Here is a 107,248-nt window from a genome sequence, read left to right on the forward strand (position 1 = left end):
GGAAATTATATAGATACTGTTTTGAGGCCCTTTCTTTTTTTTTTTTTTTTAAGATTTATTTTGATTGTTCCAGACTAAAAAGACTAAAAGACATCAGGTGTCAGCAGGTTTCCAAAGAAACCTTAGACAAAAAAAGTCTTGCTATCCTGCACAGTGTTTTGCTCTTGATTTGATCACGTGCATAGATGAATGGGAATGACACCGTGACATAATTCTATGAGGAAACAAAGTTTAGTCACCTTGCAAATCCATCTAGCCTGCATTTCTTTCTTAGTTTCTCTCCTCTATTTCTGTCCAGGCATCAGTCTTCATGACACTGGGTCCAGACTCCAGACAACATTCAGAGCTTGTCCTTCTACATCCAGCGAACTCCAAGATATCCACTCCCTCACACTTCATCTATATTAGAAGCTGAAATGAAATGCAGATTCAGTCTCTGACAGCAGGTGGCGCTCATGGCAAAGCAGAGGTGACCCCTGAACACAAGCATCTTTCTGCTTCTGTGCGACACTGTTGTTGTCCGTCACAATTCTCACGAAATACATGAAGTCCAGCAAGGTTCAGCAATTGTTGTGATATTTATAAACTGATGCTGTCACATGTCTGTTTGAGATATATAAGTGTTATTATAGCTCTCGGTATTGTGTAATGTTCTCCTTGAGACATCTTTTCTTTGAGACAAACTTCTCGCTGGAGAAAGATGTTGAATTGCTCTTCGCTCTGCTTTATATTCCTAGGGTATGAAGCATATAAACAGTGAAATTCCCATGACTGAATTTGAACACTTTTTACTGTCACTGCGAGCAAACTGTTTCAGTCAGAAATGCACGTAGCTGTTCCAAATAGCTGCTGATGTGGTTTAAAGGTCAGGTTCAAGTGCCATGATGTCAAATAACAATGGCTGTTTGTTTTTAATAGGCTACTATTTTTTATTTAACTGCTGTGAAAACATTTAATGTCACTAATCAACACAATGTTTTAGCTTTGTCTCTGTGCTCTAAGTGAAAGATTATCAATAGTAACCCCTCTCTCTCTCTGTGTGTGTGTATTTTTTTGGGAAACCCTATGTAATGGGGACCAAACGTCCACGCAATGATAATAATACCAGTCATTTTTTACCTTGCGGGGACATTTTCTGGTCCCTATAGGAAAACCATATAAATCATATTAAATTATTTATTTTATTTTATTTTTATTTATTTGCAAATGTACAAATGCAAAGTTTTCTGTGGTTTTGGTTTAGGGGATAGAATATACAGTTTGTAGAGTATAAAAATAATTACAGTATGTCTATGTTCCCATAAGGAATACAGTTTATAAATCCTACTAAAGAATTGTGGCAAGCAGTAAGCAGTGTGGGACCAAGAGCCGTGGGAACCTGAAACATACATGTAATTTACTGTAAACATTAATGAGACGCTATACTTAAAAGCAAAAATCCAAAAATCTGTCTTTGGTCTCGGCCTCGACTCGGACTTGACTCTCTTTGGTCTCGGTCTCGACTCGGACTCGACTGTCTTTGGTCTCGGTCTTGACTCAGACTCGACTCTCTTTGGTCTCGGTCTCGACTCAGACTTGACTGTCTTTGGTCTCGGCCTCGACTCGGACTCGACTCTCTTTGGTCTCGGTCTCGACTCGGACTCGACTCTCTTTGGTCTCGGTCTCGACTCGGACTCTCGTTGGTCTCGGTCTCGACTCGTCCGGCTCTGGAACAGCAGCCACGGGCTCAGGAACTGCCGACACTGGCTCAGAAACAGCCATTAAAACAGAAATGGTCACAAGGACAGACACAAACACAGAAACAAACACAGGGTCTGAAACAGGCACTGACTCTGCCGCCGGCTCTGGAACAGGCACTGGCTCCAGAAGAGGCACTGGCTCCAGCTCTGGAACCAAGGATACAAAAGGTCTGAAGGGTCTTTCCAGGATCCGTGCCAGACGCTCCAGTTGCTGGGTATTCCTCCGGCTGCGAGAATAGGTTTCTCCTGATCTGTCTCTGGCTTTGGAGCAGACTCTGGAACAGCAGGCACAGGCTCAGGAACAGCAGGCACCGGCAGAGGCTCATGAACATTGGACACTCGCTCCGGCTCCGGCTCTGGAACGGACACTAGCTCCGGCTCTGGAACAGCGAGCACAGGCATGTCCAGGATCTGAATCAGATCGTCCAAATAGTCCATCCGTGCCCTCGCGGCCATGCGAATGGGCATCTCCTGATCCGTCTCTGCCCGGGTAGACGTGGCGTGGACAGTCTCTGGCTGAACAGATGTGACGTGAACAGTCTCTCCCTGAGCAGACGTGACGTAAACAGTCTCTCGCTGGGCAGACGGGACGTGAACAGTCTCTCGCTGGGCAGACGGGACGTGAACAGTCTCTCGCTGGGCAGACGGGACGTGAGCAGTCTCTCGCTGGGCAGACGGGACGTGAACAGTCTCTCGCTGGGCAGACGGGACGTGAGCAGTCTCTCGCTGGGCAGACGGGACGTAAGCAGTCTCTCGCTGGGCAGACAGGACGTGAGCAGTCTCTCGCTGGGCAGACGGGACGTGAGCAGTCTCTCGCTGGGCAGACGGGACGTGAGCAGTCTCTCGCTGGGCAGACGGGACGTGAGCAGTCTCTCGCTGGGCAGACGGGACGTGAGCAGTCTCTCGCTGGGCAGACGGGACGTGAGCAGTCTCTCGCTGGGCAGACGGGACGTGAGCAGTCTCTCGCTGGGCAGACGGGACGTGAACAGTCTCTCGCTGGGCAGACGGGACGTGAGCAGTCTCTCGCTGGGCAGACGGGACGTGAGCAGTCTCTCGCTGGGCAGACGGGACGTGAACAGCCTCTCGCTGGGCAGACGGGACGTGAACAGTCTCTCGCTGGGCAGACGGGACGTGAGCAGTCTCTCGCTGGGCAGACGGGACGTAAGCAGTCTCTCGCTGGGCAGACAGGACGTGAGCAGTCTCTCGCTGGGCAGACGGGACGTAAGCAGTCTCTCGCTGGGCAGACAGGACGTGAGCAGTCTCTCGCTGGGCAGACGGGACGTGAGCAGTCTCTCGCTGGGCAGACGGGACGTGAGCAGTCTCTCGCTGGGCAGACGGGACGTGAGCAGTCTCTCGCTGGGCAGACGGGACGTGAGCAGTCTCTCGCTGGGCAGACGGGACGTGAGCAGTCTCTCGCTGGGCAGACGGGACGTGAGCAGTCTCTCGCTGGGCAGACGGGACGTGAACAGCCTCTCGCTGGGCAGACGGGACGTGAACAGCCTCTCGCTGGGCAGACGGGACGTGAACAGTCTCTCGCTGGGCAGACGGGACGTGAGAAGTCTCTCGCTGGGCAGACGGGACGTGAGCAGTCTCTCGCTGGGCAGACGGGACGTGAGCAGTCTCTCGCTGGGCAGACGGGACGTGAGCAGTCTCTCGCTGGGCAGACGGGACGTGAACAGTCTCTCGCTGGGCAGATGGGACGTGAACAGTCTCTCGCTGGGCAGACGGGACGTGAGCAGTCTCTCGCTGGGCAGACGGGACGTGAACAGTCTCTCGCTGGGCAGACGGGACGTGAACAGTCTCTCACTGGGCAGACGGGACGTGAGCAGTCACTCGCTGGGCAGACGGGACGTGAGCAGTCTCTCGCTGGGCAGACGGGACGTGAACAGTCTCTCGCTGGGAAAATGGGACGTGAACAGTCTCTCGCTGGGCAGACGGGACGTGAGCAGTCTCTCGCTGGGAAAATGGGACGTGAACAGTCTCTCGCTGGGCAGACGGGACGTGAGCAGTCTCTCGCTGGGAAAATGGGACGTGAACAGTCTCTCGCTGGGCAGACGGGACGTGAACAGTCTCCGACTGGGCAGTAGGAACGTGACTCTTCCTTCTCCTTCTCCGGACCCCTGGACTCGGGACCACCGGGACCGGGACCACTGGAACAGTGACCAACGGAAACGGGATCATCTCCCGACTAAATCCTCCTCCGTGACCTCCACGGGTCCCGCGAAACTTGACCAATCGGGTCCCCTTAAAAAATTCCCTTCTCTCCCACTCGGTGGCTGGGGAAGAGATATTACAAAACATACTGCTGGATCTTGAGTAGACGGATTTGTTCTGTCACAACAGAAGATCCAATTTGCAGATGTTTATTATGGAGGACAATCCAAAATCGTAGTCTTCCAGGCAGGGGTCAAAATCCAAATAATCAAACCAAACATGAAAACAAAACACAAACCAACTAGGAAACAAATTAACTTAAAAACAGACCAAAGAAGTGGTGACATCTAACAACGAATCCGTACACATACTAATACAGACAGGGAATAAATACACAGATCTAACAAGACTAACAATGAACAGCTGGGAACAATGATGACGGGAAACAGCTGAGTGCTGATGAACTGATGAGTGACAGTGACAGACAGAATGCTGGGAAATGAAGTCAATAGTGAAGGACACCTTAAACACGAAGACCTCTAGTGACAAACAAGGGAACACAACCAGACACTGTGACAGAAATACTAGAGTATTTATGGTTACTGATTGCAGGTGGCACTAGAGTAGCTCATTTGACGTGTTCCTTATTTCCTTACTATACAATTATGTTATTCCAATTTAATGTACTTACGCTGGGTCGACTTAATTCATTAAGGTTGATTCGATAAGGATTGCGGATCCAGACTAGATCCGCGGCAGATTGTATCCGGATCCGATCTGGACCCGTTCATTTCGGTCTGAAATCCTTTCAGATCACTCATTCAAAACTAGTAATCTGGCCAAAACTACAAAAATATTTCAAATCTATTGGTGGACCAACATTAGACAGACTGCCCACTAAACAACATGATGTCCAAAAGACGTCTTTTCAACGTCTTTGTCACAAAAGTGGGACGTTGAAAAGACGTCCACTGAGGAGCCAGAATTAAAGTTTTTATGTCGTCTTTCGAACTACGTTAATAAAACATAATATGATTTTAAGGGGTTAATGATGACTCATTGACTTTTGAACTACATGATTGTGTAGGGGGATTTTTGCCTCAAAAATATAGACAATTTTTGCCCTTGTAGCCTAAGCCTCACGCCAAATCTAAGAATTGTCAAGAAATTGTATTATTCATTATTATTATACTTGAATGTATTTGTATACATGTATGTAGACTTTACGATGGTGACACCTATTGTATCGTAGGCTACGATGCAAGATAGTATAGGAGAGTATGGAGAATATGGATGCGGTCATGGCTAGGGAAAAAGAGGCCAAATGAGCTTGAGGTAAGTAGTTTGAAGTTTTAGGGCCATGTCGTGTTGATCAATCCACCATTTCATGCTGTATTTGTATTGTCAGAAGAGTACCTGTAGATCGTAGTAGCAAACACACGATGAGACGATCATGCTGAATTTCGTACACTGCAGAAAATTATCACAGGCTATCTTTGGTCCCAAGACCATGACAACATCCATCTTTGAACCTCTGTTACTGTAAATGGCGCCGTTTTCAGAGCTCCTCCACATAGCTCTTCTCCAGACCTCTGGAGTCGTTTCACCTTTTGTATAGGAGTAAACACACAAAGGAAGAGGTTGAACCCAGCAGTAGGATCTTTATCGACAGTAGTAGGAAACTGATTTTGAGCTTAACCTGATCAGAGGTCCATCCAATCAGTGAATCTGTTGATTATGATGGTTCCATACGGGAGGAATGAATGAAGCAGACGGGAGATTATAACCACAGGGGAGATTGACGAAGATCTGAGAGTTTGAAGTCAATCTTTAGAGTCTTTAGAGAGAGATTGTGGTGAGTATAGACCCCTTTTCAGTTGGTAAACATGGTGACGATTTTTTGTGGGCGGAGCTTAGTTGGAGGCAGAACGATCCTTCTGGCCGCTTCACTAACGCTAGCTTGTTTTTTTTAACAATGACTGGAGAAAATCCGATTTTATCTTAATGTGTAAGGTCACTCAGTATCCAGGACCGCGATTGTTATTTCCAAAAGTTATTTTTAACGGACAGAACCAGATTGGCCGACCCGTAGCCGCCTACACACTCACTCAATGCATGGACGATCTGACAGGATTAACGTTACGTTACCTCGGTTGAGTGGCCTGACTTCTACACCTACCGTAAAGAGAAACTGAGGGCATATAAATCTTTAGATGCCTATATGGTCCTGTACAAGACTTGTGTGTGCGATCCGCAGTTCTGCCGAGCCAGCACAGAGACCACGACAATGTAAAGAGTGACATTACGGTGCGATTTTAATGATGTGAATATTTTCTAGAAATAAAAATTCCAGATACAGCACATTCATTTTTCATCAATTCTTGCACCAAATAACACAAGAAGATGACATTTAATAATAGAAACAATAATTTAAGCTCCTCATGTAGCCGAATCTGTGCTGGTTTGTATTGGCCGCCTCCAGTTTTCACTTTGTTTTGCCTCCAGCTAGCGCCGTGACGTAACTGTGACGTCGACGCAAAAGGGGTCTATACAGTGTGCAGTATTTGATTAGCAAGTGATGAGACACAGGTGTGGATGATCTGCATATCTGCAAAGAGGTAAATGAGCCCAGTTTATTAGGATTATGAGAGGAATATTTAAATACAATATAAAATACTAAAAACATGTGAAGTACTAATAAAGTCGTGGTGGTCGTGCACAATGAAAAATGAGTGAACTCGTGTGTATGGACGGTTGGAATACACCCAAAGAATTCACTTTAAATGCTATCATACTGGGGCTTGATGGTTCTGATTAGAATCATATTATATTTTTCTTTCATGATTGGTGATGGTGGTAAGGTACAATCCCCCAAGAAGTGGGCTGGACAAGACCTTCTTGCATATGTTATTTCTATCCCTGAGCCCGAGTGCATCAGTGTGGTCTATATTTGACACTGAAGTGTTTGGTTCACCCGTTTACTGTGGAGTCAGCTGTGTCAGATGGACAGACTGTAACGTGAGATGAGATTTGAACGTACTTCCTTACTTTACTCTGCACCTTATACCTACCCAGACAACCTGCAGTCAAGCTAGTGAATCTCTTTACCAATAGCTCAGTCTAGTGCCTGTCTCCATTTCTTTTACCGGGTAGAAGACATCCTGTCAAAGAGGGGGGCAAGAAAGATTTGCTGTGCACTCTCTTTGAGAGGGTAAGGGCAACAAGGTGGGTTTTTGTCTTTTAACATCCGTTAGCCTTGGTTTTGTCAGCCCGTTGGAATTTAGCCCACGCTAACAGGATACACTGGTAAGGCTCCAGGTTGTGGGACACATCCAAAGAAATCGTTTTTCTTAGCCTGAGAGGTGGATAATTAGCTGCTTTGACAGAACGGATATTTGTGTAATTAGACATATGTTGATTTGCTCCAAGAGTTGTTTTACATGGTTGTGCAAAAACTATATATGGCTTCAGTGCTGATACTGAAACATCTGTAGGTGCTAAAACTCCAGTCTACTCTTTAAAAGGCTATCCAGATTATTTTGTGAGGAAATATCTGCAAAACAATAATCCAGTTGGTTAAAGTAGTAAGCAGACAAAGTGTACTAGAATACAGTCTTTGATGTAGGGCTACATATTTTTGATATTTTTATATTATCCCATCATGAAATACATTTGACAAACATTTTCAGCTATTCTTTGCAGAACCCTGTTCTTATGGGAAATGGAGTTTCCATTTGGTTCTTTGGCGTTCTTGATGTTTCATTTGAGCTTTTCCAACAGCATAGCTTTTGTGAGATTTAAGGCACCAGCCCGATTGTCATAATAAATAGTTTCTTTATGGAACTTCCATGGAATGTATTTCATTGTGGATTCCCCCCTCCGGACTGTAAATCTTTTTTTATAGCAAATGGAACCATTTTTAAGGTTTACCAGTTAAATGAATGCACTATACAATAATACTATCTGAGGTAATGTGTGGAAACAATAATGATAATTATTACAAGATCATTTTTATTAGTATCCCTTGAAGATGACTCAGATAAATCTGATAAATCCTCAAAAAATTGTTTTAGCTGTTTGCTCAGTTTACTTAACTAAAATGAGCTAAAGCAACACAAATTTTTACATTTTTACTTAGTTGTCATTTGCACTCAATTTTATTACGCCAAATAAAACGAAATGTGTCAAATGTTAAGTTAACTAAATCCATTTGTATTGGGACTGTATGAATCATTTTTATTGCATTGACTGAAACTGGGCAGTGGATTTCTATTTCCCATATTTGGGCTGGATTTTGAAATTAAGTACTAATGTGTTTTGAGTGAAGGGAAAGACCTGTTAATGTTAAATGTTCAGTTATGTTTGACATTTGACAAGTTTCTGTTTTTGTTTTGTTACCATTGTGCTAAAGAATGAAGCTTGTGGTGCTGTGGGTGGCAACAGTCAATTCATATCAATTCACATTTATTTATTTGTTTAGCACCTTTCACAATAGGTATCCGTCTAGCTTTACAGAAAGAAGTCCACATTACAATTTAGAGTGATCTGTTATCAGAGGTGACTAATGTATTTAAAAAAATGTTCATATACAAATCACACAGTTACATCATGTATTAAGTTGTGAACATAATGATCCCAAGAAAAGTTTTCATGAAAAGAGTGACTCTCCTGTTTGAACTCGTTCATCAAAATGAACGAATCTTTTTCATAGTCAGTTCGTTGGTTTCATTCACTGAATGAACCAAATGACTCGGAAAAAGATTTGTTCATTTTGATGAACGAGTTCGAACAGGAGAGTCACAAACGTGCTTCACAGAACAGAGCAAGGCGAACATTTGAGCTTATAACACTTAAACGTTGTTATTTATTTATTAAATCAGCGATCATTTCACTTGATAAGACCCTTATTTATTGTCTGGAATCGTTTAAAGCCCTTTAAACAGTTTGCAGTTTGTACTGAAAGTGTCTTTTGGACCTTGAACCGTTTGGAAAGCTTCTTGAACTGTAGAAGCTATCCTAACTGTAAATGCTTCTAACTAACTAGGCTACACATAATAATATAAATAACTATATAAATGCTAAATAAATGCTACAATACTCTATCCTGATCGTTTTCAATACTCATAATTCCAACTCTTGACTCGCAGTGGTTTTGACGAAACAAGACGGTTTTTAAACTGGCGAGGGCGTGGTAGCTCGTACCAAGGGCGTGGTGAGCTGGAATCTTCTTACTGTACGTCACGAAGAACGGCAAACATCCAATAGGAAAATTCAACTGCAGTTGCCACTGTACAAACTGAAGAGGGCAACACTCAGACATTTTTATACCATGTATTGTAGAATTAAAACACTTTATACTAGGGTTGGGTGATGTCAACCAATTTGGCATCAGACGATGTCTAAAGTGAAACATTGCGATGGACGATGACATCGGGAGGGGGGTATTTTCATAATATTCTCATTTTCACTAGATATTTTCCACTATATCTCATCAGCGATTTCGGCTGAGCACATAGCAAATGTACAGTGACGTGACATAGCTGCCAGATTCAAACTGTGTGGTTTCACTGAGCCAAAGACGGACGCCGATGCCGTCTAAACATCATGATGTCTGTCAGCCATAACAATGGATGATGATATCGTCCATCGGCCCAACCCTACTTTATACACAAATGTCAAAAAAGCAGACTGATCTCATGAAGTAGCGTGTGTATGCCACGCCAATTCGTATTTCCATTTTTGCCGTGCTATCAAGACGCATAATCGCCTTTCAGCGTGTTTATGAACGCCGTTGACTTAACGTTATATAAATATATGACTTACCTCAACCCCGTCCCTAAACCTAACCGTCACTGGGGTTAATGGCATTTATGACTGTTCCCTTACCATCCGAGGTAAAAAAAAGATATGACTTACCTCAACCCCATCCCTAAACTTAACCGTCACTGGGGTTAATGGCATTTATGACTGGAGATTTGACTGCGTGTACAGACACGCGGAATGACGCGGACGTTAATGGCGTAGACATACACGCGGATAGCTCAAAATGCGTAGAGATAACACGCCACTTGACTCGAAAGTGGCGTGTATGTTTATGCAAAAGTCATGATGTCATGTTGCAAAAAAGTTACTTGAATCAATGATCAGCACTAATAAAGCCCCATTCTAACAGATCATTAACTAAAAAAAGTTGGTTGGTTTAGTTACCCTTTAAAGATGGATAGTTGGGCGATAGATGCTGTCCTCTAAGCCATAACGCTCACAGAATACGTCAAATGAAATTCGTGTGATCTCAATGAATTAAGAATAATTTTAAACATCAGTACAACTACCCTAGTTTAAGTTTAAATCAGTCTATTGAACTGATTCAACTCAATTTTATTAACTTAGACCAACAAGTTTTTTTTTTGTTTTTTTTGTTTTTGAGATGGCACTTTTAAATCCAAACCAGGGTGAAAGATTTATCCTACACCATGTGTTTCTAAATGCAACACACAGAAGGCACAACAAAATTAGCCCAGGGTCTGCTCAGGTTTCGTTGCTTCACTCTATTGAGTACCAGAGAAATGACAGTAAAGGGGTTAGGCTCAGAGCATTGCAATGGATAAAGTCAACGATCTGTTTACTAAACTTCCTCATGCATACTTAAAACAGAAGACAAGTGCAGAAAAGAGAGAAAGATTTTCCTCAAACAAAGGTTTTTTAATTAAAAAATGTTTTAGTCGTGCTCATTTGCAACTTTACAGTACACTACAGGATGACTCTTCTTTGTATTGTTGTTTAGGGTCTACTTTATGCTAAAGGTTTTTGTGTATTGGAAGTGTACTGTATTAAAGGTGACATGTGAGTCTTTCTCAAGAACATATATTACAAATTTCACCACTAGTGCAAATTGTAATTGTGCATTAAGACAAAATCTTTTTTCAACAAATGTATTTATACTAATAAACATAGTAAAGCCTTCATGCCCTGCTTAACTCTATATTTTAACTCCGTATTTCTCTTTTCTTGAATTTTCAAGTGTCTCCTCCTGGGTTCATCAACACACGCTGGAGATACTGGAAACATGGCACAGTAAGACACAGACAGATACAAACATGCTCTTCAAACATAATAGTTTACCCAAAAATGTCAACTCACATTTACTCACATTTAAAACCTGTCAGGCTTGCTTTCTTCTGTGGACTATAAATTTAAAAATATATGAAAACTGTGCAGGTTATTCATGCACTTAAAATGAACAGCTATACGCCTTATTCACGGCAGCGCCATCTTTGATTTTTAGTGAGAATTAAAGCGAGGCTGTGAGGGATAGACTTGCATCTCTTCAATGGGCTGTACTGTTATTTAATGCGTTTTCGGATTGTTCTGCTCATGAAACACTGGAAAAATATCTTTCCAAGAAATGTCAGTTGACAAAAAACTCCCAACAATGTAAGCTGTGGAAAATTGTAAGTAATCTAGACGCTTTATTCAGCTTTTTACAGCGGATGCCATTGGAAACACGGTAAGTCTATCCCAGACAGCAAACTGACATTGAATCAACGTGGAAACGACGTCTCTCATGACATTGAAACAACGTTAATTTTGCTCATCGAATTAACGTTGAACCAACGTCAGACGCGGCATTCTTCAAAGCTAAATGAAAATCGAAAATTGGTTTGCTTTCATAACGTTGAAACAACGCGTTGATTTCAAGTTGATTTTCCGTTAGTTTTGAAAGAATGATGCGTCTGACGTTGGTTCAACGTTAATTCGATGAGCAAAACAATGTCAGATCAACGTTGTTTCGATGTCATGTTTCCACGTTGATTCAATGTCAGTCTGCTATCTGGGATCCCTCACAGCCTCACTTTCATACCTGTCATGGCGCTGCTCTGAATAAGGTCTATTCAAGGTTTCATATAGCGCCAGAAGTAGTTTCAGTGTTGGTAACATTTTACTTGAATGTGTCCTTGTTACATGTATTTACTAAACTAATACATGTAAATGGTGCATAATTACATGGTGCTAACTATAGATCAAACCTTTATCCTATAAACCTATGATAAGTACATGTAGTTGATTAATATTAATCAGTACTTAAATCTATAATTACACAGTAATGTTATGAATTAAATTGAAAGTGGGAAGATGGAAAGTGTAACCGATACTGTAATACAGTGCACAAGTTGTGTGATTCCACATTCATATAATTTTATGGTGTTGTTTGTTTTTATTGTTTTCATAAAAAAGTGACCAGCACAGTTTCAGTTATAGACTTCTGTAAACTTCTGTAACAGTACACACATGCATGAAATGACAGATAAATGTGCAGTTCCTCATAATGCAATGGCATTTTTTTTTATATAAATTTGATTAAAGTCCCCCTGTGATAAAAATCAAGTTTTTAATGTTGTTTATATGTCGAGGTGTTTTTAATATGCTTCAAGACAATCCATGTGCAAATTCACAAGTCATATTCATAAGTCAGTATTTCTTCTCAAAACTGCAGTGATCTAAGATAAAAACGCGGTTTGAAATCGCTGTTTCTGATATCACAAATTACCTTGTAACCAAGATGATCAACGTGCCGGCGGGCTTTAGCATGCTACGTGACCGTTCTGAAGCAGGAGACCCGAGAGAAGCCAGGTTATCATGATATTTCTCTGTTGGTATGAAACATCAGGTACATTTAGCAATACAGCGGATGGATGATGTATATTATGATGTTATAATCAACTATATGCTGTTCTGTGTTGTTTAAAGCGTTTTTAAAGATACACTGGCAGCGGTCTGAGATGGTTCACGTAACACCAGCAACACATGCAAAAGGCTAATCATATTAATTACGTTATGTCCGTCGTGCAGCATTTACCTCAGTATGTTGGCCCTGAATGAGTGGAGGCGGGGCTAATTAGCATATTCATAAAACCGTGTAGGCCTATACTAAATGAGGCAAGGGTGTAGAGTTACATTTAGGCTATTTTAATGAAGACATTTTTGTCACAGGAAAAAACCTTTAAATATGTAATTTTGGTGATCAGTGATAAGTGTTATGGGATAAAATTATTGACAACAGGGAGACTATTTAGATTTCTCCAGCTTAAAACTAAATGTGAATTTTGTGAATTTTAAATGAATAGGCCTACTTGTTTTGTCATAAACTCTACTACAACTCTATTTTCTAACTCTTTCAGGGTTCCGAAAAAAACATCAACTATGTCCCTAACCATATCATCATGTTCCCGTGAAACATCCTCCTCCTCTTCATCATCATCTTCCTCAACAGTGCTTCAGCAGAGGCACTCCACTTTAGTACAGCCTCTCTGCATCAGTCCTCAAATGGTAAGAACATTAATAGATCAAATGAGTTCTGGCTCTGAACATTATGTAATCAGAGTTGTTGAAGGAACTTGAAGTGAAGTGAAGCCTCTGTCATTGTAGGGTAGTAAGGACTGTAGACTGTTGACTTTAACCAATCTGCCATTTTAGGGTTGACTACTCTAATCTGAAAATGATGAGCTTTCTTTAATCTTTGCTTAAACCCTCTTTCTTTACCAAAATGTCTTTATTGTTGTATGTGTGATGCAGGTATAGTGACCTTCTCATGGTTTGCTCAATTCGCCACGTTTTTTGTTTTTTAAAAGTGTCTTATTTTACCCAGAATGCATTGCAGTGTAGTCCTAAGTGTCTTAAGACTTGTCGGAGTCTTAAGTGCTTTGTGCAACGGTCTGATATAGATGTCTGTCTGAAGTCTGACTATATACTATATCTAAGCCATAGTCAAAGTCTATCTTTGTGAAACCGGCGATGTGTGTTGGAGCAGGTTAGAACTAAACTGAGTTTTGCAGATCATCAGGATCTTTGCCTGACTGTACAACATGAATAAAGTACAATATGTTTTGTTTTTGTTTTTTCGTACCAGTTTCCACATTCAAGCATTAAACTTAGAAGTGTACGTTTTTAAAAAAAAGTGTTAAAGAACTCTCACATGAATCCACCGTTTTTATTCGGCCAAAGCACTGTGAGTTGTGGGCCATATTAGCCATTATCAGTTCTGTTCCTAATCAAAGTTTAGCTCCAGTCCTAATCAAACATGCCTGCCTGTAATAACCAAGTAATCCTAAAGACCTTGATTAGCTGGTTTTAATGTGTTTAATTATTTGAAACTAAATTCGCGAAGGAAAGGAATGGATCTGCACTCCAACAATCCACAAGATCCTGGTATCTTTAGTTTACTCATTTCAGGACACTGTGATCTAGAGAGTAAAACGATGTGGATATTAGATCAACCCGGGTTGTGATTTGTCCCACATTTTACAGACCTACACACAGTTAAACAAACGCATTAGGATTTTGCAGTGTCGAGAATACTAATACCAAATATAGTAAAGAAATCAATTTCACAAGAAGTAGTCGAGAAGCTCATTTGCTTGTGATTGCATTTTATTATCTTTGTGATGGAGCTAATCTCTGCGGGACAGCGTTTCTCCAGGACACAAGTCACCTCTGTAGTGTCTGTGTTTTGCATATATACAGTATAAATGAATATATACACAGGAAAAACTGTGTTAAAGTGTTAAAATATGAGTGTTAAATTAACACTCAAGATTTCTAAAGTTCATGAGCTAATTAAGTGATTCATTGAGTGATGATTGTCCATTATTGAAGACAGCTGACGTTAAAGAAGTAGTTCACTTTAAAAAAAAAACTTTTGCTGATAATTTACTCACCCCCATGTCATCCAAGATGTCCATGTCTTTCTTTCTTCAGTCGAAAAGAAATTAAGGTTTTTGATTAAAACATTCCTGGATTTTCTCCATATAATGGGCCTCAATGGTAACCAAACGTTTCAAGGTCCAAATGAGAGTTTCAGTGCAAACCAGTGCTAACTGTTCAAAGGGCTTTAAACGATTCCAGACAATGAATAAGGGTCTTATCAAGCGAAACGATCACTCATTTAAAAAAAATAACAAAGTTTTATAAGCTCAAATGGTCGCCTTGCTCTGTTCTGTGATGCGCGTTTGTGACTCTCCTGTTCGAACTCATTCATCAAAACAACGAATCTTTTTCCGAGTCAATTCGTTCATTTCGTTCGTTGAATGAACCAAATAACACAAAAAAAGTTTCATACATTTTGATAAAAACAATTTTTCAAGTCACCATTGTGGTGATCAGTGTTTGCTTTAGTTGGGCTCGTGACCCATAAACTATTAACATTAGGATTTTGTTTGGATGTTGTATCTGATTTGTAACTGCCAGATGATCGAAGAGAAAAGGTGATCTGATGGTGTTGGTTATGTTTTGACATAATCCTCACTTGACCTGTCTGGACTCCCAGGAGAGTTCACTTAACACTGGAGTTTTTGCTGTGTATATATTATTTTTAATAAATAACCGTACTTCCAGTCTAAACAGATTGTTGATCTGTGTTTTTGTCATGGTTCAGGTTCAAAACACAAATCATGGTTCAGGAAATGCTGGAGTTTCTCCAACATATGTCAAGGTAATAAACAATAACAGACCTGAAGTTGCCTGGATCAGTTTCAGGTTGTGATTTGACGCTGTGAGCTCTGGTGTGGTTGTGTCCCGACAGCGTCTCCATGACGTGAGCACCGTGAAGGGGCAGCTGGTGGTTCTGGAGTGCCGGATCAGAGGAACTCCTCCACTGCACATCTCCTGGTTCAGAGAGAATGAGCAAATCCTTGATTCGGCAGACTTCCGTATTCTTAGAAAGAGTGAGTGGAAGATGCAGCATTATTTGACATTTCTTATAGGATAGAGCCCGACCGATAAAGGATTTTGAAGGCCGATACCGATACAAATATTTGTTGGTTTTAAAATCTGATATTCCGATAAATCGGCCGATATTTTATTCTTTCTTTATTTCTTTCTTTCTTTAATTATTTATGAATGGACCATGCACAACTGTTAACATAAAATTACCATTTCATGTATTGTACCGGATTTAGCCTGAGGCTATTTTTCATCCGTAGTCCCCCAGACAAGACAAAGCTAACAAAACATTACACAGACATTCTATTTTATTATTTCAGAAACGAGGAACAAAACATTAACAGATTTCCCTAACATTAGTTATTTGTAGTTATTTATGAGTTTTAACTAAAATAATATGATAATGCATTTTAAAAAGAACGTGTCTCTTCTATTGTCACAACAGAACAGACTGATGATGATAGTGGCATTAGCTAGCTTTGTGGTTAGCTAGTCTATGATGAGCCAAAATTTAGCAATGGATAACGTCATACTGCAAATTGTAAAACATAAATTTTCAATATAACAGGCCAAGGAGAGATGATACATCTCATTGCTATAACTGTCACGCGTTATTAAAGAAATACTTTAAATACAAAAGTTAAAAGGACAGTCCGTCAACTACACTGTAACAACGTAACGTAACTCGTGACCAACTCAACGAGTATTGCCAACAAGGACGGTGCACAGTGCCCTCTGGTGGACAAACTATACAACTCCAACACTCGTGTCATGGTTCAAGCGTGTTTTGTCCATTTTTATTTTATTTGTGAAATATTCATTTATCGGCCATTATAACTGCCGATACCGATAGTTTGTAACGTGCCTAATATCGGCCGATAATATCGGCCTGCCGATATATCGGTCTGGCTCTATTATAGTAATAGCTCAATGAAAGTAATCTTTACACAGCTCTTTTCATACAATAACAAATCATAGTGACCATGTCTGGGAAGCTGTAAAAAGAAAAGAAATAAATACACCATAAAAGTAGTCCATATGAAGTACGGTAGCGTTGTGTGAAGACCAAAATTTAAGTAGTGTCCTTTTCTTTTCTTTTTTTGGCATTCACTATTCAAAAATATGCACAAAAAATGTTTGGTATCAGTGACACTTTGGCATTTGTGCTCTATTGAATACATCTATCTTGAGTACTATCTTTAATACAAAGGATGGAAAATACCAGCATATACGATAGGTTTAATTTTTCAAGAAATGTGCTTTAAAGATAATATGTATAAATCACCATACAAGTCAATAAACTAAAACTGTTTCTTACTTTATTTATTTTTTTGTCCTTGTCAGAGGCAAGTTCAGCTTCTGTTCCTGGTGAGTAGACATATCTCTCAAATGGATAGTGCATAAATAAGAGATAAACAAACAAGAGTTAAAAGCTTGACAAATGTGTGTGTTTTATTGCAGAGGAATTGTGCACCCTAGTGATCACAGAGGCTTATCCGGAAGATTCTGGAATATATAAATGCACAGCGTCGAATCAGTTCGGAACAGCGACATGTTGTGCCATGCTTGAAATATATACAGGTAACTTGATTGTTTGATTCAATGCATGCTTACAAATACATCTAAATGAATGTATGATGAAAATATAATTATATTAATATTTTACAGAAGTAATTTATAACACTAGCCTGGCTAACGCCAGACCACGTATCATTGACAATGAGACGAACCGTAATTTTCTCGTATTTGAGGCGTGGTTTACGAATGCCTAGAGCCGTATTATTGGGTGCTACGAATGTCTATCAAATGCGCCTGTACGTAGCTCATAGCCAATCGGTTCAATGATACCAGAGTGACAGAAAATTACACAAGGTCAAGAGATTTAAGATTTATGTATCTACACAAAGGCTGTATTAAAAGGTAACTTAACGTCCACTGCCAAGATGGATCCATAGATATAAACAAACTGTTTCGGTGTGTCGCATGTACATCGTCATCGTCTTGCTGCTCCCTCCCCGTTCTGTGATTGGTTCCCTATCTCAGATGAACATTTGGTTCATGGTGTCCAGGCTGCCTAGCAGCGTGAATAAAATGGAAACCCAGGCCATTATAACACAATGAATGTAAAAACACAAAACATATAATTGATCTATTTATCTAAAACGACGATATTTAAAGGAATAGCTCACTTTTCATCATTTACTCGCCCTCAAGTTGTTCCAAACCTGTAGTTTCTTTCTTCTGCTGAAATAGAGGAGGATATTGTGTAGAACGTCAGTAACCAAACAGTTAATGGACTTCTATAGTAAGAAAAAAATACTATGGAAGTCAATGGAGCCCATCAACTGTTTGGTTACTGACGTTTTACACAATATCCTCCTCTATTTCAGCAGAAGAAAGAAACTCATACAGGTTTGGAACAACTTGAGTAAATGACGACAGAATTTTCATTTTGAAGTGAACTAATCCTTTAATAATATATTTGTGTTCTTTCAAGATCTAGAGGAGGTTTTGGGTGATGGGGATGAGCCTTCCTCTATAAGCTCAGCTGGACTAGAGCAATTTGAGCATCCCTTGTTACTACAAGAAACACTAATTCCTCCTCCAGAATGGCCTGACAGTTCTGAGGAAGAGACTGCCACCCCTGCAGCACGGTAGGATATCTCCCAGCATCTGAGGCATTGCTAAAAGTTTCACCAAAGATCAGATTTAAAAGCACATTTTGAAAGTACAGTAATGCTACAAAAACATTTGTAAAAAAAACAAAAAAACAAGATGGCTTCTTGGCTTGGTTAGGGTTAGGGTCATTTGCTGTCGGACAGAGAGTACAGAAAGCCAAGAAGTCCAGAAGAAAAAGCCTTGCAGCCACTGTTCAAGATTTTCGATTTTCTCATCTAAGCTTAATTGAGCTCCGTTTATGCTTTAATTTGTTATTTTTATATTATATAATCTAATAAAGAATTGATCCCATTTGGGGATTTTTAACTATAACGTTATAGTTGTTACAGTTATGTATAGATTAAAAACAAACATAGAGATGTAATCATTCTCGATTTGACAAATAAATGAGATTTGCAATGCGATGAGATTAACATTGAATTGTGTGCATATTTTTGGATCTCTTCATGTGCATTTCTGCATTCCAAGCTACATGTGGGTTTTTAGGGCCCAAGCCCTGAAAGGGCGAAGGCCCTATTGTTTTCCTTGGGATTATTATTCTTCAGTATTATTATTATTTTGCTACCTTTTGGGCACTTTTGGGGCCCTTAACGTGCTCGAAAACTCTTGAAACTTTGCACACGGGTCAGAACCCGCGGCCATCAGAGCCGGGCTGAAGATGGTACCCGGGCGTGGCAGGGCGGCTCGTCAGCGCCCCCTGGAACGGGGTCCGAACACTTGGTCCATAACTCAAACACGCTTGTATGTAATAATATGAAACTCGGTACACATGTTGATCTCATCGTTTCATCTATACCTCGCGCTCTTACTTTTTACCCCAGCCCAACAGGAATTTGGCTATTGAGGTTTGTTTGTAAAACGCTCGCAATGGAATGTCAAATACTCCTCCTAGAGCTTTGATCCACATTCGACGAAACTCGGTCAGCGTGAGGTCAAGACATTGAGGATGAAAGTTTGCGAGGGGATTTTTTATATCTCGAACGGTTTGTCCGTGGCGAGGAAACGAAATCATGGCGAGAAACGTGAAACAGGAAGTGTGTTATAACTTCAGCATACATTAACTGATCTTGATGAAACTTCAGCAGTGTGTTCGCTGTAAGAGGACGATCACATGGATGTGACTATTGTGAGTCAAAGTTATAGCGCCACCAACTGGCAGCAGGAAGTGTGTCACTTTCAAAATGCTTAGATATCACCCTTTTATTTTTACCCGATTTGCTTCAAACTTCATATGTATAATGTAAACATACGGCAGATGTAGACCTGTGAATGGATTCTTGATATCTTTGAAACTGTTGCCGTGGCGACGCATCAAACTTTACCCTTCTTTTAGGATGCTTTTAGGATGCTTTTGAGACCCTTAACATGCTTCAAATTGCATGAAACTCGACAGACACATCACATTTATTAGCCAGTAGACATGTGCAAAGTTGCAGAAACGGGCGTGGTGAGGGCTCAGTAGCGCCACCTTTTGACAAAAGTGGGGTGGTTAGTTTTAACTAGAGTTACAAAAATTGGTATGTATATTGTACTCCTCGAGCCGGACAACTTTCTAATTGACACTTATTAGCTAGGACCCACAGAAAGTCAGATATTTTTGTTTGAATATGGCCACTCTGAGCCTTTGGCTGGCTGGCTGGCTGTCTGTGTGTGTGTGTGTGTGTGTGTGCAGGGGGAGGGGGCTTAACCATTTCACTGCTGTGTGTATGACCTGCATAAAGAAAATACATTTCTCAAGCCTGGTATTTTTTAAATAAGTTTTTATTTTTATTTTTTATAAGTAAAGGCATATAACTAGTTTAATTGTAGTGAATTGACAATAGTTTTATATAATTAGTTTATTAATCAGATTAACTTGGTCAATAAACTTGGTCTGAAAATTTGGTCCATAAATCAAACACACTTGCATGTAATAATATGAAACTTGGTACACATATAGATCTCATCGTTTCATATATACTTCACACTCTTACTTTTTACCCCAGCCCAACAGGAAGTTGGCTATTTAGGGTTGTGTTTAAAACACATGCAATGTAATTTAAATTATTGCTCCTAGAGCACTGAACCAAATTCGACGAAACTCGATCAGCGTGAAGTCAAGACATTAAGGATGAAAAAGTGCCACGGGATTTTTGATATCTCGAACGGTTTGGCCGTGGCGAGGAAACGAAATTATGGCGAGAAACATGGAACAGGATGTGTGTTATAACTTCAGCATACATTAACTGATCTTGATGAAACTTCAGCAGTGTTTTCGCTGTAAGAGACCGATCACATGGATGTGACTATTGTGAGTCAAAGTTATAGCGCCACCAACTGGCAGCAGGAAGTGTGTCACTTTCAAAATGCCGTGGCAACGAAACAAACTTTAACATTATTTTTTGATGCTTTTGGGACTCTTAGCTTGCTTGAAATTGCTTGAAACTCAACAGATACATCACATTTATTAGCCAATAGACATGTGCAACTATGGCAAAAGATTAAAGTAATGTCAAAAAAGTAAACACTAAAAGCCTCATATCTTCTAAAAATGTAATTATACATCATTTGTTTCTAAATTAAATTATACAAATATTATAACTTCCCCAATTTTTCCTTTTTTTTCATTTAAGAATTGTGTTTACGTTCAAAAACAGCCAGAATTGTTGTAAAATTCATAAAAAAATAATAATCTGAGTCATACGTAGTGCTATACTGCCCTCTTGTGTTCAATATCAGGTAGGCCTATTGTGTATATTCCCACCGGTTAATCAACGTGTGACTCCGCTGGGACTTGGGAGCTTTTAAATCGCTTACTTAAAACCGAAAGTCAAAATACGGATGTCCGCACAAGACATTAATGGTGTGGAGTAGAGCGAGCATTTTAAATAAATTCCTATTAAGTAGGATTGAACTAAACAGAAAGAATGTTCACTCTGTTCTGCTGGTTCCTCGCTGGTGGATCATATGATTACTTTGTCATAATCTATGACAAAAATGCTATTATAAACCATATTAATAATAGATAATACACATTGCTCTTATTTTTGAAAAATACATTCATGAAAAACAAGATAACAAAAATCATTAAAAAAAAATATAGCCATGGCTGCTATAAAGCAACATATAATTGAAAGGCAATTAATAATCTGTCATTACGTCACTGCATTATGATATTACGGCTCCAATACGGTGCAGCACAAAGCACTTATGTGCATCCCGAGCGGAGAATGATGTGCTTGAAGCCACATGAAGTTACAGCGCATTGAGTCCGTATTGAAAAGTTCAAAGCACAAAGGAAATACATATTTATGAACAGTGTATTATACATTATCTATCTATGCAATAGTTTATTGAGCCTTTTCTTTTAAAGGTTTTAAATTTCAGTTACTGTGTGCGTGAAGAACAATTATAGTGCTCTGACTCTAGTGTTGTGATCTAACCGACAGCGTCCGACACCCGGTAGAAAGTAACACGATTAAGTTACAGCAATAAAGTCCAGCAAGAAAAAGTTTCTTCATTCGAAAATATAGACCTTTAGACCTTTATCTTAAAGATCCAGTATAATAGAATTAACATTCAATCATCTTGAAGATCGTTTCATCATTGACTGTAACCGAATGTGACGTGCTGTTTGAATGCTGAATGGAGAATGACTGACAGGCGCAGAGAGGGAAAAGTTTGTGTTCTTGAATTTAATGACTTAAATATTAATTTCTATATCACATAATAGCTTCAGAACACTAATAATACAGTACACAAAAACTTTATGGTACTTTAGAAAGTTTTTGTGCCTTTGTGCCTAACAGAATAGTATATGCACAATATAGAATTTGAATCAGCCTCGTCAAAGATGGCAGTGTCAGAGCCGATACCGATCCTGAGTATCTAATCGGCGCACTTCTTTTCAACAGTCAAATTGAAATTGAAATTGCTTGAAACTCAACAGATACATCACATTTATTAGCCAGTAGACGTGCAAAGTTTCAGAAACGGGCAATGTGCAAGGACTAAATAGCGCCACCTTTTGACAAAAGTGGGGTTGTTAGTTTTATCTACAGTTACAAAAATCGGTATATACATTGTACTCCTCAAGCCGGACAACTTTCTAATACATAGTCATTAGCTCGGACCAAGAGGAAGTCAGATATTTTGGTTTGAATATGGTGAGCCTCTCTCTGAGCCTACGTCCCTGTATGGCAAGCCCTTTTAACATTTAAAAGCTAAGTTTGCCTGTCCGGAATTAACATTGTAGATATCAACAACGTCTTTCTGTCTATTCGTAATTACATTTTGGATAGTTTGTATTATCATTTAAGACATCTGTAACATAATTGTGACTAGTCGAAATGACAGAGTATGGCAAGCCGTTTTAACATTTAATCATAAAAGGGCCAAAGCCTTCGGCACCGCTACCCGGGTGCCTTTAGGTAACTAAAGGAACCGGGGTTGCGGTGCCACCGGCTTGGGCCCGCCATCGCTGCTCGCAGCTATATTTTAAGTTAGTTATTTGTCTGGTATTGTCTTTATGTACTAGACTGTGTTCATGCATTTTGATTCTCCTGTTATCGCCTGCGTTTGATTATAGACTTTGTATCAGCACTTCCTTGTGTGTAGTGTGACTAGAACACACCAGAAGCCTGTACAACCATTATCCCATAGCCGCCGGTCGCTTTAAAACGCGTCCGCGAGAGTTTGTGTAAGCGTTCTGTGAAGGTTTCTGTTTACAACATATTTTCGCAGCGTTGAGCTTTATAGCCAATCACAGACATATCTGTGGAGCGTGTGAACACAATGGCCAATCAGATGTGCTCAAGTTAGTCCGAATTCGTTCAATACTGTTCAAAACGAGTCCTGAAGTGTAAATGCAAAATAATATACCTTTTTGTTAATTTTATTTCTAACTTTTCACAAAAACAGATTTTTAAATATAAAATAGTTATTGCTAGATTATTTTTTATTTAGTTAATAAATAGAATGTTTACATTCCATACTGTTTCTTGACATTTATTTTGGATTTATTGTCAGTATGTGGGCGTGTGCTTATGTGTGTATGTGTGTTACTGGTTACTGTTTTGTACAGTCAGTTGTTGGCTACAGAGAACATAAAATCATCAAAATTATATCAGGGTTTTTCAAGCTTTTTAATGGCATGTATACCTAGATATAATTAGAGATAGTTGGAACAAGTTCCTCAACGGTGTTAGAGATCAGAAATATAGTCAAAAGTTCAAGTCAAGTTAAATTATAGAAAAGATCGTAGCAGGAGATAAAAATATGTTACATTTGTTCACCTGGAGTTGTAATGTCACTAACTCATTTGTTTGAGTTATTCACCTTTTTTTCCTACGCTCCATGACGCTTTTCACAAATTATGCAACTTCTATTAAACTGTAAACAATCAGAGAAAGGTTCGCTCTATGAATGCAATAACAAGCATTATCAAAACTGGGTACAATGAGACATTATTTTACTCACCCTTCAACCATCGAACATTAACAAGAACATATAAAAATGTTAAAGCATCTGCAAATAGCAGAGCTCTTAGCATAGTATTCTTGTCTGATAATAGAACAATAAGGACATTTTACAGCTCATTCAGTCCAATAAAGATTATTTTTTAGCTCAAACTTTGAAATGATTTGCTTCATTCTTTTTGAGTAGAAATTTCCCAAACTATTGGGAAGTGCCTGCCAAAAACTAAAATGCAGTAGGCTGAAAGGAAAAAGGTGAATATAAAACAAGCTAGGATAGATAGATAGATGGTTTCTTTGTCAAGATTTCTCTCTTATGTTTGTATTGAAAGTTGAAGGCTTCAAGTTGCAAGTAGCAATATATTTTATCTATTGCCCTATCTATTCTCAAACTTCACTTATCAAAACTATAATGTGGACAATTAACAATTGGCAATGAGGCTGCCATCAAAGAGTGGAGGTACTTGCTAGACAGCAGTCTTTATGTCATGAGTATACGCACAACCGGCACATCCGGGAATTTAACTGTCAATTTTGTCCCCGCCCCCTTTTGGAGGAAACAAACTAGACTCCCCATAGACTTCAATACAAAATAACGGCAAAAACCAACGTCCGTACACAGCCGATAGGCGTTTTTTTATGCCCGTTATCAACTTGCCCAGGCTACCTGCCATCATCATCATAAATTCATAATATTATATACATTAAGGTTTTTTACTTTAAAAAACGAAATAAAATCTTTCAGGGCGGGCTTACCTGGTGACTCGATTAGGTACAAGTAAATGTCCGGGTAAGACACCTCTGGCCACTGGGTGGCGTTGTTACGCCCAATTTGATGCTGGGAGAATAAAGGGACATGTTTTTAAATTGACCAAATTAAGTTTGTGTATGTACCTTTCACGCTCTGTGGCAGGCAGGGTGGACATATAATTACTTGAAAAGTTTTATATAAGTGATTTCTTAAGTTATTTATGCCTCTCGGCTGTGTACGGACGTTGTTTTTTTGCTGTTATTTTGTATTGAAGTCTATGGGGAGTCTAGTTTGTTTTCCCCCAAAAGTGGGCGTGAACCTATTCCGAGACATTCTATGACGCAGCGCCGGTTGTGCGTATGTTGGTTTCTTTGTGTTTTGGTTTGGTTCTATTCTGTTTGCTTGTTTTGTCAATCCTTGTTTGTTTCCATGGTTACTGATTATGTTACGCACCTGTCTCTAGTTCTGTTGATTAGTCTTCCTTGTGTATTTAAGCTCTGACTTTTCCTCTCCTAGTGTTAACTTTATGTTATAGCATGTAGTGTTTGGTTTTCCCTGGTGTTCATTAAAGGTCAGTTTTAGAACTGGCATGCATCAGCCACTATCAAGGCATGTGTGCCCCTGGACGTGTCTGTGCCAAAATGACTCTCCATTCACCATCCGCCTCATAGAGGAGGTCAATGCCAGCCCCACTCCAAAACATAGACTGTAAAAAAAGATGCACGTCGCAAATTCACTCTCTTCCTTTGTAGAAAAGTGAAGTCGCCAATGTCCCAATATGGCGCTGACATAATAGCAGTAGTGAGCGTGAAGTGAAGAAAAAAGGGTAAAATAAACAGTTATGGAAATGTAGAAATTTAAGTTAAAGCTCCAATCTCCTCCTTTATCCACCTTATTCTGCGCCTGTTCTATTTCCCATGATTCATTGCGGTTTCAACTGACTAAACGGTTTTCAACTTCCTGTTGAAGTATTTGTTTACATAGAATACTAGCACTCTAGTCCAGACCACTCATCTATATACAATGCTATATTATATAGATCAGTGGTCCGGACATTAGAAAAATATCAGTCTACACATGCGTTTTATATTCACTGACATGACCGTTCTGAACGCGACTTTCACCAAGATTTTAAAGAGAAACCAAAGAAACCTTTCTTTAAAGTGAATTTCGTTTTTTATTAATTGAATCTTAATTTAAATCAATGTTTCATCAACCAATTGACTGGTTTTAATAAATAAGAAGTATAAACAATAGATGATCATGATGGAGACGACAGCACGCAAACTGGACTTTAGTCTCATGAATGAAACTCTGCGTAGCGTTATGCCTAACCTCACAGGTCTGAGAAATATATAGACTATGTATATTTGAAAGCAGAGGTAGACTGGAGTCAAAGGGCTAACCAGCCTAACCTTGTAGTACTGTTCTGCAGCAGTCGGGGTGATAGAGACTGTCGGATGTGGTGGATTAGGGAGATTGTGCAGTCATGCATCAGCTATCCTTTGGAAGCTATGAAGAAAAGAAAAACTTTCATTATCTGTGATTTAATAAAAAATAACTTGATCAGATCACATTTTATGAATGTTTTTTCTATTTAGTTTAGAGATGTGGGGATGAGACAATCTAAAACACATGGCAAAAAAGCATAGACCAGACTCGAACCGGAAGTTGACAACCGGAGTCGTTGTCATGGTGGCGCGCATTGTTTAGAGAAGAATAATGTGGATATATCCCGGAAAGTTTAAAAAAACAAACACTTGAACTTACATTAGCGTTAAGGCTACCTGAAATGACAAAAACCATCTTTGGAAAAAATTTGTAATTTTGATTTAGTTTCTCTCACATTCCATTAGATTACATGGAGAGGCCGGGTTTATGACTTATACTGGACCCAGCCACTTGGGGGCGATCAAAACGTTTTGGCTTCACTTTTCACGACTTGTGTGGCACTTGCTCCAAACCTAGATCCCAGCCTGACTTCAGCCACACTCACCACGAAGTCGGACTAAGAGCCTAAGCCCACTGCAGCCTGGTAGACTGCAGACTCCACAACGAAAACGTGCCAGAGATCACTGAGGCCATCTTCATCCCAGATAAGAGGCCTTGTCCCACAGAGATGCTATTAAGATGTGTGTGAACCAACATCTGTCGAGGTGGACATATTCGAGGAGTATGAGGGCATGGAGTCGACCATACTCCTGCTGCTGAGGGTTAGCGGTGCCAGGTTTCTACATTAATGATTGATGGATGGACAATTTGATTCCTCAGTCTCCTGTTGACGCTGGTCCCGCCTAGCTCCAAGTCTTCTGTGTCTTTGCTGGTCCCACCCATCTACAAGTCTCCTGCTTCTCTGATAGTGTCACTGCTCCCTTCAGTTCCTCTGCTCCTCCTCTGTTTACTCCACTCTACTGCGAGGAACCACCTCGGGTCTTACTGTCAGCAGCTCCGCCTTGGCACGTGGAATCCCTGTCTTTGCCAAGCCCGTTACGCCATCTCGGCCCGCCAAACAGTCGGCTCCACCTTGCCTTCTACCTCCCTCGGCTCCACCTGAGACCATTATCCTCACAGCTCCACTGGGCTCCCTCGTCCTTCCGGCTCTGCATTGATCAACCATCACTCTCCCTACACCAATGACTTTCGGGCCTTGGGCTGAGCCTCGTCCCTCCACCTCTTCGGCTCCATTGGGCTCCTTGGTCCCACCGGCTGGTCCTTGGCTCTGCCTGGGTCTCCAACTCTCCTGGCTCCACTGCTGGTGGTAAGATCTCTGACTGGTGGGCTCCTCCCACCATTGGTTTCGCAGTGGTCCATTATGCTGGCTGTGCTCTTGGTCATCATCTGGATCCTCCCTCCATCACCTCCTCTGGTGGTTTCCATCCGTCAGCCCCTCCTTGGTCACAACACTGTCCAGCTCTTCTTGCAGAGCCTCCACCCTCCCTTCTCTGTTGGACTTTGCTATTTAGTTACAGTCCTAGAACGTGTCTTTTGGGAGGGGGTGTAATGTCACAAGTTTGTTTGTTTCTTTGTGTTTTGCTTTGCTTCTGTTCATGTTTGCCTGTGTCCCGATTCTTGTTTGTTTCTATGGTTACTGATTATGTTTTGGTAAATGGTAAATGGACTGCATTTATATAGTGCTTTCATAGACCCAATGGCCACCAAAGCGCTTTACAATTTGCCTCACATTCACCCATTCATACACTCATTCACACACCGACGGCTCGTCGGGAGCAGCTGGGGTTAGGTGTCTTGCTCATGCACACCTCGACACTTGGTCAGGTGGAACCGGGGATCTACAAACCCTTTCGGTTGGTAGACAACCTACATGAACCACTGAGCCACTGCCGCCCCGTTTTGCATTATGTTTTGCACCTCTCTAGTTCTGTTGATTAGCTTTTCTTGTGTACTTAAGCCCTGAGATTTCTTTAGTTCCTCGTCTAGTGTTAGCGTTATTTTATAGCGCATAGCCTAGTTCTTGGTTTTTACTTAATGGTTCTTGTTTTTTTTTACTGCATGTAGGGACCCTCATTATGTTACTGTGTTTGTGTGGGGGTATTTTGTGCCTTGGTAGTGGTATTAACTAGCGATTTTTATTGTTCGTTACTCTTTGCCCTATATACTAGGGTTATACGCTAAACAGTTTTTAGAGATAAAACTCTTTACATTCGATTATCATGAAAACAAATCTCAGAGAACGGTTGACTAGGTACCAATGTGTTATTAGACCAAAGGTTCATTTTGCGCCGGAGTTCTCCTTTAAAGCAGCTCTCGAATAAAGTTATCTTCCAGCTAAAGTTAGATTTGATTGATTCACTTCCGTTGCAATGATCATTAGTTATTAACTTAGAGGCTACCTAATGCTTCCTAATGATATCTCCCAAGGGTAGCATGTACAGACAGAACAGCAACACTCCTAGTACTGAGCCTTGTGGTATGCCATACTGAACTTTTGATCGATGAGACATTTCTTCATTTACTGCTACAAACTGATAATGGTCAGATAAGTGTGATTTAAACCATGCTAATGCAATTCCACTAATTCCAACATAATTTTCAAATCTATATATTTAAAAGAATGCTGTGGTCAATGGTATCAAATGCATCACTAAAATAGAGTAACACTAATAGAGAGATACAACCACGATCGGATGATAAGAGCAAATCATTTGTGACTCTAATGAGAGCTAATTGAAATCCTGGTTGAAAGTATCTTTGACAGAAAAGGTAGATTCGAGATCGGCCTGTATTTGACTAATTCTGTAGGATCAAGATGCGTTTTTTTAACAAGTGGTTTAATCATAGTCAGCTTAAGTTTTTGGTATGTAATGACAAAAGTAAATGACAAATGAATTAATGATATTAAGAAGAGGATCTATGACCTCTTCAAGCATCTCTTTCAATAGCTTAGTTGGTATAGGGTCTAACATACATGTTTTTGATTTAGATGATTTAATGATTTTAGAAATTTCCTCCTCTTCTATAGTAGTGAATGAATCAAATTTGTCCCAGGAAGACTACAACGGACTGTCTGATGCGATGATATAGTAAACTGTTGCATAGTTATAATTTTCTCCTTGATATTATCAATCTTTTAAGTAAACAAGTTCATAAAATTTAATTCTAATAGAGTTGAAACATAAGCAGATATAGCAGCTTTTAAGGCATTTCTGTATGCAATCGAGCTCTCTTTCCATGAAATGCAGAAAACTCTGTTTTCTTCCAGTTGCGCTCACTGTAAAAAAATATTGATGGTTTAACTTAAAAAAGTAAGTAACCTGGTTGCCTTAAAATTTTAAGTTCATTGAACTGGAAAAAGTAAGTTAATACAATGAATGAGATTAATTTAACCATCAGAAACTCAAAATTATATGTTATCTGAACTAAATAAATTATTTAAGATGATTTGACAAAAGAAAAAATGTTGTGATTACTACACTGCAAAAAATATTGTTGGTTTAACTTAAAAAAGTAAGTAACCTGGGTTGCCATCAAATATTAAGTTGATTGAACTGGAAAAAGTGAGTTAATACAATGAAATAGATTAATTTAACCATCAGAAACTCAAAATAATTAAGTTATCTCAACTAAATGAATTATTATAAAGTTGATTTGACAAAAGAAAATATGTTGTGATAACAAATCTTGAAAATATTTTTTACAGTGCTCCAGTTTTCGGGCTGCCCTCTTAAGGGTGCTCGTTGTACCACGGTGTTGGACTAATTTCTTTAATCTTATTTAAGCGCAACTTCACAACACGAATATATCAAGTGAGCAGATTTAATCAGTATTCTATGTCTACAGTGAGTATTATCCGTGTGTTGAATGGGTGGTTTCTCAGGAATGGAGGGGGCGTATGTCTGCAGCTCACATAGTTTTCTATAGATAAACAGCCCACCAGTATCTCATTGAGTGAACAGATGCCAAAGAATCGCACCTTTCAAACCAACTTTACTGGCTTATAGCATAATCATTTCAAAGAGCAGGTAAGCACAATATTTTTAATCTGAATCACAATTTTTAACACCTTTTTTGCTGTTAGAATGACTAGAAAATCAATATATCTGTTTTAACAACTTTATTAATCCAACATTTCAATGTAATCATTCTTTTCAATGCATAACCAGTCCTTATTTTGCCTTTCTTTTTCAGTCCATTAAATAAAACGTCTTCTTTGCTTTTTAAACTATACATTTTACCCCTGTTGATTATACAATATGATGACTTCATCGCTGAAGCTTTTTGACCTTTAACTCATTACTGTGTGTTTGTGTCATATAGGATGCACTGTTAGTTTAGGAAGTATTTAATAATGTTAAGCATTGCTTCTGGTGTTGTGATAAAGACAGTGTTTTGTCATTATGTACAAGGCTAATATTTTTATGTAAACATGCAAATTATTAAAATAACTAAATAAAAATGTTTGATTTGTACTTTAAAGAAACATTTTAGATTCTATTAAGATTCCTGCACTTCTTTCTTCACTAATAAAACAAGCAAATTTGTGAGACTGACTCAAAAATTCTTTGTACAGACGTTCAAATGTTTTTCTCAAGATGCTCTTTTGAATATTCTCAAACCATGGTGGATATTAGTTCTGCTGTCAATAAAGCAAAAGGGACATGTCTGATACTAAGACATTCTCAAATTCATGGTCACATTCAAGTTGCGATGCTGATTATTTAATTAATTTTGGAATGTACAAACATTATGGACAGTAACCACAATGAAACACGTTCATTGTTGATCAGAATGGCACAGCTGTTGACGTTAAAATGTCTGTTTTATTTAATAAATATTTTTGCTTGATTATTATTATTCTATGTTTAAACCTTCCTTAGAATAAAATAATATGAATATCAATATAAACCTGCTTTAAACTGAGCAGTGATTTCACCATCTCACATTTATGCATTGTTCTAAATGATTGAAGTAAATGTGACTTAGACCCTTATTCACAATGACCTCCAAACAGGGTAACTGAGTGCCAGTGTAGCTGTAAATGAACTGCACCTGCCACGTCTGTCAGTCGCTGCCTCATAACACTTTTTTTAGCCGCATGGCTTCCTCCCAGGGACACACCAGCACCAACAGTAATGTTACGAACCACTGTCATGTTCATTCAAGGGTAAAATAGATTATATAATATAAATTATATTTATTTTTATTTGTACGTTAGGTTAAAGTCATTAAAAGGAAGTTGCAATAGTCTTTTTTTTCCATATTGTGAAATATAACCGTGTGAAATGACTGGAACAAGAACAAATGTTGGGCGGGGCTTGATTTTGTCAATGGTGAATTGATTCGATGGTTGCTATTGGTCGATCACGTGTGAGTGACAGGTCATCCAGTCTTTTTTGATTAAAGATTATGAGTGCACATGAATTTAAACAAAATCATGATATGCACAGATAATATAATAATTTTAATAAATATAACATGTCCAATAAAAAAAAAACAACAACAAAAAAACAAGAATTGTCCATTTTGTTTCCATGGTAACATTGTAACATGGCAACACCGTTTATTTACATAAAGTTAAAACTATCCACAAGTTTCCTACGCCCTATGAGGCCTTGCGCCAAAAGTGGGCGCGACTTCCGGTTGGAAGTAAACAAAGCGCGACTTGACATGCTTGACACTCGTTCATTCAACAGTTGACAGTCATTCAAGTTGTAGCGATCCAAACTAGCTAACGATGTGGGAACGCAACCTCAACGAAATTCAAAAGGGTGAAATAACAGTACCTTTACCCTCCGCAGTAGTTGATTGGGAGTATTATAATAACATTATTAATAATCAATACTCATCAAGGCATGGTGACAGACAGTTGTGCGAGCTGACAAACAATTAAAATAAAAAAAATACACACTTAGTCATTGTGCTTTGGAGTTTATTCAAAATTATAAATGAATGTGCTGCTTGAATACATTAACTGGCACATTTGGTATTCTGTCAACACAGGCTTTGATCCTGAGTTTAGGTGTAACATCAGTAGCGAACAGCCAAACACATGCTGATAGAGTTTATAGAATATTAAGAATTTAAACAAATGTACACAGGAAGATTCGTCGTCTTTTGGGAGGTGATGGAAACTACAGTCGTTGGCAGGATCAGAGACGGGCTCTGGCAGGATCACTCTGATTTCGTTTTCAGCTTATGTTCAAAACAATCACGTTTAAGCCACTGAATTAGTTTAGTCCGGTTATACATACAACCGCGAGCAGCACATGTTGTCCCTGAGCTCCGTAACGACATCTCTCATAAAGATTTGCGTCTTTAAATAGTAAAATAATTCTCAGAAAAACAGCTAGCCTCTTCGCTAACTAACACACAAAACACCATTGGAATGCTACTTTCGCCGCCTCACCGGAAGTTTCACCCACTTTATTTTTTACAGGAGCACCCCTCTGGAACTTGTGGATAGGCTACTAAACTTTGCTATACGATAGTCTCTGTCGCTCTCGTCACTTTTCTTTGAATTAGGTCACTTGGCTGCAAATCCTCAGTATGTGTGTGTCCATTTTTTTTTACCTGAGTAACCCAAGCCAAATATTTAATTCCAAACAGGGTGCTGGAGTCTGGCATCAAAAAGGTTGAGTCTCCTGCAGACACAGAAGGCAAAGAGAGTTCTGCCAGTCAGGTGACTGAAGCTACACAGCTCTCCTCAATGATCAAACTTGATCCTCCACCGACGGGGGTTAAAAACAGCGTTCCACATCCATTCCTTCCCACCAGCAAGCTGAGTAAACCAGTGGAACCCAGAGCCAGTGCCATGAATGTGGCTGACCTGCCCACTTTCTCGCCATCACTTTACCCCCCCAGCGCCTTTCATTATGAGCGTCCTCGTCATTTCATTCAGTCCCAGCCCGTTCATCACACCCCCGACAATGAGATCAACAAGCCGAACAATCTCAGCTGCCCAGCTCCACCCGCTGCGCAGTCGGTGAGCCCGACTCAGCCTGCAGCCACTCGCACGTCAATGTGCTCCAGCATGACTTTGATTCCTAAAGCACGGCCTGCTCCGAACAGTGAGAACCTGTCGCCAGCAGCGTTCCTATCATCTGTCCTGCCTTCACTACCGAGCTCCCAGGCAAAATGCATTTCCATACCTCAATCGCCCTCTCCCAGGCGTTCCCCTCGATCACACAGCCCATCGCCAAAAGCCCCAGAACAACCCCTGTCTCCTCTAAGTCAGTCACTGGATCCCTCTCCTTCAACTGTCCCGCCTCGGATATCTCCAAATTCCCCGAAAGCACCTCCTCCACCTCAAAAGCCCCAACCTGTGTCTCAGATTACCTACACACCCAACACGTAAGTGTGTTATCACAGAAATTCTCTGAAATTTTAAAAATCTAACTATATTTCAAAATGTACAATTCTCATCCAGAACTTCCAAGACCATATAGTCTGAGTGGTGTCATCCACATACACACATTGTAGCTCTCTGTTAAAATTTGCTTAAAGAGAAACATCTGAGAAATTTTAATAAAGTTGATACTTTGAAATCTCAGAGCAAAAAAGAGCAAACTTTAAAGAATTAGTTCACTTTTGAAAAAACTTTTGCTGATAATTTACTCACCCCCATGTCATCCAAGATGTCCATGTCTTTCTTTCCTCAGTCGAAAAGAAATTAAGGTTTTTGATGAAAAAATTCCAGCATTTTTCTCCATATAATGGACTTACATGGGAACCAGACGAAACGACAGTTAATAACAGTTTCAGATGCAGCTTCAAATGTCTTTAAACGACACCAGACGATGAATAAGGGTCTTATCATGCGAAACGATCGGTTATTTCAAAACTTATTCCAAAAATGTAACTTTTCTAAGGACAAATGCTAGCCTTGCTCTATTCTGTGAGGCACGTTTGTAACGTCACGTAATACGTGATTACGTTCAAAAGGTCACGGGCGACGTAGCCGGAAGTACAGAATCAAAATCCGACATCGTTGTTTTACCTTTTAAATCCTTTTTTTGTAAACGCCGTTTGAGTTAGTTTTCACGTTCAACCTATGCGTTCAACTTGTAAACACTGACTCTGTACTTACGGCTACGTCGCCCGTGACCTTTTGAACGTAATTACGTATTACGTGACGTTACAAACGCGCCTCACAGAATGGAGAAAGGCTAGCATTTGTCCTTAGAAAAGTTACATTTTTGGAATAAGCTTTGAAATAACCGATCGTTTCGCATGATAAGACCCTTATTCATCGTCTGATATCGTTTAAAGACATTTGAAGCTGCATCTGAAACTGTTATTAACTGTCGTTTGGACCTCAGACCGTCTGGTTCCCATTGAAGTCCATTATATGGAGAAAAATCCTGGAATTTTTTCATCAAAAACCTTAATAATTATATACCTTATAATTTCTTTTCGACTGAGGAAAGAAAGACATGGACATCTTGGATGACATGGGGGTGAGTAAATTATCAGCAAAAGTTTTTTCAAAAGTGAACTAATCCTTTAAAGGGTTAGTTCAACCAAAAATGAAAATTAAGTCATTAATGACTCACCCCCATGCTGTACCAACCCCGTAAGACCTTCGTTCATCTTCGGAACACAAATGAAGATATTTTTGATTAAATCTGAGGGCTTGATCACTACCACATTGGCTCCTAAGGGATTGAAACTTGACGGCCCAGAAAGTCATTGAGGAAAATGTTTAAATATTCCATGTGACAACAGTGGCTCAACTATAAGTTTTTCAAGCGACGAGAATACTTTTTGTGTGGAAATAAAACAAAAATTACGACTTTATTCGACTATTCCTTTTCTTCCTTCTGGGCCTGAGACGAGAGTTCAAGAGAGTTCCACAAATCTCTTGAACTCTCATCTCAGGCCCAGAAGGAAGAAAAACGCTTGATAAACTTGTAGTTGAGCCACTGTAGGCACATGGAATATTTAAACATTTTCTTCATTGACTTTCTGGGCCATCAAGTTTCAATCCCTTAGGCAGCCTATGTAGCAGTGATCCACCTCTCAAATTTAATCAAAAATGTCTTCATTTGTGTTCCGGAGATGAACGAAGGTCTTACGGGGTTGGTACAGCATGGGGGTGAGTAATCAATGACTTCATTTTCATTTTTGGGTGAACTAACCCTTTAAGCAATGCAAAATTCCCTCGTGTTGTGTTTTTCATAGCTTGCCAAAGCCGATCTTGAAGAAGACTGTTTCCCGGCCAGCGTCTCGTGCCACAGATGAAGACATTCAGGGCTCAAAAGATGCTCTTATCCAAGACCTTGAAAAGAAGCTACGAAATAAAGTTCCTCAACAAAGGAACATTCAGGTATCTAAAGATTTTCATGAGTGTATGATCTGTCTATTGGTAAAAAAAAAAACGTGCTGCACTGAAAATCTAAGAACAAGTGCATTTTTGTCCCTACAGCAGAAGATGTCTTATGAGGAACGGATGGCTAGAAGATTGTTGGGTGCAGATAGTGCTGCCTCAGTATTTGATCTTGAAAACTCCTTCAGTGCACAGCCTGCAGAGGTATTGTCGTTTTCAGTTATTGGATGTTTAATATAATTGCCAAATACCAAGTCTCTGTGCAATCCAAGATGGCTGTTCTATGGTTACAGCGTCATGTTTGTATCCCTAGTACTGTGTTTATACACATACAGTTGGATTAGGAAAAAGATTGAAGACCACATCATATAGCTGAAGAGACTCCCTTAAATCTTCAAGAGTCTTTTAAGTTACTGTAATTTGATAAATTCTTTATGAATTGACCCGCAATTTTACAGCTATTTCTCAATCTATGTAATTGAGTATGTTTACATGTACACTCATAATGTAACTTTACCTCATGTAAACACAATCCACCAATCGAACTACTACGATTAAGCTCATAATCCTAGAAACCATAATCGCAGTTCAAACGGGTTGAGTTTGGCAGGTCATTCCACCAGCAAGGAACAATCTGGGTAAAGTTCGGTCAAAGTGATTTTGTGCCTCTTTGGGATGACATCACAAGGCGCCGTTCACTTGCAGAACTCAAGCTTCTGGATGGCACGTAGATCTGAAGTTATTAGTTAAGGAATAGGGGTGAAGAGTCAGTGGATGTTCTGTATGCAAACATCAGTGCCTTGAATTTGATGTGAGTGGCAACCAGTGCAATTTTGTAAGGAGAGGTGTGACGTGTGTTCTCTTCGACTACTTAAAGACCACTCTAGCGGATTCTGGATCAGACGTAGAGGTTGGACTGATGCTGGAAGGCCTGCAAAGAGAGCATTACAGTTGTCCAGTCTGGATAGAGCAAGCGCTTGGACAAGGAGCTGTGAAGCATGCTCCGATAGAAAGGGTTTTATCTTCCTAATGTTGTATAAGGCAAATCTGCAGGACCGGGCAGTTCTTGCAATGTGGTCTGTGAAGTTCAACTGATCATCAACTCCAAGGTTCCTGGCTGTCCTGTTTGAAGTTATGGTTGATAAACCTAGCTGAATGGAGAAGTTGTGATTAGAGCCCGACCGATAAAGGATTTTGAAGGCTGATACGACACAAATATTTTTGGGTTTTAAAATCCGATATTCCGATATATCGGTCGATATTTTATTTATTTATTCGAAACTGGACATGATAGTCACAAATTTTGTCATGCTTATTTGAGTTAAGAGAACTGATGGGGATGTTCTTTTAATTGTTATTCAAGCAATGTATGTATCGTGACCAACTCAACGAGTGTTGCCAACAGGAACGTTGTAGAGTGCCCTCTGGTGGACAAACTATACAACTCCAACACTCATGACATGGTTCAAGCGTGTTTCGTCCTTTTTTTTTTATTTCATTTTTGAAATATTCATTTATCGGCCGTTATAACTGCCGATACCGATAGTTTGGAAAATGCCTAATATCGGCCGATAATATCGGTCTGCCGATGTATCGGTCTGGCTCTAGTTGTGATGTAGTGTTGTGTTAGGGTGAGAGATCACAAGCAGCTCTGCCTTTGCAAGGTTTAGTTGAAAGTGGTTGAAATATCTGTCGTGCAGGCTGAGATGCGAGCAGCTACTGTCGGATCCTCTGGTTGGAATGAGAGGTAGAGTTGTGTGTCAACAGCATAGCAGTGATAGGAAAATCCATGTTTCTGATTTTATAATATTAATTCGTAATGAATTAATCACGATATGAATTTATATAGCGCTTTTCTCAGCACTCAAAGTGCTTTACATAGAAGGGGGGATCTCCTCAACCACCACCAATGAGAAGCAACCACCTGGGTGATGCAATGGCAGAAATACTTGACAGCGAATGACAGATCCTAGTGATGACATGTAGATGAAGAGAAGTGGTCCAAGCACTGAGCCCTGAGGTACACAAGTATCTAGATGATGAGACCTGGACACAACACCCTGAAGGACCTTCCAATTCTTAGCATAATCAGAATAATATATGGGAGTGAAGAGGTTTGCTCAGTCATGTAAACATCTTACTGCTATTAAGTCCTTACTCTGATTATTGAGAAGAATTGTATTATTTGTGCACATGTAAACCCTTAGTGACTTAAAGGAGTAGTTCACTTTAAAAAAAACTTTTACTGATAATTTACTCACCCCATGTCATCCAAGATGTCCATGTCTTTCTTTCTTCATTCGAAAAGAAATTAAGGTTTAAACATTCCAGGATTTTTCTCCATATAATGGACTTCATTGGGAACTAAACAGTTCAAGGTCCAAATGACAGTTTCCTTGCACCTTCAAGAGGCTTTAAACAACAGCAGACGATGAATAAGGTTCTTATCTATCAAAACAATCTGTCATTTCGAAAATGACTGGAAAAAAGATTTGTTCATTTTGATGAACAATTTCGAACAGGAGAGTCACGAACGCGCATCACAGAACAGAGCAAGGCGAGCAGTTGTGATTATAAAACTAAAACTTTTTCATTTATTTTTAAATGACTGATCGTTTCGCTATAAGACCCTTATTCATCGTCTGGAATCGTTTAAAGCCCTTTGAACAGTTTGCACTGAAACTGTCTTTTGGACCTTGAACCGTTTGGTTCCCAATGAAGTCCATTATATGTTTTCATCAAAAACCTTAATTTCTTTTCGACAGAAGAAAGAAAGTCATGGACATCTTGGATGACATGGGAGTGTGTAAATTATCAACTAAAGTTTTTTAAAAAATGTGAACTAATCCTTTAACCTCTCTCGGTGATGGCCGATTGACCTCTACTTTGGCAACCTCATTGAAAGGAGAGCTGGAAAACTGATTAATCGCCTGATTAAAGTGGGCAGGATTAAGGCAAAGTATAAAGTATAAAGGCCTGGGTATATTTCATTTTTCATGTTCAATAATTTGCGTTGCTTTCATATTCATTTGACGGAGAGTGGATGGATGCGCACAGTAACCAGTCAGTGTCGTAAACCGTTTTTGGAACCATTTGCAAAGTTTATTAAATTCATAAATGGAACTAAGTCCAAACTCAATCCAATAATCAAAGTAATATTCTAGGACTCAAAGACTCAGTAAATACTTAAAGACAAGCAGATCAATCCATCGAAATGCTATGCTGTGACAATGGCTTTATACCCTGCCTCAGTGCTCAGGATCTGTGCATGTGAACAAGCTTGAGTGTCTTACATAGAATCCCTGTTACATGATTAATATTACAGTATACCCAAATAATGCCACAAGCAAAGCTGAAACACCTGTTACTCAAGAGTGACAGTTAATGCAGACTTTGTTTCCATTTGTTACCATCCCTCTAGTTGTCATAAAACAGGAATTTCTTAAGCCAGAGAAAATAGATAACAGCCTCTCCATGGGCCTAAAATAGCATATGTACAATCCATGTTCTCTCCAGCTATGCTGTTCATAATGATGCTATTTTTATAATACCACATGTGTACATACACTATAAGGCCTCAATTCCCTTAGTTTGTCTAATGTTATTCAAAATATATTATTATATGCACTATTCTAACAGCCAGGGTCTCCAGAAGATCACCACCCTGGAGGAATATGGTAAATATCATTTTGCATTAGGATTATCAGTTTGGAGATTGTATCTGAAGTTCATGAGTGCATGTACACCTAACAGCTTCTGACACCTGAATGAATACTGGCTGACATTTGTGAGTGCAATAAATATTGAATGACAGTAACACTCAATGGTTCTCTTTAGACATTCTGTTGACTAGAAGTACCTATAAGTCAACTAAGTCTCACTAGATTATTAATAGACGATCTGCTTAATATCTGCTTTCAGTTTATTTTGATGCTCCCCAACAGACATTCTGCTGACTACTAGTAACTTTTCAAGTACATCATGTCAACTTAACTACTAATCTACTAATACTCTAAGGCGAGTTAGTTTACATGTCAGTGTTGTAGTCGAGACCACCTCACTCGAGTCTGAGTCGACACCGAGACCAGAGAGAGTCGAGTCCGAGACCAGAGAGAGTCGAGTCCGAGTCGAGACCGAGACCAGTGAGGGTTGATTACCTAATTTACTTTTATTTACTTAGAGAAATCCTTTTTTTTTTTTTTTACTGAATTTACTTAAAAAATATGATCAGTTTAGGGTAAAAAGGCCACATAGTAGGTGGTGTTAAAAGGAATTTTATTACAATTTTTCATGCGCAGTTGCGCACTAGAAATTCACCAATCACTGGGCGTGTCAATCAATTTAAAGAAATATTTTATTAACATACATTAATAATCATGAAAAATATTTTTAATTGAACTCGAGTGGACTCGGGAGTCAATTCCGAGTCCAAATGGACACGAGTCCATGACAAGACCAAGACCATTAAAATATGGTCTCGAGACCGAGTCCGAGACGAGTCCGAGTCTCGAGTACTACAACACTGTTACATGTAGTAAATTCAGTCAGCAGAATTTCTAAGGGGGGTGGGGGGGGGGGATCATCAAAATGATCAAAGAGTAACCTGAATGACTTTCTGCCACATTGGGCAATCCAACCGTCTCCATTGACTTTGTATGGCGTGAAGCTGCCTAATTATCATTTCTGTCTTTCTGACAAAAGTGGATACAGGCAATTGAAACAGAGCGCAAGGTGCCATATTGCTCTGAGAACTAACTTACGCCCACTGGAGGGGAACGTAATCGGCGACAGGGATAGCTTAGCTTACAGAATAAAATATTTAAATTGACATTTGGATATTTGACTTACCAGTTACAAAATACTTACACTATGTACCCATTCGTTCCAGCTGATGCTTCACGTCTTATTGCCTGTATTCACTTTTGTGTCCTTAAACGCTTGTTTTTTGCCGTTGACAGCGTATAAAAACGTAGTTCTGGGGTTCACCCTGTCACATAGCAGCTTTTAGACATTGTTTTTGTTATAAGTCAGAAATGACACGGAGGCAGCTTCACGCAATACAAAGTCAATGGAGACGGTTGGATTGCGTCTCCATTGACTTTCGCTCACAATTGTTTTGCGTTCCTTCGAGAAACTTTGCGTTCGCTCGCAAAGAGTTCAAAACATTTTTGGAGTGAATGCAAAGTTTCTCGAGTGAATGCAAAGGTTTTGTTTTGTTTTTTTCTCAGGGGAATGCGAAATGCTTATTCTTTTCTAGAGCCAGACAGATATATCGGCAGACCGATATTATCGGCCGATATTAGGCATTTCCCAAACTATCGGTATCGGCAGTTATAAATGAATATTTCAAAAATAACATAAAAACAGACGAAACACGCTTGAACCATGTCATGAGTGTTGGAGTTGTGTAGTTTGTCCACCAGAAGGCACTCTACAACGTTCCTGTTGGCAACACTCGTTGAGTTGGTCACGATACATACTGCTTGAATAACAATTAGAAGATCATCCCCATCAGTTCTCTTAACTCAAATAAGCATGACAAAATTTGTGACTATCTTGTCCAGTTTAAAAAAATAAATAAAAAAATAAATAAAATATCGGCCGATATATCGGATTTTAGAACCCAAAAATATTTGTATCGGTATTGGCCTTCAAAATCCTTTATCGGTCGGGCTCTATTCTTTTCCCTCCCATCTCATATTTTCCACTAAGTCCCTTAGATTATAGAGCTCCCTAAATTTCCACTATTTTTTGTGCAGGTCCAGAAGAAATCGTTCTGGAGGGGACAGTACAGAAAACACCCAAGAGAAGTGTTTTGCGCCTCGTTTTATACAAGTGCCACAAGATCTTACCGTTGAAGAGGGACGATTCTGCAGGATTGATTTTAAGGTAGGGATGAAAGAGTTACCGGTTTGACCGGTTTAATAATTCGCGACAGTTAGTATTTCGGTTTCATATTTTAATTATCATTAAAACTGTATTTGATTATCGTGATTTGAAAAACTCGCTGTAAATATTGTCCAGCATTAAAGTCCCTGTAAAGTCAAAATTAAGTATGTGTTCTGAGTTTGTCACACCACAGAAAAATGTGTTATTAGCCAAATTTGAATGGTAAAAAAGCCGGCAAGTACATAAAATAAGCTATCAAAATCTTGAGCAGTGTTCTCCGCTCTCAAACGCTGGGGGCGTGTCCGCTGGCTGCGCTGAAACCACGCCCACTCACAGGAAAGCTGTCGACGGTGATATTATGCTGCGCTCAAGTCCTCCTGGGAAGTTCGTACGTACGAGGTGGGAAGTCGTGTTTACGACGTGAGGTGCGTTCAAGTCAGTTTCGTCGGAGCAAAATGGCGGTGTACCTTCTTTTAATGAATTACACGAAAATACAGCAAGGTTTGTTAACTCTGCTAATAAAAAAAAGAAGAACAAAGAATGCGCATCAGGTGTGTTTTTCTTTTTATGTTTTTTATTAGCTTATGAAGCCAATGCAAACTCTATCATTAGGTATAATTTTTATATTATAATGATATCATATTTTGTGCAGAGAGCTTGCTTTATAAATGAAAAAGCCTTACAATGTCAATGAGTAAACATTGAAATTCAATTAAAATTTACCGTCAACAGACGTTGAATGAACGTTTCTCACTGACACGCCCCCCAACTCGTACAGATCGGAGCTTAAAGAAAATCCCGAGCTCCCCACTGGTATTTACGACATTGTGGTGCCGTTCAAGTGCGTTCAACTCGTAATCACGATCTATACGAGATGACTTGAACGCAGCATTAGCTGATACTGCTCTCGGGAGTCGGGAGGATGAACGCTGAGGCGGGAGATAGTCGTTTCTACAGAGGCGGGTTTTGGCGGTGATCCTCAGCTCTCCATTTAGGTGGCTCTTCACAAAATGAATCCACCTCTTCTTGATGTGATCGCTTTTAGGAAATTTAAATAAAGACACCGATCTGTTTTGTACATGATCCATGTAGTAGGCTACGCATACCATGTTGAAGGCATTGGTAGCTAGCAAACTCTAACTAATGATACTGACAGTAACTAGCAATTGTTGCCAACTATTTTCAAAGGAAAGTAGCTAACGCCTTGCCTAAAAGTCGTTAAATGTTGCTAGATGACGTTATATGTCAATTAGCATGTCAATGGCGTCATTGTGTCGTACTTGAGTTCTGTCTGCCTAATGTGTTTTCTCTCTAAATTAATGCTTTATTTAATATAATATAGCCGAATGTCAAATAAAGCATTCTCATTTCCTTTTTTTTTTTTTGTCAGACAACAGAACGAGTAGCTATAATATAGGCCTAGTGAATTACTAATTTTTTTTATAGGCCTATGTGGAACATTATCTGAATTGAGAGAGTTAGGAAACCGGATGAACGAAAGCTATGTGATAGTGAGTATTACAAGTAATAAGCACAAGAAAGGAGATTGACATGGTCAAACTAAATTCTTTAAATATAAAATAAAAGAAAAGCAGATACGCGTTAAGTCCGTGGAAAAACACTGCTTATTCACGTGTGTCAGCAGCCCTTCTCAGCCACTCACTGAACAGGGGAGACGCAGCAAAAGAGTGACGACAGGGAGAAAGCAAGACCTCGCGCTCGCAGGACAGTACTGACAAAATTTGGAGGTTACTGAGGTTTGTTCAAAAAGTCTCTAAATTTGTCGCTAGTCGCTTTTTTTGAAAAAAATACGCTGAAAGGGTCTGAAAAATCACTAGAAATCGCAACAAAGCCGCCAAAATGGCGCCAAACTGATGCTAATGTGCTCTCTTGTTAGGGGAGGGGCCAGCCTCAGTGGCCTCAGTGCGTCATCAAGTTGGGGCGTGTCCACAAGCTCAGGGGCTCCAGTGCGTCATCGAGCGCTGTTTTAGCCCCGCCCTAAAAATCTGGAAAAAAGCAATGGTGAAAAACTGTTTAACGGTCTAACTCCACAATTCACAGTTCACAGTCTTTGTAGTATGTTTTAGGAAGACATTTCTAACGTTTATTATGGGTTAATTTTTTTTTTTAGAATTGCCTTTACAGGGAGTTTAAGCAAAGTTAGCAACAGTTTCACACATCATAGCTTAGGTTTTGTGTGAAAACATGATGGAAGGCCGAGTCCTGAGAAAAATTATATGATAGATGAATTTTATGATCTCTTAGGAGGAACCGACTGTCTTTAGAAAAGTTTTGATGGCGACCAAGATAGATGCAAAGATAGGTGGAGTCTAACAGAGTCTAGAGTTTATGAAAATTGTTAACAGAACTATAATTGAAGAGTTCAGATGCAAAAGCCTCTAAGTGCCATTTGAAATTTTCTTCTAGAATGATCATTTTTAATCAAGCTTGTATATTTAAGTTCAGTAATTTCACTTAAATGGCAATTCATAGGTAATCTTCATTGTCATTTAAGTGAAATTACTGATCTTAAATATATAAGCTTGATAAAATTGATCATTTTAGAAGAAAATTTCAAATGGCACTTAGAGGCTTTTGCATCTGAACTCCAGTGTTGTAGTCGAGACCACCTCACTCGAGTCCGAGTCGACACCGAGACCAGAGAGAGTCGAGTCCGAGTCAAGACCGAGTCCATAGAGAGTCGAGTCCGAGACCAGAGACGGTCGAGTCCGAGTCGAGACCGAGACCAGTGAGGGTTGATTACCTAATTTACTTTTATTTACTTAGAGAAATCCTTTTTTTTTTTTACTGAATTTACTTAGAGTTTAAAAAATATGATCAGTTTAGGGTAAAAAAGGCCACATAGGTGGTGTTAAAAGGAATTTTATTACAATTTGTCATGCGCAGTTGCGCACTAGAAAATCACCAATCACTGGGCGTGTCAATCAATTTAAAGAAATATTTTATTAACATACATTAATAATCATGAAAAATATTTTTAATTGAACTCGAGTGGACTCGGGAATAATTCCGAGTCCTAAAAAAAAAAATGTTCGAGTACGAGTCAATTCCGAGTCCAAATGGACACGAGTCCATGACAAGACCAAGACCATTAAAATATGGTCTCGAGACCGAGACGAGTCTGAGTCTCGAGTACTACAACTCTGCTGAACTCTTCAATTGTAAAAAAAAGTGTGTTAATGTCATTTTCATGTGATTTCAGCTTGTCCTCATTGAGATTATAATTACAGCTTGTAAAATGGGAATTTTCTGAGATCTCCTACCTGCACCACGAGCGGCTCCGAACAGAACGTTACGCATCGTCATGGCGAGACTACGGTCATTACTACATGGTGTGAACGCAGCATTAGCAGACCAACATTTAGCTTTTCCTTCTTTTTTCCTTCAGGTTGTTGGTTTGCCGACCCCAGATATTTCTTGGTATCTGGATGGGAAACCCATCCGACCTGATGATTACCATAAGATGCTGGTGTGTGAGAAAAGTGTCCACTCCTTCATTATTGAGATAGTGACCATTCATCATGCTGGTGTATATGAATGTGTAGCCAAGAACCGTGCCGGAGAGAGCCACTTCTCCCTGCGCTTGGATGTGATTGGTGAGCAGTCGTTTCTTACCTGGAAACTTAGATCTTCTCTAATAGTGTGCTTGGGTTGTAATTTCAGTGTTTTTTGATTTTGAAATAAAAGTATTCATTGTTTCACATTATCATGTTGCAACCTTATGCTGAAATGCTTTATTTCTTTCACATAAATAGGCATACTTCATAGATTCATTAAACACTGCCTTTCCAAATCATGTTGTTGAGTTTCAAGTGCCACAGAAGAGTTTGAATGATTATGCAATAGAATTATTTTATTTTTTTACTAAATTTGCAATGTTATCACAAATCAGATTTTTGCTTTGTCATTATTGGTGTAGTTTGATGAGAGAAAACAAACAAACATTTAAAGCAATATAGTTGCAACATGAAGAAAAATGTGGGAAAATACTTTTGCTTGACAAACAGTTTCCAGTCATTTTATCAGATGTTTGATCATTTTGATCATGATTTGTTATTTTCCACTGCATTTGTGCATTGGTAACTACTCTGAATATTGAACAATAACCACTATCTATAATGCAACATAATTAAATGCAACACAATACATTAGTGACCACCGTTCCACAGACATATGACTTGATGATTGTGAAAATACACGTAATTGTCGACTGTATCTCCTCAGCTCACGAACAGTTGTGTCCTCCCACATTTGTGGTGAAGATGAGGAACTCTCGAGCTCTGGAGGGAGACGGCGTCAGGCTCGAGTGTAAGGTGACCGCGTCTCCAACCCCGCAGCTTTACTGGAAGAAAGACAAGGAAATGCTGCGGATTGACCCCATGAGAATGAGGTCTGTGTCTCCATTATGGACACTTATTTTGATATTCTGTTTGGTTAGTTTAGTTAGGTACTACACATTACAGTCTGACAGTTTTATACACTTAAAGGAGTAGTTCACTTTTACAAAAAACTTTTGCTGATAATTTACTCACCCTCCATGTCATCCAAGATGTCCATGTCTTTCTTTCTTCAGTCGAAAAGAAATTAAGGTTTTTGATGAAAACATTCCAGCATTTTTCTCCATATAATGGACTTCACTGGGAACCAAACGGTTCAAGGTCCAAAAGACAGTTTCAGTGCAAACCGCAAACTGTTCAAAGGGCTTTGAACGATTCCAGACGATGAATAAGGGTCTTATCAAGCGGAACGATCACTCGTTTTATAAATAAATACAAAACTTTAAGTTTTATAAGCACAAATGGTCGCCTTGCTCTTGTTCTGTGATGCGCGTTCGTGACTCTCCTGTTCGAACTCGTTCATCAAAATGAACAAATCTTTTTTCGAGTCATTTTGTTCGTTGAATGAACCAAATGACTCGAAAAAAGATTTGTCCGTTTTGATGTTTTGATGACCGATCGTTTCACTCGATGTTTTCATCAAAAACCTTAATTTCTTTTCGACTGAAGAAAGAATGACATGGATATCTTGGATGACACGGGAGTGAGTAAATTATCAGCAAAAGATTTTTTTAAGTGAACTACTCCTTTAAATTAGTATTTTTGACCCATGTTTGTGTGCTTTTGGGACAACTGCTTAATGAAAACATTCACACAAAGAATGAAAAAGATTAATCTTCTAAGTCACAAAGTCATTCCACACCTATGACTTTCTTTCATCTGTGGAACACAAACGCTATTTTATAGTTATCTAACTCTACACAGAACGAAAACAAAAGCACCATAAATGACGTCTCATGTGCTACATTCACAGTCTTTTAAAGTTTAAAGCCTTGTGTGAGGAACGGGACAACATTTAAATCAGTATTCACTAACAATCGTCCCCTCATCCTCCTCTCAAATCTCATTTGCATTCACATCCACTCAACTTTCACAGCGCATCTTAAAGGGATAGTTCACTTTGAAATTAATTTTTGATATGTTTTAGCTTACCTCAAGGCTAATATTTTTAGGTCAAATATTTGATATTTTTAGTTCATGTAATAGAGGTCTATGGTCACCACCTCAAAGAGTATGCACAGAGAAGTTTTAATTAAACATGACTCATAAATGTAAGTACACATTGATGGCCTAAGACACGAAACGAGCAGTTTGTGTGAGAAAACGAACAGTATTTATATCGTTTTTTACCTTGTGTAACCACAGCCACAAAGCGCCCACACCCTCAGATCACTTGGACGTGGCTGTGGTTACAAGAGGTAAAAACTATATAAATACTGTTCATTTTCTCAGACAAACTGCTCGTTTCGAGTCATTAAATCATGTTTAATTTGGACTTCTCTGTGCATGCTGTTTGAGGTGGTGACCATAGACCTGCATTATATGACTGACAGACAAGAACGCGTTGACCTAAAAATATAAAAATTGAAAATACTGTGGAAACAAAGACACCTAAATCTTAGATGCTCTTGAGGTAAGATAAAACATACCAAATATTAATTTCAAAGTGAACTATCCCTTTAATGTCAGTAAAACGTCAGAACAAATGCTTAATCTGTTAGTAATGTCTTAGAGCTGTCCGTCTCCATTCCCCTACACTCAATATATGCAGCAAAATTACTTCTTTTATGTTCCACAAAAGAAAGTCATGTTTTGGAATTGTAAAAAATGTTTGTTTCACAGATCTTCACAAATGTTCTCAGTGAAATTGTTTGTTACCAGAGTTCAGATCATCTCCAAAACAGATGATGGAGTTATGATCTTTCTTGAATTCTCCTTCAATCTAGCGCACAGAAATATATATATTCAGAAAGTATTTAATGAAATCAGACAGAAATCAAGACAAAGCAAGAAATTCCCATGGTCATAATGTTAGAGATTCTTCCATTAAATTTTAGCCTAATTGTCTGAACAGTAAATGATAGTTTGGATGAAAGCTTCATAAAGCAGTCTCTGTTGACGTCTGCATGTTTGGTATGTCAGTCTTTCTCAGGACAGTTCAGGAAAGCAGTGTCTGGTCATCGATCCGGTGATAAAGTCTGACGCAGGCTGGTACACTGTATCCGCCATTAATGAAGCGGGGATGTCCACATGCAATGCCAGGCTGGATGTGGGCAGTAAGTGCACATAATCTATTCACCACCTTTTTATCTTAAGACTTGTTCGAAAGTTTGTGAGTGAGTATTATTTAGCTTTTTTCTGAACTTTTGCTTAGACGCTTTGCATTGTAAAACATTTTTTATTGACAAAGTTAAAAAGTATATGAATGCATAAGGATTTGTAGATTGTATAGGAAGGTGCTGTAAATAAATGCTGACCATTTCTTTTCCATTTTTAATCACATTTTACATAGGACAAATGAATTTATAAAAGTACAAACATTCCAAGTTGTCTTTCAATTAAAGGCGCAGTAAGTGATTTCTGAGAAACACCCTTGATATTTGATATTGAGTTCACACGTACATGAAATCAGATATAGGAAATTTATGCTTATTTAGTCCGGGGGAAATTTGGCCCGAACCCAGAGTGCAGAGATAGAAAACCAGCCAAGAGTGAGGTGATGGGGTGGTGGAGGGATGCTGTGAAACTGTCATGGGACATCGGCGAGGGAAGGCTATATTTATACCGGCTTCCTCTCGTGCTGATTGGTTGATTACCTGAACGTGCTCCTCCAGAACTTTGTTACATAAAACTTGATTTGAAATCGACACCCAAATAAACATAACCCTACCCATACGAATCACACCGCTCCCTTCATCGCTCCGGCCCTGAAATAACGAACATGCTGTGCAACACAAGTAGCGAGTATACTTCATTTTCTGCGTTCCCCTCCTTTTAAAAGTGCACTTCTTTGGCCGTGAGCGTGGAAAGACACAAGGGGTGTTCACTGCAGAGCCAAATGACATCCAGTTCCCCTCTCTAGATGTAATTGGGGGAGTTATGTTTAGCGATAGGGTTATGGGTACAGTTAAAGAAATGGTGGGACCATGTAGGCATCAAGTGCCACCCATTGGCTCTGCAGTGAACAGCCTCTCAAAAAACGTGTTAGGCGTGTAACCATTCCTACTCAACCCGCTCCGAGCGGGATTCGAACTGTCGTCTCTGTCGTGGGAGGAGGGCGCTCTATCAAGGAGGCTAAACGCCGCAACCTCTGGCGTCACTCTCATTCTCACTCTCTCTCCTCCCCCATCATGAGTGGACACACCCCCTACTGCTGATAGGCTCACTCTCCTCCCTCATCATGTGTGTACACGCCTACTACTGCTGATTGGCTTACTCTCTCTCCTCCCCCATCATGAGTGGACACGCCCCCTACTGCTGATAGGCTCACTCTCCTCCCTCATCATGTGTGTACACGCCTACTACTGCTGATTGGCTTACTCTCTCTCCTCCCCCATCATGAGTGGACACGCCCCCTACTGCTGATAGGCTCACTCTCCTCCCTCATCATGTGTGTACACGCCCCCTACTGCTGATTGGCTTACTCTCTCTCCTCCCCCATCATGAGTGGACACACCCCCTACTGCTGATAGGCTCACTCTCCTCCTCCATCATGAGTGGACACACCCCCTACTGCTGATAGGCTCTCTCTCTCTCCTCCATCATGAGTGGACACGCCCCCTACTGCTGATAGGCTCACTCTCTCTCTCTCCTCCCCATAATGAGTGGACACGCCCCCTACTGCTGATAGGTTCACTCTCCTCCCTCATCATGAGTGGACACGCCCCCTACTGCTGATAGGCTCACTCTCCTCCCTCATCATGTGTGTACACGCCCCCTACTGCTGATAGGCTCACTCTCTCTCCTCCATCATGAGTGGACACGCCCCCTACTGCTGATAGGCTCACTCTCTCTCTCCTCCCCATAATGAGTGGACACGCCCCCTAATGCTGATAGGTTCACTCTCCTCCCTCATCATGAGTGGACACGCCCCCTACTGCTGATAGGCTCACTCTCTCCTCCATCATGAGTGGACACACCCCCTACTGCTGATAGGCTCACTCTCCTCCTCCATCATGAGTGGACACACCCCCTACTGCTGATAGGCTCACTCTCCTCCCTCATCATGTGTGTACACGCCCCCTACTGCTGATTGTCTCACTCTCCTCCCTCATCATGTGTGTACACGCTTCTTACTGCTGATTGGTTTACTCTCTCTCCTCCTCCATCATGAGTGGACACGCCCCCTACTGCTGATAGGCTCACTCTCTCTCCTCCCCCTCATGAGTGGACACGCCCCCTACTGCTGATAGGCTCACTCTCTCTCCTCCCCCATAATGAGTGGACACGCCCCCTACTGCTGATAGGCTCACTCTCTCTCTTCCATCATGAGTGGACACACCCCCTACTGCTGATAGGCTACAGGACTGTTTTGGTACTGTTGCCACTGTTTTCTCCTTTTATTTACACATCCAGGTGTGTGTACAACAAACACAATATTTTTTCAGCACACACACAGAATGGTTTGTTTGGGTGTTGATTTCAGCTTTTTTACAGCACCTCTCAAAATTCTCTTACTGCACCTTTAAAGTGATCTCATAAGATTGCATGTTTAAAATACTTTTAGATGCATACTGCAGGACAGTGATATCACTCAATAGCATGTTATCTACTCAAATTTTTAAATATTTAATTTAATAATTATTTTCTTTTAACCTGAATATGCCAGTTTATTGCTTTGTCTCTAAGCCCTAAATAGCGATGCCTATTTTCTTCTAGCTCGAATGAACAAGACTACCCCTCCTGCCAGATCGATGAAAAGCTTTCCCATCGTAAGCCAGTTTTCCACGTTGAGCACGGAGCCTCGTCCTCGCCACACCGCCCCTCTGTACGAGAGCGAGGAACTGTAGACTCGCGCAGAAGGCCATCTGGAGACATCACGCAGGATTTACTCTGTAAATGACCCAGTTAGTGTAGTCGCTCCTTCTATCAGTCAAATTCACTTTAGCCGGTGCCTCTGATGTTTTCCCAAGGAATGATTGGAAAAATGTACTATTCCAGTGGAATCAATAGCCTCGTCCCAACACATGACTTTACTGCTACACTAGTTATTTGCCTGGTTAGAAAAATGGATGTAAAGCTATATTTTTATGAACCCCCTATCCAAGGAAACATGTATGTTTTGTTTCAGATTTACATAAATTAGAATAATGCCTTGATTTGTTTATCATCTGTAATGTGTGTTGATGATGTAATGGTTCTCAGCTGTGGAAGCTGAATGTGTGTGCAGCGTCGTCACTGATGCACTCTGACGTTCACTATGATGTTATATGTTTTGAAAAGGAAATTTTTGCTACTAGAACAAAAGATATGGTCAAATATATTAATTACAGTCCAGAACACATATCATTTGTGTTATACATGTGACATGGACATTTGAGTAAACTTCTTCGTGAGAATACTAAAAATTTATCTCTGAGGTGTTTTTGTATGACTATAACGTCAAAAAAAAAAATGTAACGATGATGTATACAATACAAAAACATGAAAACAAATGCACAATAAACTGAACTACTGTCATTGAGGAGGATCTAGCAGACGCATGGGCAGTTCTTCAGGTGTAGATGGAAGTTGAAGAAGTTAGAAAGGCTCTTTTCCAACAAATTTATTACAGAAACTTTCTATAAACAAAATATTAAAAAACGAAGGCGAAAATATTCAGTTACTCATAACCACTTGGATATATACTCATTCATCACATGATTTCTGATCCTTTTCAATACAAATACAGTATCTGTCGTACACAGGACTCAGTGTGAAGTTCCCTTTTATAGCTAAACTTTGATAAAAAGGAAATACTGTTGTGACAATAAAACGTTCTACACAGGGCATACTACAGTTACAGTGCGCATGAAGAAAAACATTCAAATTGGCTTTCACACACTCATCGCAATGGAGTTAAGTACTATAGATATGGCAAGGAATGGACATCTTCATAGCTACAGAACCAAGTCGGGTCCGTTCTTCATCAGATCTCCACATCACTTTCTTTATCATTATCATGGTCGCCATCATAAAATTCGTTCGCAGCTTCAGGCCTGTGAGGAAACAGACGTAGTTGGTCAGGATATTCAATATGCAGTCAAGCAGCGAGAGATTCTTTGGATTTACTATTTATATCTGTGTTGTAAAACTTTTTTTTTAATAACTACTGACAACATTTATTCCAAATTTCCAGTTAAAACGTTTGCAGAAAATGCAAAGAAAACAAGTTTATATTCTAGGGCTGTCAAACAATTAATCGCGATTAATCGCATCCAAAATAAAAGTTTGTGTTTACATAATATATGTGGGTGCACTGTGTATAATTATTTTATATATAAATAAAAATACACACACATGCATGTATATTTTCAAACTCTATCAAGAGCTTCACCAGACATTAAATAAAGACAAACTGCTTAAAGAAAAAAAAAAATAGTATTGAGTTGTTTAAAAATAAATATTAACTTATAATATAAACTAAAGTCAATAAAAATAAATGATCAAAATGACAATATTTGTATTTAAAATTGTGTAAATATATATATAGTATAAGTTTGGGGTCAATTATTATTATAATTTTTTTGCTAAAAAAATGCATTAAACAAGATAAACAAGAAAGACTTTTACGTTGTTGCCAAAAATTCATTTTCAAAATTCAAGTACATTTATTTTAAATAAAAATCCTATTTTTAAATAAAATTATCTTTATGCTGTAACTTTCTATTCCTCAAAGAATCCTGAAAAAGGGATATAATAGTTTCGAAAACAACTAAACAGATAGAATGATTTCTAAATGATCATGTGACACTAAAGACAGGAGTAATGCCAGAATAAATTACATTGAAAATAACCTTTTTCTATTGTGATATATTTTAAAGTTAAATTGTAATAATAATAATATTTCACAATATATGTGTGTTTTATATGTGCACAATATGTCTTGCTGTGTTTTTGTTCAGAAGAACAGTGTTGGTGTTATAATCACCTAGAGAAGTTCTCTTCGGATCCTCTCTCATCGGGATCTGCCTCATCCGGCCGCTCATAAGTCAGTATATCCGAGGGAACGTCATGGATCTGAACGCTTGGTGCATGATTCAACATCTTCAAGTTCTCAAACACAGTTTGACGAATCTGCTCCAAATACTGCAAAACGAGGTAATAAAGAGCTGGTTAGTGGCCACAGCGCTGAAGAACACCAATGAAACGTTGACGCACCACCTGAGGTTTCAAACAAATACTCCCACCTTTAGACGGATTTCTGCATATGAAACCAGAAACAAACTATCGTTTTAATTTACAAACCCCTTTTGGGTAAGCCTGCCCTTGAAAATATTCAAATGCCAGATTTATGTAAAAAAAATCAAAAATAAAGTTCAGACGTAAACTTGCAGAAATGCACATGAAATTAATGAAAATGTATTTTAAAAATGCACATGAATTTGAGAATTTGTATTTGGTTTGTTTGCTTTACTGACAGCAGTACAACAGGATCTTCCTAAGATCATCTGAATACGAAACATTTTTAATTGATCTTTCATTATTATTAGTTTTACATTAAGATCCGACGACTTGTTATAAAGAGTTTGTGTGTGTGGTCTGAGACGTTCGAACCCTACTGTACGTCAAGACCAGTGTTGGGTAAGAGACTATAAAAAAGTAATTAATTACCTCTTCAACAGTGTAATTAGATTACTGTACTAATTACTCCCTCTAAAAAGTATGCAATTACTTTTAATTACTACCGTAATTACTTTCAAAATCCCATATCAATCTCAACCAGCTGAATAATACAAGGATAGACATGAATCTGTTTTAATGCTTTCAAATAAATACAATAAAATTGCATGAATTATCCTTAAACTGATCAAGGTGGAGAAGGTTACATTATAAAAACATACATTTTAGCATCAGACAATACATTTTGATGTTAAACCCACTATTGTTTAATATCTGATCTCATGACATTTCACACTTTTTTCATACATATTTTACAATAATTCATACAAATTTGTACGAGTGCGGTCGTAATATTTAGACACCTCATTAAACGCATACGAATCACTGTGAGATCGGATTGATCTATACACAGTATTTACCTCAATTACATCAGAAGTAACTATAATTAAATTAAGAGTAATCCCTTACTTTACCTTTTTTAAGGGAAAAGTAATTAAATTACAGTAACTAATTACTTGGTCAAGACAATTACAATTACACTGGTCAAAACAAATGTAAATGCAAAGACATGTTTTTGGACACAAACAATATATGCGAGGAAAATAATGCATACTTGTCTAGAGTTTTGGTTTTCTATCCTTGTGCTGACATCTGGGTGAAGTGTGAAGTCTGGAGCAAAATATTCAAAGTATTCTGTGCAGAAGACAAATACAGAAGATATTTTACACACATCAACAGACAACAGTAATATGGGGCCGTTTTAAAGCAGTGCTTGTAGATCAGGGGTTCTCAAAGCCGGGCGTACAACCGTGAAGAAACCGTGTTATACAGACGACAGGCTGCGTTTTTATCATCTGAAACGTGCTGCGACTTATATTTCATAGGGATTTATTTAATGTAGGAAGAAGTAGACACTTAAAGGTTTGTATAGATGTAATTCTCAAGTCTGAGAGGCAAGTATACGCCGAGTTTCGGTGCATTTCCAAGAGCCTGAAACGGCAGAAAGTGCATCCTTTGTCTTCTTTATTTTACAAAAGCAAAATGTTTTGTTATTTTGAATGTACATATTTTGAAATGTACAAAATCGACCCTTTACAGTTTTTGAATGATGAATGATTTTCAATTACTCGCTGTATGCTCATTAATAAGTTTCCGCTGCTATAAGTAAAAAAAGCTTTGCTCTCTGAACATCACAGCCTGTTTATCATCAAACTAGAGGTCGACCGATTCATCGGTTTTGCCGATATATCGGTACCGATAGTTGATTGGTGGAACTATATTTATCTGTAATAATCCACACCGATAGTTTTTCCCGGGTTGCGTCCGTTGCTGGAGCAGCTGAGAAGTGTGCAATGTAGGGGTGTAACGGTACATGTATTCGTATTGAACCGTTTTGGTTCGAGGCATATAGGTGTACATTTATGTCATTTTAATACTATGGCCTTTGCAGTTATTTAAATATGACCATCTTTAAGCATGACTCTTTGGATTTATATGAAATGGTAACACTTTATAATAGGATTCCACTTTTAGCATTTACTAAGGTTAAGAAGTGTTGTGGAACTTTTTGTTAATTTCAACATTTAGTAATACATTTTAAATTGAGTTTTAATTTGATCTGTTATTACCTTAGTTAATGTACTGTAAACTAACATGAACGATCAAAATACAATTGTATTGCTCAAATAATAATGCATGCAGTAAAACTGTATATTCTATATTGAACAATGCATAGTTCATGAAAGCTGTAGTACATCCTTGTTAACAAATGGGACTTACAAAGTGTTACCTATTAAATTTACAAATGTTTCTAGGTTATAACTAAAGCAACACATATTTGACCTGTAATATTTTAACGTTTAAATTATTTTCTGTAGAAGTTCTCATTTTAATATATTCATTTTTATTTAGCACATTTCAGTTCAGCACTGTTTTACTTTATGTTTGTTTTTAATCCAGTACACATTTAAAAAAAAAAAATATCGGTTGAATAATTGGTTATCGGCATGCATGGTCAAACCTAAATATCGGTATCGGTAAAATCCAATATCGGTCTACCTCTACATCAATCTAAAAACACAGTTGGCCAAAAATAGACATTTATTTGGCTCAATCTGTCAGCGTGACCGCCTTACCGTCACACTGGTGTTATTCAAACAGATTGTTTGTGCATGTGAAGGATGTCGTTTTATCTGGATATTGGAACATGAGTGAAGTACAAAGCATTACTTATAGGGCTGGGTAAAAGATATTGATTGTTTTCTCCATTTTAATCGATTCTTATTTTTATGAACCAATATCGATTCTTAAATCCCAAGAATCGATTAGTCTATCCTGTTGATGAATGAAGCATGCCTCCCATCTAATAAATTGCAAAAAGCTTTTTTTTACACTTTTGATATAAAACAAAGTCTCAAATTTCAAATGAACCGTTTTGGTGCTGTTTAATGTGCCAGATCGCTGTGGCGCCTCAGTTCAAGAGAAGCGCCTCCACTTTAAAACCAGTTACAGCAACAAGTAAACATTAATGAACATCAGAAGGTATGTTAAAAGATACAGTACAACTTATGGAAATCAAAATCTCTCATATAAGGTCAACCTTTCAAATGCGGAAAGACAGCTTGTAAACAATGTCACATAACGTCACATTTACCTCATTCAGTGACCATAAACTCATTAGTCGGATAGAAAAATTAATTCTCGAGGAGCATTTTGCTAAATGTATGTACCATCTTACATATTCGTTGTAATCTTTAATGTTCTTCAATAATGCATGTTTGAATAAACCCATACATTGTTTTATGATAGCCATCAGTTAAATGTTTATATTTGAAAAAAACAAATTGGAGTAGAAATATAATTATGTAATTGTAAAGCTAGTATTATAACTATTATTATAAAAACTTCCTTGAGTGTATTAAGTGTGTATTTTGTGTGAAAATTAGTTAATATTATAGTAATGTTGTACATAGTGACTCATGTATAGTTTACAAATTATAGAGAGATTTTCCTTGTACTGTACCAGATATACATCCAAAATAACCGATATCGAATCGCAAGCTTGTGAATCGAAATTGCACTGAACCGTGAAATTTGTGTCAATACCCAGCCCTAATTATTGCCACAATAAATAATAGTTTCACATCCAAATACACGCAAATATGGAAACATTTGTTGTTATTTGATTTTTATTTACCGGTGTTCTGACAATTCATGCTACCCATCGAGATTTCCTATTTACCGGTTATGCGCATGTGCAGACTCAGTTTTTTTTTTTTACAAAAGGTACATTTTCCTGTTATAATGTATAATTTCCCTTTAAAAAATGCTTACTACCATACGAATATTTGTATGATCAGCCAGCTGAAAAGGAATAACTGAAAGTTTCAGTTACTATAAGAAAAGGTGTACTTTGACAAGTCAAAGATGAATATTTTATGATAATTTTTACTTTTCACACCGTTTTAAAAATAAAAACAGTAGTCTACAGTATACAGTAGCTACTTATAACTTAGAATTGTATTAGAATTGTATTTCATACGACTTTAATCGGCATTCTGTGATCAATTACGCTACGGTAGCATTTTTCGACAAGGCAGCAAAAATCGACAGAACACCGGTATTTTACATTATTTTTGATGTTTCAAATTTTCAACAACTTAAGTTTGACCTGGTGTTGCTGTATTATTAAAACGTCCATATTTACAGACGGAGGCCTATTGCGACAATAAAACATGCATATTGTGTCCACTACTCCACACATTGAGTGATCCCTGGCCCCAAAAGTTTGAGAACCCCTGACCTAGAGGACACTAATTCACACAACCATGAGATAATATGCAACAGAAGAACAGAAACATGGAATAATTCCTGATATCTTTTCTCCAGAGTCTTACCACTATATGGTAGTTCATCACTTATGGACTCGTCAACTAGCAAGGATGTTTCAAATGTCCTAAAAATGAAAGCTATGATGCATTAATGAAAATATCAGAAGATAACAGTCAGACAGCAAAGATATTATATACTCAAAAGATTAAAGGGGTCATATTTTTTGATTGTACTATGAAAACTAAAAAGCAAACACAATGAAAAAACAAAGAGCAAAGAGCATTCTTCAGAGAAATCTATGGCTGAAACGTTGGCTCTCAGGTCTGTTTTTAAAACATTTTGCACTAGGGCTGTCAAACGATTAATTGCGATTAATCCAACCAAAATAAAAGTTTGTGTTTATATAATATATGTATATATATATATATACATACACATACATACATACATACACACACACACACGCCATGTACATTTAAGAAAAAAATATGATTTATATATAAAATATTTATATATAAATCTATATACAGTATATACATGAAAATATTTCTTAAATATACACAAGCGTGTGTGTATTTATATATATAAAATAATTATACACAGTACACCCACATATATTATGTAAACACAAACTTTTATTTTGGATGCGATTAATCATTTGACAGCCCTACTTTGCACTTTTTTCACTTTTCTTCACATGCAATAAGTGAAATAAAAGGTACATTTCTGATTTATATTTAATGGCTAAAGTTGAGGGGGAAAAAAATATATATATCATAGAGAATGAGCAGTAGCAGTGTTGGTATCGCCGATGCCTTCTTTCATAAAAACATGCCATTAAACAAATATTTAAAATATAGGCTACTGTTGTTTCTACATTAATTTGGAGGTTAAATGTGAAATTATTAGAAAACATATCAAAAACTTTAATGTTAGGTACGATTAATCGCGATTAATTACAGAAAAATGTGTGATTAATTAATTGCCCAGTATTGTTCTATTTAGAGATTTAAATATAGGTTGGTTTTGTTCTAAGCGAGAGTAAGCGATCATCAAAAACTATTGATCAAAACAAGACCGTTGTTTGAGGTGTAAAGTCAGATGGTCTGAGTGTTAAAAAGTAATCAAGGGATTTAGATAATGGTGGGTTTTATTGTAAGTGAAAGTAAACAATTCTCAGAAAAAAATCAATGAAGATACAATTCAGTTGTCTTAAGAGAAACATAGATGTTGTCAAAGAGTCAGATGAGCGTTTAACGGTTTCAGCATTAAATTTGCAGTCATTTAAGCAACGATATTGCGAAATATAGCGTATGGCTTTCATTTGAATTAGTAGCATCTTTGGTTCCATGCAGAATTACTATATTGTGATTGAAAATGACTTGTATCATGGTAAAGATTTAGCTTAAAAATGACTAATTTTCTAATTACTAAATCTTCTAAATGACTAAATTTGCCCACCTCTAATAGTTTAAAGAGGGAGCGAGTCAACACTTTAATATGAGCAAACTAGAGGTAACAGTGGCTCTCAAATTAATCGATCGCTTTTTGTTTCATGTAAAAGACGCGCGCGTGCACATGCACTGAGAGGGAGCGCGCGGTGTTCGACGCACTGTTATAAGGTGTGTATAATTTAAACTACTTATTCAACACTAACAGTAGCTGCGGTTTGGTTTTCATATTGCTGCTCTCCTTCCTGTCACTTCTGAACTGACGGGTTGCCAGATATAACAAAAAGAGCAAAACAAGCCCGTTAAAACAACAGTGTGTGCAGTCTCCGGTTGTACAGGAATACCCTTCTGCGTTAAAAACGCAGTATAATAAGCACATGTGGTAAAACAAATATTATAATTATATTATATATATTATAATTATATTATAAACTGATTGATGAAGTAAAGCAATGCATGAGATTGAAAAATTATTTAAAGTTGAAATGCACCTATGAGTTTTAATATCAATCTGTTGTGGGAAGTTCATCTAAAAGTTTGAGTGTTTTTTGTTTACTATATTTTGATATAAAAATAGTTTACCAAATAAATAATTTACCAAATAAAATAAAAATAAAACAAGGTGACATACTTTTCATTTCTAAAGTATTTGGGTTTATTTATTCTACAAAGCCCTTTTTGTCGATTTTTTTTTTTTTTTTTTTTGAGGATAACTATATAAAGAACTATATCGTTACCATGAAATAAAATTAGTCATATCGTGAAACACAATTTTGGTCATATCGCCCACCCCTACTGTACATGATATTATTAAACAGGTTCAAAATGTGATTGGACTTGACAGCAAACCCAGAGCCTATGTGTTCATTTGTGTTCGTTTTAATGCCATGCCAGCTTCTTTGGCTATTTTCATAGCGATATAAAATTATGGTAAAACTATATCAGGTGTGCACAATTTATTTTTGCAAAAAAAAAAAATTTGTGTTGGCAACAGAGGGCACTATTGCTCATTTCACATTCAAAAGACACAGCATGGACATCAGAGAGAGAGAAGTATAATATGACCCCTTTAAAATGAACTTTTTTCTCTTTTGATGATTTCTAAATGTAGATAAAATAATAAATGAATGAACGCACCAGCATCTAGCAACGTTTCGCACCGTGTAGCCGCCTCCACCCAGCACAAGCAGCGGGATTTTGAAGCCCTTCACGAACTCCACACATTCTCTACAAATACACACGTTTCAAAGGAGATTATCAAGGAGTTTTACATTCAAGATTTCAGAATACTGTGTGTAGTTTGATGTGATGATTTGGAGTCTCTTACCCATGACCTCGTATGCTGAGATTGAAGCATCCTAATCGATCACATCCCAGAGAATCTGCTCCACACTGCAGACGGGACAAGAGAGATGAGCAACCGATACAACAGCACAATATTACGCCTGACGGAGAGTGTGTGCCCTCACCTGGAGAACGATACAGGTCGGCTGATAGAAGTCCACCACCTGCTTGATGACTGGCTGAAACAGCTGTCTATAGCCTGACAATACAAAAGAAAAAACTGCTTAAATCCTCTTGCTCATGTTTGTATGAAATCCGCTTTACCCAGAGAGCGTTTTCACACATAAAGCTTTTTTTCCTTTACTACCTGTCCAAAACATAGTTTCTTTATTCAGTCAGTGAAAGTGATTGAATAAACACTCACCTAAAGGATTATTAACACCATACTAATACTGTGTTTGACCCCCTTTCGCCTTCAGAACTGCCTTAATTCTACGTGGCATTGATTCAACAAGGTGCTGAAAGCATTCTTTAGAAATGTTGGCCTATATTGATAGGATAGCATCTTGCAGTTGATGGAGATTTGTGGGATGCACATCCAGGGCACGAAGCTCCCGTCGCAACATCCCAAAGATGCTCTATTGGGTTGAGATCTGGTGACTGTGGGGGCCATTTTAGTACAGTCAACTCATTGACATGTTCAAGAAACCAATTTGAAATGATTTGAGCTTTGTGACATGGTGCATTATCCTGCTAGAAGTAGCCATCAGAGGATGGGGACATGGTGGCCATAAAGGGATGGACATGGTCAGAAACAATGCTCAGGTAGGCCGTGGCATTTAAATGATGCCCAATTGGCACTAAGGGGCCTAAAGTGTGCCAAGAAAACATCCCCTACACCATTACACCACCACCACCAGCCTGCACAGTGGTAACAAGGCATGATGGATTCATGTTCTCAATCTGTTTACGCCAAATTCTGACTCTACCATCTGAATGTCTGAAGAGAAATCGAGACTCATCAGACCAGGCAACATTTTTACAGTCTTTTGTCGCCTCTTTTTCCTTTTTGTAGCGTAGATGAGTGGTACCCAGTGGGGTCTTCTGCTGTTGTAGCCCGTCCGCCTCAAGGTTGTGTGTGTTGTGGCTTCACAAATGCTTTGCTGCATACCTCGGTTGTAACGAGTGGTTATTTCAGTCAAAGTTGCTCTTCTATCAGCTTGAATCAGTCGGCCCATTCTCCTCTGACCTCTAGCACCAACAAGGCATTTTCTCCCACAGGACTGCCGCATACTGGAGGTTTTTCCCTTTTCACACCATTCTTTGTAAACCCTAGAAATGGTTGTGAGTGAAAATCCCAGTAACTGAGCAGATTGTGAAATACTCAGACCGGCCTGTCTGGCTCCAACAACCATGCCACGCTCAAAATTGCTTAAATCACCTTTCTTTCCCATTCTGACATTCAGTTTGGAGGTCAGGAGATTGTCTTGACCAGGACCACACCCCTAAATGCATTGAAGCAACTGCCATGTGATTGGTTGATTAGATAATTGCATTAATGAGAAATTGAACATGTGTTCCTAATAATCCTTTAGGTGAGTGTATGATATTTAGTCCATATTTCACCCAGTAAAACAACAGTGGCTTTGATGTAGCAGCTACATGATCTGAGTGAAACTACGCTTTTTCAGACTTGTACGTTTAACTGTATAAAGACTACAAATGTTAATATTAGACCATAAATCAACTCACTCTGGTCATCAATGCCGTCTCTCAGTGGGACATTGAGGCAGTAGTAGCGACCGCTCTCAGCTCCCACCTCATACATATCACCTTAACACACACAACAACAAAAACAGTGTATTATCAGTATAGCGTCTCCGTGTGTTTGTGAACATTAAGCTTCTTTTTAAAACATGAATTCATCTTTTCGCATGAATGTGCGATTAACAGCTAAAACCAGGGCTCTGAACCAGTTCAAGATACGGAAAAAAAAAAAACGTAAACGAGCGAAATATTAATAGGAACATAAACAAAAAACAATCAAGTTTCAGCAATCAGAACAGAAATGCTTATTTAAAATGACCATTGACCGATTATATATAATAACGTTATTTTATCGTTCTATTTAATATTTTAGTTTGGCAGTCAACCAATCATGAATTTAAATAGTACGGCCTATGCAAATGTGACAGCATCTGACGTGAACAAAATGTGAGTGAAAAGTCGTCATAGATAAGTCACTGGCATTAGCTTTTGGACCGTTGAAGCAGTTTTAGTGAAAATAAATGGCAGATTATATCCAGCATGGCGTGCTTTAACCTGCAATTTCCGCTGGTTTCAGCATAGAATCGCTAGTATTAAGGAAGTAAATAGATAATAATAATAAACCAATTTGTATTATGACCATGTATACTCGGAAACTTGCATGTGCCCTGGCTAAACCAAAGCACTCAACAATGTAAAGATGACTTATATCAGAAAGTAAGAACATCATACCAGTTCCTGGGAAAAAGTAGTTCCCGTATTTGTGGAAGGATACAGTCATGACCCTGTCTGTGAGATAAAATGCTTCCTGTACACCATCACCATGATGAATATCAATGTCAATGTAGAGCACACGTGGATGATACCTATCAGAGACAGACACAGTGAAGATATGAAGAGATAAAGTGCACATGTTCATTCATTTCTCCATATAAACTGTTTCATAACAGCTATATTTAGCTAATTCTATCATTATAGATGCAGTTTTTACAAGGTCATATTAAAAGTGTCATTTCCACACCACTATCATCACCAAAAGCAACTGCAATAATAAAAAGACTGTTGTCAAACAGGTTTCAGGCACTAACACAGGTCAACTTTTCAATCTCAAACTCATGTCATTGGTTGAGCCAATGTTTTATGTCTGCCCTATTCACTACAAAACAAACAGGTTGCAGTTTCGTTTGATACTCCGCGTAGTGCAGAAATGAGAATTAATCAGAGGTGTGCGCAAAATAATCCAATTAAAATGCAAAACATCAGGAGTATCTCGTTATAAGGTGTGATGTCACTTCCTGCCCATCTCTCACTTACTTCAAGAGTTCAAGAATACTGATGACGATGTCATTCACGTAGCAAAATCCAGACGCCTGAAAATAGAAAGTAAAATCATGTAAAATCATTTATACGCACAGGATGTTCTTCCAAAGTGCAAGTAACTGTATGTTTTTGTTGTATGAAAGGTGTGAAGAGAAATCAGATGCTTACCTCAAACTTCTTAGCATGATGTAAACCTCCAGCCCAGTTTATGGCAATGTCACATATCTATACAATGAACAACTGAATTTGAATGCAGGAATTCAAAGAGTTCAAGATCTGTACTAATCTGTACCACCAATTATGTTTTCTTTTTTTAATTACATTTAATAAAAAAAAATACAGGATACGAAATACGGGGTATTTGCAGGGTTTTGAAATCAAATGAAAGGCTTTTTCAGACCTTTTTAAGGCCTGCAGAAATAAAATGAACACTATAAGCGGGTAGAGCAACGCCTATAGTGACATACTACACCAGACAATGACTAACAACAAACCGCTTTACAGTTCAAATAAAGGGTGGACAAAAACAAAAGTTCAATCAAATGACAAACATCACATTTCAGCCTTTTATTAAGAAACATATTTAAGGAATGAATATATATATATATATATATATATATATATATATGAAGAGTTCAGATGCAAAAGCCTCTAAATGCCATTTGAAATTTTCTTCTTTAATGATGATTTTATCAAATTTGTATATTTAAGTTCAGTAATTTCACTTAAATAACAATTAATAGGTAATTATCATTGCCATTTAAGTGAAATTACTGAACTTAAATATAAAAGTTTGATAAAAATCATCATTAAAGAAGAAAATTTCAAATGGCATTTAGAGGCTTTTGCATCTGAACTCTTCATATATATAGTATAGTATATATATAGTACCCTGCAAAAGTCTTAATTTTATCTTTAATATTTTCACAAATAAATAACTGGCTTAAAACCATTTTTTGTATTTTTATACAAGTGTGTATAGTGTGTCAGAAGGAAAAATCCATTTCCAAACATTCCAGGTAGAAAAGAAGAAGATTTCCAATGTGAACAATTCATGTGTAAGCGCATCACTTCCACCATCTGACCTTGTGGTTTAACTGAGTTGCTCCTTGCAAGGAGGCTCCTGTGTATCTCGAACAAAACTCAAACAGACCTGGAAAGACAGGACTAAGAAAAAAATGGCAAATTATTAGAAAAGTCTTATACAATTAAACATTTAAAAGAAGAACTATATATTATAGCAAGAGCTGCTACTTATGTTCACATTCATTCAAATACATTTGATGAAAACTTTTCAATCTTAAGCAAACATTTTTATAAAGACTTCAACACTGAAATGATTTTAAAATAGTTCATTATAAAGGCATGTATATATATATAAATGGGAAGACTCACCAGTCATCTCCTACGTTGAAGGCGTTGAGACTCTTGGTGAAGCCCTGCATGTTGTTGGGACTGACCTTCTGCAGGAAGTCGATGTAATCTTCCGAGTGGAACCGGCACATGTCATGCTGGGACGCCTTGTATGGTTTGAAAACCTGAACAGAGAGAGAGCTTTGCTCATGAGCATCTGATGTGATTCGCTTCTTGTCAGAGAAATGTGATTGGACTAAACAAGTGTTGAACAGGGGTGTGTTTCCCGAAAGCATCGTTAGTAGGGCTGTCAAACGATTAATCGCATCCAAAATAAAAGTTTGTGTATACATAATATGTGTGTGTACCGTGTATAATTATTTTATATAAATACACACATGCTTGTATATATTTAAGAAATATTTTAATGTATATAGATTTATATACAATTATGTATATAATATTTTATATATAAATAATATTCTTTTCTTAAATATACATGCATATTACTCCACCACGTGCACGATGTCATAAAGCAATGTGGTTGAACGACCACTTTGCGACAATATGGTATCGGGAAACAGCCGTGACTAGCTAGTTGATTTCTTCAGCGATGCGTCACACTATGACGGGAAACACACCCCAGACTGATCATACCATCATCTTCTTGTAGAGTCCATAATGCAGGACAAGGCTGTGTGTGAGAGACAGTCGGTGAGGCTTCATTGGGTGTCCAGCACCTGGAGCAAATAAAACAAGAGGTATAATGTTACAAAAGTGCTTTCTGTAGTTCACCTGATGATCTGCCCCTAAATATCACACCCACAGCTAATGGTGTTGACTAGCTGGGGTTGTCTATTACTCATCATTTTTGGTGTCCTTTACATGAAAATAAATTGTTAACCTATTACATGCAAGTAAAGTGTATACTTCGATGTTTCAAATAACTTCTGTTCAAATAAAATGTCAAAATATGGGTGAAATAATGTCCCAAACTGCAAAGTTGTAATTTAGTGTAATGGTCCGAACTTTAAATTTACCATTACATCTATGAATAAATAAACAGACAACTTCTGTATTTGTTTTCATTGCATGCTCAAACAAGTGTTGACTGTGATTTGTTTTATTAAAAACGCTACGTCTTATTGTTTTTCTTAAGTATTGAAATAACCAGGAGACTTCTGTCCCGAATACGCAGTTTGTAAGAGGTCAGAGTAACAGGAAACATTTTGAAATCATATAAAAAAAAAAAAACTGAGGTTACACTTTATTTTAAGGTGACGTAGGTACTGAGTAATAATAAATAACTACATCACTGTACTTATTAACGTAGTTCCATGTTACTACATGCATTTACTAGTAATAATAGCAAATTATCTATAATTACGAGTAACTAACCCTAACTCTACACTCAAAAAAATGAACAATTAAGGTTGTGCACTTTTTACATAATATATTTAGTTTACTTATAATAATTGTGTTTTTTGACTTGAAATTTATATATACATATACACATATATATATATATATATATACATATATATATATAAATTATATATATATATATATATATATATATATATATATATATATATATACATATATTAAGGTCCACGCAATTATGTCTCAACTTAATAGTAAAAAATCCTAACGCGTCATCTAAACACAAACCATTTATGTTATGTAAAAAAATCTTACATCCAGAGGGTGGCAGTATAGTGCGAGTCAACTGCCATTTCGCCCGAACTTAATTTGATTGTGTTCAATCTGCTTAAATAAATGTAACATTTAAGTTTACTTAATCCGCTTGTGCTGGATTACATGATTGATATGTGTTGCATTAACTGAAACTGGGCGGTGCTTTTTAGTTCCCAGCATGCTTTGTATATGGTTGAATTAAGAGAGAATAAATGTTAAAATTAAGTGTTAATATATGTTTTTTTGAGAAAATGGGAAAAGGGGAAGACTTGATAGTGTGTAATTGTGTGTAATGTTCAATTACATTGGAATTAAAAGAACCATTTAAATCACATTGTGGAGAATTTGATTTGGCTGTGGACAGTTTGCATTAGCATTTAAGATGCTAATATCTGCTACTGCTAGAAAATAGCTAGCTTTAGTCAAACAATTTAATTATGCGTCACTAAAATAAATGAAATATTAATGAACTATCAAAATACCTGAATCATGTCAGGACGCCTTTAAAAAAATCACCTTGAGACTACTTTAATAGGATCGCTTAATATGACTTAATTCCATGATGTTGATGTTACATAAACGAATTATGTTTGTTTAACGTAACCCGGTTTTGTGGAATCTGTTGACGAAAAAAAAAATAATTAAAGCCAACATATCATTTTTTTCAGTGTATAGAGTTATGGATAATTACTCGCAATTGTGCATCATTTATTATTAGTAGTAGTATAGTAAATACATGTAGTAACATGTAACTACGTCATCTTAAAATAAAGTGTTAAAACTGATCAATCTACAGTCTGTGATATCATCAATTCAGTGTAACAAACAAAAAAAAATCTTCTAAGCAATATTATTAGAACTAATTTGACGATACAGATTTAATACTAAAAACACTGCAAAAATGGAAACAATGACAATACTAGTTTTGACGAAACGGTAACAAACCATGATCATTCAGTCAGTGTAACACATACATTTATGTAAAAATTAAATAATGTACTTATTCTCAGTCGTACTTATTAAATTATTTGTGAAATACAAAATTAATGTGGACCTACTGAATTCAATTAGATTTTACATGAATTTTATTTCCTCCTAATAAAACCGTACTGCTGAAAAAAGGGTAAAACCTAGTAGTTTGAAGGATATTAGCAAAGAATAAAGTTTGACACAATTAATCACCATTTGTAATGTCTTTAAATTATTGATTTTCTAAATTTCTGACAATATTTTTTTTGTATATAAACTATATTTAAACTGAATGACATTTTAGTGGCTGTCTTCTGTAAACTGTGGAAAAATTTTATGGTAGATATTTTTTTTTTAAATATTTTTCACAGAACAACTATAAACTCATTCTAATGTAAAGAAATAAAGATAACATTTGAAGAGGTATTATATAATGCTTGAAAACCCATGTTCACCCACTTGTAAATGTAATTACAGAAATTAATTGCAGCTGTAATTCCATGCAGGCAAATGTGAGTATAGTTAAGCGCAACTAATATAAAGTGGGACCGGATCTGACTTACTGTTGCCAGATTCTGTGATAAAGATCATACAGTTATTAATTCTTACATGCAGTGCCTCTTATAAACAATATATTACAAAACAGGTTAACAATGAATCACAAATAGTTACACATATAATCTCTCTTATTTTATGTGAACTGTATTTCAACTTACTATGATTTTTCATGTCCACCATGACTATATTTACCAGTGACTGTGACTAATGACGCAAAGAACATTTGTTTTAAACATTTGAAAACTATTGAAAATTGTCCAATCAAGACGATTTGAACAGGATCATCAGGTTTTTCACGTTTTTTATTTAATGTTGCAACACAACATAGTCATATGTGCGTCTTGATGAAAATTATAATGCTGTATTAAATTTATGAAAAGCACAATAAAAGCTCTTTTTTAACTTTTGGTTCCTGCTGTATAGTGCACAAATGTGCAATACATACATAGCGTGATTTTTTTAGCTACCAGTTTAAGATCAAATCTATCAAACGTCCCTTATAAAAATAAACAGTGAGCATTTGCAGTGTGTTCATTGATTAGCCACATCTGCTAACATGCAGACACAGATGAGATACATCTTACCATAATGAAAATTCCCCACGTCTGGGTCGTAGAAATATGCCGTTCGGGTCGACATTTCTTCACAGAGCCTAAATAAAAAAAAGGGCGGTTTCCGACACAATGAAATAATTGTTTATTATTATTTACTTTCTGCACCCAACTGTCGCCATCTTCATTACAGAACCGGAAGAACTCCCTCAGTCTTCTTCGTGGCTCCTGCTGCTGCTGCTATGAGGAGATTGTGTGGAGCACAGCGCCACCTGACAACTAGTTCAGTTCGTTACAGTAGCACTAGCACTAGCATAACATGCCATTTTGAAACATTATTATTATTGAATAATATTGATGAAAGGGTGAAGTTTTGGCTGGCTAGAATGGTCCAGGGCTTCCCAAACATCTGTTATCTGAACGCATTTGATAAAATATTAGTAGCCAACAACCCCTTAGACTTAGTCAACATTTCCATAATTTATATGTATGGTTCTCTTGTGGAATGGTTACATGCCATGCAGATAAATAAACTATTACATTTTTTTTTTTAAATTAATTGCTAACGCTTCATTACTATCATGAACTAATCGTGGGCAATACACTTGTTGCTGTATTTGTTAATCTTTGCTAACAATAGTTAATAATAAAAATACAGCTGTTCTGTGTTTGTTTGTGTTAGTTCAATAACTATGTTAACAAATAGGCTACAACTTTTGATTTTAATAATGTATTAGTAAATGGGTCATTCCTGGTATGCGGTGACATTTTGGCTTCATAAGTGTTGGAAAAAAAAGGACATGATTTTCATGTTTTTAGCATTCTACCAAAATATTGACATGTTTAACTATAAGGTATACATATTGGTCAAGCTCAACTTTCAGGAGGACTCTGAAAATAATAATCATGGGTAGATTGTTCAGACATGCCCATGAAAATATTCCACCCTGTTAGGGACATATACATAGTTATCACAACATGTTAATAATGTAAATGTTAAACAATAATGAGCTTTTCTTGGATAGTATATGTCCCTTATGCCATCTTAGATTTTTTTTTCTTCTTGAAACAAGCAAAACAATTTTTGATGAAGAGAATATGTCTTGATTATTAAAAACTGGTACTTTTTGTGCCCATCTTTGCAAATAGGATGGTAAATAACAATAAAAAATGGCTCAAAAACATATGCTGTTAGTGCTCCTTACCTCACAAAATAAGACAAAAGTATGCCAAACATTTAATGTTGCTGTCAAATTATTATTTAAAATGACTTGTCTAACAGGGTGGAAAGGAGCATAACAGGGTGGAACGGAGTATAACAGGGTGGAACACCAGTGTTCAGTGGATGAGCCTTTTGTCATTGTCCTGCATGGTTTACCATTGATAATGTGTGGAACTGCACCTATAACATATTGTTTCAAAACAATAAAAAAATCCAAATTTTCTTTGGGGGAGGGACACAAAAAATATCTGTGGTTCCTCATCATAATCAATCATGGGGGCAAAACAAAACAATTCTCTCTTCAGATGGCTAGAGAAATATTTACAAATTAGAAAAGACAGACATAATAAATTACATTTTTATTTATTTATATTTGATTAAAAATATAGATGATATTATTCATTTGAATTAACTAGATTAACAAACAAATACAAAAATCATCACAAGAAGGAACAGTAATGGACATTGATGCCATTTTTTGGCTACATCAACTTACTAGATTAACAAACAAAATAAAAAGAAAAGCAAAAAGGCAGCGGAAAAGAACTTTAAACTCTAATGGAAAGAACCATCTCAGCATAGGATGGTATACTAAATAACCTTTATATAACAATCTTTTATATAGGCCTATATATATTAGGATATAGATATAGATATATATAGATATAGATATGTATATGTATACATACATAGAACTTGCTATATGCATTAAATACTAATTATTCTATTAGAATTTCCACCCTGTTAGGTTTATAGACCTAACAGGGTGGAACCTAACAGGGTGGAAAATTCTGAGCAAAGTTAGCCATAGCTCTTTTAGTGATCAACATTTAGCTAGCTAAACTTCTACAAATTAACAGAACTTTTATAACTATGTCAGATTTGTTTTTACATTTTTTTGATAGGAAAAACATTCTTCATAACAAAGCCGAACAGGGTGGAACTTTAAGGGTGGGACAAGCAGGATAACATCTCAAAAACTAAAAAAAAAAAAAAAAATAAGAGTGAGAGTTAAAGCTTACCTCAGTTTGTACAGTTGAATTTCAGCAAGTAAAAGAAATTAAATCACTTCTTGAAAATGGACTCAATGAAATTGCAATCGGATTTGGAAGGCAAAAAAGTACATACTAACAGGGTGGAAGATGACTTCAGGGATGCAGTAATTTAAGAAAATTTTAAGAAAAAGACCTATATTTTCACATGATTTATATGTATGATTATATGCAATTTAGCCTAGTCTATAACATAATTTAAAAATATTTTGAAGTTTTTGTCATTTCTTGGTTTATATTTTTTGAAGAAGCTGATTACTGTGCACTGAGGACATGAAATAATTGAATGCATACATCAATAAAAATGGTTTAAAATACAAAATAGTATTTTTAATGTCTAGTATCTCTGTTTAAATTGTAAAGAATACTAAAATCTACAATTTAAGCCATTTATTATAAATATGTGACTCATTTTAGAGAAAATATGAGTATATAAATCATTGGGACAGGAAAAGTCACCGCATACCAGGAATGACCCAAATGTAGAAGTTTACATAAAGATTAATAAATGCTGTGGAATAATTGTTATTTCTTAGTTCATGTTAACTAAATGTAGTTAACTAATGTTAACTAATGAAACCTTACTATAAAGTGTTACCAATAATTTCACTTTATTTTGATTTGATTAGATGTTTTATTTTGTTGATTTAAGGTATGTCTGCAAGATTTGGCCCCAAAAAATATACTGTGACTATCCACAAGTTTCCTACGCCCCATGAGGCCTTGCGTCAAAAGTGGGCGCGACTTCCGGTTGGAAGTAAACAAAGGGCGATTTGACATGCTTGACACTCGTTCATTCAACAGTTGACAGTCATTCAAGTTATAGCGATCCAAACTAGCTAACGATGTGGGAACACAACCTCAACGAAATTCAAAAGGGTGAAATAACAGTCCCTTTACCCTCCGCAGTAGTTGATTGGGAGTATTATAATAACATTATTAATAATCAGTACTCATCAAGGCATGGTGACAGACAGTTGTGCGAGCTGACAAACAATTAAAATAAAAAAAATACACACTTAGTCATTGTGCTTTGGAGTTTATTCAAAATTATAAATGAATGTGCTGCTTGAATACATTAACTGGCACATTTGGTATTCTGTCAACACAGGCTTTGATCCTGAGTTTAGGTGTAACATCAGTTACAAAACAGCTAGCCTCTTCGCTAACTAACACACAAAATACCATTGGAATGCTACTTCCGCCGCATCACCGGAAGTTTCACCCACTTTATTTTTTGCAGGAGTGCCCCTCGGAAACTTGTGGATAGAGTGCCAAAGTTATGATGTCACTTTCTGGGACAATTCATAGAAATGCAGATTTTTTTATTTGTTTGTGTGTGTGTGTGTGTGTGTGTGTGTGTGTGTGTAATTGCATTAGTTTTAGTATGTGGGGTGGTTAAGTCCTTGTGAAAGAGGTATGTCATCATCTGCTTCTTGAAAGATGTGGTCACAGCGGTTCGGGAGGAGGTTGGCAGCTCATTCCACCAGAGAAGAACAGAGGGTGAACGTTTTGGAGAGTATCTTTTTGCCTCGTGAAAAAAAAACAAAAAACAAAAAAAAAACCAAGATGATGCTCATTCAGTCACCTTTGCAGTAGAGTAGACTGTAAAGTTTTAGGGGAGAACAGCGGTAGGGAGATGCCGTTCCAGTGGTAGATCTGAAAGCCAACATCAAAGCCTTCAAGGGGACCTAAGATGTATACGTCTCTGGTGTCCCAAAAATGTGTCTGTGAAATGTAAGCTCAAAATTTCAAACGGATCATTTATTATAGCATGTCCAATTTGCCCCTATTTGGGTGTGAGAACAAAGCCGTTTTTGTGTGTGTCCCTTCAAATCCAAATGACCAGCAGCCATATCACCCTGTAGCCCTAGACTGGTTGCCCACTGAAGCTAAGCAGGGCTGGGCCTCGTCAGTACCTGGATGGGAGACCTCCTGAGAAACCCAGGTTGCTGTTGGAAGAAGTGTTAGTGAGGCCAGCAGGGGGTGCTCACCCTGTGTTCTGTGTGGGTCCTAACACCCCAGTAGTGACGGGGACACTATACTGCCAAAGACCACCATCTTTCGAATGAGACGTTAAACCGAGGTCCTGACTCTCTGTGGTCATTAAAAATCCAAAATTTCCTGGCCAAATTTTCCCCTTGGCCTCTGTCCATCATGGCCTCCTAATCATCCCTATATACTTACTGGCTTCATCACTCTGTCTCCTCTCCAACAATAAGCTGGTGGGCGTTTTGGGGCAATATGGGTGTCGTCGCATCATCCAGGTGGATGCTGCACACTAGGGGTGGTTGACCCCCTTCAGAGTTCAGCCTTATATGTTCAAACCGGAGTCGGACAATAATGGAGAGACTCGGGAAGAAATTAAGAATTAGACCACACCTGGATGTTTCTGGACATGGTTGTCCTGGCTATCTGGAAACTCCTGACGAATTCTCAGCACCATATTCAGGTGGCCATTTCCATAACACCAAAAAGGAGGACAATTTGTGGCATTTAGTAAGGCAAGACTAATGGCATAGGACTCTGATGAACTACAATACAAATGTGTCCATTATATCAATGGTATCATGTGATTCTGAAATAGCCTAGGGTACTCCATTCATTGCCAGACAAATTGATCTAACGTACGATCTATATCTTGATGTAGACCTATGTGTGACAGAAGAGGCAAAAAAGTGTTTGCTCACAGTTTGTATTTATTCAAGACATTGTGATGTGTTACAAAAACTGACCACTGAGATTAACCATAACATTTCTGGACTTCTGGAAATGAAAGAAATACATAAACATATAATGAATGCGAAAAATAAATAAATACACATTTCAGTTCTTAACAAATAAGTTTCCCTAGCGTCTACTTCACAGTTAGCCTGGCTGCGCCCTCCTACGCACTTCCGCTCAATTTCATTTTACTGAAATGAAATGAACTAGAGTCTGGTTGAACCAGGCTACTTCACAGTGACACAGTGCGCAAAATCCTTGAGAACTGTCTCTACTGCTTTTTGATATAAATTCATGCTCTTTCTGACGTTTCGGCATGTTAACGTTATTACATGACGTAGAAAGCACGTGGAGGCTTGATTACATATTTAACCAATGATATATCAGATATTTATTTGACACCGCTTTCAGCCAATCATTTGTTTGACCAAAGATCTTACGGCATAACGTTTTGCTGCTGCGTCCTAATACAGATTCTAGAGCGGGTTTTTTTGGGGGTCGATTCAGCGCAACTCCAAAAAGGAGGACAAATGAGTGTCCGGCTTGAGGCTGTGCCAGACGCCAGACAGGGGGCTTAAAATCCAGACTGTCCGGCCAAAATCCGGACGTATGGCCACCCTACGCAGGCTGAAATCACTATGCATATTTGCCATCCAAGGAAACATCCACATACCCTGCACAATATGAATGTATTTGTAAAATAGTTATTAATGACTGTTATAAACTAACTTATAAGAAAACATGCAATGCTAGAATGCAAAATTTGTCTACATTTACATTCAGTATCCGTAAACTGTCATGAGGCAGGTGAGTCAGAACACAGGTGCGGAGAAAGAGAGCAGACAGCTTGCCAGGAGATCGTTTAACACAGATATACACAATGGAACGAAGAAGGGTCACTTTCAGATAAAGCCTCTTCTTGAAGAATAAACTTAAATAGAAACAGCCTTGTAGACGTAAATTAGATGAGATCTCCGTTTGGTGAGATGAGAACAGACTCTAGGCGCTCGAGGCAGGCTTGAAGCAATCGGTGATTCTCCGGCTCAGATCAAAAGGCTCACAAACAATAATCAGCTCTCCAATACAACAGGACTAAGACAGGACAAAAGACATTAGTGTTAGAAGGCACATAAGCTCTCACACAATAATGCAATACTCAGGCAAAGACAAGAAAGAAGAGAGGGAAGAAATAGAGATGCTAATCAAGATGAAAAGGATTCGGGTGAAAAGGAGGCGAGAGCTCCAACTAATGAACGAGAAACAAAAGATGAGGATAACGAGAGGGTGTGAGAGATAATGAGGAAACAACGTAATGAGAGAGAAAGAGATGACGTAGTGAGAGAAAAGAACCAGGATCATGACATAAACACAGAGTTTACTTACTAAATGTTGGGTCTTCACTGGTTTGACCATGCATCGTCCTTTCCTGGCCTTTGGAAAGTTTGCTTTGTATAGTGAATCTCGATTTTTTTTGCAATATAATGCAGCCAGGTACAGTCTGTAAGTAAATAGATGAAATTCAGGAAAAAGGTGTATACAAATGTGTTATTTGAATATGTATTTTGAAAGTTTTTTTTTACCTACTTTACCTGCACAACATTCCAAGAAATGGAAAGACCCCTTTTCTTTCCAGTCAAAACGTGGAAAACCTCCAAGGACAAAGTCTGGTGATTTCCTTCAAAAGGAAAGAACTTTCCAGAACTTGCCAGAACTTTCTCCAGCTTGTAGAAAGCCATTTGCTCCTGTCTCTGCTTTTTCTTTGTGCATATAGACAAGCTGGAAAGTTTAGGTCCTCATGTGTATGTTCGTCCTGGACATAGATCAGAATCGAGGTCCATTTACCCATTCTTTCAGGCCCAGTGATTGAAGATGCCGCAGTCCAATATATGTGGTTTTTAAAGCTGTGCATCCACTTCCATATTTTATCAGTCTTTCAACTTGCAAATGTTCTCAACCTGCTTCGTAATTCCTATAAATGTAAGATTGGATTAAAAAAAATACAAAATTAAAAAAGTACTAGGCATGAGAATTTGTACCGGCAAAGTGGATATAGAAACTTCCATATTTTTAGTATTTTTAAGTTAAACAAAGAGGTTATAAAGTTTTATACAATGCGTCCGGTAACATACCTTTCTCTATGTGCCAAAAATCATAAAAGTGGATGATGTTGTGTTCCCTTAGGAATTTCTGGATTTGAGGATGACGGTCGTGACAATCCAGCCAAAAGTCAAACCACGATCTTCCAACATATCAAGTCTCCTCTGCAAACAGATTCCCATGTGTTGTTTGGAAATAACTTTTCATTTCCAATTCCAGCTTTTTCAAGGAGTCACTTAATGTTTTCAAATCTCAAGTTGGTTACAACCCTTTCAAGAACTGTGCTGCATGCTCTGAATCTTTCTACACCTTACTATAGTCTCCAAGACTTTTAAGACTATAGTAAGTTCACTTTTCTACAACTTTCCTGTTACTATCACCTCCTAGGTTATTGTCAGTTGATCTTCTGCATGGTATTTATGAGCAGCGATCGTGTTCTAAAGCTGCAGATGGTTGGATTTAATCTTCACAGTCAGTTTCAATCACGGCATCATGCTGTGAATTGGTTGTTGAAAGTTTCTGGGTAAGTACTTTCAAAGCTATGTCCAGCTGTTTCAGATAATTAAATAGATAATCCCTATTACAGATAAGTTTATGTTCCAGGAGTTGGGAGAAAACCAGGCAAGTCATGCTGCGTTCCTGAAGAAGGCGGTTAAACTTCTGAAATGCACAACTGCATGGACTGGTGGAGGAGCATTGCCCCACGGTGGTGGAGAGGCAAAATTACCTGGGTTCTTGAAGTGGGAGTGTGGAACTTTGTGGGCGAGGAGTACAAGGTGGGAACATGAGGTGGTTGTTGTGGGGTTTGTTGCACACATGGCCGGATCAGTTTACCCAAAGTGGATTGTGATAGAGGGGTAGATTAGGCATGTTAGAAGTGTGTGGGTGAATCAATGGTCATTTGAGAAATGTTGTGAAAATAAAAATCTTTAAAAAAAACTCAGAGCGGTTACAATTTCACAATCCAGAAAACAAACTACAGATGCCCCGTTTACACGAAGAGAAAACGCAGATATTTTCCTGCTGTTTGGCATCTCTTTTACACGAAAAACCAGTTTTTATCACAGAAAACGATTATTTCTAAAAACTGACCAAAGTGGAGATTTCGGATAACACCGGTTATGTGTTGCCGTGTCAACTGGGTGATACAGGGTTTTAGGTTCTCAAACGTCACATTATGAAAATGCTTAAAGGTCCCCTGACATGGGGTTATTTTATTATTTTATAATGTTTCCTGGGTTGCCCTTATAATGCAAAAATAGTCATAATTTAGAAATAAAAGAAATTTTTCCTACCCTGATTTTAGCCTCTGATTTGAACGCTCTGTTTGAAGGGGCGTGTCTGTATTAGATGTGAAACTCTCTCGAATACTTTTACTACAGCTATTATACGTTTTTACTATTACAGCTATCGAGATTAACGAATCGTGAGAAGTTTTAAAAGTATTTCGAATCTATCCCATCACATGTGGCGGTGATGTGCATTGAGCAAGCAGTCTGTTGATCGCCAGAATGAAGATCTTATCATTGCAACGCATTTTCTGCACTCTCTCTAATGCTTTCACCAATGCAAGTCCGATGATGTACATACAGTAAGAGCTTCGTTGTGCAGTGTAACGTGCGTAAAGTCCCTGCTGGCGAGGTGGTACTTTTTCAGACTTCAGGAACTTTCGGGGTGGGACTAAACATGCTGATTGGTTCTCACCACGCTATTCTTTCTGCCCGATGGTGCGCGTTACTCACATCCATCTCACGGTCAATGTCCGCTGATAACAAACGTCTACTTTTATATCTAGCATTACGAGCTTTCTGAATACGCTTTGGCTGCTCGTCTCTTTTCTGCCGTTTTGTTAATTACCTCGTTAGTAAACCAATCGCACACAAAACCAGCAAAGCTTGAATCTCCTCCATACAAAACTCAAAACAAACGCGCAGGCTAGGAAGAGCAGTCGCACGCAGTTCAACGTCACTACATAATCTTCCCGCCTCGTACCGGTCACTTTAGTACGCGGTGTAAACGCAGTAAGCAAGCGGTCTGGGGTAAAAAAAAAAAGTTCCTGTGAAAAAAGTTCCTGGGACAAATAGTTCCTGGTAATTGCGGTGGAAACGCAGCTATTGAAAACGTGTGTGGGGGGAGGGGGGGGGCTATGTCTGAATGTGGCCAGAGTGATTACAGTTTCACAATGACTTTCAAATTCACAACAATTTTCCCACAAAATTTGCTGAGCACAGCTGAGCTCATTCTCAATCAGCGTTTGTGCTTGCGCTCTTCGCACACCTGTTTCCCCTTTGCTCTGATTTTCTTTTCCCCTCTTTGTTCTGTCGTTCCCAGACCTCTTCTCTCCCTCCCTATCGCCTGAATGATTATAGTATCGACCTTCTCCCTGGCACCACTCCTCCCTGCAGGCGCTTGTATTCCTTGTCCGCTCCTGAACGTGAGACGTTCGAGAAGTATCTTGATACATCGCTCATGGCCGGTACCATCGTTCCTTCCTTCCTCTCTTGCCGGAGCGGGAATTTTCTTTTGTGAAAAAGAAAGACGAATCATTGCACCCCTGCATCTATTATAAGGAGCTGAATGACAGCACCATTAAGAACTGGTATTCTTTTTTAATTTTTATTTTATTTTACCCGGATAGTCTCATTGAGATAAAAATGAGCGTTTCATGTCCAGTCAGGTACCTTCCATGGTTTGGTCGTGTCTGCGGAGGGCATAACACCCTCCAAGGTTCAGTTCCCTCTGTCCAGACTTTTATTGCACTTGGAGGAGGGTGAGGTCAGCTCTGTGCTGGACCAGGGAATGCCAACCGTATCGCCAACCGTTGCCGGTCCAAAGCTCCCAGGTATGTTTTTGGAGAGAGAGTTTGGCTCCCCACACTCAATTTTCCCCTTCAGGCGCCCACTCGGAAACTGGCTCCCCGTTTCATTGGGCCTATGCCATCACTGAGGTTATCATTCCGGCGACTGTATGGCTCAGGTTGACACATTTTCTCAAATGCATCCATCCTGTTTTCCATGTCTGGTGTATTAACCTATTGAGATGGGGCAGAATGAGATGACTTCCCCTTGCAGCTGGGTCTTGGCATGACAGGATCTTCAGCTTCTGACTGTCCAGAGGCAGTTTTTTTGTAGTTGGTGTAGGCATCAATGATCTTATTCTTGAACTCTTTAACAAGTGGGTACTTCCTCCCTAGTTGATTCACAATAAACCTGGCCTCTGAGCCAACAAATGGTTCTGCAAGATGGGATTCTGGAGACCTTACGTTGACCACCTTTATCTAAGCCCCAGGGAGATTCTGCCCCTTGGTGTCAACTAGAAGGTCTGGCTTGATGAAGCAGGTGAGAAACTCCCTAAACAGTATTTCCTGTTCATCATGGAGCTTGTGAACTTTGGGATCATTGGACTGAAAAAGGATGACATACTGCTTTAGGATAGGTAGGAAAGCAGAGTAGAAGTGCAGCTTAAGGCGGGTTCTCTTTTCCTCAAACAACACCTGCCAAAACATTATAAAAGATTATTCATCTCTGGAGCAAATCAGTGCTGTGCCTTGGCTATTGTGCATTGGCTATGACATTAAGTATATAAGGCTAAACAATGTAATAATATTAGACATCTTTGAGGATCCCCGCCCCTCTGCTAGGATTCACTGGGGTTTTCTCTTACCTTCTTGCAAATTCTGGCCTTCCTCCTCCTCCCTTAATCTGTAAAGTTCTTGGACCTGGACCCCAGCTCCTTCGCCCAGTTCCTTCCTTCACTCCCTGCTTTTGTAGAGCACATCAACAACATTGTTGTGTGTATCTTTGTCTTATTTATTCAAAAAGCCATTGTAAAACACAACAATAGCATCCCACATGTGTGTCCACACTGACATCAAATACTGAACTTGGTGTCTAAACTTTGGAAGTGTACTGTCCCTTTTAGGTTGCAATGGGTGGTGCATCTATCTACTTAATACTGATTTGAAGAGGATTACTCCCTATGCAAACAATAGCCCTTATGCACGAACCCTGCTGACGTGTCTGAAAGGATCTCAGTCAGCGTCTTTACTTCCGGAAGCGAGTTCTGCAAGCCAAGTGTATAGAGGCAAAACTTTAATAAAATCCGTTTTCTCAGAAACGGAGACAACGATTTTAGAAACGCTGATTCACTAGTTGAATTTCATACGATATGAGAGAATACTAACCCTCAAAGTTGTTGATGTAGCTCAAAATATATCATTTAAATAACTTCTCTTTTTTACTTTTGTGTGAAAGCTAACTGCCTCACAGTGTTGTTAACATCATTCACGTTAACTGCAGGACTTTTTTTATAAACAGCAAGTGTAATTTGACACTATCTCCACCTAACGCAAAACCGGCTTCTGACCATAGACTGATGCAGCATCGGATGTAACTGGGCGTGCTGAGACAAACCCGGAAGCGATCGTGCATAGAGGCTATTATTTTGTTCAACAACTGTAATACATTTGAACCATTTTGTAAAATTGTTTAACTTCTGCTGAATCAAATAAACATACACTGTATTCTCTAAATTAATTTTCAGTGTTGAAGCATTAAACTTCCAATTAAATTATTAGTTTACTTTTGCAACATTACGACTAAATTCAAGTAATGTTATCAAAACACAAAATATTAACTTATTATAACTGCCTTTGCCTTACCACAAATTAGGATTTTGTACCTTAATGCTGTTCATTGCTGTAAATGAAATGGGTTTAATCACAATCCCAGTAGTCTGTTTCAAACCTTTTTTAGAGCTTAATTCAATATATAGGATGCAGCTGAGACATGCAATGCAATTGATTAGAATAATAGTGATATATTATATTTGTTTAAACGTCTAATTGGTCATGGCATGATTTCTTCGCTAATGCCGCAAATTATTATTATTATTTTTTTCCATATTCGAAAATGTCTGATTACCATCTTTCTGAAAACATGAGCTAATGTCTTTTTCTTGTTTTAATGGGGATTAACTCCTTAGGAGCATTATCACCACCTACTGTACTGAAGTGCAAATTAACATGGTTGATGAGTCTGAAATTTAACTAATTTAACTAATTAATTCAACTAATTAAAGCAGAAGAAGAATCTGAGCATCTGTTTGGTCTGACTTGTTCAACCCACTGTAGTCAAATTATTACATTATAGCTGTTAACTGCAGTGTACACAAATAACTCATTGGCCAACTTCAAACTAATTTGTATTTTAAAGGGTTAGTTCACCCAAAAATGAAAATTAAGTCATTAAATACTCACCCCCATGCTGTTCCAACCCTGTAAGACCTTCGTTCATCTTCGGAACACAAATAAAGATATTTTTGATTGAATCTGAGAGCTGGATCAGTCCTAGATAGACTGCCTAAGGGACTGGCTCTTGACGGCCCATAAAGTCATTAAAGAAAATGTTTAAATGTTCCATGTGCCTACAGCGGCTCAATTATAATTTTATCAAGCGACGAGACTACTTTTTGTACGAAAAAAAACATAAATAACGGCTTTATTCGACTATTCCATTACTTCCTTATTGGCGCATGCGCGAGAACTGAGATGAGGACGTTCTCATTCGACCACTTCTTGTAACCGGCGGCTCACCGCTTAGGAGTTTTACCGCCCCCTACCGTATAAGATGATAATAAGGCACACTGTCGTTTTTTGAGAAGATTAAAGGCTTTTAAGTGCACCTTATAGTGCGGAAAATACGCTAATTGAAAAGCGTATGTACAGCGCGCATCTTCCTCTGCTTGTAAACAGAAAGTTTTGCACTTCCAGCTATATCAGCACATCATCTTATACGGTAGGTGGTGGTAAAACTCCTAAGCGGTGAGCAGCCGGTAACAAGTCGAAGGAGAACGTCCTCGTCTCAGTTCTCGCGCATGCGCCAATAAGGAAGTAATGGAATAGTCAAATAAAGCCATTATTTATGTTTTCTTCGCACAAAAAGTAGTCTCGTCGCTTGATAAACTTATAAATGAGCCGCTGTAGGCACATGGAACATTAAAACATTTTCTTTAATGACTTTATGGGCCGTCAAGAGCCAGTCCCTTAGGAAGCCTATGGAAGAGTGATCCAGCTCTCAGATTAAATCAAAAATATCTTTATTTGTGTTCCGAAGATGAACGAAGGTCTTGGGGGTGAAGGAACAGCATGGGGGTGAGTAATTAATGACTTAATTTTCATTTTTGGGTGAACTAACCCTTTAAATTCCGCAACACCCATTCCAACCTTTTGACTGGCAGGATCCTTAGAACCATCTGTAAAAAAAAATTAAAATTGATTAAAATGTGTTATTTAATATAGCATTCACCTCCAATATATTCTTCTTTGGACTTTTCTAATAAGCTCAAGTCAACAAGCAGTTCAGGAACTTTCCACGGTGAAGCATCAGTAATTTGTACATAATTTGATCTTATTGTACATGCCACAATCCTTTGCCCACATGCTACTCTTCAATCCAAAACCATTTCCTCAATCATATGAATATTCCCAGCACTCCTCCAATATTTTCAGAGTAAGATGATTTTTCACTGATTGTTGAAGATTCACCCAGACAGTTTTTTCCATGCTAAGATCTAAGGGCATCTCTCACATTTCTACCCCAATTGCAGGGAATGTTTTAACTGCTCCACAACATATTCTTAGTGCTCTGGATTGAATAATATCAATTTTTTTTTTTCAGTAAAGACTTGGTTGCCAGCCCGTATACAATGCACCCAAAATCAAGAACAAAACAATGCTTGATACATGATGCACAGCAATGCACTACGACTAGCTCCACAATTCAATTGTAACTAGCAACTGCCTGCATGCAATTTAAGATCTTTTTACACTTTGAGTCAATTTTACTAATATTAATTTTTCATGATAATTTTTCATCAAACCATAAACCAAGGAATTTAAAAACAGGTGATCTTTCCAATGTTTTATCATACAACTTCAGATTTTGCTCATGTGCTAATGTCTTCTTTACTGCTCAAATGCACTCAGCTGTGCACGTGGTGAATCAGTCAGCTTTTTTTTTTTTTTAATCAGTCAGACATACTCACTCACTCCTGCACGCTGGCGACCGCTTACCTTGAAATCCGTAGCACTTCAGCTTTTTATTAATTTTCTCAACCTTACCGATTTTTGTCAAATATATCGACTAATCTAGAAAGATGATCATCATCCTCCCGAGAAAGCGCATTTTTACAACACCAAGTTAAATGGTGACATCCACAAATAGATTCAAACCAGAAGAAACTTCGTCGAGAAGGTAAATGAAAAGGGTTGATAGTGATAAGTTTACATTTAACAATACGTGACTGTTACAGTACGTCGTGTGTTAGCTGGGACGTAAGTGTAACGTTAACTTAGTAGCAAGCTAAGACAACCTGGCCGAGTTGTTCTACTTCGTTGTAAAATAGGCCTATCTGACTGAATATTATCAGTCTATTAATTTGGCTAAACGTTTACTTCCCTATATTAGGATACTCTATAAAATCATCGTCATTCTATAAAATCATATCGTTCCTTGTTATTTCGAACTGAAGAAATCGAGAAATCGCCACTTGATGACCGATTCATGAGCGAGATGATTCTCTCGTTTTGAACCTGTTTGTGAATCGCACTGATCCAGTCGCTGGTGTTCTTGAGTCAACAACTCACTGATTCAACGATCCGATCATCGAATTGAAATGAGCCGAGGAAACCAAACCGAAGCTTGAGCCTGCGTTACAACTGTTGGCGCGGAAAGTAAGTGACTAATTAATTTTATATTGTTTATTATACGTGAAATCATATTTACGTCATATGTACTAGTGAATAGTAACGTTAGTTCATTTTTAAAAACTTAAATCTGCTGTAAAAGGGCTGTTTGAAATGCGATTCCCTCATTTCAGTCAGTATGGCGATTGTAGGTCGAATAACGCAAATGAAGGCCCATGCGTTTATAGAAGTTTCAAATAATATAAAACTAGTGTGTTTTAGCATAGCGTTCCTCTCAAAATTTGCCCCATATGTTGTATTTTGCCCCATATGTTGTATTTTAATACTATTTTTCGCTATTTTTCGTATTTGCAAAAAATAAATAAACAGTTTTTCACCACTTTTAAAATAATTTACGAGTTTATTGTTTTCGTCCTTGAAATGGTCTAGCACTATATGCTCATTTCACCAGTTTATATATTTGAAAGATACGTAACTTAAATTTATGTTTCATTGGTTGTTATGATGGTGCAAGTATTTATGTTCAAAAATTTGCTTATTAATTTTCTATATTAAATGTCTGCATTTCTCTGATTAGTGCTAGCTAGAATAAGTATATTTTTAATCGATTAGTACTTTTAAATAGTGCTTAATTGAAAAAAGTAGCCAGTAATATTTTAATTATGGCATCTATAGGTTTACTCAAGACTTATTTGATACTTCGTCCACCACCGAAACTTACTCTTATAGTCAATCATGTCAAGTTGTCCCAGTTATTTAAGTGCTAATCAGGTGATATTGCAAGATATTACACTTATGTTTGATATTTTATTGTTATGGAACTTTTTTTTTCTTTTACATGAGGAATTTTTATAGGAGTATAGTTTTTCTAAACATATTTGTCAAATAAGGAACAATTCAGACTTTGTCTGACCAGCACAAATTCAGCATGTTATTGAATCAAACCAAAATTACTGCTTCACAATATCATCCTTTGGTTAAAAAAAAATAAAACTTGTGAGAAAGACACAATCTCATCTGTAACTTGCAAATTAGATTACCGGTAAACATATTTTGACTTCATACCTCCACAATAAGCTGCAATTTTCTCTCAATATCTTTTTTATTTTTATTTTGACCCTGGTCCATGTTATAAAATGTTTTTAACTAATGATTAAATAATTGTTAGCATTGCATTTTAAAATAAAACAAATATTCTGCTTTAATCTGAAATGAGTAAAAATACCTAAAACTGTTATAAAGTTGGATGTTTTGTTCACAAACAGTCTGAAGGTTTTGCAGTTCAGAAGATCAACATGGATCCTAGAATACCTGTGAAAGGCCATCATAACCAGATCTTCAACCCAAGTGAGATGTATACTAATCCAAAAATCACAATTCGGCAAAATACTGGAAGTGACCAAATTCACCGTCACAAGTTGTCATCCTCTCAGCTCCTTCACTATCTGAGGAGTCAAAACCCAAAACGAGCGTCTGACCTGGCTTCTTCGGCTGATGAAGTCCAACATATGACAAACATAACTGAGGCGTCATCAAGGCTGATGCAGCAGCAAAACATTAATGCAATGGCATCTGTGGATCAGAGAGTCGTGGCAGTGACCAGTGCCGAGAAGCATCTGGAGAATGAAGTCATTTCTGAGGGGAAAGTTTCTGAACCCATATTTGCTGAGAAACACATCAGCGTTGATTGTGTGGCCTATCACTGGATGATTACCACAAATAGTGAATTGTGGGACACTGGAAATTTTTTTTCGTGCACAAATCACTCTACAGCAGAGCCATTCCCAAATGAAATGGTCGATTTCCGTTTCCAAGATGACTGGAAAGTTGCTAACCTCTCCAGCCAAAGGTCCTGTCCGTCAGAAGAAGAGTCATGCCCTCAAGGCTCCAACACTCTGACTGATGAACCTGAAGATGATGACGGTGTGCATGTCCAAATCCCAGAGTTTCAGAGTCGCAAATTTGAGGAGATCCCAGTTGTAGTCACTCGCGTTGTTCACCCAAACAAGTTCTTCATCCAACACAAGGACGCAAACCTTTGTGAACTGTCTGAAATCATGCTGTGAGTAGTTTAATATGGCATATCTATATATTTTTTACTACTGTCTGTACAGGTCAGGTACTAGTGTCTGTTTCTGTTTTCTTTGATTATGCAGTAGGAACAGCAGTAGATCTTTTGCAGAGATGAATAGTGTCCCAGATGTTGGGGCTTATGTCATGGCATGGCTCCCGATGCAAGAGGTCTGGTGCCGTGGCCGGGTCCTCAAAATATGTCAGCTGAGTAGAGGTAAGACAAGGCCACCCTTAAAAATATTCTTGTTTGCCGTAACCCGACCGACCCTGTCAATTTTGGGCCGACCCAATTTTTTATTTTTTTTTCCTTTTAGTCCGACCGACTTGCCGGTTGTAACTTGCGTTCAGACCGACCGACCGATTTTTTTTTTTTTTTTTTTTTTTTTTTTTTTTTTTACTCTTCAAACGACTAATTCAAATTCAATAAAATGATATTTTAGTTAGTATTGTGAAAGTTGCTTATGTCTATAAACGTAGGCTACGTTCTTTCTTTTAAATAAAAACCCGTGGCGTCATCGTCATCTGATTATGTTTGCACGATTGGTTTACCCGTGTCACACTGTCTGTATGGCTTGTAGCCTACGTTCGCTTAGTTTCATTCAGTGTTCCCGCTTGGTAAACCCGGTATTAAACGGGCAACGGGGGTGAATATCAACCATTTCTATATATAATAATAATATTAAACAATTTGTCTGTGATGCAATTTTGCTATTCGCAGTCCAGAAGAGAGAGTGATCTCTCACCCGGAGCCACAGCGCGCACAGCACGACAGCCCTGCTTAATGAGTGACAACGAGGACATGGTTACCTACACTTTAGATCTGGGATATTATTCTAATCGTATTTTAGATTTCCGATTTCAAAGATTATAAAAAGATATTTGAGATGAAACCATTACAGACGCATTCTGTCTAGCGCAACTTCCTTCCCTTCACAGCGCTGCGCTGTCATTTCTTCCTAAAACCCAAACGTACCGTCAGAATCAGCACGATCGGTGATTGTTGTAAAATGCAGTCTGTACTGTTGCTAAACTGCGGATGCGTTCAATCATTAAAAGAGCTATTAAAAGCACAAAAGTCTGCGCAAGAGACGCTGTTCAAAAGGCGACGCACGCTCCGAAGTGCACTAAAACGAGACAAGAAAAGTAGGCTATAGCCTCATTTGGGGCTTCATGTGCGCATGAAGCCCCAAATATACATAAAATATAAAATGACCTGCTCTGAGATTCATTTAAACACAGTTTATGTCTTAAATGGACGTAAATAGTTGGGAGAAAATGATGGCGCATCAGACATCTATTTACAGTAGAGTTCTGCATTCGGTCTTAAAGGGGCAGTAGTCTAATAAACATGTGATGATTGAGTCAGTGATGCGAATCAAACAACAAAAGGCAGAGAAAATCCCTCACATCTCTTGAATGAATAACTTAAACTTTAATAAGCATTAATCTAACTATGATAAACTATGCAGTGTCATTTTACATTTGATTACTAAATTAAATTTCTTTTCAGACAGAGCGACAGACTTAACTGAAAAGTAGCTAATTTTAGACCTTCCTGAAATAAAGCACTGTGTATATACTAGACCATTTCACAAGATGTAAACAACACTGGTCCAGAAGCACTTCCTGTTTCAGTTTGTAACTGTTTTCTTTATTTTACATGTAAAGGAAACATCTTAAAGATGTTTGTTTAACTTTTTGTTTCAGTTTTAAATGTTCTGTTGGTTGTATTTTATCCCAGCTTTTATGTGGTGTTAAAAAACTGAAACAGGAAGTGCTTCTGGATCAGTGTTGTTTACATCTTCTGAAATGGTCTATAGGCTAATTTGTATCTTTGTTTAATTGTATTCTTTGTTTCACCATGTGTTTGTACTTGTTTTGTTTTTGCATGTATATGAAAAAAAGAGAGCCAGCACACTGCTGCATAACAAATATTTTATTCATTTTGTGACTGGCCTAAAACGTAAACGGTTGTAGGTTGCATTAACACCTAGCGGTGGATGCACAGTTTGAAGACCCAGTCAGTGACGTCACAATATGCAATTTAAAAAAAAAAAAAGTACTTTTTTTTTTTTTTACACTGAATCCTGAAAAAAAAATATAGACCTACCTACCGACCCTTTTTTTTTTTAAATTTGCTGTTACTGCAAACCAAAATATTTTTAAGGATGGCCCAAAGCTGCTTTAAATGTGCAATTTTCCCAAAACATTTTATTTTCATTATTAATTTAATCTGTGAAATGCATTGGTTTTTTTTCTTCCCCTGCTCCCCATACCATACCCCCCCCCCCCCCACTCACCCATACAAGGTATGAATCTGAATCTTCATTTTTAACTTCTAATTTCTGCATTAATTCTGTAAAATAACTAACTTAAGGTTATGTTTACCGCCATTCTTCACAAACCTCAATGCACAGCACAAATGAACTCGCATATGTATATGTGTGATACTGACCATTCAAACTTTCTGTGCGTTTTTGGCTGTTCATTTACACGATAGGGTCATCCATTGGATGCCTGAAAACTGCCTGTGCAAAGATTAATTGTCATTAATTGCATCCAAAATAAAAGTTTATGTTTACATAATACATTTGTGTGTGCAGTAAACAGTGTAAAATGTGGCATATTCCGATTTTAAAGGGATAGTTCACTTTGAAATTAATTTGATATGTTTTAGCTTACCTCAAGGGCATCCAAGATGTAGGTGTCTTCGTTTCCGCAGTATTTTCAATTTTGATATTTTTAGGTCAAACCGTTTTTGTCTGTCAGTCATATAATGGAGGTCTAGGGGGTCCACCTCAAAGAGCATGCACAGAGAAGTCCAGATTAAACATGATCTAATGATTCGGAAATGTAAGTTAACATTGATGGCCCAAGACACGAAACGAGTGGTTTGTGTGAGAAAACAAATAGTATTTATATCATTTTTACCTCTAAAACAGCCACGTCCAAGTGATCTGAGGACGCGGGCGCTTTGGTCTGCGTAAGTGCCAGAAGTGATCTCTCGCGCGTGTACGTCACTCATTGTTTACACAGAGATTTCAGAAGTGTTATCTTCTTGACTTGTTATCAAGTCAAGAGGCGTGTTTTCTATACGCATTTTGAGCTATCCGCGTGCATGTACACACCGTTAAATGTCCGAGCAAAACGAAGCAAAATGTACATCTGGGGAGCGAGATGACCCGAGAAGGTGCGAGATTTTTTTATTATATATTTATATATACAGTAATGTAACGTTAAGTCAACGGCGTTCATAAACACACTGGAAAGCGATTATGCGTATTGATAACACGCCAAAAATGGAAATACGAATTGAGGTGTCATACATACGCCATTTCATGAGATCAGTCTGCAATGGAAGACGATTTCGATATATCAACAGACAACGTAGATTTTTTTTGTTTTCGCAACCGTGCGAGAGATCACTACTGGCGCTTTCACAGACCAAAGCGTCCACACCTTCAAAAAAATGATAAAAAATGGTAAAAATGATATAAATATCGTTTTCTCACACAAACCGCTCGTTTCGTGTCTTAGGCCATCAATGTGTAGCCTGGCTGCGCCCTCCTACACACTTCCGCTCAATTTCATTTTCCTTCAGTACTGCGTCTGGTACTGCTGTGTATCGTTAGGTTTCCAGAAATCATTTTTTTGTAGGACCAATCAGCGAATAGAGGGAGTGGCTGAGAACGATGACGTTGATGTAAGCGCGTCAGTTTGAGTTCAGTAATGGCAGCGGAGAAAGGCGTGAGAAAAGCTATTTCGGTCCGTTGTTGGAAAAGAAACTGCCGAATATAAAGAATTTAAAGCTGGATTGTTATCGTCTCACCTCTTGTTGCACAACGGAGGACCAAGTGAAGGAGGCAGAAAGTTTAGAAGTTTGTGCTGGGCAGTTCGTGCACGATGACCGTGACATTTTGGACGGACGGTTAAGCCTGGTGTTCGCGGTGTTCGGAAGCCCCGAGTCCTGGCTGCTAAACTATTGTTGAAGATCCGCTCAGGAGTCATGTCAGTCGCTCATATTCCCAACTGTAAATTTACTGATTCTTGTGATGAATAGAACTTTTTGAGCCCCTTTGTGTACTCGTTAGGGCTGGGTAATAAATATCGATTTCTCGATATTAATCGATTCTCATTTTTACGAACCGATATCGATTCTTAAATCTCAAGAATCGATTAGTCATCCTGTTTCATTTGAATGAATGGATCATTGTATCGCGGCTGCGCGCATCCAAAAAATCGCAATAATCTTTGTCCTTTGTTACTATTGATATGAAACAAAGTCTCAATTTTCAAATTACGTCCATTTTCTTTAGAAATTCAAAAACATAAATAGTGTTTTGGCGCTGTGGCGTGAGATCGCTCTGGAGAAGCAGCAGCGCTGATCTCTCTTCCGAGTTAATAATACCAGTCACAGCGCCAAATAAACATGAATGAGCATCTGAAAGTGTGCTAAAGATAGAGTACAACTTATCCAAATCCGTATCATGTCACATTGATTCACTCAATCAGCGTTTCAACCGTGAAAAGACGTCAATTAAACAGCTTGTAATCAATGTCATCGTCATATTTACCTCAGAAAACCCACATAAACTCGTTAGTCAGCTAGAAAAAAATAACTCTAGAGAGGAGCCATTTGCTAAATATATACACCATATTACATATGCATTATAATCTTAATGTTCTTCAATATTTAATGCATATTTGAATAAATCTGGCAAGTTTTAATGACAGCCACCATTTAAATGTTTATATTTCATATAATCTTCTTATTATAAAAATAAATAAAAGTGTAATTTAAGTGTTTGTATAGCTACAAAACAGTTCATTATTACCTTCATATTAGGCTAATGAAGTCTATAGGCTACAACTAGACTCCCATAGTTTACAGCATTAGTTAACAGATTTGATTTCTTTGAGAAAAAGTGCCATTTATTGGAACTGATATCCAAAATAATCAATATTGAATCGAATCGTAATCGAAATCGAATCGAATTGCAAGCTTGTGAATTGAAATCGAATCGAATTGTGAAATTTGTCTCAATACCCAGCCCTAGTACTCGTGCAGGAGGTTGGTGTGTCAGTTTTAGCTACATGTTGTAAATCATACAAATTGGTTGTGATTTTTTAAAAATAATTGTCATAAATAAAAATGTGAAAACCCATACTTTGAAGATATTTGATTTTCAGTTTTAGATGGCAATGGTTGATTTATTTTAATAAAAAAAACTAAATGCCACATAAAAATGTACAAACACATACTTTGAAGACCATAATTAAGGTAATTAAGAAACAATAAGACGTAATATGAAAAATTGTTGTTTATTACACATCTGCAGATAGAGACAGACTGATCATTCACTGTAGCTGCTACAGCATTTGCGGCTGATCAGAAACGACCACAGCGGCGTATTTGTAATGATTAGACACAGCTTCCACCGTTGAATGAATATATCACTGTTCTTCGTGTCAAATATACATTTCGAATTAATAATTGTTCCTAGATGAACAAAACCTGCGGCGCTCGTTGACTGAAATTGTCACGATCCACACACAGGAAACAGGGATTAAATCCAAGAGCAGTTTATTTAAAGGGTAATCCAAAATCGTAAACCAGTCCAAGCAAGGGTCAAAATCCAAAGGCAATCCAACATATACAGGAAACCAAAAACAAGACTCAAAGAAAACAGGACCTCAGAAGTGGCGTGATAATTGAAAGGACTCCATGGCACACACTGAAACAGACAGGGTATATATACACACAGGGAATGACAATGATAATGGTGAATTGGCAGAGTGCAATGATCAGTGATGAGGAACAGCTGAGTGCAATGATAAAACAAGGATCGTGGGAAATGTAGTTCCAGAAGTGAATGACACAGTGGGGAAGGAGGACATCTAGTGGACAAACAAGGGAACACATCCAGACACTGTGACATAACCCCCCCTCTACGGAGCGGCTACCAGACGCTCCACGACAACATTAAAAAACATGACACAAGAGTTCAGGAGGGAGGTGGAATGGTGGAGGATCGGGGGGAGGGATGGTGGGCCAGGTCCGTGAAGGGAGACAGGAACAAGGGGTGAGAGCTTAACCGAGGACCAGGGCGAGACACAGAGTCCATCGGGCGGCCAGGGCGAGACACATAGTCCATTGGGCGGCGAAGAGCCCTCGGGCGGCCAAGGCGGTGAAGACTCCTCGGGTGGCCAGGGCGGTGAAGACCCCTCGGGTGGCCAGGGCGGTGAAGACCCCTCGGGCGGCCAGGGCGGAGAAAACCATTCGGGTGGCCAAGGCGGAGAAGACCCTTCGGGCGGCCAGGGCAGTGAAGACCCCTCGGGCGGCCAGGGCGGTGAAGACCCCTCGGGCGGCCAGGGCGGTGAAGACCCCTCGGGCGGCCAGGGCGGTGAAGACCCTTCGGGCGGCCAGAGCGGAGAAGACCCTTCGGGCGGCCAGGGCGGTGAAGACCCCTCGGGCGGCCAGGGCGGTGAAGACCACTCAGGTGGCCAGGGCGGAGCAGACCACTCAGGTGGCCAGGGCGGAGCAGACCTTTCGTGTGGCCAGGGCGGTGAAGACCCTTCAGGTGGCCAGGGCGGAGATGCTCTCTCAGGAGCAGGCACCGGCTCGGGACCAGACACCGGCTCTGCCTCCGGCTCTGGAACAGGCACTGGCTCTGTCTCCGGCTCAGGAACAAGCACTGGCTCTGCCTCCGGCTCAGGAACAGACACTAGAACAAAAACAGTTACAAGGACAGACACAAACACAGACACAAACACGGGGTCCAGAACCGACATGGGCTCCAGCTCTGGAACAGGCATAGGCTCTGCCTCTGGAACAGGCATTGGCTCTGCCTCAGGTACTGGAACAGCAAAGACTGGCATCTCCAAGATCCGAGCCAGACGCTCCAGATAGTCCGTCACAACCTTGGCGGCCAAGCCAAAGGGGATCTCTGGCTCTGTCTCAGACGGAACTTGAACAGTCTCTCGCTTGGCAGACGGGACAAGAACAGTCTATCGCTGGGCAGACAGGACGTGAGCAGTCTCTCGATGGGCAGACGGGACATGAACAGTCTCTCGCTGGGCAGACAGAACTTGAACAGTCTCTCGCTGGGCAGACGGGACATGAACAGTCACTCGCTGGGCAGACGGGACGTGAGCAGTCTCTCGCTGGGCAGACGGGACATGAACAGTCTCTCGCTGGGCAGACAGAACTTGAGCAGTCTCTCGCTGGGCAGACGGAACGTGAGCAGTCTCTCGCTGGGCAGACGGGACATGAACAGTCTCTCGCTGGGCAGACGGGACATGAACAGTCACTCGCTGGGCAGACGGGACGTGAGCAGTCTCTCGCTGGGCAGACGGGACGTGAACAGTCTCTCGCTGGGCAGACGGGACGTGAACAGTCTCTCGCTGGGCAGACGGGACATGAACAGTCACTCGCTGGGCAGACGGGACGTGAGCAGTCTCTCGCTGGGCAGACGGGACGTGAGCAGTCTCTCGCTGGGCAGACGGGACGTGTCTCCTTCTCCGGCCCACCGGAACCTTGACCACCGGGACAAGAATCATCTCCCGACGACCTCCTCCACTGTGGCCTCCACGGGTCCCACGAAACTTGACCAGCCGGGTCCCTTTAAAAAACTCCCTTCTCTCCCGCTCGCCGGCTGGGGAAGGGACATTGTAAAACATACCGCTGGATTTAGGGTGGAATGATGGAGTCCTTCTGTCACGATCCACACACAGGAAACAGGGATTAAATCCAAGAGCAGTTGTTTATTTAAAGGGTAATCCAAAATCGTAAACCAGTCCAAGCAAGGGTCAAAATCCAAAGGCAATCCAACATATACAGGAAACCAAAAACAAGACTCAAAGAAAACAGGACCTCAGAAGTGGCGTGATAATTGAAAGGACTCCATGGCACACACTGAAACAGACAGGGTATATATACACACAGGGAATGACAATGATAATGGTGAATTGGCAGAGTGCAATGATCAGTGATCAGGGAACAGCTGAGTGCAATGATAAAACAAGGATCGTGGGAAATATAGTTCCAGAAGTGAATGACACAGTGGGGAAGGAGGACATCTAGTGGACAAACAAGGGAACACATCCAGACACTGTGACAGAAATCCTATTGTAAACATAATCCTCTGATCATTCGGACTTGTTGTTTCCAGCCATTTCGGCGCGTGACATACGTCACTCACGACCACACGTTAGCGATTGGCTATGGCAGATCGTGAGTGACTTTGGGCAAATCCAATAGATTCGAACTTTAATAGTGAACCCGCCTACAAGGAAGGAAACGTTTCTCAATGGTGCAGTTCCAGACTCTATGTGGAAATGAAATGAACTAGAGTCTGGTTGAACCAGGCTAATCAATGTGTACTTAAATTTACGAGTCATTAAATGATATTTAATTTGGACTTCTCTGTGCATGCTCTTTGAGGTGGTGACCATAGACCTCCATTATATGACTGACAGACAAGAACGGTTTGACCTAAAAATATCAAAATTGAAACTACTGTGGAAACAAAGACACCTACATCTTGGATGCCCTTGAGGTAAGCTAAAACATATCAAATTAATTTCAAAGTGAACTATCCCTTTAAAATCGGAATATGCCACATTTTACACTGTTAATGGTTACTTCGCTTATGAGTTAACTGGACCAGGTTGAATGAAGTATTGTTTATGTTCTGTAAAGTAAAAAGTTTAATCCCAATATCGGCTAAATCTCATAATCACATTGAGTGTGTGTGCTGGTAAACGTGGTCATTGATGATGATTTCTGCACAGACATTAAGGTGGAGGTCAGGAGGATTGACTATGGAGACGACGTTTGCGTGTCTCTTCGGGATGTCAAGGAAATGAGTGGAGAAATGGCATCCAGACCCGTGCAAGCGCTGCAGGCCTCTCTGGCAAATGTGGGTGACGCTATTTTGGGTGTGATGATGCATGATATTGGGTTCACTACATTTAAAAAATCTTCAATGATTATATGACTGGAAAAATTTCTTTTATTTGACTGAAAGTCACACAATGCAAAACAATACAATAAACAACCTTTAAAATGACTTCCAATACATCTATACTAACAATGTGCCAATACTTGATTCAAATAAAGTATCAAAAGCAAGTAATAATTGTGTTCTGATCAACTGTTAAAATACATAATGTAATATCTATCTTACCATTTCAGTCGTATCCGACTGATTTTATGGCCGTCTCTTGCCATACACAACATACATAGGCAATGTTTTTTTCCAGAGTAAATTACCAGTTCTTACAACGATATAAAGCAAGCGCAAGGTTTTGCCTCAAGCTCAACTCCGTCATGCTGATATCGTGAGACGGCTTGTCACGGTTTAATGTGGCGAGATCTGGTCAAACCCCTAACCTAACAATAATGTTGTTTCCTGACTTTTTAAAAAAATACATTAAGGTTGTTTTAACTTGTGTGGTATAGGTGAGGCCAGTGTTTGGAGAAACCTGGTCTTTTGAAGCGATCAGCTGGTTCAAAAGCAAAGTTCAGAACAAGACTCTTTATGCCAGGATTTATCCAGAAGGAGAAGTCGAGCTCTTCATGGAGAAGGGAAAGATTGGTGCCATGAGGTAAGGACAACGCTATTCTCGTTCCAATAATGTTGACGGTAGACCCCTTACTAATCCCATCTAAAAAATGTCACCGATTATTCCTACCTGAGCAAACTACTGTTATCAGACAATATAGTTTTATATTGGTCTGATGTAAATCTAAAGTCTGTGTGTGTTTGGTTGTATTGTTTAAAATCGTAAATCCATTGCAGATAATCTCACATTTCCAAGACTTTTATTAAATCTTTCTAAATGGTGCTGTGTATTATGTACCAGTCCTCATTTTGAATTTGATGATTATTTATAATATCAATGAATTTACTTATTGTCAGCTCATAGCCGAGGTGATCGTAACTTAATAGTCATGTTGTAATGAAGGTTCAATGATGGAACGGCTAGGATCAGTTTTAACACACATTGTGGTCTGTTTTAAATGAGACTGATAATGTTTGTCTTTTGTGTTCGACTCTTTTAGGAGAGGGGATTCTCTTTCTGAGAGACTTGCACAGAACAGATTTGCCATCCACAGATCTAACAAACACAACGGGTTAAAGAGAAGTGAGTGGCGCCGTTATGTGTCATGATATAACATGATGGACGTGAGTTCTTTATAGTAACATTTCTGATGTTGTTTCCCAGGTGATGCCCAAGAACGAGCCCGAAAACGGTCCTCCGAGTGGGAGAAGTATCTGATCTCCTGTTACCATTAAAACAGGAAGTGATGTTGACTGTTCCTGTTTTATTTCAACTGATGTTGAAAAGTTTTTGCTTTTAACATTATGTGCCTTTTAAAAATGCAAATTTAGCTGCATGTGTTTGTACTTTCACTTAGTTTGTGTACAGTGTACATTTGTTAGAATGACAGAAGCTATTTAGTGATTTTCAGTGCTGTCGAATGTGTTGTTTTTGGTTTAGATGTTTCATAATTATGTTAATTCATAATTAAAAAAATAAATAAGGAGCTCTAAGATAGAAGAATCTCGAATTATTTGAAAGAAGTTTAGAGTCGACTTGTCTTTTTTTTCTGAAATGTATTACTGATATATTCTTTGTTTAATTGAATACGCAGATATACATTGTCCCCGCTTCATGAGACACTTCTCTCTGGATGTTAGGCTGATTTTGCCTCAAATAACTTTAATTTGAAGAAGACAAATCAGTAATTACAACATGCAGTGGTTTCATGATCAGACGAGAATAATAACAAAAAAAAAAAACGTCCTTATCTTTTGGGGAATTTTGAGCGTGGATGCTAATATGAATGTGCACACAGATGATGACAGTTGAAGGGAAATATTGACAGTCACAGATTGACAGACCTTTCCTTCCCTCATATCTAGCAGATCCTCTGCATGTGTAGTTGAGAAATGATACTTAAGATTGTATTGCTTGAACATGGTGGTTAATTCCGGTTAGAGATGTGAAACATCACGAAAAGTGATTTGTCAGCCTGATTTAAGGATAAAACTCCTGAAGAGCCATAAAAAATGGCCCAAATTTGAAACGCCTGCTTTAAAATTGTATTCGCATATTTAGAGGTTTCCAGTTGAACTGTTTTCTGCACTGATGTCTTTGGTTTAAAAGAAAGAAATCTGTTCTAAAAGTTAAGTTTGGAAAAGCACTCAATAAAAAATATTGAAATGTTGTTCCGATGAATGAACTTTGACACTCTTTCCAAACATGTGATGGCGGTTGTACAATGAAACTCATGAGTCGCTCTCAACAACCAGACAGAACCATCACTATCTCGTGGCAATGTGTAACCATTTTACATTTTTGCAAATTGGTGGCTAATCCATATTAATTTGTACTGTGGTGGACCTTTATGCTTGGCTTTCTCTTCTGAAATTGCCAACTTGCACAATCGTGGTAAAATACTTGAATAGTTTCAGATCGGGATGACAAAACTCAAACACCAGGGTTAAAGCTATTCAACAAACTGCAAAAATTTATCTTACTGGTGTCCCATCTTGAGATCTTCTCTCGTTCTGTCATTTACATTATATGAATGATTTCGCCACAGATTGAACCTAGAAACATACACAAAAGCCTGACAGTGTTATATCTCGAGTCGACCTTCTTTGATAAATTGTGCTGTGTTTGATAAAGTGAGAGCGGGTCAGAAACGCCCCTCATTTCCTCTCCCTGCCAGGCACAATGAATAATGTTGCTGCTCATTGTGTCCACACAGATTCTTTCTTCTGCCCCGGGTGGGTGGAAATCGAGGCATTTGATCTGAATTCTGAAGAGTCTTGTTGGCCTCCATAAAGAGCAGCATTGTGTCTAAACGGGTTATATAAGTGCAGATGACAGCCATGGTGCAGGGTTGTGGCTAGTAGCGCGTAAATGCATTGCGTTTGCAAAGGGCATTAGCGAGGCCAAAAGCCGATTCCTGGAAATGTCTCTTTGTTGTCTCAGCTGAAGGTAAACCACTATATAAATCAATTTTATACCATTAGAAAATGTTCATTTGACTGCTGGACCGAATTTCGATTCTTGGTGTAGTTTAAATGGACGATTTGCTTTGGCCACTGCAGATATCCTGCATTTGGAGGTCCGACTGTAAGCTCTTGTTGGGACCATTGCCTAAGCTCTAAACCAGCTCCAAAGTGACCTGAACATTTTTTGTCAACCAAGTATCCAAATGCCAAGAATACAGTGTGTTGTTCTTCATGTTTGGACCTGGTGTACAGCATAAGCTGCTTTCTCACGGGCTGAACCTGGTAAATTACTGCTCCGATTCAGAATCATGTGCAAGGAAAGCTTTTTGATTGAGCATTATGTTGTTGCAATGGTTGTTAGGATTACATTAATCTTTTTTATTGTGTAATTCTCCATTAGTGATTAGTCATGGTATACCAGTCAAAAGTTGGAATAATCCTTTATTGTGACTATTTTTAACTTTTTAGGTACAAAACGAGTTATTTTGTTCCAGCAATGTCATAGTAGAACCATTTTGGTTCACCAAAGAAACTTAGTGTGAAGAACATTTGGTAACACTAACCAATGTTAACTATTGAACCTTATTCTAAAATGTATTAACTAACGCGAACTAACCACGAGGAATACATTTGTTACTGTGTTTGTTAATCTTTGTTGATGTTAGTTGTTACCATTAACTAATGGTAACAAGAATTTAATAATGTTTTAGTAAATGTGGAAAAAAGCATGGCCCCAACAAAGATTAATAAATGCTGTATATGTGCAGTTCATTATTAGTTAATGCTAACTAATGAACCTTATTGTAAAGTGTCAACAAACCTTTTCTTTTTGACTATAAAGAACCTTTTGTCCAATGGAAAGGTTCTCCGTGGAACCATACACTGTAAAACTTAATACGCTATATCTAATCAATAAAATTGTGACAACAGATTACACACAATATTATTAATTAAATTTAGCAAAGTAGAACTGAGTAATAGTTAATCTAATTAATTCCTTAAAAAATGAGTGAAATTTACACAAAAAAATAAAAATATTTGAATAACAGATGAATGAAGAACTCTATTTTATATTGGCAATATTGAAGACAGCTGATGTTAACAGGCAGAATCACTGAAGGAGAAAAACATAATTTTAAGTCACCATTATGGTGATCAATGTTTGTTTTAGTTGGGCTCTTGACCCTTGAGTCGTTCACTTTAAGTTTTGTTTGGCTGATATACCTGAGTTATGACAGTCAGATAAACCAATATAAAAGGTTATCTGATGGTGTCGGTTATGTTTTCACAATTTTTTCACAAACATTTGACTATGGTTAACTTTTAAGGAATTAATTTTATTAATTAATTACTCAATTCGTTAAATTTAATTAATAATATTGCTTGAAATCTGTTTCCACAATTTTATTGCTTAGATATAGCATGTTGATTTTTACAGTGTAGATTTAAAAGGCACTGAAACATCACAAATGGAGATTGGAAATTATGTACTGATTAAAAACAAATCAAAACGATCATATATTTGAGCTTCCAACTTCCTGGCTAGTGTAAGTAAGACTTGATTCAAAGTTTTGAACTCGATGAAACCATGTAAAAGTCATTGTGCTTTGGATTCTCTTCTCTTTAGTCTTCAATCCAACCATGAACTGGGCTTCGTTTTATGCCGTGATCAGTGGCGTGAACAGGCATTCGACGGGCATCGGACGCATCTGGCTATCGGTCATCTTCATCTTCCGGATCATGGTGTTGGTCGTGGCGGCTGAGAGCGTGTGGGGAGACGAGAAGTCTGGGTTTACGTGCAACACTCAACAGCCCGGCTGCAACAGCGTGTGCTACGACCAGTTCTTCCCCATCTCTCACATCCGCCTCTGGGCTCTGCAACTCATCCTGGTCTCCACACCGGCCCTGCTGGTCGCCATGCACGTCGCACACCGCCGGCACATCGAGAGAAAGATCCTCAAAATGTCCGGCCGGGGAAGTGAAAAGGACTTCGAGAACATAAAGAGACAGAAGTTCGAGATCGCCGGTGCTCTGTGGTGGACTTACATGATTAGCATCATTTTCCGGATCATTTTCGAGGTGGTTTTCTTGTACATTTTTTACTACATCTATCCAGATGTCAAGATGTTTCGTCTTGTGAAGTGTGACTCCTACCCCTGTCCCAATACGGTGGACTGTTTTGTGTCCCGTCCCACAGAGAAGACCATTTTTACTGTCTTCATGCTGGCGGTGTCTGGAGTTTGTGTCTTGCTGAACATCGCAGAGGTTGTGTATTTAATAGGTCGGGGCTGTATCAAATATTTTCAAGGAACTGTAAGTCAACCTAGAGGACCGTGGCTCTCTCAAAAACTGCCCACCTACAAGCAGAATGAAATAAATCAGCTGATATCAGAGCACTCGTTCAAGCCTAAATTCAATGTTGGGCGTAAACCTCCCACAGACAAGAGCGAACGCTGCTCTGCTTTCTAGACTTGTTTCATCCAACCATCAGTTATTGAAGGGATCATTCACCCAAAAATGAAAATGATGTCATTAATGACTCACCCTCATGTCGTCCCAAGCCCGTAAGACCGTTCATCTTCGCGACACAGTTTAAGCAAATATTTCTGTCCCTCCATTGAAAATGTATATCATACTGTCCTTGTCCAGAAAGTTAATAAAGACATCAAAGTAGTCATGTGACATCAGTGGGTTAGTTACAATATTTTGAAGCATCGAAAATACATTTTGGTCCAAAAATAACTAAAAATACGACTTTATTCAGCATTCTATTGTCTTGTGGTTCTGTTGTGGATCCGCGTTCAGTGACGCTACTGACGTGTCTGGTGCGTCTGTATATTCGGGTTCAAATAAATATGGCTGGGCAAAAAAATGCAAGTCTTCCTATGTGTGGAAATCCTTAGACATGTTTTCGAAGATTGTTTTGTACAGCGTGAGTCTCCCCTCAGACCTAGACACACGTCAGCCGCGTCTAACGTCAGCAGTGTCACTGAACGCGAATCTACAACAGAACCGGAAGACAATACAATGCTGAATAAAGTCTTTGTTTTGAAGCATCGAAAATACATTTTGGTCCAAAAATAACAAAAACTTTGTAATAACCCACTGATGTCACATGGACTACTTTGATGTCTTTATTTCCTTTCTGGACAAGGACAGTACACCGTACATGCATTTTACAATGGTGGCACAGAAATATTTGCTTAAACTGTGTTGCGTAGATGAACGGAGGTCTTACGGGCTTGGGACGACATGAGGGTGAGTCATTAATGACATAATTTTAATTTTTTGGTTAACAAACCCTTTAATGGAAATGTGTATGTCTAAAATCATATTAATATATCTTCATTGATTTGCTTTTTAAGTGGAAGGCTTCTCAACTGTTCCACTTTCCTGCCCCAACTGAGTTTAGCTCCAACTCGAATCAAACTCACCTGAAGAAGCCAATCAATGTCTTCAGGATTACTAGAAAGCTGGCTGGTGAGTTTGAGGCCCAGTCCACATTATTTTCAAAACCGCAGCTTTTTCTATGCGGTTTGGCCTTTCGTCCACACGCAAACGCAGTTTCATGTCACTGAAACCAAACTTTTTCACCTACCAGCTAGCCTGGTTAAAACTCAGTTGTAACTGAGTTATGGTCTGGCAAAGAGTCATAGACAAATAATTTCCAAAGGGGCGTCACCAGCGGAGGTCGCGGATAGACCTAAAACCAATCAGAGTGATTGAGGAGATGACGTATGCAGAGCGGAGTGTTGTTCTTTACTCATTTTTTAACAAAAAGGAAACGTTCAAATCGCTTAAAACAGACACGATAGCTGATTCGAACGAGTGATGTTCGACAGCGACATCCATCTTTGTAACGTAGGCTACAAAATCCCAGCGCTGTCGTCATCGTGTAAAGCCCGTTCCAACGATTCTGATTGGTCCTTCGATTTCGACGGATTGGAAATGGGCTTGAATGAGCTCTTTGCCAGACTAAATTTCACAGCAAATCTAAATTTGCCGAAAGTTGTCTGGGTTTTCCCTGTCTACCTACCAGTGTGAAGATTTTTAGTTTCAGACGGTGAAAACGGAGATTTTGGCTTGACGTCGGAACCAAAACCGCTAACAACCTTTTTTTCCAGGCTTCTGATTGGCCAACATGGCTTTACGGTTATGGTTGTATCGGCACCTGTTGGTTTGGCATTCTCTTGACAACGCTTCATAGGGTGCTTTTACGTTTTCATGTTGACATGATTTTTTAAGGAGGAAAACCTCTAGGCCTGATCAAAGTTGAAGCTGAACTCTGCAGGAAAACGAGTTGAGAACGCCTGGTTTAGTGGCCTCTCTACATGCCAGGAGTGATCATGGGGAGATATATGCTGGAGAACTGTGAAAAAAGTGTGTACGTCTGCTCAGATCCTGACGTGGCGATACACACTTTTCCACATCAAAGGAGTGGCTGATCACTGCAGAGTCATGGTGGAGCGTGAAGTCCAGCTCCCCCTTTCTGGGTTTACTTTGAGATGGTTCACTGCAGAACATGAAATCCACGGGGAGGGGTCGGATCCAGATCCAACTCCTCCCACCTTACATACACCTAAACCTATCCATCTCCACCCCCTGATCCCTAAACCCACCCCTAATCCTACCCATCTCCACCCCTTGGATCTTGATCCGACTCCTCCCTGTGGATCTCATGTACTGCATTGAGGTGTTACTGTGTAATTTGGGCGTAATGGGTGAAGGCCCAAGCACACCCTAACCCCACCATTACTATATCCCTCCACCCATTAGATCCACAGAGGTGGAGCTGGACGTCATCTGGCTCTTCAGTGAGCACCACTTGCGTTAAAGACCGTTTTGATAAATCTGTGCATATGCACATTTCATAAATGAAGCCCCACATTGTACGCAAACACTAGAGAGTGTATCAGTTTGTCTTTTGCTTCCGTACTAAAGTTTGGTGACCTGCATATTCATGTAGAAAGATATTTGACCAAAAGAGGGTCTATCACAAATTGACTCTTTGGCTGAATCCGAAATCACCCCCCATAGCCAATTATAGTGGTATCCGTAACAATAGTGGATGTTATCGGGTGCACTCAATCAATCCCACAATGCACCGCAATAATGAGTGTAGGCTGATGTATGTAAACGATTCGCTCACTCGTTTTCATTCACTCCTTCAAGTAAACTGTGTTAGTGGACTAACGTACGGAATAGTGAATGAGGGTTTAGGGGGCGATTCTGTCTGATAAAGTCACACTGTGTTGCATGTAAGTGGAGTAGATAGTACGTGTTAACATTTTAATTTTGTTGTATGTTATTTAAAATGTATTATTTATTGACAACAGTAGCCCTCAACTCTACAGACAAGCAGCTGAGAAAAAGATGTGTGTGTGGATGAAAACGGACGCCCTAGAGCAGCGGTCGGCATAATGAGCGGAGGAATAATCAGATCTGCGCACTTGCACAGGTTAAAATCTCATACTTTAAAGGTCCACTTAAGCGCCTTGAGACACGCTGCTTTGTATGATGCGTTGACGCAATTTCCACTAAAACAGGAAGTTAAGGTGTGATGTATTGAATGCCCCCCCCCCTTTTTCAAACAGCCAGTTTAGTTTACCTCACAGACTGCAAGTAGTACTTGACCAAACCATGAAATAAATTTGTGAATAAATTCTAGCCATTTCATTCTTAACCAACATACAGTTTGAAAACGGAATAAAACTTTAGCGTTTGAGCAACCGAACACACACTCCAACCTGTATCGCTCCATGAAGTGTCAACTGTCGCTTTGACCAGGTGGTGTTATAGCATAGGGGGCGGAGCTTTCGATTCTAGAGAGCATTTGATTGGACAGAAGATGTGATGAGAAGCTGAAGTCTACAGTGACGTCATCAAAATCCACGATCAATTTTAGCAGAAGTGAGAGACTAAGGCCGTGTGTCCACCAAAAGCATTTTTAGCCAGCTGAAAACGCTAGACGCTCTGCTGAAGACGCCGTGCTTTGGGCGCTTGAGAGCGTTTTGTCATCGAATGTTGACAGTTGGTCGGTGTGATATTAGTCCCGCCCCTCCTCCAATGTGATTGGACGGCTGAGTAAAAAGTGACAGTGATGAGCGCTGCGTTTTATCAAAAGTTGAACATTTTTCAACTCCCAGCGACCGGTAAAAACGCTTGGCGCTTCAGCGTGAGAAAAACGCTCAGCGCCTCGGTACACTCATGGCGTTTAAAAAACGCGGTGCTCCCATTGAAAATAATTGATAACATACGCCAGGCGCGTGGAAAAACGCTTTGGTGGACACAAGGCCTAAGTTTGAATGCTTATATCTCCTAAATGCAAATGTTGTCATTGTTTTGGAACACACCAGCTTATTCATAACCTTAAAGGTGCATTTCGCAAGTCTCTGAGTTTTTGCAGAACTACGCCCCCTCTGGCGACAAGCGAAACTGCAACCAGAGGTGTGCACACTCATGGAATACACACGCACGCTTGCACGAGCTGTTCATAACCAAAGGAGCATCAGCCGCACACATCTTTTGTTACAGTCATAATGTCTTCAGAGGTAATTAAGTTATAAATCTACTAAGTCAATTTAAACGTACAGTATGTAATTTTTGGCCACCAGGGCCACTCAATTAAAATAATCACAAAAGACGTACTTTGATGACGTCGGGAAAGAGCGTAGGCTCACGGGAGTTGTTGTCACTGTCAATGACAACCAGCCCTCTGAGGGAGAGAGCGCGAGCGAACCAGCGATACGATGTTCATTGGAACACGCGCGCTCTATCATTCCCCACATTCCTCACTCATTCTTAGTATTTTGACAATCACGTCTTTTCAAACAGAGAGAAGCATGAATTATCAGACCCCTATTAAATCAATATTCTATCTAGCTAAAACATGGTCACCTTTCGTTAATAATTATAACTACGTTTATACTATGATATTAAACAAGATAACGTTAGTGAACTGTCTGTATATGAAGCTACTTTCTACTTAATTATATTATACATGAGAGCTAGTCCGTCTGCGTTTTACATGACCTCATCGTTTCACAAAAAATATATGGATAGATATAGTTAGCTGAATGGGTGCTTACATGTTTATTAGAATGCAAGCGAGATCGGCATCTCTCTGTAGATTTAGCTTGTCACGAAGGTCTCTCCATTTTGTTTACCTGTGTCATGCTTCCTCTCCTGTCCCAAACCCTTCTCGGGTCATATTTTTCACCCGTACATTTGCGCTTTACTGAGCTGACTCCAGCAGCAGAACGTGCAGGCAAAGCGTAATCGTGGTCCATAACTACATAATAAAGACTAATATAAATATTACATACAATAGTCTCGGTCAAGTTTGGTGCAGTTGCAAAATGATACTAGCTACTACTTTTTTTTCTTCGTCGTTTTATTCGCTTTTATAGACCAACGCCACTTTTGCGTCATCGAAGGGTAACGCCCCCTTTTGGGGGAAAACACCTCTATACTGTCTATGGGAAAACAAACGGATTCCCATGAGAACAGAACTCGCACTAGATCTGCAAAGTTTCTTGATAGCAAAAATGGCACAAACTTAAAGAAGCTAACGTTACTGAATACGGGGTTACAGAGGTGTCCCTTTGAAATGGTCGAAAACTGGATTAATGACCCCACACAGCGGCTAAATATGGACTATTCAGACATCTAACGTTACCACTATCTCGTGGAATCACCAAGTAAGTAGCCTTTTTATTTATTTATCATTTACACACTCACAGTAGCCTATTACAAACTACTAGACGATGAGGCCATGTCACTTGGATCATATTTAACTTGATTTAAGCTATTGACAGTTTTGTTGTCGACTAGCTATTAGAAAGACTAAGCTGTTAGCAGCTAACGTTACCTTATTAGACTATGTCAATAGCTTAAATCAAGTTAAATATGATCCATTCATCGTCTAGTTTGTCATACTGTGAGTGTTAATGAAAAAAAAGGCTAGCTACGTGCTTACTTGGTGATTCCACGAGATAGTTGTAACGTTAGATGTCTGAATAGTCCATATTTGGCCGCTGTGTGGGGTCATTAATCCAGTTTTCGACCATTTCAAAGGGACACCTCTGTAACCCCGTATTCAGTAACGTTAGCTTCTTTAAGTTTGTGCCATTTTTGCTATCAAGAAACTTTGCAGATCTAGTGCGAGTTCTGTTCTCATGGGAATCCGTTTGTTTTCCCATTGACAGTATAGAGGTGTTTTCCCCCAAAGGGGGCGTTACCCTTCGATGACGCAAAAGTGGCGTTGGTCTATTGGCGGTAGTCCGTTGTTCCCCTTTGCGTTTGGCGGTTTCGCCGGGTTCTGCAGGAAGTCAGAGAAAATAGAGGAGTCAAAGCTTATATGACGCCATAGACGGGCGACGAAACGGAAATAAAGAAACGTCCCGTGTCTTCGAAATAAACTATAAATTTCTCCGGATTTGAAATTTGGTGGAAACTGTCGGGATAATGCAAGTACATATCTAACATAGATACAGTTATTTTTGCTATTTTTAAAGCAAAAAAAAAAAAATTTTACATATTGTGCCTTTAAATATATGAAAGGAAAGGCATTTGAGTAAATTACACACTTCCATCTATCCCCATGTTGAACTGTTTTATGTGCTTACTCTATCCCCTTAAGATTGTATTATTCTTGAAACACGTTCATGAACAATGAAAGTTATTACTTTGTATAGGACCCGTTTGAGCCCTAGAGCAGACCGGAGACCTCTCCATTTGTTGAAAGCTTCCCAATATTCACTCACATCTTTTTCCGATGCCTGGCACTAGACAAAAGTTTTATTTTCTTTGTCTTACGTGGAGTTTGCGTTGGGGTTTGGAATGAACTACAAGCCGGTCTCTTTGAATCCATCTTCTACTTTTGTCGAAAATTGACTAAAGTTTTGTCGCTCGATATGGAGAATGGCGGCGAATACACAAACCTGCCAGACAAAGCCAGGCGAGAGTGAACGCACATGCCGTCCCTCTTATTTATTTTACTGTACAGGATTATAGAGGCAATCGGAGTGATCAGAGAAGGGCTCATTCAGCCCATTCAGCCCAAAAACATGTATTTTTAACATGAAATGTTGCGCAATGCACCTTTAAGATGAACATATTCATACTAAAGATAAAAAAAAACATCAATTTTGATTTCAGGGGGCCTTTGATAGTAATTGCCTAACTTAGTAAAACAGGCTGTGATTATGAGGAATGATCACCTCAAATTGTAAGGCCATATGCAGCTTCGATGCACTTTATTTGAAAGAAATACATAGTTCTTTTTAGCCATTGTCACGTGCCAGTGATTATCCCTCCAGGTGTGCCATAGGTTGCCGACCCCTGCCCAGGAGTGTGATGACATCATTGGTTGATACTGTATAACTGATATTTTGACTAATATGGTGACGTATACTGTTTAGAATGAACGCCCCTTAAGAACGCTTCATTGACAAAATATACATTTATGATTGTTTACCTTTGTATGTTTGACGTACAAATGTGCAATGATTTCTGGCTCACGAGTTCATCAAAATGCCACTTTACATTTTTAGTAAAGTTTCTTTTTTATTTCCCTGATGAGTTTTTGCATTTGTAGTGTTATTGTGGATAAGACTTGAGGCTGCATATATAAATGCTTCTTGGTTTTACAATGTAAAGTTATACTACCAATCACATCCTATCTAACACACCTTTCACGAGTCATACAATCAAATATAATTGACTGGCTGTCCTCCACTAATATATTTGGGAATATTTTCTTTGTTGAAATCTTTGATGCAGCTTTTTGCTTGTTTTATCAACTTTGTCATTAAAAGAAATTTCAAAAAGATAAATTCTCATTCCAGAAAACACTGCCTTTTTCTCCCAGTATTTTTCATTTTGGGTGAACTTTACACAATATATATATATATATATATTCACTATCCACAATATATATTGGTGCATTTTTGTATCGCAATATACTGTGGGGCCAAAAAGTATTTAGTCAGCCACTGATTGTGCAAGTTCTCCTACTTAGAATGATGAGAGAGGTCTGTAATTTTCATCATAGGTACACTTCAATTATGAGAGACAAAATGAGAAAAAAAAAAAAAATCCAGGAAATCACATTGTAGGATTTTAAAGAATTTATTTGTAAATTATGGTGCAAAATAAGTATTTGGTCAATAACAAAAGTTCAACTCAATACTTTGTAACATAACCTTTGTTGGCA

General features: G+C 38.7%; 4 protein-coding genes across 4 annotated transcripts; 3 read left to right on the plus strand and 1 right to left on the minus strand.

Annotated features, from left to right (window-relative positions):
• Positions 1-12,453: 12,453 nt before the first annotated feature.
• On the plus strand, positions 12,454-51,196 carry myot (myotilin). Its single transcript, XM_089135223.1, has 16 exons — positions 12,454-12,524; positions 13,073-13,220; positions 15,325-15,381; positions 15,472-15,613; positions 16,956-16,979; positions 17,073-17,192; positions 18,109-18,265; positions 32,559-33,302; positions 35,133-35,277; positions 35,377-35,481; positions 38,917-38,954; positions 41,037-41,166; positions 44,576-44,783; positions 45,412-45,577; positions 47,667-47,800; positions 50,403-51,196. The coding sequence occupies exons 1-16, from the start codon at positions 12,454-12,456 to the stop codon at positions 50,531-50,533; spliced, it is 2,520 nt and encodes an 839-aa protein (XP_088991349.1). The 3' UTR covers positions 50,534-51,196.
• Positions 51,197-51,273: 77 nt separating this feature from the next.
• hdac3 (histone deacetylase 3) lies at positions 51,274-68,354 on the minus strand. Its single transcript, XM_039694179.2, has 15 exons — positions 68,161-68,354; positions 65,009-65,091; positions 64,394-64,536; positions 64,084-64,165; positions 63,167-63,223; positions 62,993-63,048; positions 62,411-62,544; positions 61,664-61,744; positions 60,097-60,170; positions 59,955-60,019; positions 59,765-59,854; positions 57,242-57,300; positions 53,959-54,038; positions 52,654-52,811; positions 51,274-51,721 (listed from the first exon to the last, which is right to left on the minus strand). The coding sequence occupies exons 1-15, from the start codon at positions 68,213-68,215 to the stop codon at positions 51,652-51,654; spliced, it is 1,287 nt and encodes a 428-aa protein (XP_039550113.1). The 5' UTR covers positions 68,216-68,354; the 3' UTR covers positions 51,274-51,651.
• A 13,911-nt stretch (positions 68,355-82,265) lies between these two features.
• On the plus strand, positions 82,266-96,220 carry LOC120494804 (uncharacterized). The gene is made up of 7 exons (XM_039694139.2): positions 82,266-82,954; positions 84,193-84,989; positions 85,084-85,214; positions 93,794-93,921; positions 94,464-94,609; positions 95,067-95,149; positions 95,231-96,220. Exons 2-7 carry the CDS (start codon positions 84,223-84,225, stop codon positions 95,299-95,301), a joined length of 1,326 nt encoding a protein of 441 aa, XP_039550073.2. The 5' UTR covers positions 82,266-82,954; positions 84,193-84,222; the 3' UTR covers positions 95,302-96,220.
• A 580-nt stretch (positions 96,221-96,800) lies between these two features.
• gjb1b (gap junction protein beta 1b) lies at positions 96,801-99,571 on the plus strand. The gene is made up of 2 exons (XM_039694138.2): positions 96,801-97,015; positions 98,660-99,571. Exon 2 carries the CDS (start codon positions 98,674-98,676, stop codon positions 99,499-99,501), a length of 828 nt encoding a protein of 275 aa, XP_039550072.1. The 5' UTR covers positions 96,801-97,015; positions 98,660-98,673; the 3' UTR covers positions 99,502-99,571.
• Positions 99,572-107,248: the final 7,677 nt, after the last annotated feature.

This window comes from Pimephales promelas, chromosome 9, assembly GCF_988280905.1.
Source record: "Pimephales promelas chromosome 9, fPimPro1.hap1.1, whole genome shotgun sequence".
Lineage (NCBI taxonomy): Eukaryota > Metazoa > Chordata > Actinopteri > Cypriniformes > Leuciscidae > Pimephales > Pimephales promelas.

Excerpts from the sequence above, each read along its gene's own strand:
- LOC120494804 (XM_039694139.2), top strand. The coding sequence starts at position 84,223 with ATGGATCCTAGAATACCTGTGAAAGGCCATCATAACCAGATCTTCAAC. Across the intron at positions 85,215-93,793 it reads AATATGTCAGCTGAGTAGAG|ACATTAAGGTGGAGGTCAGG; the intron begins GTAAGACAAGGC and ends ATTTCTGCACAG. Across the intron at positions 93,922-94,463 it reads TGCAGGCCTCTCTGGCAAAT|GTGAGGCCAGTGTTTGGAGA; the intron begins GTGGGTGACGCT and ends TGTGTGGTATAG.
- hdac3 (XM_039694179.2), bottom strand. The coding sequence starts at position 68,215 with ATGTCGACCCGAACGGCATATTTCTACGACCCAGACGTGGGGAATTTT. Across the intron at positions 64,166-64,393 it reads TTCAACGTAGGAGATGACTG|TCCTGTCTTTCCAGGTCTGT; the intron begins GTGAGTCTTCCC and ends TTTTTTTCTTAG. Across the intron at positions 59,855-59,954 it reads CTCAGCATACGAGGTCATGG|AGAATGTGTGGAGTTCGTGA; the intron begins GTAAGAGACTCC and ends GTGTATTTGTAG.
- gjb1b (XM_039694138.2), top strand. The coding sequence starts at position 98,674 with ATGAACTGGGCTTCGTTTTATGCCGTGATCAGTGGCGTGAACAGGCAT.
- myot (XM_089135223.1), top strand. The coding sequence starts at position 12,454 with ATGATCAACGTGCCGGCGGGCTTTAGCATGCTACGTGACCGTTCTGAA. Across the intron at positions 15,614-16,955 it reads CTTCCGTATTCTTAGAAAGA|AGGCAAGTTCAGCTTCTGTT; the intron begins GTGAGTGGAAGA and ends TGTCCTTGTCAG. Across the intron at positions 35,482-38,916 it reads TCAGTGCACAGCCTGCAGAG|CCAGGGTCTCCAGAAGATCA; the intron begins GTATTGTCGTTT and ends CTATTCTAACAG.